The 144179-nt window shown below is 42.2% G+C and overlaps 2 protein-coding genes and 2 long non-coding RNA genes across 9 annotated transcripts; 3 read left to right on the forward strand and 1 right to left on the reverse strand.

Annotated features, from left to right (window-relative positions):
• Positions 1-2698: 2698 nt before the first annotated feature.
• On the forward strand, positions 2699-7702 carry SOSTDC1 (sclerostin domain containing 1). The gene is given in 3 exon segments (XM_048511870.1): positions 2699-2992; positions 2994-3079; positions 6131-7702. Coding segments are annotated over 3 exon segments (630 nt in total). The 5' UTR covers positions 2699-2864; the 3' UTR covers positions 6547-7702.
• An 11016-nt stretch (positions 7703-18718) lies between these two features.
• LOC125441066 lies at positions 18719-21646 on the reverse strand. The gene is made up of 2 exons (XR_007245783.1): positions 21310-21646; positions 18719-19442 (listed from the first exon to the last, which is right to left on the reverse strand). It is a non-coding gene; the product is annotated as an uncharacterized LOC125441066 (long non-coding RNA).
• Positions 21647-21999: 353 nt separating this feature from the next.
• Positions 22000-94939, forward strand: CRPPA (CDP-L-ribitol pyrophosphorylase A). Of its 6 annotated transcripts, none has more exons than XR_007245799.1 (11): positions 22000-22290; positions 32591-32858; positions 45529-45678; positions 49905-50009; positions 50799-50844; positions 63291-63385; positions 63863-63955; positions 65400-65492; positions 65979-66101; positions 72320-72532; positions 93195-93282. XR_007245799.1 is itself a non-coding variant. In XM_048511657.1 (10 exons), the coding sequence occupies exons 1-10, from the start codon at positions 22097-22099 to the stop codon at positions 93297-93299; spliced, it is 1272 nt and encodes a 423-aa protein (XP_048367614.1). In that variant the 5' UTR covers positions 22000-22096; the 3' UTR covers positions 93300-94939. The 6 variants fall into 6 exon arrangements, 3 of the variants coding, with proteins under 3 accessions (XP_048367614.1, XP_048367615.1, XP_048367616.1); XR_007245798.1 differs by lacking the exon at positions 72320-72532 and adding an exon at positions 83970-84118 and having other exon boundaries at positions 93195-93256; XR_007245800.1 differs by lacking the exon at positions 72320-72532 and adding an exon at positions 73550-73629 and having other exon boundaries at positions 93195-93247.
• Positions 94940-95000: 61 nt separating this feature from the next.
• LOC125441225 lies at positions 95001-111690 on the forward strand. Its single transcript, XR_007245801.1, has 3 exons — positions 95001-95303; positions 101036-101041; positions 111679-111690. It is a non-coding gene; the product is annotated as an uncharacterized LOC125441225 (long non-coding RNA).
• The last annotated feature ends 32489 nt before the right edge of the window (positions 111691-144179 follow it).

Consider the following 144179-nt stretch of genomic DNA (forward strand, 5'->3'; position numbering starts at 1 on the left):
CACAATCTGTAAGAGTTGTTCCCAGTATTTATTGAGTCATCTCTCTCTAAAAATAGCCAGACAGATGGTATAGGCATACCCTGTCACTCTGGGACATGATGTAAACAGTTAGGGTGGGAGGACATCGGTAGCTACTTCAGTGGAACATCCCCAAGTCTGATGTAACAGTGACATTTGACTAACATTAGGCATCTGTCCTCATTCCACTCAGTTAAGTTTGAAGCCTTCTCCAGCTTTAGAAGGCTCCCACCAACTTAAGCAACTCTTCCTTCCTCCAATTTTAGCAGCCCTTCCTTTGGTGGAAGAGCCACTTAAGATTCAGGAAGACTTCTGGCATTGAAATAAGACTTCCAACTTTGTGGAGTGATAGGACACATAGAAATGACTAAATGGAATCTCCATGTTCGGAGACAGAAAACCCTGTGAATACCAGTGCTGGGGGCAACACTGGAAGACCTTGGCCTCTATGCCCTGTTGTTGGCCCTCCAGAGCAAATGGTTGCTGGTCTGGATGGGCTCCTTTTATGTTTTTATGTTCATTATGTGTAATATAGAGATATTTCTGATATCTGAAATTCTCCTTTTCCCATAAGTTCTCCTTTTCTCCATAAAGCAGTTTATATTAAATACAATTTAGCAGAATATGCCATTCAAAAGAATGGCACACCCATCACACCCCATTTATTCTATGAATGTTCCCACCAGAGGTAGGTTTATGCCCAAGTTAAGTGAACTAGTTTATAAATGTCCTGTAAATAACAAATGTAAAAAAGGCTAAATTTCATTTTTACAGTGATACCCGCTGGCGTAGCGCCAATGGGGACATCGAGGCCAGTCCCGCCCGGCCGGGCCTCCCTGCTGGAGTCTGCGTGGGGAAGCTGACAACAGCCGGCTGCCGGCTGCGGTTGTGAGTTGGGCTGCTGGGCATGCCTTTGGCCTTGCTGGGCGGTGACGAGGCGTGCAACCCAAGCAGCGAGCCTCTTTGTGGAAGCATGCTGGCAGGGCTGCCTGTGAGGCGGGGAGTTAGAGGGAGAGGGCCACAGCTTGAACAGAAGGCACCACGCTGTGTGACCTGGTGGCTTGAAGAGGAGACATGGAAGGCTGCGTGGCAAAGGAGACCCTTTCCACATTATCCGCGGAGCCACCAGCAGTCCCACGGAGTGCCTGCCTGCCAGGAGCCCACAAGAGACCAAACAACAAGTCAGGTAGCAGCAGCAGGCGCACAGGTGAGCCGAGCTGGCAGCGTTTCCCGCTGTTTGGGAGGAGCAGGGGGGGGTGGCCTGGGCGACTCTCTTCCTCCCCTCTGCTGCTCCTGGGAATGTTTGAAAGAGCATGCTCCATGGCCATTTCGCCTTCTTCGTAAGGATTTTCCTCCTGTAAAAAAAGGAGAGCCTGCAGAAGTCTCCAGCTCTCTTAACAGGAGAAAATCCTTTGCAGAAGGCCCTTACCAGCCACTTTCTGGTACAAAACACCCCAGGAGGAAGCAGCGAGGGCAGCCCCAGCCAGGTCTTGAGGGGGTGGCGAATCTCGGCTGTTTGGGAGGAGCGAAGGGGGGGTGGCCTGGGCGACTCTCTTCCTCCCCTCCTTTGGCTGCAGGGGTGTTTAGAGGCAGCTCCGTTGGCCTGCAGCGCCTGTCTGCAAGTGATTTTTCCTCCTAGCCAAAAAGAGAGCCTGCAAGAAAGTCTCCGAAGCTTCTTCTTACAGGAGAAAAATCATTGCAGAAAGATCCCTACCAGCACCACTGAGTTACACGCCAAAACACACTGGGAACAGCAGAAGACAGCCCCAGCCAGGTCTTGATGGGGGGGGGGGGGCAGGGGGCGATCCGCTGCTTGGGAGGGCAGGTGGGTGACCTGGGCGACTCTCTTCCTCTCAGCTGCTCTGGGGGTGTTTGGCAAAACTCAGATTTCGTCCCGGGCTACATTTTCCCTAGCTACGCCCCCTGGTGATACCCGTTTGGAGCCTCCCCAGGTCTTCGGCCACTGATTTTAACGAGGCTCCTATTTAGGCAGGCGAGTTGTGAAATCCTCCTCAAAGAAATGTTCTTTGGTGCAAAGAACATGCATAGATTTGCGAAGCCCACAGAAATTAGGTTGTCGTCAGCTCCGCACAGAAGTTCAGTGGAGACTTCTAAAACCCTGCAGATCGCAAAGAGACAATTCCCCTGGCACAAACATTGCTTTGGGAAAGCGCTGGCTTGATCAAAGCTGCATTATTCAGCTCCAGGCAGTCATTAAATTATTCACAGCGCACAGAGAGTCGGTCGCGTGGGTTGTTTGTGTGTGTGCGTGCTACGCGAAAGTACTCTTGCTCATAATGGGATTTTATATGTTGTGTCTGCACACTTACCAAGTGCAAAGTCGCTCCTCAGGTAATGTGCCTGGAGGGGCGTGAGGTGTCACCCTCCACAGAACTGCAAGTTTACCCCCTTCCCTCCAGGCACATTACCTGAGGAGCGACTTTGCACTTCGTAAATGTGCAGACATCCGCTGACATATTGGGGTGGGGGGAGAGAAAGATGAGACCTGCAGGCTGTTCCAAGTGGCACCACATTGGCTACGTTCACGGCTCACATGAGAGAGAAAGAGTGAGAGAGATAACTTTTGATCCCCCCTCCCGGATCACCTGCCACCGAGGCGGGAGGGGTTTAATACCTCCCTTCACAATCGCGCTTTGATTGGTCGGAGACACCCGGCCCTTTCCCGGGGCGCCCACCCTCTCCTCCTGCCGCCGCTTTCAGCTGCCGGCTGCAGCGCTCCCCAACTTTCACACCTGACCGGGTGCCAAGGCGTCAGGGGCTATATAAAGGAAACCCGGAGGAGCTGTTTCCCAGTTACACAGGAGGCGCCCAAGCTCGAGCTAGCCATGATCCCAGCCACGCTTCACTTCGGGGGGTTCCTGATCGCCTGCTTGCTCCTGAAGAGCTGCCTGGCTTTCAAGAACGACGCTACGGAGATCCTTTACTCGCAAGTCGCCAAAGCCATCCCGGTCAGCAAATTACAGCTTTTAGATGAATCGGCCCGGCATGGGGGGGCGAAGGCACCCCGGCCACGCGACTGGATTCGGTAAGGAACAGTCAAGTTTGTATTACCTTTGGCCGTCCTCCCACGCCCAGCTTCCTACTGCCACATTCGCGATTCCCATCCTGCAGTTTTAGGGTTATCCAGAACTGGAATCCTGTTGGTCCCTAATGAGGTTCTCTTGCAAGTGGGTTCTAGAGGCTCGAGACTGGAGAGGATCCGTCTCACCTGTCCCGGAATCCCTTCCAAGCCACCTCCTTCCCATGTGGCTGGGTTATGACTAGCTCAAAATTAGACCCCAGTTTTATATTTTAATTTTTTTTGCATCAGGTAGTTTTATTCCAGAGCAATCATCATAGGCCCAACCGTAGTCAATAGCAGAGAGAAGAGAGAATCCTGATTTTCCTCTACACTGTTTCTTCTTCCAAATGCCAGCCCAATCTGATTTATTTCCTATATGACTAAGTTGTTTGGGAGCGAAAGCAGTCGGTGCTGGAGTCTGGGAAGAGCCAAACTCACTCCCTTCCTCTGCTTCCTCTCAGTGCAACGTGCTTTGCAGTGGGATCCTCTGTCTGTGTTACTTCCCAAAGCTAACATTTACCTTCAGTAGCAAGGCTTTGATTGGGTTCCAGCACTTTGTTTTTATTTCCTGATGTTACCCTTTACCTGCTTCACTGCTTTAGTCAGTATAAACAAAACAGGTTCACAACCTACCTGGAAACTCTGCTCCAACTTGCCTTTGAAATGATGTTTCTCCCCCCTCTATCCCGTTGCCTTTTCAATCAGGAAAAGACAGAAATGCAGGACAGCTTTTATCTGGCTTGTGTCAGACTTCAGCTCTAAAAAGCACTGTGATTCAATAGGGACATCTTTATCTCCTAAAGGAAACAGAGATGTCTTTCAACAGGGCTGCTTACATTTTGATGGAGCATGGTTTAAATACACAGGAAATATCTCGTCACTTGAGGATTTACTGGAATAATCCAATAGGCATTCATGATCAGTGAACTGTTACAATGAAAAAAGCTAACTATGTATGCAAGAAGACATCCCAAAAAACCTCTTTCTAGGTGCATTCCTGAGCCAGGTGCAGGAAGCAAACCTGTGTCAAACTGATTTAGGCAAGCAATGCTGTTCAGAAATCATTTTACCAGGTTTTTTTTGCAAAAGAGACTTAACTGGTCCCTTAGTCAAGCAGCCAGATCAGCCAAATGTTTCTAAAGCAAAACTACTTCAGAAACTAATGTACTCACCCAACAGTTCTTCTCCCCCAGAGGTGACTTGTTACAGTCACCGCACAATGGAGATACAACTGGTTGTGGGAAGGGTTCAAGGGAAAATGGAATCACAAACAACCTCAACTTTGACACATTTGAATCTATAGTTGGTTCACAACTGATTGGAAAGTTTTCCTAGGGTACAGGAGAACTTGCTTGTGAATTGTGCCCTTGACAAACTCTTGCTGGTTCCTGAGGGAAGGGGTTGGGTAGAAGAATCCAGTGTCCATGGGGCTGGAAGGCCCTGAAGGTTTCAGTCATCAGTAAAAAAAACATTTTGGCAAATGTTCAGATGGTCTGTGGGCTCCTGTACAAGAGGAGCCATCCCCATGAATATGACATAACAGGAAAATGTACCCTTGTAGTTTCAAAAAATCATGTTGATCTACTTTGGTGAATCAGTTTAGCTTGTGTACTCCAACACAGGTCAACTGGGTGACCTTGGGCTAGTCACAGTTCTTCAGAGCTCTCTCAGCCCCACCTACCTCACAGGGTGTTTATTGTGAGGGGGGAATGGAAAGGAGTTTGTAAGCACCTTTGAGTCTCCTGCAGGAGAGAAAGGGGGGATATAAATCCAAACTGTTGTTCTTCTACTTTATTTAAAATAAGGAAACTTAAGCCAAAATATCATCAGGACTCCCATAGCGATCATCATTTATTTGCAATAAAGATAGTTCTTATTTTAACATTTGCTCTCAAACAGCGCACATATTTCTCTGGATAACATTTATTTTTAACTGAGAAAATACAAGTGCGAAGAGACTGCACATTGAACTTCATGGTGCATGTTCATTTCCAAAAGTAATTATTAAAATAAGGAATGGTGCTTTCTTCAGTGTGGATATCTACAGATACAAGCAGGCACAAACTTGCCCGTATTTGCAGCTAGTTCAGCACCTTCGTGATACAATGTCAGTTGTCTTTTTTTTAAAAAATGAAATACTGCTGCCTTAAGTTTTACAGTGTTGCTTGTTTTAAAGGGTATGCACAAGCCATGTCGCAATACTGTAATCTTGTTGCCTGAAGAAAAAAACAGTGCCGAACTTATCACCCAAAACAACATATCAAGGACACAGAGGTCTAAGCATTGCCACTACACTGAGCAATAGATTCCCTGCATTTCTTCATCTGTTTGGATATAGAAAATCATTTCCCCAAACTCCCAAACATAAATTTTCACACATAACCATACTCAGCATCTTGGAGGAGATCCATCTTGGATCAAGATCCAGGACAAAGTTTTCATGAAAGGGAGGCAGATGAAAGGGAACCTATAAAATGAAATTACCTCTGATAGCATCAGTAGCTGAGGCAGCGCTAATAGGCAGGTAAGCTTTAGTCAACAAGCTAAAGCAGACCCATTGACTTTTACATGGTTGCTCTGAAATAGTAAATGATAGATTCAAGATGTAGCCCAAGCTTCACTGAATAAAGTGGAACTGATGTCCAAGTAGTCCTTCTTAGATTTACTTACAAGTTCATCTAGAACCTGGTTGATTAGGGCTGGAGTGTCAATTAGAACTTCTACCCAACCTCCACTGGGTTGGGTCCATACCATAGATATTTATTTTAAAAAGCTTATTCTAGGAAATAATTCAAGTAAAACCTCCCCTGACTGCAACAAACCAAGGTTGCACCCTGAGAGTCTACATCTGGATTTGGATGCTGGAGATCCTGGCTCGTGTATGACATCATCAATATGGTGGAAGAGAGCGAGGATGTGTGCATGTGAGCCATTTCTCCATTGAACCAGGCTTTTGTCATCTACTCTAGTGCAGGGATTAAACAAACATAGAATTTGAACTTTGATCCCATTGTTCTGTGTCTTTTACAGGTCGTGTTCAAGTTGGTTGCAGGGAACTGAGATCAACTAAATACATTTCAGATGGCCAATGTACCAGTATAAACCCCCTGAAAGAATTGGTATGTGCTGGGGAGTGCCTTCCTTTGCCTGTGTTGCCCAACTGGATAGGAGGAGGTTACGGAACTAAGTATTGGAGCAGAAGGAGCTCACAGGAGTGGAGGTGTGTCAACGACAAAACTCGTACCCAAAGGATTCAGCTTCAATGTCAAGATGGAAGCACAAGAACATACAAAGTAACTGTGGTGACAGCATGTAAGTGCAAGAGATACACCAGGCAACACAATGAATCCAGCCACAACTTTGAAGGATCATCTCAGACAAAGCCCATACAACACCATAAAGAGAGGAAAAGAAACACCAAAGCCATGAAGCAGGCCACAAGTTAGAACTCAACCATCAGAGTTATAAAATTCGAACTCCTCAATAATCCACTTCTTTTACAGCTATTGCTGCCTGAAAACACAACAAAAGCTCGCAGACTTGTCATTGTTGCTTCTGAACTGGGAGTACTTTGACCATACTCAGAAGGGCAATCTGTGCATAAGGATCACTCCAGTTATCATCCATAATTTCAAGATAAATATCCATCTTTGCTCATTGAACTCTTATTTTTCCTGATTTTTTGGAAACTGATGTTGCTATAGACACTCAAACAAATTTTATATTGTAAAGAGTTGCTGTTCTGAGTTTTCATAAAGTATATTTGCAGATCAACACTTCTCCCAGAGTCCCTACATATCACAACTGAAATGAATACCTTGCATTACACTGCAGTCAACCAAAAACACTGGGGAAGCTGATCCACAGTACTTATAGTAAACAAGCAAAACAAAAAAAAGCATGACAGCAGCTGAAAAAGTAAATCTGAACAAATGCTATTTATTTGTCAATGTAGTTATTTAACAAGCTTTTTATGTGTTTCCTATTTTAAAGATGCCTGTTTTATGTTTCACCACATTTCCCCCTCCATACATCAAAGTATTTCCCCATAATTTGTGATCAAAGTAGAATATACATTGTGTACATAATGTAAAATAGGTATTTTAACAGTGCAATTTGGGTGGGAGGGGGAAGTGCTGAGGAGGCAGCAGACCCCAGCACCTGCATAAATGCCACATGTGCTGGCACAGGGGCACTTATGTTGGTGTTGGCAAGCTAAATGGGAGTGCCATGCATGGGCACCAGTACAGCCTCAGTGACAGTACTCCTTCAGAGGGCCTTACTTGGGCAAAATCAGTGGGGCAGCCCATTGAGGTGCTAGGCCACTTTCATAGGAGAAGGAACAGCATTTTCTTCCACTTATTGTCTGTGGGGAACCAAACATTGTTGGAGGGTAATGCGCCGTCCCCATGCGGTGCAACTCCCCTAGTGCATAACAGATCCATCTTATTGTACAGTTATGATTTTCAACACAATATGTTTTGAAAATTGTTCTGTAAATACCTTGTAAAAATGCATTTGTATTTTTAAAGTGTGCAGTTCAAAGGTAGACCATACTTCATACCAACATCATCCTTTTTTAATAAAAAAAATTCAACAACATTTGTTGTCTTTGTTTTATCTGGTATGTAGAATAATGCATCAGTGGCACTGGCCTGTTCATGCTTCAAATGCTAATGTGCTGCTACCAATGTACCTAATTCAGTAGGTGGTTCTGGCTTCCAGAAGTCTTGGGAGATTGTTAACAGCTGGTGTTTATTAATAGTTTGGACCAGCCTCAAACATAAGTTACTATATTTTCCAAATGTACAGTGTAGAATCTGGGGTTCTTGAAAAGAGAATAATTACTGCTTTCTGGTTGTGGTATAGATGACAATCAAGTCAAATACAGCTTTGAGTGTGACCATTCCTAAAGACTCAGTTTAGCACCTTATTTACATACTCTGTGCATTTTAATACATTCCTGAGTAGCTTTTTAGTTTGCCATACAAGTAACAATAGGATGAGAACTATAACCAACCTTATAAACTCTGCACGACTGTCTGCCAAAACCAAATAATACCACTTGGAAATGTACAAAAATAATTTTAAACCTTGGAGAGCTACAGAAACCAAGTTTATAAGATGCTTGATGCATCACGAAATTAAGAAGGCATTTCTCCGCAATGGCAGTCTTCAAAAGAAAAGTAGTTGCTGTCAGTTCTGAAGACTTCTCATAAATGTCCTCCACTCATATTAATGACATATCACAGTTTCCTAACAATACATTCGGCTATGTACACTGCTCTGTAAGCTGGGGGCAAAAGCTACCCTCATTTCTATAACAAAATCCTCTATGTGTATACTTCTGAACCAATCCTTAAAAATAGATCTCAAGAATCTTATTTAATCCCATGATTGCAGAAGAAGACACTCTGCAAACATCACAGGGATCATAAGATAGCCAATTTGCTTACTGCCATCTTCTTTGCTGGAACATTTGTAGTATCCTCTAGTCTAGTCTCACCTTGATGAACCAAAGGCCACACAAAACTCTTAGGGGCAGTTCAGCATGTAATACAGTTCCACAAGTTCATTCATTAAATTGGTATATATAGAGAGATGGAGATGGACTCTATACCACCCCATGATGCAACAAGCCAAGGAAGCTATTTGTTATTAATGGCAGGCCAAATTTGCATATATGGTGATGAATGATTAAAAATTAGAATTAGAGCATGGTGGCTACATTGTAAAGATCTACAAAATTAACTGCACTTTGACTACACCTTATGCATTCCCATGTCAGAACAATACAGCAACTTTTTCCTTCTGTTCTTGATTGGTGTTCCAACTGAGTAAAAAACTGGCAATTTTGGTTTAGGGTTTCCACCCACACCCAAGTTCCAACTATAGGAGGACAGAAAACCAGTTTTCTATCCCCATTTCTTTGTTATTTTTTAAATTTAAAAAATGTGTTTACATGCATGCAGACTGAGACATACATACCGGGTAGGGAAAACCCAAGAAATGTGTCTGTGGATCTAATGTGCTGTCATGGAACTGTAGTGGTGGATAGAAGGATACAGGTTGGATATATAGGGATCGGGGCAACTCATTTCAGAGACCTATACTAGTTACCAAACAGAACTAAGCAAACCGTTTTGCCCCCCCATCTGGATTGGGCTGTCAAATTCACACAAATAGGGTGGAGGAGCTGACCAGTCACTTCTAAAGCATACAGTAAATATACTACATATATCTTCCCATCTTTCCTGCTGTTTGACCTGCTAGGCTTTCCTCATTGGCTCCAGAAGTTGATCCCCAACCTGTCTGATTCCATTCCTAGATTGCACAGGCTTCTTTTCCCAAGCTCTGCCCCATCCCCAAATATTCTTTTGACACCCACACCCAGAGAGAGAGAGAGAGTCTGTCATTTATTTAGAGCACTGGTATGCTTCCTCTTGAGACGTGCTCAGAGCTGCTCACAACTAAAGCAATAACACAAAACCAAGTAAATTAGACAATAAAACCATTCAATAAAAACACATCATGACACTAGGTAGAACAAGTCAGGACAATATTTTATAAACATTTTACTTTCTAAAAGTCTTCAAAGCTTCTTCCAAGAATTAGCAACCTCAGTTGCCTGGATCCCAGCCTAGATTCAGAGTGTCCATTCTTCAAAGGGCAAGGCAGGAAGCAGTTAAAAACTGAACCTTGATACTCAGTTTGCCCTGTAGAAAGGAATCTCACAGCTGATGCTTCCTTTTCAATTGCTGAATAAGTATTTTCTACAGACCTCAAATAGATCTATCTGCTGTAATAGACAAGCAGGCTACAAGAGTCCATGATTTATCTTCCATTTGGTCTCTAAAATGCAGAGTATTAATTACACTCATAAACAAAAAATTCTCTTCTTCCTTAATTGATCAAGCTCAGTACTGGCACTGGTTAGGAAGTAAAGCTGAAAAAGCAATCTCATCATCATTTCCAAACTATCTGTTCATGAAAAATGCCCAGAGCTAAGGAGTAATCAGGCTTACATTTAATGAAAGGAAATACATTCGCCTCAGGCATGGTAGCTATTTTGATAGTGCCATGGAAATACAGATAAACAGCATACTATGATTGCAGAGAGTGAGCTAGAATGACATGGAAGTAGTCTCCGGTTGGGAGACAAGGTCAATGGCATGTTTGCAATGAAGACTAGAAGCTGATTTTTGTGTTTAGTTTTTCTCCCATTTTTAAAACAGCAGTTACAGAACCTGATGTTCTTTCCTTCTTGGCCATTTGAAATCCAGAAATGTCAAATCCAAGTTCAGTAGCACAGTAAGACCTAGTTTTGAATAGCAGCCTTGGAAATACCTTAGAGACTTCTGATCATAAATAACCCGCAACCTCCTAAGCCTGACCTTTACATCCTTCCTGAAAAAGGGCAACATTAATCATGCGTTCAACACATTCCACTCTGGGTTTCTTGTTGCTACAGTGCTCACTTGGAGGTTTTGCAGAAACTTAGAAGGAACCTTGACTGCTGGGAAGCATTCTCATCTCATGATGCATTTCCTTTCCCGCAGGCAAAGCAAGGGGGCTTTAATTTTAATTTCGTTGACATACTTGTAAATGTAGCTTCAGGTTAAAACTGAAATTTGTCTGCAGATTTATGAGAAATGTAGACATTCTGTCACTAGGCATGTTCGCTTTTCTTCACTGTCACCCCTGCAAACAGACCTGCCTGTGCATCATTTAGAGACATCCAGCTTTTCCAAATAAGTTCACATTTTGCACATACTGCTTCCTCAGCATACTGGGTTGGATCCTCCCAGCTTTCTCACTGGAGCAAGACAGACGAGGAAGCCCTTTTGACAACTGAAAAGTCTATCTTGGATGATTGTGGGAACCACATGAATAAAAAGCTATGCTGATAAGAGCTGCAGTGAAGGGAATTTGATGAGATCATCTCTGTCTTGTGCCAGTGGAAAGTTGGTAGGATCCACTCCATTATTCCCTCCTCATTAGATGTACCTTGGAAAATTTCCAATGTTTTACCTGTCAGTCCCTGCATTCAGAAAGATTTTATTTGTTCCTGTCTCTAACAATTGGGGAGTATAACAATCAGAATACTGTGCAGAAATCTTTTCTCCATCTTATTCAATCCGGCATAAAGTAGTATCTTGACCATGTAGCCAAACAGCCTGTTTGGTTACTCAAATCCATTCTGCCTCTCATCTTCCACTTCCTGAAATAAGAAACAGAAATGTCTAGAATTTGGCATGCATCATCTTGAGATGTGAAATGCAGATTGGGCCACACTATGTTGAATTTTTTTGTTGAACATTTTACACTGTAACCAGGTTGTACAATTGGACTGCAGGGTCCCCCTGGGGCGTCTCTAATTTCCCTGACAAATTACCCCTGTATCAATACAAATCTGTAACCTGTCAGAATGCCTAAGTAATTGGTATCAACAGATTGAAAACCCCCCTCAGCTGCCCATGTTCCTCCGACTCTACAACACAACCATTCACTTTCATGAACACAAAGTTCTGGCAAGACTACAAGTACTGTTACATTGCAACTTTATGGAATTTAGTACTTTGAAGAACTAAGTAGACTAATATATACATTTTGGAAAAAAGGAAATGTCCAAACATATTCAGATCCTTACTTATGCCATAGAAGCTTGCTGGGTGACCTTAGACCAGTCACACACTATCCAAGGAAGGCCTCCAAGGAACACCAGGGTGGTAAAACAGAAGCAGACAATGGTAAACCACCTCCATCTCTTGCCTTGAAAACTCTACAGGTCACCATAAGGATGGAGACTAGTAAAAGCATCACACACACAAATCTAACCACTTTGTCCTGCAAGAACATTTTCCAGTGATAAATGCTTCAGAAAACCTCTTCTCCAGGAAAGAACCTTCTCTTCAGGAAGCATTTTTCTAAGAGGGCAAGAATGGTCAGCTGGTCACAAACCAGAGGGGCATGGGCTGAGGCCACAAAATGAAGACAGAATAGCCACAGCAAGAATAATACAAGCATTGGTTCTCTAGCACCTATTGAAAGAGACAATTTCAACAGTGTTTCACCATACAAACTATACCCTGGGTATGTTTATAAGAGGGTGTATGGAAACATTTCAAGTGAATCAGGAGCACATGGATACATTTTACAGTCATTTAGATTATTGGTTTGAAAATCCACTGCAAGAGTAGTCACCATGATTTTTTAAAAAGAAGAAAATGAATGTTGAAAAAAAAGAATGTTATTTGGTGGTATAAGTGAATTATCAATAAGAGTTTAGCCAAAACCAATATTTTAGGAACTCTGGTTCTCAGTCTTCACTTGCAAATGATCTCGTCAGGTAGCTGCTGGTCTTTTGTCTCCTTGCGTAAAATTTCTGTGCCTCATTCTATTCAATACTTGTTGGCAGCTTCCTACGAAGTCAGAGGAAACAGTCTTTGTTTGTACTTGCACAAATTATAATGTGGGAGGATTCAACTCATGCTTTTCTAATGAGATGTTATCTTATGTTTATAATAAATCAGCAGTCCATAATATTAACCACCAAATTTTGTGAGCAGCATTTATTGGAAATTACAAATGCGGTTATTTAGCGTCTAGGTTTTCTTTTTCTTTTTTTAATCTTATGTTTGAACTCATAAATTCAGGCAGGGATTCCCACATTGCCAGGTATTCTGCTAGGCAAAAAGTTAACATTTAATAAGTTTTCCATCATCTTGATGAACTGCACAGTTGACTTCAAGTGGGAGATCTTTGGATACCAACAGAGGATCTAATTGGACACACACATTTCTGCAACTCCCAGTGTTTTTAAAACAAGAATATAGGGCCCTCAATTTGGATTAGAACTCAGTCAACCTTCTAGGATTATCAGTGGATCATTCCCAATTTAGAGATTGGATGTATAGATTTGACGCCTTAATGGATAGATCACTAATCCTGAAATTGGTGACTGCTCCATGGCTTGAATTATTCAAAAATCATCACCTTAGAGCTCCCTACCTCGTCAATAGTCCAAATAAAAATCTTAGAGTGGCCTTCACAAGCTGTGTTGGCTGGACACTGTTGTCAAACACTAAAAGATCGACACTTTTGTATCTGTAGACCTATAACACTGGATGACTTACCCCATTATATATTTCATTGTCTGCTGTATGTGGAAGCCATGGCCAAATATCTTGCTGGGATGGTTTCTAGTTTAAATATCCACTCTAATGCTGAGAAACTAATATTTTTGCTATCAGACTCTGATGAGTACATTTCTCATAGAATGCATACCCTGGCAGTGAAGAAAATAAGGTCCAATGTGGTTGCTAAGAGAGTAGTTTTTTAGAGCTGATTCTTGGTTATTAGATTTATTGGAATATCATTGTATATTTTACCTAATATTGCTGCTTGTTTCAGCTAATGCTGTATATTTTAATTATATATACTCATAATGTTTTTATACAATTGTTGATGTGTTGTAATGGCCCGCAACTACATACAAATAAATGCAGTCAATTTGGATTGGAACCACGGCACAAAGATGTATAATTCTTCTCCCTTGTGCCATTTTCTCAGACTGAAATGGCTCAGGGAGGTGCTGTTGGCTTTGGTGGGAAACATATTTCCCAATAGACCCTTACACAGATTATCAAGAATGATAGGCCAACATATCCATCCCAAGCCTGGAAAGGAAGGAATATAAATTTAATACAATAAATAAATAAAATTAGCCCTATGCAGATGGCCCTGAATCTGAATGCTGACTGACTATGCAGGGAGGAAGAGTAGGCACAAGTGTGCTGGCTCTGAACTCTACATGATCTCCAAGTTGTCTGCATGGACCTGCAGCAGATGTGTGGAAGAAGTGTCCATGAATTGCAATGTTTGGAAAACCGTATCTCCGTTCTTGGGAGAGAGAGCACACACAAGTATACTGCTTTGGTGCATTTAGTCCACAAAGGTGGTTTGGTGATTACACAGAGGTTGGAGGTGAAGCTACTGGTCATGCCAACTCCTTCTTCTCGCATGGACGTCAATAGCTCATCTGTGCAGGGCTATAATTTCATGTTGGCATAATGTTAGACTTGTGGCAATGACGACCATAGCACGGCTGCGACTATAATTCACTATGCTTGGTTAATTATACACTTTTTTCATTTAGTCATTTGGAACTAGGCTTTTGTTACTGTAATGCAAAACCAATCATTTTCATAAATGTCAAGATTACTCTGCTGCATCCATTTTTCAATAACAATAGCATTTCTTTTGCATTAGCTATTTTTTAAATTTTGGGGCCGTTTCTGCTCCCCCCCATTTTAAGACTATACTACTCTGAGATAACAGCAGCATACAAGATTAATTTGATGGGTTGTTACTTTCCTAATTCTGATTATTAAAAGCTTGCACTGCATTTGGCTTTCGATGTACTTAGACAACTATGACAAAGCAGTGCTATTGCAGTTTATCCTCCAATTCAAGAAGCCCTCCTTGCTTTTTAAATATACAGCTCCTGGGAGTGTTAAAGGACACAGGAGCAAGAAGCCTGCCTTATTTATTATTTAAAACATTATTTGCCATCCTTCTATCCAAATAGGGCCTCAAAGGTGGCAAACATCAAAACATTCTAATACTAAAATATGAAGACACAAAAACAGCAGTGTGTATAAAATATTTTTAAAACATAAGCACACAAACACCACATAACACAACAAAGGAGGAAGGCCAATAACAGCTGGGGGAAGGGGGGAAGCCTTCACCCACTGGCAGAAGACAATAATGGACAGAGAAAGACAGGAAGATTCAAAGTTTCAGGACCACATCTGAGAATGGACACTGTGAATCTAGGCTGGGATCCATGGTGGGCATACCCAATAAGGACTTCTGAAGGTGGTTATATTAACCACAAACCATACAGAGGTTTCAAGGTCAATACCAGCACTTTGAATTGGGTCTGGAAGAAAATTGGGAGCCACTCTAGATGGGACAAGAGTGAATGATATGTCAAATAACTGAACAAATTGGCACTCTGGGACCATCTCATCCTGTCATTGTTAAAGCAGATTCTAAGTCAGAACAGATACAAAAGTTTTATCTCCAAAGTGTCAAATAAAACAATCACAGTGGGCTGCAGAACAGTCTATCTCTTCCAATAGGCATTCGACTACCTAGAAGAGTTTTATAAGTCTACACAAGGAGTATTAAAAAAAACCTAGCCACTCATTTGTGCAAGTAAGCTATTGAAATGTGGACTAGACAATGCTACTATTAGATGGATTTCTAATTGGTTGACTGACCAAACTCAAAGGGTGCTCATCAATGGCTCATCTTCATCCTGGAGAGAAGTGACCAGTGGGTGCCACAGGGTTTGGTATTGGGCCCAGTGCTAATCAATATTTTTATCAATGACTTGGATGATGGAATAGAGGGCATGCTAATCAAATTTGCAGATGACACCAAATCAGGAGGAGTAGCTAATATTTCAGAGGACAGAGTCAGAATTCAAAATGACCTGGACAGATTAGAGAGCTGGGCCAAAACAAACAAAATGAATTTCAACAGAGATGAATGCAAGATACTACACTTCGGCAGAAATAATGAAATATGCAGATATAGGATGGGTGACACCTGGCTTGACAGCACTACATGCGAAAGGGATCTGGGAGTCTTACTAGACCACAAACTGAACGTGAGTCATCAGTGTGATGCAGTGGTCAAGAAAGCTAATGCAATTCAGGGCTGTATCAATAGGAGTATAGTGTCTAGATTGAGGGATGTAATTGTACCTCTCTATTCTGCATTGGTTAGACCTCATTGTGTACAATTCTGGGCACCGCAATTCAAGAAGGATATTGACAAGCTGGAATGAGTCCAGAGGAGGGCAACCAAAATGGTAAAAGATCTGGAATCTATGCCCTGTGAGGAGAGACTTAGAGAACTGTGTATGTTTTGTTTGGTGAAGAAGTTAAGAGGTGACTTGATAGCCATGTTTAGATATCTGAAGGGATGTCATGTTGGTGAGGGAGCAAGCTTGTTTTCTGTGCTCCAGAGACTAACACCAGGAGTAATGGGTTCAAGGTGAAGGAAAAGATTCCACCTAAACATTAGGAAAAACTTCCTGACAGTAAGGGCTGTTTGACAGTGGAATTCCCTATCTCGGAGTGTGGTGGAGTCTCCTTCTTTGGAGGTTTTTAAAGAGAGGCTGGGTGGCCATCTGTCAGGAGTGCTTTGATTATGTGTTCCTGCATTGCAGGCGGTTGGACTTATGGCCCTTGGGGTCTCTTCCAACTCCATGGCCCTTTCTGGATGGGCACTGAACGGGGGTGCCGACGCACCCCGGGACCGTTTGCACAGACAGTCCCAGTAGGGGTGCAGGGGAAGGCACAGCCTTCGCACAGGCTGCGCCTTCCCCAACCGGCTTACCTGCTCCTGCTGGCTCCCGTCACGTTGTGGAGCCCAAGGGACATGCCCCCCTGGCCAGAGCAACGGCGCTGGAAACGGAGGCCAGGGTGTGTGTCCCCTGGCCTCCACAATGCGACGGGAGCCAGCAGGAGCAGGTAAGCCAGTTGGGGAAAGCGAGAGGGAAAGGCCAGCAGCTGGAACCTCGTGGAGCGAGGTTCAAAAGGGGCATTTCTGTGCCACTTGGACGGCGTGAGTACGGCGCTGCTGTGTTGCAGCTGTGTGCCTGCTATGCAAACGCCTCCCCAGGGACAGCATTTTTGCTACAGTGAATAATACTGAAAATGTTGTCCCCATTACTGAAATCAGCTCTGCTCTTATACACTACTTATAGAAAGGTATGACTAAAATACACATTGTTTCCACATGAAGCAGGTAATCTTATTGAAGTGACCAAGCAGGTAATCTTATTGAAGACCTGAATGCTTCCCAGGCATGCATGTGGGAGCTACTTCTAATGAGAACTGGTCTTGAGAGTGTTGCCTGGAAAGCAGGGAGAAACACACTGTTCAACCCAATACATTTATAATTTTAGGAAAATTCAGTTTTCTTCTTGATGATGCACGCAGCTATTGTTAATCTGATTTAAAACAAAAGGTTTATGGGCTAGTAACTCTGTGCACCAAAATCTCTCTTCTACTGGTACATGGCAGATCAAGTACATGTCTTGAAGGCATTAAGACCCACATGTATACTTTTTTGAAGGGATTACGGCTTTTTAAAGGCATGAGTAAGAGATGCTGTAAATTTAACAAGAAGTTCATACGAAAGAAACAACATAAATGAAATGATCATTGTTGGCAATGGCAGCATTACGTTAACCACAGGGTGTTTCTCATTCAAGGATCTACATGTTTTTATGCATCGCTTGTATGACAGAAATAACTGTTTAAGGTGGGTCAGCAATTCCACCATTGGCATGTGCACCACCTGCTTCCTGTGAAAAGTTGACTCACCATGTGATTTTATTCAAGAAGAGTAGAAGAAGAAGAGTTTGGATTTATATCCCCCCTTTCTCTCCTGTAGGAGACTCAAAGGGGCTTACAATCTCCTTTCCCTTCCCCCTCACAACAAACACCCTGTGAGATGGGCGGGGCTGAGAGAGCTCCAAAAAGCTGTGACTAGCCCATGGTCACCCAGCTGGCATGTGTGGGAGTGCACAGGCTAATCTGAATTCCCCAGATAAGCCTCCACAACTCAAGCGGCAGAGTTGGGAATCAAACCCGGTTCCTCCAGATCAGAGTGCACCTGCTCTTAGCCACTACGCTACTGCTGCTGCTACAAAGGTGGTGATGCCTGATGCGACCTCTAGAGTAGTGTAGAAATTGACAGTGGTGCGTTGTTAAAGAAGGAAAATATTTGCACAGTTGTACTTCTAGAGCTCCCAAATGATTTTGAACGTGTTGTGCGACTTTTTGATTCATCTCAGCAGCTTGGCCCATAAGATGAGGAAACATTTCAAAATTACCTTTAGAAATGTGGTTCTTCCAAATACCAAGTTTTGTTTTAAAAGCAAGTATCTTGTCAGTGCAGGTTAAAATATTTTCTTTATTTCTCTGCATGCTAGAGTTCAGCTTGTTTAAGTGCTGTTAAATATCAGCTAAGTATGCTAACTAATGGAGCCATATGTCATCTTCAAAGCAGGAAGCAAAGTATTCTTTGTCATGTGCTTTGAAAAATTGATGCAATTCTTCCCTCAGTTCAAACTCTCTGTTCAAGACTTTACCTCCTGAGAGCCACCTAATTTCAGTGTGCTGCAGGAGGATCACATGATCCTTCTCCATGACTTCACATAGTTTGGCAAATAAACGTGATGACAGTGGGCGTTGCTTAATGAAATTTATCATAGCCACAGTGTCGCTAAGAACCTTCTTTAAATGTTCTCCAATGGTCTTCGAAACAAGGGCCTCGCGGTGAAGGAAGCAGTGAGTAGTAATCAGATTAGGATTTTTTCCTTTTACCAGCGAAAAAAAACCCTTTATTTTACCAGTCATGGAAGGGGCGCTATCTGTGCAGATTCCAATGCAATGTTCCCATGATAATCCTCTTTCTTCAAGATAATAAACAAGGTGCTGAAAACGACTTGACCTTTGGTAGTTTCTGGCAGCTCTTTGCAGCATAAAAAATTCTCAGTTATTTCTCCTTCATTTATAAATCAAACAAAAGTGATAATATGGTATTTATTTATGTCAGTCAATTCATCTACCTGAAGAGAGAAATTTGTGCTTTTCAACATTTTAGATACATTATTTTCAACATCCTCTGACATGTCATGTATATGTCTACTAATGGTATTGTCAGATAGGGGTACCTTCTGTACTTCAAACAATGCTTCTTTGCCTAACATAGTGTTTACAATAATTGTACATGCAGGCATTATAATGCTTTCAGCAATAACATGGTTTTCCTTCTTTTGGGCAACTAGCTCTGCTACTAAATAACTTGCCTCTTGTGCCTTCTCACTGACAGTTACCTTCTTTTCAAAAACTTTGCCTTCTTGTGCTTGTGACTTAAGAAGATGTTTGAAATAATCAGTTGTTTTGTGCAGTAACTGGCTATACCGTTTTAATTTTGATGGGGTCATCGCTGTGTTAACGAGCTTTTTTCCACAGATAGCACACAATGGTACAGGGCAATCAGGATCACCACACCATGTGAAACAAAATGCCAAATATTTGTCATCATAAAGTCACACTTTTTTACTGTCAGAGACCCCGGCTCCAGAAGTACTTGGCTCATTTTGTGCCTGCAGATTCTCCTTCAGTGTTACTGGCACAACTTCTTTTTACAAACTTCCACATTTTAAAATTCTTCAGCACACACAAGAGACACAGGCACATGATACAACTTGGCCCGGCAAGCCCTCCTCACCCCGCGTCTTCTGAGCAACCTGTTGGGATTTTGGAAATGTCCGTCACAACTCAGTTATGAAAGGGTCAGGAAAGTTTAGTTTAAACCAATTTACGTATGGCTGGTAAAGACATGAAAGCATTTTTGCCCAGTTTTGCCCACTCAAGATCCGCAAAATGCATGAAGGATCGCCTCAGCTGGTAAGCAGATGTATGTGCATATGCTCAGCAGAGGCATACAGGCCAGAGGGGAAAGCCCTACACTGGGGGCAGGAGATGCTCAGCTTGACTTACATAAGGGCAGGGTGTCTATGACAAATACTAAATTTGGATTAGGAGCTTCTCAGCTTGTCAGCCATGGTGTTATACCTGCCTCCTTAAAAACAGTCTACCTCGCCCATTTCCAAATCTCTCACTCCAAAATGCTTAGGGCAGTACCTCCCCCTTTTTTTTCGCCTTAACAACTCTGGGCAGGTTAAAATGTGTACAACTGGCTCAAGTTCATCCAACATGTTTCATTGCAGAATGGGGACTTGACCCATTGCCTCCTAGATCCTATTAGCAAGACAATTGGCATCACACTTCCTTTGATCTGTATCTTATTGCCCACCTTGGGGAAGAGCAAGCAAGAGTTCTCGGAGGACCCTCCATTTTCATTAGTTAATATTTCTGCCTCAGAGAGTTGGAGAGAAAGTGGGGGGAGGGGGGAGAGAAGAGAAAGCAGCAGGGGAAAAAATAAAAATAACACAGGGGTCCAGGGGCAAAGTAATACCGAGCATTTAACCAACCACATGCATTTCTCCAGAAGATGCACCAAATAAGTTCTCTTGGTGTGTTGGTTTTAAAGGGGTCCCCAGACTTCTGTTATGCGTGGCAACTGCAGAGCAACTAGGCCACCCAATTGGAACCAGTTCCGTCCATGCTGTAAACTCAAGGGCATTGCACCTTGTGGGTGGGTGGGAAGGAGGGATAGAAGAGGCAGAGGCAGAAAATGCAAAACCAAGAGACCCACAAATGCCACAGTCCCACAAACTGCTCACCCTCTTTGAGGAGCCTTTACCTACCAGCGGGAACTGGCGAGTCACAGCATGGCTGCCAGCCTCTGAGAGCAGGCGCGTGGCGCTATGTCCCCAGCATTGCTCTCTGCCTCACCTGGCAGGAGCTGCAATGGCCAGGAAGTGCTGAGGGCGGCCAGCGGGTGGGCCTCCCTTCCACGCGGCCGGAGCAAAGTCAAGAGCGACTATCCTGGCTGTTACTGTCGCAGGTGCTGCTCTCGAGTTTGCTCCGGCAGAGTGGACGGGAGACCCACCCGCTGGCCGCTCTCAGCGCCTCCTAGCCAGCTATGGAACAGGGCGGCCGGGCGGGCCTCCCTTCCACTCGGCCAGAGCAAACTCAAGAGTGGCAATCCTGGCTGTGGCTGTTGCCGCCGTTGCTCTCAAGTTTGCTCTGGCCGAATGGAAGGGAGGCTTGCCCGCTGGCCGCCTTCAGCACCTCCCTTCCACTTGGCTGGAGCAAACTCAAGAGCAGCGATCCTGGCTGTTGCCGCCGTTGAGTTTGCTCCGGCCGAATGAAAGGGAGGCTTGCGCGCTGGCCGCCCTCAGCGCCTCCCTTCCACTCGGCCGGAGCAAACTCGAGAGCGGCGATTGGAAGGGAGACTTTCCTGCTGGCCGCCCTCAGCGCCTCCCTTCCACTCAGTTGGAGCAAACTCGAGAGCAGCGATCCTGGCTGTTGCCGCCGTTGAGTTTACTCCGGCCAAATGAAAGGGAGGCTTGCGCGCTGGCTGCCCTCAGCACCTCCTGGTCAGCTGTGGAGGGCAGTGGGGGCGCGAGCCTTCCTTTCACTTGGCTGGAGCAAGCTCGAGAGCAGCGACCACCGGGGGTCTTTTTAACTTCTTAATGTTATACACACCAAGACGCCAGCATCGTGTTCGCCGAGAGGTTGGCAATATGGCGGCGGCTGATAGGATTTTCCTCCCTCTCAGAGTTGTTGGCGCCTGCGTTTACTCAGGAGGCATGCGCGTTGGGCACCACAGCATGTCCTTTCATGTGAGGTGAAGCAGCTTCCCTTAAGTTGGTTTTGGTAAGGGGTGGGGTTGAGATGCTTTCTTGTTTCATTAGCAAAATTACTTGTAGCTCGTCATGGGTGGGGTGGGGTGGGGTGGGGTGGGGTGGGGGGCGGTAGCGTTTCCTGCAGTGCCTTGGAGAATGCTCACCGAACCGAAAATCACTGCGCTAAAGAACCACAAAGTCCCAGTTTACCTTCCAAGGGTAACCAGTCCCTGATCTAAATGCCACAACAGCCTGTCTGTGGAAAGACACACGCAAACGCAACGCAACTCTTCAGACGCAGGGCGACTCTGCAGGAACACGCATGCGCAAAACGGCCCTCAGCCCTGACCGACTAGGGCTACTCAAACGGCCGATTCATTTTTTAAAAAAAAAACTATCGGGTGGAAGGCAGCTGCTACAACGGCAGTTTGCTGTGCTGAAGGATGATTGGTCCGGGGGTAAGGGCACGGGCCAATGGAGATCGGAAGCCAGAGCCGGCACGAGATTTCCCCCCGCCTCCCGGCTTTGAGCAGTGGTTTTCAGACGTAATTGGAGTCATAAGTAAAGCGGGCGGCGGCATTTCCGCTTGAACTGTATGGAGGGGAGGGGGGTACAACGCGACGGGAGTTGTAGTTTAGGCTGCTGCAATGGAGACTGTCCTCAAGAAGTCTAGCAGTGGCGGGTGCGGCTCTGAGGTTGCAGATGAGCGGCCCCCGGCCTTAGTGTCTGCGGTGTTGCCGGCTGGAGGGACGGGGGAACGCATGGGCGGCAGCACCCCGAAGCAGTTTTGCGAGATTCTGGGGAGGCCGCTCATTAGCTATACGGTGCGGGCGCTGGAAAGGTAATACTCCGCCTCCCAAGCTCTGTGTGGACAGGCCCGCTCTGGAGTACGCATGCGCACGCAGTTTCGGCTACCTTTATCCCTGCCAATCTTATTCGAGTCAAAGCGATTTTTGACGCGCCTTTAGGGAAAAAGGGGCTGTTCAGAAAACTTCAAAAGGACACCGCTCTGCTTGAAAGTTTGCTTAATATATAGGTAGAAGTTAAGAAAAGAGAAATGTTATTCAGGAGGAATTAAGCAGCAATCTAGTGGTGGCCCCTTAAAGACTAAGGGTAGCTTTTATTGCACTGTAAAGTGGATTCCGCACTGCATTTATAATGAGTTGCAGTCATTATAAATGAATTCGTTTTCCCAATAAGTTCATTTATAACGATTGCAACTCATTATAAATATCCACTTTGGGTTCCTACTGGGAAGAAAAGGGGGAGGTTTAAATGAAGTAAACAAATAAAATAATAAAACTTATATTCCAGCTACCCATTATACATTATTGAATCCATTAATATGGCATTTTTACATTCCAAAATGCTTGCTCAGCCCTGCCTGAGACAGAGCCTCCCTGTTGGATTGCCTGCCTGCCAACCAGCCAAGCAGAAGTTGACCTGGTGAGCTGCCGCCTGCTGCCCATGGGAAGGAGCGAGAGTCCTTCCCCACCCACCCCATTGGAAACACCTGCAGGGGTTGGTGCCTGGCAGTTAGAACAAGAGTTCCATCAGCATCCCAAGACTTGGGCAGCAGCCAAAGGGCGCCAGCAAAAGGCCACCCCCCCCCCCTTTGGGGACTGTTTGGGGAGGGTTATGCTGTAGGTGGAGCAGACTCTAAATTTGTTCATTGCATTGTAGTTTCTGTAGTTGTGGGATCTGTGATTCAGGAGTTAGCTGGTTCCAATGGGAAGGAGTGAGAGTCCTTCCCAACCCACCCTATTGGAAACACCTGCAGGGGGTGGGGTTTGGCAGTTACAAGAGGAGTTCCTATGTTGATTGATGCTATGTTTATTGATTTTTTTGCTTGATGTTATGATTACTGATGTTAGGTATTATACTGTTGTTGTTCACCACCCTGAGCCCTTTGGGGAAGGGTGGTATACAAATCGAATAATACAGTAAAAGACAGTGTGGAATCATTCTACATTCCCTTGGCCCAGAGTGGTAAACTGCAATGCAGCAGTTAAAGCATGACTTGAACTCCCTCCTGACAGAAATCGATTTCAGTTAGCTGGCTCAAGGTTGACTCAGCCTTTTATCCTTCTGAGGTTAGTAAAATGAATACTCACATTGCTGGGGGTAAAATGTAGATCACTGAGGATGGCAATGGCAAACCACTCCGTAAACAGTCTGCCTAGGAATGTTGTGATGTGATGTCATCCCATGGGTCAGTAATGACCAGTGCTTGAACCTCTGCCTTTAAGCTAAAGGATCCATACTATAATTAGAGCTTCTGGTAGGAAGTTTGAAAACAAATAGTGGGGTCAAGGGACCTTGCAGGAAATATGGAACGAAATTTAACTGTGGGAAATTTGTATCTAAGAAAGGTGCATTTAGTAGAACTGCTGAGCAGCAGTAATGGTAGTCCTGGGTTTTGGTAACATATTTAGCACATCAGCCAGAATATCATATACATGAATGGCAATAAGACCTTACTGTGCATTCAGTGAAACTTGCTGCCTGGCAATACAACTGTAGCTTTTTGTTGCAGTTCTAAATATCCTAGTTAGGAAACCTCATTGAGCTCTGGAGAAAGAATTTCTGAGTGAAAATGCTTTAGATTGCACTATTAAGAAGAAGAAGAGTTTGGATTTATATCCCCCCTTTCTCTCCTGTATGAGATTCTAAGGGGCTTACAATCTCCTTGCCCTTCCCCCCCTCACAGCAAACACCCTGTGAGGTAGGTGGGGCTGAGAGAGCTCTGAGAAGCTGTGACTAGCCCAAGGTCATCCAGCTGGCATGTGTGGGAGTGTACAGGCTAATCTGAATTCCCCAGATAAGCCTTCACAGCTCAGGCAGCAGAGCAGAGAATCAAACCTGGTTCCTCCAGATTAGATACACGAGCTCTTAACCTCCTACGCCACTGCTGCTCCTGCTTAGTTCCTATTTTGTTGTTAAGTGAATTGCTGACCAAGACTCAGGGTGAGTCAGGTAGTTCATGACCTGTGACTCACGGGGGACCGGGGGGGGGGGTGGGGGAGCGTGTGCGCCCAGAAGGCTCCAGCTGGCACAGGCATTCCATGCGCTCTATCTGCGGTTCTGCTGGGTTCGCAGGCTCACTCCTACATCTCCCCATTTCTAACGTTTTAGAACGGAAACCGAATTAGCTGGGACAATTTAGGGGAACGCTTGCCTCCCCAGGAACTCGCTCAAGCTGGTTGAGCTGTTTGTGCAACATGAGAACCTGGTTTTTACGCAAGGGGGAGTCAAAGGGTTTCCTGCACACATTACAGGCAAAAGTAGAGATACATTGAACAAGGCAAGATCCGACGACAAGGCATACAATCAAACCAATGAAGAATTGTACAATAGCACGTAACCATCCCCCTGGCAGCCAGCTCCAAAGGGCTGACCACCAATGAGGCAACACATCGTATTTCAGATTAGACACGATCTCTTGCAACTCATGCACTTTCATATGAATCAAATGGGAATTATCGGAAAGATTAAAACAGCACATATTATTTACATTCTCACAACCTTGGTGATGCAATAACAACAAGTAATCTATAGCGGCACGATTATCTAAAGTCGCTTGACGGAGTTCCTGCTGCTCGGAGGCCAGAGCAACCAGAGCAACTGAGGTGGAATTAATGGACTTCGCAATGGCGCAGGCCAAACGGCTGATAGTCTTAGTGTTGTAGGAAGCAAGTCCGGGGACTCCCACAAGGGAGGTCGCGAGGGAAACATACTCTGCCTCGGAGAGGGCAACCGCGTCGCTCCGGCAGGCCGGATCGAGAGGGAGGGTGGAGCGACGGCGGCGCTTGGGCTCCCGGGGTGGAGCCTGCGGTAGAATGATGGTGAGGCGGCTAAGACAGCAAAGAGTCCTGGCAGAAAGATGAGCGGGGATGTAGTTGAAGGTTCTTTCCCTGCAAGTCCAGAACCAACCTTTAGGGAGCAGGATGTTCCCATACACGGGGGGGAATGTCCTCCATGTGTGTGCAGTTCCAATTGGCCGAGCCGGTGAATGGGCTCGGGCCGGCTTGTGCTCCCGCCACGTTGGCGATGCGGGCACAAGTATTGGACTTGTGGTTGGCGACAGTCTTGGTGATGAGGGAGAGAGTGCTGGCGGGGAGGGTCTGGACGACGGGTCCCCAGTCAGTGCTTATAGAATACCTGATAGACGAGGCATTCATGAAGGGGCTCAGGCCAGACTCCTCTAGGAAGTCTCCAGGGGCTTTGCAGACGGGAAGCAGGCAGGAGCTCAGCAAACTTCCCACCCCCAGATACTGGCCCAATCAGAAGGACGAGACGTTGGCAGCGGCAGCGAACTGCTCCCAGATGTTGGCTTGATTAAGATCCAAGAGGGGGTGACCGACTGTCACAGGCAGGAGGCAGCAGAGCAAGCAGATGATTGTGACTGCGGAATTTGCAGTAATAACCGCAAAGATGGCAACGCAGAGATCCTCGGGTGTCTCGGGGCGGCCACGCTGTTGCAGCAGCTCCCGAGCTTGGCTGGTCATTGCCTTGACGTCCCCCCAGGTCATCCAGGTCCTCGGACCGTTCTGGCGCTGGTGGCGGTTCCGCCGAGGCAGCAGGGCAGGGTCCTCCAGGGAGATCCGCTCCATCTCTGGGATGGGGTTGGTTTCCTTTTGGTGCCACTCCATGGGCTGGCTGGACATGGCGAGCTGGAATCCACAGGGGACCTGTAGGGAGAAGGATTGAAGCATACCCCCTTCCCCAGGTTATGAGAGGGGCCGGGCCCCGCCAGGCTCGGTCTGGGAGCTGGCAGTAGTAGACCTGGGCATGGGGGAGAGGCTCTGATTGCCTGAAGTGCCTCTCCACAGGGGTGAGCTGTTGCCCGGAGGGTAGGGCGAGCAAGTTTAGGTGATTGATAGTGAATAGCACTTTTGATACGGTCTGCTGGATGAGACCTAAATTGGGGGGGCCACCTACTCCCTTTCTTTAGTTTGTTTGGCTAAAACTTCTTTGAAGGTGTGGTTGGCCCGTTCAACGATCGCTTGGTGATTTTAAATGCCTGGAGCGCAGGGTTTGTGACAGGAGTGGCGAACGGGCAAGCGGCTCCTATGGAGCGTTGGCTTCAGGAACGTCATAAGGACGCGACGAGGCGATGGTCCGAGCCTCCCGGAAGGGCAGGCGGACCCTTGGGGGATTGTGGGTATGTCATGCCCCCACAGAGCCTTTGTTTATTTCCCCTTTAGTTTCCCCGCAATTAGTATGGGTTTAGCTATGTTTTGTACAGTATTCAGTGGGAGGGAACCGAATTTAGTTCTGTCCCTTTAAGAAGCCCTAGGGCTGGTGTTCTACGGCAGTTATTACCCAGCAACCTGTCTGATTTGGCAGTTGGGGGCCAACGGAAGCTGGGTGACTGCAGCAGTTAGGTGCCAACGGAAGCTGGGTGACAGCAACAAGTTAGACAGTCAAAGATGTTATAGTCTCACAGTATTTACAATAAATTCCAGACTCCAGAAAGTTTCTGCAACAAAGTAACCTTTATTTAGTTAGACCCGGGAGGAGTCAGGGTCTGTCAACATTGTTACAATTAAAGCTTTAAGTATTGAACTGTTAACTGAGTCAGTGAGTCTTACATTCTGCTTTGGCCGGGTGCAGGGCACCTAGATAACCACCTGGGGAGCAGAACAGGGTATGCATACTTAATTTCTGCAGGACAATGAGTTTTGAAGGCATATGCACAGTAGGAAACACATTTGCAAAGGAAGCAATTACATGGATGGGGGTCAGTTTTCAAAACAAAAGGCAGGAAGAAGTCCCATAATGAGGTTAAGGGATACTCACCGTGACCACGGAGGCTGATCGAAAGGGGGTGCTCGGATGTTGGGATTGCAGTTGAGCATCTTGGGGAAATGCCGCCCGCCGAAACAGCTCCTTAAGGGGCGGTTTCGGCTAAGCGCCTGGCCTAGCATGTGGTACTGATAAAGTTGCCAGGCGCTGGTAAAGTTGCCATGCACTGGGCAGCCATAACCCAAACAGGTTTGTGAGTAGGGGCATGATGGCGGCAGCCCCTTTTTAACCTGGGCCTGTCTTGGAAGTGCTGCGGTACCAAGACGGGCCCAGATTTTAATCCAGGGAGGGCCAGCCAGCCAATTGGCCCTCCCGCCTTTGCTGGTTGAAGAATAGAGGCGAGAGAGGAGAGAGGGAAGGCTTCAGAGCAGAAGCTCGGATGGAGAAAGGAAATGGAGTCGAGGTGGGGAGGTGGAGATCTCAATGTGGCCAGCTGCCAGCTGTTCTCCTACGAGTTGGTGCATGGCAGCCAACTTCTCTCTGGGCAGCGGCCATTGCTCCACCCAAACGGGGGTCTCGGTGATCCATGTGAGAGGGAGAGCGGTGGGAGTGGGCTTATCCATCCCAGACTAAGGTCGTCTTGACCTGGCTCATAAGATCCCTTCCCCACAAGTTAACGTGGATGTCCAAGACAATGGGGCGGACTGTGAGCTGCCGCTCAAGTCCCGGGCTGCCGTCCGTGAGCGGGCGGATGCTCCGTCTCGCGGTCTGTTTTCCCCCCACCCCCCAGATGCGCGGGCAAGCCTTGGTCGGCCACTGATCAGGCCACTCGGCTGCTCTGATGACGGTTACGTCGGCACCGGTGTCCACTAGCCCCTTGAATGGACACCCTTCTATGGTGAGCTCCAAGTATGGACGGGAGCTACCGATGGGCGTCTCCACCGCCACTACGGTGGTGCCGGCTGCGCCTTGATGGTTACCTGGGCTCGTGGCCTTTATTGAATCGGCGGCAGGCAGTGCGTGGGGCAAGAGGATCAGCTGTGCGCAGCTGATTCCGCTGGGCAGTTCCTGCGGGATGTTTGTCCACACCTGGATGTGAATGGCTCCCTGGTGTGTGGAGTCAATGACCCCTGGAATAACAAACAACCCCTGCTCAGCGGCAGAGGCCTTAGGCAAGACCAATCCGACGGCTTCCAAGGGAATGGGATCGCTGTACTGGGTCGGAGCAACGAGGATCTCATGGGGGAACTTGAGGGAAAGAGGTTGGGTGCAGGTGAGAGAGATACCATTAGAAGGAGGTGGTCTGGGTTGTTGCGGTGCAGGCCTCGGTTCTTGGGGCTGCTTCAGTACTCCCTTCTTTGCTCCTGGGCCGGGGAGAGGCCCAGGTGCGAGTTTCCCGACCTGCATTCGCTCCTCCAGTGAAAGCCTTTCTGGCACAAGGGGCACTTGGTCTTGGGCTTTCCCGGGGGTCCTCGCCTTCTGGAGGCGGACCCTCCTCCGTCAGGGTTGTAGGCCCTCCCGCCGGGCGACCTACAATCCTTCCGGAAATGTCCCTGCTTGCCGCAGTTGAAGCACTCGCCCGGGGGCTGTCCCCTGGTGGAGGAGAGTGCTGCAGCTAAGAGACTGGCCTGATGTGTGGAAGATCCGATATCCTGGCAAGCTTTAAGCATGTCGGCCAGTTCGGGGTTCTTCCCTAGGCCCGTGATCGCTCTGCGGCACTCGGCGGAGGCATTCTCCTTAGCGAGGCGCATGAGGAGCTTGGTTTGGGCCACTTCGTTGTCGACTTGTCTCTTTAGGGCTTCCTGGAGCCTGTTCAGGAACTCAGCATAAGGCTCCTGGGGCTTCTGCCGAATATTGGAGAAGCTTTGGGATGGTCGTCCGGTATTAGGTACCTTCAAAAACGCTTTGTAAGCGCAATCAGAGGCGACCGTAAGGGTGGCCTCTGGTAGGACGATCTGCGCGTTGGGATTGGTGAAGTTTCCGCAGCTGTTCTCCAGTATAGGCACCACCGGAGGCTGCTCCTTTGTTTATGCATTGCTGGCGGAACTCACTCTCCCAGACTACATATTGCGCAGGGTTCAAGAGCATGTGGAAAGTTGTCTTCCAGTCCTCCGGAACCATTAGGTGATTCCGCATGACCGCTTCCAGCATGCCTCTCACATAGGGGCTCGTAATCCCCATGTCCCGTATTGCTTTACGGAGCTCAGTGAGAACGTAACGACTCGCTGAATGTTGCCATCGCCATCAACATGATCAGTGAAGTGGACGGGGCACAGAACGAGGAGGTCGGCATCGTCTTCCGTCAGTGTTTCCTTTCTCAGCAGATCATGGTTAATGCGTTCTGCTAGAGTTTTGAAACCCGCGCCATTACGTGGCGCTGACGGAGGTGCGGTGGCTTCAGAAGTGGAAGGGGGAAGTGGAGCAGAAGGCGGCGCGAGAGGAGGAGGCGGCTGGGCCGCGAGAGTGCGAGCGGGAGAGTTTGAATGAGGCAAGGTAGCAAGCGAAACAAGAGGAGGACAGGCGTCCGGTTTAGTAGAGAGAGAATATTCCGGGGGTGAAATTGTAGGTGAAGGGTCGAAAGGAGGGACATCTATGGCAGAGAGACCACAGACCTGCAGACTGATGGCGACGTAACATTGCCTCCACGTCAGTAGCAGTGGCATCGGCGCACGAGGCTCCTCGTGCAGAGTGCGCCCGATGCTTTCCCAGTCCTTAAGATTCAATGTCCCCCTCTCAGGGTACCACGGACATTGCCTATCAATCCGAGGATGAGCAGATCCAGCGGACGATCGGTGCACCGAAGGGGCCTATTCCAGGCGACGGTAAGCGGGCGGAGGTTGGAGATTCCCGGGTTTCGGCACCAGCATGAAGTCGGCCTGCAGGGGTCGCAAGGAAGAGGCGAGACGCGGTGATATAATCCGGTGGAGAGAGCCAGCGCAGGAAGCGCGGTCCTTGGATCTGGCAACTCTGATCCGTAGGCCTGGCTACTCCGCTGTGTGCTAGTCCCTGGCACCTTTTATTAGGGTTTCTCTGGGGGCGTGCAAAGGAGGTAAATAGGCGGGAGAGCGGGAGATCATCATGTGATGCATGATCTGATGGGGCTGCTACGTGCAGGAGGAAGCGTCCGCGTCTGGGTCTAATCCATGCCTGGGGGCAAGAGCCCTTTTGTCCCTTTGTCTGGGACACCTGGTGACCGTGAGTCAGGTAGTTCATGACCTGTGACTCACGGGGGACCGGGGGGTGGGGGAACGTGTGCGCCCAGAAGGCCGCAGCTGGCACAGGCATTCCATGCGCTCTATCCGCGGTTCTGCTGGATTCGCGGGCTCACCCCTACACCCTACCACTCCAAGTAGTTAAAGATACTAATCAGCTCAAGTTTTTCCTTAGTCTGTTTTTAATGCCTCTCTTTCCACATTCATGATTACTAAATGCACATTTACATGCACAGTCTTCAGCATATTGACAGAGCTTTTTTGAACACATTCCTTGTGCCAAGAAGCTGTAGGCATCCACTAGTCCAAAACAAAATCCCAAAAAATGAACAAAAGCAATGTATTAGGAATAAACCAAAGGACAAAAAGCTACAAGCTTTTGAGTTCTTGAGAACTCTTCATCAGGCTGATTGTTACCATTGTGTGTGGGGAGAAGCTGATGTTTGGCTGCCTTGTTAAGACCGTGCCTTGTTAGCCTCCTCTGTGAAATGCTCTGTATGCTCTTTTTAAAAAGATGGTCCTACCCTTTAGGTTCCTAAATATATACTGAAGAAGAAGAAGAGTTTGGAGTTACATCCCCCCTTTCTCTCCTGTAGGAGACTCAAAGGGACTTACAATCTCCTTGCCCTTCTCCCCTCACAACAAACACCCTGTGAGGTGGGTGGGGCTGAGAGAGCTCCGAGAAGCTGTGACTAGCCGAAGGTCACCCAGCTAACGGGTGTGGGAGTACACAGGCTAATCTGAATTCCCCAGATAAGCCTCCACAGTTCCGGTGGCAGAGCAGGGAATCAAACCCGGTTTCTCCAGATTAGAATGCACCTGCTCTTAAACACTACACCACTGCTGCTCCTGGATTGTAAATGTTGCATACATCTGCAGCATGTACAGGAATTATCACAAATTATGTTGTGCAAATTCTTTTACAGTACTTTTGAAGCAAAGTCTTGTTTTACAAAACTTTGTCTTACAAAACCTTGTCTTTACAAAGAAAATATGTCATAGGAATTTTTTTCAGTTGGAAAAATGAGAAAAAGTCCCCTCTTGATTTTTTTTCTACGTACTGTCACATTATTATCCCCATAATTAAATTCATTTTCTGTTAAGGTTTGGTCTACTCCTTTATGAATTCTAGGCAAAAGCAGAAATTGGTTATTTTCATTATTGAGTATAAAAAGCACTTTTCTTTGGTTTGAGAAAATGTATTTGGTGTATTGTTTTGATAAAGACAGTTATTGAGCTTTCTTCATCAGTACCTTTGAACGTTGTATATTACTATTGTTTTTTCCATAGACATGAGTAAAGTTGAGAAATATACTGGAAATGTTGGGAATCTTTATATTTGTAATCTTTTCTCCTTGAGTTTACTTTTCCTTCATAAAAACATGAATTCTCTAATTGATTTGAGTTGACCATCATCTGAAAAACCACTGGAAATCGAACTGAAGCAAGTAATCCTTTCTGTAAAGTCTTCTGTAATGATTTTTTTCCTTGCATTTTTGGACAGTTCCTGTACTAGCATTCAGATGTAATGTGCAAGTCTTGAGTAGTCATTGAAATGATATGAGTTAGAACTTTCTTGCTAGAGACATTACAGGAAACGACATACTTAACAGCTGGATTCTGGTCTGGGCTTGGGAAACTGGCAGTATGGTTACCAACTCTAGAGATTTCTGTGTCTTAAATAATAGAATGAAACAGGAACATCTTTTCTCCTGAAAATCTGGAGAGTGAAGAAGCTGTATCTTTATCATTGTCTTGCAACAACTATAGGTAACAGTACTTTCTCTACCTCTGAAAATGGAGTTTGTAATATCATCATGAATTTCTTTAAGACTTTACTAAATCCTAAAGAATATTTGTAGGAAGTAATTCTTTCCTGTGCTACAATTAAGAATTTCATACCTTAGGATATTTTGAATTAGTCGGTTGTCATAAATCAATTTTCAATTCAGAATTGTATAGCTGAGAAAGTGAAGAGTTTTTGATTGTCAGTAATGTTTGAAACACAAATCCATTCTTTCACTGACTGTGAGTGGTCATACGGTTGTCTTCATCCAATTCTACAGCAAATAAAATGAGGAAGGTAATATAAACCATATTTATTTAAAATCATAGGATACTTCGTTAGCAGAATCTCAAGGATGTTTAGTAATGTGTCAAAAATTATTCACTGTCTTACAGAATCAGTTGGATAGCTCATATTGTCGTGGTGGTATCTCTAGACAATGTTGAAATAATGAGGTCTATCGTAAAACAGTATGGCCACAAACGAACTGTAATAGTTGAAGGCGGAACAAGTCGTCATAGATCAATCTTCAATGGACTGGAAATATTTGTAAAGAATTCTCCAATCCAGAAACCAGAAGTTGTAATAATTCATGATGCTGTGAGACCATTTGTTGAGAAGGATATTCTTTTTAAAGTGGTTATGGCTGCCAAGGAACATGGGGTAAGTATGAAGCCTGTTAAGTTTATTTATAGACTATCTTTCTCATGGAGACTCAAGGTGGTAACAACATCTTTAAAAGGCAATGCATTATAATACATACCATAAACAAAGCAATAAAACATCCTAAAGCCATGGTGGTGAACCTTTGGCACTCCAGATGTTATGGACTACAATTCCCATCAGCCCCTGCCAGCATGGCCAATTGGCCATGCTGGCAGGGGCTGATGGGAATTGTAGTCCACAAAATCTGGAGTGCCAAAGGTTCGCCACCACTGTCCTAAAGCCTTTCACATACATTACAACCTTATTCTGTATGCCTTTCCAAACAATTCTGCTTCCTGCATTCTATGGTGTGACAGAAGTATGAGAGCTTATTCATTTGCAAGTGGCTCTTTTAGAAGGCTTTGCTCAACTGGATGAACCTGTCACATCTGATATAAATCCTAATGCTTTGATGAGTAGGTGGTATGACTTACTTCAGTTGAGAATTAATTTGTGACTGGAAAAGATAAGTGGTGTTAGGACTTATGTACCATAGAGATTGCCATTGGCTTGTGCCCTATTGGCCATGTTTTGGTATGTTCTCTCAGTAGTACCATCTGGGTATTGTTTTCAGTGTGTTACCTTCAGTCAACAAGGGTGTAAAATGCTATTTCTAAAGGGCTACTTCCCCTCCCTTCAAGTTACAGAGTGCCATCCCATTGCCAACTCACCCAAACCCAAGGCTGTGCAGCTTCCAGAAACACTGCAAAGCTTATCTGGGGCTCAATCAAGTCTTCCCAGGTTCACCTGATTTAAGTGCTGACTTATTCTAGCAGTTTTAATTTTGTTACCTGTACCGATGGGCCAGATTACAAATCAGAATAAATTTATATGTGTTACTGACTCAAGCTTGTAGGCTGGCCAATAGCAGATGCCCTAGTTCCATGTAAAGATACCTACTGATAGATGATCTTCTGCTCGTAATCTGTCCTCACTGATCATGTTTCTCAAAAAAAAATCCACAATGAATTGGAAAGTTGGGGAGACCACACAGCACCATTTTCAAAGTCATATTCAGCTTGTTACTATTACACAGCCTGATAATAATTTTAATCGTAAAACCGAAACAATTTGCCCCATCATTACGGAATAAGGTACAGAAACGAAATTTATGTTCTTGATTGCTTCAGTCCTAAATATACTAGGTAGAATCACAGTTCTAAGTTCTGTATGTCCAAAAGGACTCTAACTGGGTGTGTTGATGAGATGCTTCCCCTCTGCTGTCCTGGCTCACCCAACCTCTGCCACCTTGGATCCATCCTCCATTCTGGTTCCAGGAGAAAAAATGTTTTGGAAAAATGGGGGCCCATAAAATTGAAACATATGACCCAGTTTCTACCAAAGTTTGAGGTTCTTTTAAGAAGAAGTTTGGTGCCTTTCCATTTTAAAATAGCCCCTGCAGAGCCCCAGAAAGATCCCCCATAGACTATGAAGAAAGGATTTAAGGTTCAACCTCTCCCCCCAATCCATTGGAACCTATGGGGAATCTGTTTTTTTTTTTGCACACCCCTATTAGGGATTCCTGTTCCCCTTCCCTTTGCATGGAGAAGCAAAGTGCGGAGCACATACAGTTTTAAAATGTGAAATCTTCTTAGTCAGTTGGCCACTATATGGGAAGGAAGTGTCTAAACTCTATTCTAACCTGGATAGAGCACAATTCTTGATACCAAGACCAAGCGACCCTTCTTTATTCGAACCCAATCATCTTTTCAGCCTTAGGAGCACTCAGAAGTAATGTAAACTGTTTGGTAGTTGACGACCCAGACATTTGTTTTGATGTCTATAATTCTAGCAGTTGTCTATGAGTGTTTTATATTAAATCCCGGAGTTCAAGCCTGATGTATTATGTTAGCTATTCTGTGTCCAAGAGCAGCTTTGAATGCAATGAAAAGAAGCCTCAAGGCTGCTGATCCTACTCTGTGTATTCTCGTCTTGTGTGGTGGGGTGTGCTGTTTAAACAAAAAGAAGCCTGAAAGAGACGCTGCAAAGAGGCAGGATGTTAGGATTCTAAATGAATAAGATAGGGTTAAGTCTTTAATTCATGAAGTAATTATTTCCTTTTACACAATATATTAAGAGACTTCCTGGTTTAAAATAACTGGCTGAAACATCACATTAAATCACTCAAGCAACAAAGATGATGCTGTATTGAAGTGCAGGTTCTGCATACCAGATAGATAGCATAATTGTATGAAGTTTTAATGTTCTTAAAATGGCAATTGATCAAGTAGGATATTGCACTCCCTAATTCCTCTTGTCAGTAGAATAAATTACTTTATTACATTTACTAATCAGTTTGTTATTTGCCTGCAGGATTCAAAATGTGCAAGTTACCCGACCTACTAAATTATGCCTTAATAAATTAATTGTATGAAACAGTCCTCCTGATTATGTTGGAATATAGCTTTGTAACCAATTAAATTCCATTTATGTTTTGAAGCAAGTTATAATTAAAATTGTACATTTCTGAAAGCGGATTTTGTTGCCAATACAAGTTGTGGAAGGTGGTGGAAACAGAAGGCGGCAATATTCCAAAGCCACCAGCAACTTTTTATTGCCAACAATTTAAACAGCACCACAAAGAAAACTGCTTGCAGCAAGTTTAAAAAAAAAATCTTGTCAATCCTGCTTAAAAGGTAGGATTGAGAGACAGAGACTCTAACATGGTTTGAGTTGCATGTCTGATACTCTCCCTGCTGCTGTATTATAAATACCTTTTTTACATTTTCAGGACCTATGTTTTAATGGACGCTGAGAATTCATGGTTCTTCTTAAAACACTTTGGATTCATATTTAATTAGTGAAAGAAACACGTTTTTCAAGCCTTTTGACAACACATTTAGTTTCTGAAGTTAGACAGTGAATAAAACACATAATAGCAGAATCATACAATACCTTGAAGGCTAATGAATTTGCTGTGTCAAAAACCGTTTTGAGTTAGAGGCCACTTAATCAGATGTGTTTATCTTATTGCTTGTCCATGATTTTATAATATCAACTTCCATCTAATATGGTCACAGGACATTGCTATTTTTTTTTTCAGCCTCGGTGTATTTTGCATTTAATCAGGATAGTTGATGTTTGGTGTTTGAAAAAATCAAAACAATTTGCTTGACATTTTCCCTGAACTGACTTGGTGGCTCTGTTCTCTAAAGTGGTTAGCAAGTAGGGGAAAAAAACATGCTGTGGAAAGACTGAGTATCTGATAAACAGTCATTTCTAATAATCTGATCTTAAGACAAGATGGACCTTAAAATGTATATAATCACAACCATTTAACTGGTGTATGCTAACAACCATACAGCATTTACATTACACAGTGCTATTGTCAATCTCCTATACAAGTATTCAAATGAAAATTGTTCGGGTGCGATTTATGAGAAGGCTTATATTTTTAATTTAAAAGCTTATATATATATGTGCTGTATCAAGCTTTTGTAGAAAAGCAGTGAGCAGTCTCTTGCTGGGGTTGAGGCGTGTTGTGCATCATGGCTGTTGCTATGGCTCTGTAGCTTCTAGTTGTTTTCTGCCGTGTGCTTTCTAAGAGAAGATAAACCATCTTGTTGGCTGTAAAAGAGGGTTAGACATTCATGGCTGGTAGGCCCTACAGTGGCTACTAGCCATGGTATGTAAAGGGAACTTTTTTTACTCAAAGGCACAAAACCACTGAAATCCTTTGCTAGGAAGCATCTTCAGGGGAGGGCCTTGACTTCTAGGCCCTGTTTGTTGACCCTCCAGGGCAACTGGTTGGCCGCTGGGTGAAGCAAGATGCTTTTGTGTTCTTGTTCTATCTACCATCTGTTTATAAAAACAATTCCTGCCTAGCTCAAGGGCTACATAATGGGTGGTCTCTGCATTCAGCATATTGTGGTAGTGGAATCCTGAGTGATGAAATGTTTCTCTTATTCCAAACTGAAGGCTGGAGGAATGGCTTTTTAAATTTCCCTGTGATTAAAAAAATAGTCCCTGAAAGTGGAAAATTAGTGTCTTCGTACTGTTCTAGCTAGACCAGTTTTTGCTTTGCAGTGCTATTTTTAAATTTGCTGTGTCTTTTTAACACTTTAGATGCAAGTCCAGTAGCATCTTAGAGAGCAGTGATCAGGCTATGAGTTTTCAAAAGTCCAAGCTTCCTTCCTTTGTCAGATATTATAAGACTTTAAAATGGGATCTCCTACTTACAAGTTTCATTAGTACTTCATCAGTGTGCAAGATAATCAGCATTTTCTGGAGCTTCTATCTATGTGTGTTCTTTATGCAGCAAATCATATTTTATCCCACCCTACCTCCAGGGAGTCCTGAACAACATATATACTTGCTTGTACACCATTTTATTGTTACAACAGCGCTGTAAGGTAAACTTGCTAAGAGAGAGTGACTAGCCCAAGGTCATCCAGTGAGTTTCAAAACAGGGTCTGTTCTAATCCAGCACTCTAACTACTATACTATGCTGGCTTTCTTTTCAAACAGTAGCACATGACTTCTGCTTTTCCTGTGCTTATTTCCAGGCCACCAAGTAATATACACAAGGGTTCCTTGCAAGATTTTTTATGGGATGAATGTCTGTTCTTAAATATATTCTGTAGGTAGCTGTGGAAGGTATTTTGTGCTGCAGGAAGTTTTGTATCTATGAAAAAATACTTCCTGATATTCTCCCTGCCCCTGTCCTACATGCTAGTGGCAGCAGGGACCAATTGAAAACATTACTAATGAAATGAATTGTTGCCATTTCATTGACACGTGTCATTCCATATTTTAAATGATCAACAGTCTAGGGATTTCTAATTCAGTTCTTTCATGAAATGAAATGATCTACTCTTCTTGCATATATTTGTAGCAGCTTGTTTTACAATAGTAAACTAAGTAAATGTTCTTGTGTAATGTTAAAAACTTGGGGAAGGAAGGAAGCATGGTATAGCCCCATGGTGGCGAACCTATGGCACTCCAGATGTTCATGGACTACAATTCCCATAATCCTCTGCCAGCATGGCCAATTGGCTGATGGAAATTGAAGTCCATGAACATCTGGAGTGCCATAGGTTCACCACCACTGGATAGCCTGATCTCATCAGGTGCTGGGAACTAAGGAGGGTTGGCACTTGGATAGGAGACCACCCGTGAATGCTTTCTAGAGGAAGCCAATGGCAAACAACCTCACGTGCCTTGAAAGCCCCTTGCTGGGGTTGCTGTGACTTGATGGTACTTACATCCGTACACAATACTAGGAACTTAGGAAAGGATTCTCATTTGGCTAATATGACTTTGTACTGTGGAGATTTCAAGACCTTTGCATGTGATTCCTCAAGATTTTAAAGATATATTGCTCTCCAAAACCTACTGTTTTCATCTAATCTTTTCAGTGGATTTTTATGAGGTAACTTTGCAGTTAGAGGAATGCTAAATTAGGGATATTTCCTTAAACATGATCTTTAGCATTCTTAGTCCTTCATGTGTCCAGACTACTCTTTTGATATTATAATGGATGCGTGCTAGATCGGGTTGCAGATTATGTTCAGATGGTAACTTTAATAGTTTTGTTTTTATTCTTATGTGATTCATTATTCATCAAGGCAAAGTGTGATTTGCAATCTGTTTAAATGCTGTAGTTATAAACTGGGTGGACATGAGTACTTCAGCTAGAGTGTTCTCCTTTTCCAGCTGCCTTCTCACGCAGCAAGTGAGTATATGGTTACCATGTTTCCCCGAAAATAAGACAGTGTCTTATATTAATTTTTGCTCCCAAAGATGCACTATGTCTTATTTTCAGGGGATGTCTTATTTTTCCGCTCCACAGCTGCATACTCTGGTGTTCTGTTCGATGGACATTCTTCCAAACAAAAACTTTGCTATGTCTTCCTTTCGGGGGATGCTTTATATTTAGCACTTCAGCAAAACCTCTATTACGTCTTATTCTCAGGGGATGTCTTATTTTCAGGGAAACAGGGTATTTTGATATAACTCAGGAAGTGATTACTCCCTGCCCTTCTCTTGCTGACATTAGGATAAAGAATGAAGTGATCAGTTTTTAAAAAATCATCAGTTCTCTTGATATGGTGCTCAGATTGGAGTCAGAGCCTGTTCATACCAATCCACTCCAACATAGATTTCTGCATCAGTTATCTGTCGTAAGTTCCTCAAGTGCGTTTGTCATTTGTTTGATATTGTTTTAAGTACACTGAATTCTCAGCGTCATTTACATTTTCTAGGCCTCAAGCCCGCCATCCTTTTCAAAATTAACCGTGGTTGTCTTGTTGGTTACTGTGTATAAAGGTCATCACTAGAAATTCTTCCATACTACCTCATTTGTTTCATTGTTCACTTTATCCTATAACTACTATATATAGTCCTAGAAAAATATTTTAGATTTAATGATTTATATTTTTGCAAATAAGTGGTGTTGCAGTGGGTAGTGCATTAGCACTAAATTTGATCATTTTATTTATCGCTAGGCTGGAAGCTCAAAAAAACCCTCCCTTATTTTTCTAGTATCTGTGTATGATGTACATAAGAGCCTTCATGGCACAGTGGGTTGAAAGTGGGGGGGGGGCTATAATCTGGAGAACCGGGTTCGATTCTCTACTCCTCCACAGGAAGCCTGTCACAGTTCTCTCAGAACTCTCAGCCCACATGGAAGCAAGCAGTGGCAAACCATCTCTAAATGTCTCTAATCTTGAAACCCTACGGAGTCACTGGAAGTCACCTCATTTGACAGTGCGCACACACGCGCGCACACACACACACATCCAAACATGTTCTATAACTGTCTTCCTGCTGGGTGAACAATCTTAAAGATATTTTAGAACTTATTCCGCTCTTTCTGATTCAAAATTATAAGCTATGCCTGACTCATAACTCTTTCCCAGAATAGTTTAAAAGGGGTCAGCAGTTTATTCACAAGGTTAGAAACGAGCAATGCCACCCTAAACAGAGCTAAGCCTGTTTTAGCGAGAAACTACTTGGTCCAGGCCTTTTTAATCTAATATCATGGTATTCTTTTGACAACTACAATAAGCCTAAGAAGGCAAACTGGCAAAATTTAGGCTGTAGTCTTGATACCAGCCACTTCAGAACTGAAATGAACAGCAGACATAATAAAAATTTAATGAGACAAGCATACAGGTATTACTATAAAACAAATGAAACAATTATTTCTAGCTCACTGGCTTTATCATTTACCCTGCATGTTGTTTGCCAAACAAGGTTTGCCGTTACTTCACCAATGCTCTGTCAAGAAATCCAAGATGGCGTTAATGCACAGTTGCTGATCAGCCCATATGCTGGCATTGGTCCAGCTAATCCTTGTGTGCCTAAGGTAAGCATAAGAAAAAGTTGAATACAAACACAAATCTTCCTTATCCCATCTCCTTTTAAACATAAGACCCACCTGAGCAAACAAAGACTCTAAGTAGCTGCGGTGGTCCTCAGACAAATTACAAATCCATGTCATGTAATACCATTTTTATTAGGAACAACCCAAATGTCATGAAACCGTATTCAAGATTCTGAGTTCACTGACAGACCTGCCCTCCGCACTGACAAGCTAATCAGGATCTTTTAAAATTATTATTTTATAAAGGAGAAAAGAAAGCGTTGCTACAAAAAAAATTGGTTCGAGAAGCTTGCTTACAACTGTCAACATCTAAAACTTACAACAAAAATATTCTGCTTAAAATTTTCAAACCTGAAGAGATCTAAATGTAACCTTTTTTCTCATCCATATGATATTGTTGTCACTAATTGTCCTGTGCATCTTTAGTGATGTTGCACATAAATGGTGGGTTATCATTCCTCTAAGCTAGTGGTCTCCAGTCCATGGGTAAGGACCCCTGGCTGTGCTGAGGCCCACCTGCCAGGTAGCAAGCACCTATTAAAAAAACCTTTTTCTGCTGCTGATTTCTAGAAATCTTTCTACTAGTGCACGTATATTGCCAGTACCACCTCCTGCCTCTCCGTGCACACATGTTGAAAGGAGAGAGAGTGAGAGTGGTGACTTGGCTCAGTAGTGGACTTGATTCCTTTTTCGCAAACACAGGGCTCCTTTTTACTTATTTTACTTCATGTCAGGTAGTTGCAACTCATTTGGTCATATAATGTTGCCTGTGGGAAATGGTGAGTTACAGGTATGGAAAGGCTTGACCCTTTTTTTTTTTTTTTTTTTAGATTTTTATACCGCCCTATCCCCGAGGGGCTCCGGGCGGTGTACAACAATAAGCATAATAAAATGGCAAAATCTTTAAAAGCTGCGATAAAACAGTAAAAGCTAAATCTTATAAATAGAATACAATAAAATACAATAAAAATACAATAATAAATATAATACAATAAAAATACAATAATAAATATAAATGGCATCCAGCTGCTCCGTATTTGAAATTCTCTCCCCACGAGGGAGGAATGGCAGGTCCCAGATGTAGAGGGCCATGAGGCAGAGGGCCATGAAAGGGGGAGGCACCATCAGCGGCCGGTTTCTAGGACTTGCATTAATTGAGAACATAATTGAGTAGAAGAGAGACTACCATTTTCAGGTCTCTGGCATTCATGTCATTCAAGAAAAGTTTTAAACATGGCATCAAGCGTTCCTGATTGACCCTTTATGGACAAGAGGAGGTAAGTAGGAATGGATTGGGCTTCTGAACTTCGATTTTCCTTGTCCACCGTGCCCCTCTGCCCCTGTCTAATCTCCAGATTTTGATTTAAGAATATCATCCTTTGGGACAAAGATCCATCTCTTTTAAGGGAAAAAATTAATTTGCTTGAAGACATTGGGGGAGGGAACCTGTAAGAACTTGCAGGGAAAGAGCCTTCCATTCCCATTCGCCTTTTGCTTCCTCCCCTCCCGTATTCTTCTCCCCCAGACAGTAGTCTGTCTTTCTCCCTCCCAGTCCCTTCTTTCTCAGTCTTGCTCTCTCTGCTCTACTCTTCCTCATCCTCCTTGCCCATCAGACTGCTGCATTGTTGCCTTGCAAATTGAGGGAGGGATGGGTAGGTGGCAGCAGCAGCTTCCCAAGGGTAAATCAAGGGGAGGGGAAATCTTATTTCCCCTGTCCATGCCCCGCTTTGCCTGTCTGCTAATGACCCCCCTCCTCTGAAGTCTCACACAGCAGAGAAGGCAGAGGCCACTGGGCAATGGAGGTGTGCTGCTTGCACACACAACATTGTTGGTGGCAATTTTAACTTCTCTTCATTTTGTAACTGTTCAGGTATTTCTGATGACCTGGGGTGGTTCCCCAAATTTGTTTGAAAAATCTTCCATCTATACATCCCCAATTCACTGATTTATATACCTACAGATAGGGTCACTCGCAGTTAACTATTAGAATGTGTGATGATTAAGCAAAATTTGAAATTGGACTGGCATGTTCTATGCTAACTGATAAAATATTTGTTTTGTCATATGTAGCATTTACACAAGCATTCTATCTCTTGACTATATTACAAGTGAAGCAGCTTCCAGAGAGACTGCTTGAATAGTGTCACCACAATAAGAGAGAGGTTCTTTCTCAGTCATAGCCTGAAAATCTTTGCCTTGTATGCCACTTAAATTAGCAAAACCTTGTTAAGCACATCGTCTATTAACGTAAAGCTTCAGTTTCTGTTCTTTTTTCCCCAATATTTCTTCTGGCACTCACAAAGTGTTTTTAAGAAGTGTGTGGGCTTGGTAAGGGTTTTGCCCATCTAGGCTTCTGATTAACTATAGAAGATTTAATTGGCTGTGCAGATTTTTTAAAACGTTGCTTTGGCAGCAGCTACGACCACAGCACAAGAATCTGTGCACTATGTTACTGAAGATAAGCCCGACAATCATTTTGTGACCGGCTCAGCCTCCTGTTGCAGCCATTTTGTTGCTTCATTCGCCATACCAGGTCAGAATTTCAAGTGTGTCCACAGACTCAGAAGGATTGGAAACCCCTGATTTAACACAATATGTAGCTCAAAGACTTGCACTGAACATCAAACTTCATGTCTTTACAATAAGTAGATATTTAATTTTACAGCACATTCCAGGATTCTGCTTGTGCAATGGCAGGAGTGAGAGAAGTATATCATCTTTTCTATAGTACGGTATGTATTTTCTATAGTATAGTATGAGCCTCCTGAGTACTGTGTTTTTCTGTGGCAGCAAATCAGCCCTGCCCAGCCAGCACATAGTAGTTCTTTTGTGTTTTGCTTTTGTGGTGCATTTTTCTACGTTACATGATTACATAATAGCAAGGATTCCAGTTGCTTCCCTGTTTCTGTACATCTACAGTTACTCATATAGCTCAGATTCATAGTAGTCCATGCAAGCACCAGGCCAAGTATCTTTGGCAATGGGAGATGTTTCTGTGTGCAATTTATGTGTGCAATGGAAATGCATGCACTGCACATTACCAGGAACTAGATCTTCTACACTGGAAATGGGTTCTTGATCTCACAACACCATGATGTAGTAACTTTAAAAAACCCCAAACAAACTATAAATGTCAGTCTTAGATGTTCAGTTTCTGCAAACTCACCTGCAGTTTTGCTGGCCAGTAAATGAAAGAAACATTTCTAAAATCAGTTTAATGCTAGAATAGCTTATCAATACAGTAACAGTTCAGTGTTCAAATATACAAAAGTTTAATGCAACTTTGTAGAAATAGTTGAAATATTTTAATCTTATAATTGCCAATGGTTGCTTTATCTTTGAAGGTGGTATACTATAACTTAGAATAAGTACTCCTTCAAGACAGTTTTGCGAACAGAAGTGGTAATTATAGTATAAGGCTGAAGCATGTTGATTACTAGAGATATAATTGGCTGGAGTGCAGATGTCTGAAGAGAAGTGCATGTTCCTACCTGCTCTAATCATAAATACACTGGCATGTATTCTACTTCAGTTTATAAAATACATGGGCTATGAATGTTCATTAATAGAAGCTGTTTGTGGTGTAAAATATTTCCTTTACTGCAACAATTGAAAAGTGTTTGATAAAACATTAACCACACTACTATATGGAGTAAACCTATCCCAAAATTGGATGGAGAGTTGTACTCTGAAGTTGTGTGTGGTTACAGCAGATAAAAATAGGCTGAAGTCAGTAAACCATGTTTTGTTCCTGTGAACGTGATAATGTTTGGAGAACTTTTTATTAATGTATTTATTTCAATTTATATCCTGCCCTCCCACTACAAAGTGGGTCTTAGAGCGACTAGCAGCAATTAATAAAATACCTTTCGCTTTACAATAAAAATACAATAAACACAATAAGAACAATTTTGAAACACTGTAACTAAATGCAATAAATACAATAAAATACAGTTTAAAATTCCAGCCAGGTTATAAATAGAGATGAAGTGGTTCAGCCAGTGGCGTACCGCCAAGGGGATGTGAGTGGGGTGCACGATGCACTCGGCGCATGCCAGTGCAGGGGTGTGGCGGGAGTGTTCTGGGGTGAGCAGGGGTGTGGCAGGGGTACAAGGCGCACACATGCACCAGGCACAGTTCCCCCTTGCTCCGGCCCTGGGTGCAGCTTCACGTGTTATAGTGTCTACACAATGCAGACGCATAACTTGTACTAACTAAAAACGCATCCGTTCTATCATCCATGAATTTTTGTTACTAAGGCAACAGATTAACAATGTGCCTTATAAATATGCATACATTTCATTATATCTAATTTTTTTCTTCCTTTTTTTGCACTGCTGTCAAAACATGAACTTCTCCGTAACAATGTGTTCAATCAAGGTCAAAGGGGAAATCTTGTTATGTTCACAAACTATTAAGAAAGCATATGTGCAAGAACTTAGTCCTTCGGGTATTATAGTTATATCTGTGTCTCATGTGGACCATCAAGCATTGCATCCTTGACAGCCTCTTGGCTACTAAAGTTTGGATTTGTTTAGATGTGGCTAACATAAATCCCTTCTGTTCAGCAACGACTTTGGTTTTTGTGGGACAAAGAGATTTCCATCAGTGGGCCTTCCTTGTTCCTGTTGCTGCCCAGAATGATCCCAAATGTTGCTCTTGGGAACAAGGAACCCTCCCCTGGGAGTAGCATGAAGGGGTAATCAAAATGTCTGAAGGGAAAACTTGTAAAAATCCCCCTTCCCAATTCATAGAAATGCTCTGCAGGGTCCAGCCCTGACTAACGTGATTGTTTTCACTCTTGCCTTAATATCATACTTCATGAATGACCCGGGTGTTTGGTGAAGATCAGTACTTTTGCATCTGCTGCAACATTGATGCCACTCATTTGACACTTCAGAATAAGCAAGCAATTGTGTGAACTGACTGTTTAGTCTTTGTTTATGAATTAAAATGTTGCTTCTCACATGGAATGTATAACAGGTTGCGCCAATGTTTCTTTGTTGTGGCCTTCTATTGAGGAAAAAGTTGAGGGTTCACTACTGCTATGGTGGATCATAAGTATCTGATAAGGTGTAATGCCAGATATAAATATCTTACGCAGTGTTTTCACTCAAGATCTTTCAGATTAGGGTATTCAGTATACCACCGGACAGATTCAGTGACCATTTGGATCTGGCCAACAAAATATTTGAATGTCAGAAACTTTAATTTGTTTGGACTTGTTCTCTAAGCAGAGATTAACTAAAGTAAACATGTAAAACTGTGTTTAAATGCTCTTTTGTTGTTGTTGTTCTTTAGGCAGCAGGAGCAATACGTCCTCTTGTCTCCACTGTTATTGCTTCCTCTGCAGACGGATGTTTAGACCATTCACTAGATCGTGCCAAGTACAGAGCAAGTGAAATGCCTCAAGCTTTCTTATTTGATATAATCCATCAAGCGTATCATCAGGTAAGAATGTTCACATTTCAAAAAGGAACGTGTTTTTTCACCTTCTTTGTACAGTGAGAGGCTACTGGTTTGCATGCATTCTTGGGAGATAAGAAACAGTAAGTATTGTAACAAATCCATTTTTTTTGTCACCAAATGGCAAAACTTCATGTACCGTATATACTCATGTATAAGTCGAATTTTTCAGCACATTTTTAATGCTGAAAAAGCTCCCCTCGACTTATATGCGGGTCATTAAAATTTTGTGTGTTTTTTACTTTGCTGGCCAGCAGGGGGCGCAGTGTTTATGCTAGAGGCACCAAATTTTCAGAGTACCCTTAGAAGACTCTCCTGATGATACCAGCCAAGTTTGGTAAAGTTTGGTTCAGGGGGTCCAAAGTTATGGCCCCCCCAAAGGAGGTACCCCCATTTCCCATTGTTTTCAATGGGAGCTATTAGTAGATGGGGCTACCCTTTTGAGGGTCCATAACTTTGGACCCTCTGAACCAAACTTCACCAAACCTGGCTGGTCTCATCAGGAGAGTCCCTTTATGATACCAGCCAGGTTTGGTGAAGTTTGGGTCAGGGGATCCAAAGTTATTGACCTCCAAAGGGGATGCCCCATCCCCCATTGTTTACAATGGAAGCTAATAGTAGATTTTCCATTTCTGATAATATCCCTCTTAAAATCTAAGTTGGGTTACATTTGGACATACAGATGATGATGAGGAATCCAGTTTTGAAGAATTTTAACTCTTGTGTTTTAGCTTGGTTGCTGGTTGAGCTAAGGTTTTTGTACTTTTAAAGTTATTGTTGAGACCATATTGTTCTTGTTGACCCCCTTTTCCACTTACAGAGCCAGTTTACTGTTTTTCTTTGAAATAAATATTTCTTTGAAATAAACATTTAACCTACTGAGGCCTCAATTGATGCTGCATTTCCCACCCTAGACTTATACGCGAGTCAATAAGTTTTCCCAGTTTTTTGTGGTAAAATTAGGTGCCCCGACTTATATGTGGGTCGACTTATACATGAGTATATACAGTAACTATTTCTGTTACATTTGTAGTTTCATATCAGATTTACAGACAAGTAATGGTGCTTCTGAGCCATTGTGGCATAGAAGTTAAGAGCAGCAGGCTGTAATCTGGAGAAATGGGTTCAATTCTCACCCCTCCACATGAAGCCAGTTTTTGGGCCAGCCACAATTCTCTCAGAAGGCAAGAGACATTGAGGTGGTTTGCCTCGTCTCTTGCTTTGAATACGACTGAAGGGGAAACTTCGCCTTTTTTAAATGCTAAAATCAGAGTAAAATCAAACCATACCCCTCTAAACATACCATCACCCTCAGACTCATCAGCTCCTTTATCCTGAAAACTTTGGTAAATGTATAGGCTTTGCATTTTTTTTCTTGCAAAACAGAAGAGAGTAAATAATCATCCTCACCTGGAAGTGTATAGCTTCAGCGCAATGGCTGCTAAAACCCTACTTCTAACCTCGGCTGCTCTCAGATCCTGGAGGGGGATGGGACAGTTTGTGTCATAACATAAACAGTGCAATTCTAACAATAATTCCCTAGGAGTAACTGTCACTGAATAGAATTGAGTAGGATTCTGAATAGACCAGTTAAATATGGCTTTCCAAGCATTATGGAATATTAACAGTGGTTAAAGATAGCAAGGGTTTACAACCATCTTAAATTAATATTTAAGCTTATTCAGGAAAGTATGCCTGGAAGTAAATGTAACAAAATGGAAGCTTATGATCTAAGTTATCTAAATCAGTAAGAAACTCTTAAATACTACTTTTTTTTAGTATGGTAGGATTTGAGCAGAAAGAGAAGATGAAAAATTGCTCCTGGTATTGATTGTAGCATAGGAAGTTATGGTTGGTTGGTCTGTATCAAATGAGAGTCTGGCTTTTGACAGCTTTTGAATGACAAAATTCAGGAGGATATCCAAAGAATTCAGAAGATCTCTTATGTGACAATATTTTGCTGTTCAAGAAAGTAGGAAGGGCTACATATTAGATGTTAATCAGCATTAATCTCTGTTTGGAAAGGTGAACTCATTAGTTCTTCCATTCTGATCATCCCAAAGGGTAGTGTCAGTTTTGCATATTAGTTTAAAAAGAATGTTTGATTTCTTCTGTATAGATAACTGATATTTTATCTGGCTGCGAAAGCAAAGCGGTTTTAATTCTGAAGAAAAATGTTCTCTTACAGTTCTGCAACACACTTATAGATTTAAGTAATATTACTCCCACCGCAATCACAAAAATAAAAATATATGAAAGTTTAGCTTCCTTGATTGTTATAATGTAGTGAACGTTAGCTTTGACCATACATTGCCCTGGTATGAACAAGAAAGAAGCAGGCTGAAATTGTGTTGACTCTTTAAAAAATAACAAAGGGAATTTCATCTGCTTCCAATTTTCATTTCTTTAAGGCAGTTCCCATTCATAACTTGTATTATTCAAAGTATAAGCAGGATGCCTGAATATACCATCTGCCCACCCCATTGTGCTACAGGAAGGCAGAGTCTAAACAAGTCTTGTGCAGTTTTGATTAATAATTTAGTGAGACTTAAGCTTGGTAATGTTTTAATGTGTTCAAAATTTAGAACAAGATTGGTGGTCCAAGTGAACTCAAATACTTTAGATAGCACTGCACTTGATTATCTCTTTGACAGTGGCAGATTCAGGATCCAGTATGAACTTTGTCTTATAATTATGGGAAACTTTTTAAATAAAGAAATGTTTCACACTGGGAAAGAGGCAAAAAGGGGCCATTTGCAAATGGGATAATAACATACTTTTGTAGGATACTTCTCATAGGAAGTTTGGCCTCACCATTGATATCTAAGAAAAATGAACAATCAAAATGGATGTTTTGTTAATATTTTTAAGTACCCTGTATAACAGGGCTGAAAAAAATCTTTCTTAAAATGGTATATGGTTTGATTCCCCGCTCTGCCGCCTGAGCTGTGGAGGCTTATCTGGGGAATTCAGATTAGCCTGTGCACTCCCACACACGCCAGCTGGGTGACCTTGGGCTAGTCACAGCTTTTCGGAGCTCTCTCAGCCCCACCTACCTCACAGGGTGTTTGTTGTGAGGGGGATGGGCAAGGAGATTGTAAGCCCCTTTGTGTCTCCTGCAGGAGAGAAAGGGGGGATATAAATCCAAACTCCTCCTCCTCCTCCTCCTCCTCCTCCTCCCCCCCTCCTCCTCCTCCTCCTCCTCCTCCTCTTCTTCTTCTTCTTCTTCTTCTTCTTCTTCTTCTTCTTCTTCTTCTTCTTCTTCTTCTTCTTCTTCTTCTTCTTCTTCTTCTTCATCATCATCATCATCATCATTCTGGCTATATCTACTGTCTTTCAAAATCTGTTGATACAGTGAGTGAACATGGGTAATTGTTTAATATTTTCTACATTGCTTAAACTATCACTTATCATTGTTCAAGTTCTTGCGGAAGGTATGCTCTAGCTAAGCTTGTAAAATGCTGCTCAGTGCAACTACTGCAGCTTTATTCACATTTTAACCAGACTGTTCATATAAATCTGTATCCCCATATATCCCTCATCTTCCTTCGTGGCCTGGTAAACGGATGCTGGGCACGCCTTCTGGCCCACCTGGGAAGGGATTCTTGTCTAAACATGCAGCAAGCACCCTTTCTAGTACATTAGGACTGTCTTGTAGAAGAAGAAGAAGAGTTTGGATTTATATCCCCCATTTCTCTCCTGCAGGAGACTCAAAGGGGCTTACAATCTCCTTGCCCTTCCCCCCTCACAACAAACACCCTGTGGGGAAGGTGGGGCTGAGAGAGCTCCGAGAAGCTGTGACTAGCCCAAGGTCACGCAGCTGGCGTGTGTGGAAGTGTACAGGCTAATCTGAATTCCCCAGATAAGCCTCCACAGCTCAGGCGGCAGAGCGGGGAATCAAACCCGGTTCCTCCAGATTAGAGTACACCTGCTCTTAACCTCCTACACCACTGCTGCTCCTAGTACAGAGCACAACTGCCCCCCCTTTTCACCAGAAGACCTCAAATTGGTCATCTTGGGCTGCACTACCCTCTCCAGGAAGTAATCTAGTGCTTTACGGTTTTCTTTTGGTAGTTCTTTTTTTTGACCTGCTGGGATTGGCTATTGTTCCTACTGTATGTAGCTCGTGTAATGCATAGCTTTTAAATTAAAACATATTTTATGTACATGTGTTTTCGGAACTACAATTTATTTGTAAACTTTTATTACAGTGTAATGACCATGACCTGGATTATGGAACAGAATGTTTGCATCTGGCTCTAAAGTACAGCAAGACAAATGCTAAACTCATTGAAGGCCCTCCAGACCTATGGAAGGTAGGATCAATAGTTTTTTTGTGTTTTGTAAGGAAAATTTTTGCCCATGAAATGATATTAGTCAATGAGATGATGGGTGCACTTCTCAATTTGTGACGATTGGCTCTTACAGATTTTCCATTGGTAGAAGAGGAAAGATTGACAATTTCATCTGATGTCCCTCCTCACTGAAGCCATTGACCCATCTGGTTTTTTTAAAAAAACAAACTGTTCCCTAATTCTTGGCAGTTCCTTGGTGGGGGCAAAAGTGACAAGGAGCTGTTGTGAGATCATGGCCTTCTATTAGTGGAATAATTGTAGAATGCAACATTATAAAATGCTGGCCAAATGTTCCTAACCATGTGGCGTGAGCTAGTAGCAATAATCTTTATGGTGCCTCAGTATTGTCTTACACAGCTAGTGTTTAGTGGCTTTTCTATATGAAATATATACTGTTCAGTGGCTTCTTTTATATGAAAATATAACTGACAGATTTTATATTTTATTAATGTAGGAATATTTTCTTTTAAAGTTAATGAAATTAGTATTAAGAGAAAATAAATCTAGTGCTTTTTGCAGATTTAATGATTTAGAATTAATTGTATCTGATTTAAAAGTCTGATGAAAAAAGTCTTACTTTTTTAGTATATTTTTTCTTGTGATTTCTGTTACTACTAGCTAAAATTAGGAAATTGACATGGTATCCGTTAGTGATATTTCAGTGTGAATAACTTCCCTTGGGCATTACATTTATTTATTTATTACATTTTTCTCATTCTGTTAAACTAATTAATTTTATTTGCCCTTTAGGTGACCTACAAGCAAGATCTGTATGCAGCTGAATCTTTAATTAAGGGTATGTTTCTGTCCTTGTTCTGTGTCGGTTCATATAGCCAAACTAAAATCTTAAATTCTAATAGATAAATTGTAAAGCCATACGGAACTCTTGACTAATTTCTTTACAAATGCAAACTTCCACAAGAAATCCCTTCAGTTTTAAACGAGGGTGTGAAAAATGTTGAATATCCTCTTGTTTATTTACTTTATTTATATCCTGCCAATGAGATCCAAAAGCTGCTTACATTGTTTTCTTCTCCTCCGTTTTATCTTCACAACAACCCTGTCAAGTAGGCTAGGCTGAGAGTTTATGGCTAGCTGGCAATCTTCCAATCCAGCAATCTTCCATGTCAGAGTGGTGATTCAAACCTAGCCCTATACTTTAACCACTACCTCACACTGGCTGTCTTTAAACCTTCTGGTATCATCTCTGAATTGGGTCAGTAAATATTCGTTTCTCTACTTAATCCAATCCAAGGGGCAACAGAGCTACAGGAAGTAAACAACCAAGATGGCTGGCAAGGCTGTTCTCCCTTGAATGATTACATGCAGTGTGAAAGTTGTCGTTGTAGTGGTTAAGAGCAGGTGCACTTTAATCTGGGGAACCAGGTTTGATTCCCCGCTCAGCTACTTGAACTGTAGAGGCTTATCCAGTGAACTAGATTAGCTTGTGCAGTCCAACACAGCTGGGTGACTTTGAGCGAGTCACAGTTCTTTGGAGCTTTCTCAGCCCCACTTACCTCACAAGGTGTTTGTTGTGAAAGGGTAAGGGAAAGGAGATTTCAAGCCCCTTTGAATCTCCTTACATAAGAACATAAGAACAAGCCACCTGGATCAGACCAAAGTCCATCTAGTCCAGCTCTCTGCTACTCGCAGTGGCCCACCATGTAGGATGTGAACGCAATGGCCTGCTGCGGCTGTTGCTCCCGATCACCTGGTCTGTTAAGGCATTTGCAATCTCACATCAAGGAGGATCAAGATTGGTAGCCATAAATAGACTTTTCCTCCATAAATCTGTCCAAGCCCCTTTTAAAGCTATCCAGGTTAGTGGCCATCACCACCTCCTGTGGCAGCATATTCCTAACACCAATCACACGTTGCGTGAAGAAGTATTTCCTTTTATTAGTTCTAATTCTTCCCCCTAGCATTTTCAATGTATGCCCCCTGGTTCTAGTATTGTGAGAAAGAGAGAAAAATTTCTCTCTGTCAACATTTTCTACCCCATGCATAATTTTGTAGACTTCAATCATATCCCCCCTCAGCCGCCTCCTCTCCAAACTAAAGAGTCCCAAACGCTGCAGCCTCTCCTCATAGGGAAGGTGCTCCAGTCCCTCAATCATCCTTGGTGCCCTTCTCTGCACTTTTTCTATCTCCTCAATATCCTTTTTGAGATGCGGCGACCAGAACTGGACACAGTACTCCAAGTGCGGTTGCACCACTGCTTTATATAAGGGCATGACAATCTTTGCAGTTTTATTATCAATTCCTTTTCTAATGATCCCCAGCATAGAGTTTGCCTTTTTTACAGCTGTCATGCATTGAGTTGACATTCCCATGGAACTATCAACTAAGACGCCTAAATCCCTTTCCTGGTCTGTGACTGATAGCACTGACCCCTGTAGTGTGTATGTGAAGTTTGGATTTTTTGCCCCTATGTGCATCACTTTACATTTATCTACATTGAACTGCATTTGCCATTTCTGAGCCCACTCACCTAATTTATCAAGGTCCGCTTGGAGCTCTTCGCAATCCTTTGTGGTTCTCCCCACCCTACATAATTTGGTATCATCTGCAAACTTGGCCACCACGCTACCCACCCCTACTTCCAGGTCATTTATGAATAGGTTAAAGAGCACTGGTCCCAAAACGGATCCTTGGGGGACACCACTCCCGACATCTCTCCATTGTGAGAACTTCCCATTTACACCCACTCTTTGTTTCCTATTTCTCAACCAGTTTTTAATCCATAGGAGGACTTCCCCTCTTATTCCTTCATTGCTGAGTTTTCTCAACAGTCTCTGGTGAGGAACTTTGTCAAAAGCCTTTTGGAAATCCAAGTAGACAATGTCCGCCGGTTCACCCCTGTCCACATGCCTGTTTACAGGAGAGAAAGGAGGATATAAATCCAAACTCCTCCTCCTCCTCCTCCTCCTCCTCTTCTTCTTAATGGTACATATCAAGGCTGTTGCAAGGAAGTTTTACTGTGTAGCAGTGCTTTTCTCAGGGGGCTTTATTGCATAGATGAGTAAATACTCATTCTTTGTGAGTCATCTTTTTTTGAGGTTAAGACATGCATCTAGCCACCAGTTTCCTTTATCTACCTTTTTCAAGCTTCATTCACACATCTTAATAGTTCCTTAATTTTACTTAATTTTATTACAATCCTAGATCCACCATCAATAACAGAGTCAATGACGCATTAAAAAGTGTGTACATACAGTAAAAATGCATAGCCTCATTCAACTACATATTGATCTTTGTTCTTCTGAACAGTTCCACATTGAGACTGTGTAGGCCAGCCACAGAGAAAAACTTTCTAGTTTCAAGGAACTGAAGGAGCGCCCTCTCCCACCTGCCATGTGTAAAAGCATTCTTTGTAATTTTTGTGGGTTTTTTGTTTTCAAAATGACTTAAAAAGCTTTATTTTAAAAGTGTGCCTTTTGTGAGATGAAAATGACTCCTTGTGACTATCACTCTTTATTTTTTCTGTGCCTTGATGAGTCTTATAATGTTGGGGTATGCCAGCACTGGCAACAGTTCACCCCAAAGCTAAAAGCAACAGGGGTTCCAGGCTAAAAATTGTCTTTTGGGAAAGAGCCACCACCAGCTCAGAAATCCAGGCAGTTAACAAAAGCTTTCATACATGATCTTCCGTCCTGGTTGGAATTGGTCTCCTCTCATTGATCCGTACCAGTGTTGGATCCATTGGGAAGTCCGCCCTAGTGCTCAGTTCCAGCTTTGTTGCACCACTGCAGCTTGGAACCAACAGCAGCTTGCTTGAAATCCAAGTTGAAGTGTAAGCGTTTGGATGAGTCATTGGTTCTGCATTGTCCGAAAAAACTGACACCCATACCCTCAGTTCCAGAACCAATGACACTAGAACTGATCATGCTTAATGAAGATCCTCCTTGTACACCATTTCCACACCTGTAGGATCCAGAGGAGTCCTTCTTAGAGGGTGAACTCTCTCATGAACTACCTCCACCTCTTAAGTTTCTGAAGAGGTCACTGTCCATTTCATCTGAACTTGCACCATACAACATTCCGTGGCCAGCTCCTTCCCCACCAGTTCCTTGGCAAGGTTATTCTTATGCACCATTTCCAGCTTATGGTTCTGGTTGTTGGGTATATCTATTTATAGCTCATGCCACAGCTGCCCTTGATTCCATCAGTCCAGGAGCTGGCGTTGCATCATGCCTCTGATTCAGATAATGAAGGAGAAGAGGTTTCTCTGTCAGATACTGGTTCCAAATTGATTTTGGATCCCTCCCCAGGTGAAGCACTAGCAGACACTTTGGCAATCTCCCCAAATAAAGATTTGCACTTTTATGTGGAGCAGATGCTCCACGTGGCAAAATCGCTAGAAATGAATGTGTGCTTTTCTAACATCAAGCCTAAGAGCAAAATGTTAAGTGTTTTGTACTCTGATAATCCTACCTTGGTGGCTTTTAAAGTGTTTGGGAACTTTCTAGACATTGCCACATCGATGTGAAAAAAGCTTGTTCTTTCTCATCTATCTCACATAAGATAGACAACTTTTACATTAGAATGACTGTGCATTTTCACCCATCTGCCACCATTGTCCCTTGTGGTTGATGAGGTCCAGGCCCAGATGCAACAGGACACATTGAAACCTTCAGTCGAGGTTACTCTTTAGCTGCCGTCTATATGAGAATTGCCAGTTATCAAGAGATCTTGGAGATCTATCAGCTCTTTCTTAAGGAGTGCATGTCAGCCTGTCTAGAACTAATCCCTGAAGACAAGCACAGTTTGGCTAAAGTTCTGCAAGCGGAGACAGTAAAGTTATCAATACAGCAAATGAATGCTAGACTGCTTTCAAAAGTTTGTTCTGCAAGTGCCATTTCCTCATCCATCACCATCTGTCATCATTCTTGGTTATGATCTACAGTGTTGCTTCCTGAAATGTTGTCACAGGTTGTCAGAAGATGCTTCTAATTTTCTTATCTTTCAAAGGATCTTTGTGACTCTCAGAAAAGATTGGTGATGTACTGGCTGAAAAAAGAGCATATATATATATATATTCTCTCTCTCTCTCTCTGTCTCTCTCTCTCTCTCTCTCTCTCTCTCCCTCTCTCTCTCCAATTCAGAGGCCACAGCAGACAGGGATGGCCCCACCACTGTGCCACCTCCAGAGGGCTTCCAGGTGGCAAGGGAAAGCAGCAAAAAAATGAATCTCCGGCCACTTGAAAAGCCCCCATTTGTGAAAACAGATGTAGCCATTTTTTGAGTGGCATAAGTTGGAGGCCTGCGCTGGGGGCTTTCCCAGACCCCAAATCCCAGGAACACCAAAACCCCGGGGAATGTTCCCAGCCCAATCCCAGCTGCCCCTGTGTACTCTTTTAGTCCCCTGCAGGTGGCAGGCTCTTCCGAGTTGGGCGCTGCAGAACTCCACAGCATCACCCACCTCCATGCTTGCTCTCCTGTTGGCATAGGTGCCACTTATGCTAGCAGGGTGGGCAAACGCACCAGCACGGGCTCACACCAGTTCCAGGAGGTGTTCCCCCCACCCCGAATTGGACTGCCTATTGCTAAAAACTAATCACTTAAAAGTTTATCATTTGTGAGTGCTGGAGTGAAGTCACAAATAGTCTTTATACTTTTATGTATGAAGTAGAATCCAAATTGGCTGCAGTTATTGAATTTAAGTATATCAATTCAGTTGAATGATTCAGTTTTAAAATCTGATTGCTGATGCATTTTCTCATCTTTAGTATAGTTGTTTAAAGCAATTGTAGCCTCTTTGGTCTGCAGAATTTGCGTAAAAGCGTGTGTTACAACTTAGAAATAGAGAATTGGCCATAATAAGCTAAAACCGCTTTGCATATTTTCTTTACACCTAGGTATGAGCACATCATCTCAACAAAGCAATATTGTGTTTGCTGTGCAGACTTGTTGTGCCCACCCAAGGTTGCTGTACAAGCTCAAACTAACAAGCTATTAAAGCAGCTACAGATGCCAAGACTAAAAAACCTGAATGATTTGCGTAAACAAGCCAGTCCAAAACCATATGATGTACCTGTGTTTACAATGAGCATTTCTTGGCAAAGAATGTCTAGATGCCTTAGTAGAAACTGAAAATATCCAAATATGTCCATTGCTTTTTACTTTCCATCCCTGTCTTATTTGTATTTTGTTCAAGAAATTAGTCACAACTTAAAAAAACCAACTTGGTTTTTCAATTACTAGTTCCTTTAAAAAATTATATACATTATAAGCAGGGACCCATAAGGACTTGTTTTGGGTGGGGGTGGGGGGGTGTATCTCTTTTACCATCCTGCAGTGTTCCTTCTTGTTCTTCCCTGAAAGCTGCCATTGCCTCTTCCCTTTTTTGCTTCTGTCACTGTTTCTCACCAACCAGGAAAACCTTTCCTAGCAGCTCTATCTGGGAAAACTATGAATTAGTTGCACAGCTGTCAGATCAGGCCAGTGGTGTGCGGGGGGGGGGGGAATGGTGCCATCCCCCACAGTGCCCCCACCTTCCCCAATTATCTTAGTTCAGCTAGCTGCTCTTTGCAGCTGGTTGAACTCCAAGCTGCTCCAAGTTGTCCCCCATGCCCCCCCTCACTTACCTTAGTTCAGCTGGCTGCTCTTTGCAGCCGATTGAACTCCGGGCTGCAAAGAACAGCTGGCAGAACTCCATGCTAAGCTAAACCCTATTTAACTTCCAAAATCTGATAGATTGGGCTAGCCTGGACCATCCCGATCAGGGTGCCCATAATTAAGCTAATTTAGGAAAGGTTTTGGACTTAGTTCTGTGCAGCTGTAACATGAAGGCAAAGTTGAGGAATACTGAAGAAATGCTACCCAGTAACCCAAAACTGGTTTTTTCTTTTTGATTTCCAAATTACCCCAAACCAAGCAAATCTACTTACTTTTTGCAGATGTCCTAAAAGATGATGGAGAAAATTTTGAAGTTTTGATTTTATTAAAGAACAATTGAATTCACTTGATTTATTGTGATTCATTGATTTAATGGTCCTTTGTCTTTGAGAGCCAGCATGGTGTAGTGGTTAAGAGCAGGTGTACTCTAATCTGGAGAACCGGGTTTGATTCTCTGTTTCTGCCACTTGAGCTGTGGAGGCTTATCTGGGGAACCAGATTAACTTATGCACTCCAACACATGCCAGCTGGGTGACCTTGGGCTAGTCACAGTTCTTCTGAGCTCTCTCAGCCACACCTACGTCACAGGATGTTTGTTGGGGGGGGGGGGGGGGGGAAAGGACATTGTAAGCCCCTTTGAGTCTCCTTGCAGGAGAGAAAAGGGGGATAGAAATCCAAACTTTTCCTCTTCTTTTTCTAATTAAACTTTTTACAAAAATATTTTACAAATGTTACTATGCGAATGCTACTTGTTTAACATCCCAATCCAGAAGGGATCCAGGCAGTGTGTGGATGCAGTGAAAAGAAGAAAGTTCCCGTCTACTGGAGAATCCCACATAGAGAGAAACAGATTTATGCCACACTTTCTGGTGGTGTAAGCCTGGCTCCTGTGCCGGGGATGTTCCTCGGCCAAAATCCTGGTGGAAGCCAACAAAGGTTAGCTCTGTCCCTGGGAATACCTCCAGTCCACACCCAGCTGCACCAGAGGTCAGGTTTAGACTGGCACAGTCCTAGGGCTGGAGCCCAGTTCCAGATCAAACACTGCCTGCCTTCCTTTTTACCCTCCACACCAACATAAGTCCCACTTGTGCTGTCAGGGTGGGCAAATGTGCAAGTGTGGTCCCGAGCCAGCTCCAAGATTTGATTCACCCCCCTCCCCATTGGGATGTAAGTCTTTGTATCATTGCTTTTTAAGAATAGCTACTCTTTTTCCATTGTCTTTTCTTGCCTGTTTTGATATTATTCCTGCTTTTTAAAAAATATCCGTGGTATCCAATTTTACCTTACAACATAGATCTATAAATTAGTATAAACCACAATAATCAGCAACTGCTTTAGAGTTGATTAAAAACACCTTGATCCATCTAAAACGGATTTGCGTCTATTTCTTTAATACATTTATTTTAAACTCTTGAAAAAATACCTATGAATGTAATAGTGTACTTATTGTATTCTGCGTAAACCCTTCTTATCTAGTGCTGGAACATGATTACTGCAATTGCAGTTTCAAAAGTGACCTAAATAATTTAAGAATAATGTGTATATCATCTGATTTTAATTATATCAGCAGAATTTGGTAATCTTTATTATGGATGTCATCCCACCTATGCAAATACAGTTAATGAGTCCCAAATGCCCTAGGAAAGCTCAAACAACGTTTTCTGCTGTTGGCAACGTAAGCCGATGATAATAAGGACACATTCCATTCTGTTAAACTGAACACTGATGTAGGTAACAAAAACACAACGATCATTCAGATGCAAAGCATCATGGTTGCAGTATGTAAACTGTTCACATTTCTTTTTTCAAACAATTATTTCTTTAAAAAATATACATTCTTTCTTTCAGTTTTTTGTAAGGCTATCTTTTGCAACCAGTGGTGCAACCAGAACACTGGCTTTTTTTAAAAAGCACTTTTAATGCTCTTTAAGCAAAACAGGTAAGAACTTGCTAGATGTGCAGACAATGTGGCACATGTCTGTCTTTTTCATATTATTAGTCTGCAAATAGGGAAACCTCATCCTGCAGTTAGAATGACTCATTGAGAAAGGTAGTTAGAAACCAGGTAGTACAAAAACATCCCTTAAAAATTCTCTTTAAGGACTTTTGCCCCCAGGGCAAGTATATCTTTGAACCTCTAGTTGAAACCTGTAAACATTCTGCCTGCCTTTCAGGTATTATACCTTGAAATATACATCTAAAAATAGGTGGAAAAAAGAGAAACTTCTTGTTTTAGAACTCTTGCTCTGTATACTTATTTGACTGCAGAAATTCTTAGGGGGCAACGAGTCCAAGTTCAAATTTGGAAGTGGTAACAAATGTTTCACCTCACTTTTTGAAATTGGCTGCTAATTGGTGTGTTGTGTGGGACTGCCCTAAGCAACCAACCTCGTAGGGTGCCCTGCTTTGACTTGCCACCTCTAAAGCAGCTGCTTATTGTTGTGCAGCACTGTGATTCCTAATCTACACAAACCCGCGGCTCCTGAGTGTTATCCTTAGTTGCACTGCATTGGCAGTAGAGCATCTCCAGCAGTAGGGACAACCACTGTTCTCTTTGCCGTTTCAAAGAACTGAATGGGAGTGCAGATGTTCAGAGCATAACTAAGTGCCTAGCAGTCAGCCCTGAGGACAAGTTAAACTGTTCTGTGCCCATTGACTTCAGTGACCTTGGGAAAGTGGAAAGTGCTGTCAAGTCACAACCAGCTCTTGGTGGCCCTGAAGGGTTTTCAAGGCAAGAGACATTCAGAGGCTATTGCCATTGTCTGCATAGTGACCTGGGCTTTCTTGGTGGTCTCCCATCCAAATACTAACCAGGGACAACCCTGCTTATCTTCCAAGATCTGTCAAGACCAACTAGCCTGGGCCATCCAGGCAGTGGCTGCAGAAGGGTGCAGTTCTGCTCAGGATTGCACTGAATAGTGTTAAATAAAATCAAGGCTCATTTATCAGTACTTCTTCATATGGTCAGCAATTGTAGCCCATTGTAAGAAAGATGAAGGGAGACATATCTGTGCAACCAAAGCTGTTCAGAGCATATTTAGTACCTTGAGACCACAAGGGGAAGCGCAGCATAAAATTGAACATAAATCAATAAATAAATGTATGGAATGGACTGTTCTCATTTCAGGTTGAAATGGGGCATATGATCTTCTGAGTAATGAAGAAGATGAGTTTGTATTTATATCCCACTTTCCTGTGAGGAGTCTCAAAGCAGCCTACAAACTCATTCCTTTCCCCTCCCTACAACAGACATCTTGTGGGGTAGGTGGGGATGAGAGAGTTCAGAGAGAACTATGACTAGCCTAAAGTCACCCAGCAGGCTTCGTGCAGAGGAATGGGGAAACAAATTCAGTTCACCAGATAAGAGTCTGCTGCTCATGTGGAGGAGTGGGGAATCAAACTCGCTTCTCCAGATTAGAGTCACCTTGCTCTTAACTACTACAAGGGCTTTAAAAATTGTAGCAAAAACTCTGTGTGTGTGTGCACTTGTCTAAGATTACACTATCATTACTACAGCTATTCTGATGTTAGAAATCTGTATGTTTGAACTGGGATGGGAATGGGGTAGATGGTTGCAAGAATAAGAGCAAAACAAAGCAGCTTTCAGGTATTAATTTCATTTTTATTATAGTTTGCGATTTTTGAAATATGTTTTATATATATAATAACAAAAAGTTGAATAATTGTCATTGTCTAGCAACATTTGTTTGTCCGTATGTCTTACTGAACATTATTTTTTTCTCCAGATCAGTCATGCCTGACTCACTGATAGTTAATCTCAAAATGTAAGGCTACCCATACAATAGATAGCTGAAATGTTGTACTCCAGATGCTTGCTTTACAAGTCCGGCAATGATAAATGTTTGCATCTCTCAGTTAAAATTGATGTGAATAGTTAGCCTACAACACCACAACTACTGCAAAATGCAGCATTTAAAATTCCTTCACTGGGAATATAGAACACAATGCTTATCTCCATAACCAAGATGAGTGCTTGAGCACAAGTCAGGCTGACACAACACAAGGTAGAAAATTATCTCATGGTAAATAACATTCTAGGAAGTTTCTGTTAAAGGAATGGGACAGGGTTTTTTTTTTTTTTTTTAATATTTTTATTGATATTTCGGAATTGTTACAGATTTATATTGTATACTTTATATACATCCTCCATATCATTTTTCCCTCTTTCTCCCCCCTCCCTCCTTCTTCTTCTCTTCTTTAGATGCACAGCAGCAGGTCCATTCTTTTCAATCTTCTTATCCATTTTTCTTCTGTAATTCCAATTTCGTTTAGCCAGTCTTTGAATTCCATCCAAATCTCCTTCATATCCTTTTGTTTTTCTTGCCATATTTGATTTCTTGACATTGTGTCGAAAATTTCTAATTGTATTTGCTCCCATACATATTCCAACCATTTCTGCATTGTCCAGATTTTTTTGTCCTTCCACCCCAATGCTATTACTGCATGGACCGCTCTAATCATGAATTTGAAAAGTTTTCTTTTTCTTTGTTCTATTATAGTATAATCCACTATACCTATAAATAGTAAATCTATATTTATCTTTATTTTTACCTTTACATATTTTTCTATGTATTTTATCACATTTTCCCACATATTTTTTTACTTCTATACATTCTAGCCACATATGGGTATATATTGCATTTTTTCTCCACAATGCCAACATTTCGGACTGAGCCCACTTATCATATATGCCAACTGTTTCGGTGTTCTATACCATTTTAATATTAATTTCTTCTCTAGTTCTGCATATTTATCTATTTTTATTTTATTCATATTGTCTATAATCCTTTTAATAAGGTCTATGTCTTTCACTCCATCTTGTTGCCATTTTTCCATTATGATTCTTATCATGAATTCTTGATCTTCTATCATGTTTTTGTATATAACTCCTAATATTTGTCCTTTCTTTTCCTCATATATTTTTTATACAACTTTTCATTATACACTCTTCCTCCCTCCTGGAGGCTTTTATCTTTTCCCAGATTCCTCTTAATAGTAACCAGTTTTCTTTACCTCCTTTCTCTATAAAATTTGGAAACGGTATTAATTCTCCTCTTTCATTGTACAGTTGTGCTACCTTGTATATTCCTTGTCTGTGTAGAGATCTTATTGTTTGTGCTCCTTCCTGTCCAACCATGCTCATGAAAGTGGTGTCAGCACCCAGTAGCCCTGGCATCCATTTTCCCTTCCATTTCTCCCAGATTTCCATTAACACCTTTCTAGGGCCTTTTAATTTTTGTCTTTCTATTTTTGAACAACTTGAATATATTCCAAAGCTACCCGTGTTCAAGTTTATTTCATTTTCTAACTTCATCCATCTGTCTCTTTTATCTATTTGAATTCCCATCAAACTTTTTATTTGAAATGCCTCGTAATATTCCTGTAATTTTGGGAGCCCCCAGCCCATTAGTTTTTTAGACATATAGACTATTTTATTCATCACTCTTGGTTTCTTTTGATTAAATGCCCATAGTTTAATTTTCTTATCCCATTCTTCAAATTGTTTTTTCTTAATCTCCAACGGCAAAGTACGAAATAGATAGAAGAGTTTTGGCATTATACACATTTTTAATGCTACTATTCTCTTAGAAATAGATAGATTCTTCCCTTGCCACTCCTTTAATTGCTTCATTATTTTTTTCCATATTACTTCGTAATTATATTTAAACATCTTTTCCTTCTTATTTGTTAATGTTATACCTAAATATTTAATCTTCTTCTTCACCATTTCTTTTCTGGACAGGGTTTTTTTTTCCTATGCCAGGTCACTCCTGTCATCTTTGGAGGCCCTGTTTTGGTTACCTCTGCCATCTGTAGATGGATGGTGACTAAAGAAAATGCTTTCTCAGTCATAGCACCAGAATTTTGAACCTCCCTCCCCAGGGAAATTTGCCTGTCTTCCTCTACTGGTATTTTCCACTAGGGCACAGGTGTCAAACTCACGGTCCTCCAGATGTTATTTTATTTATTTATTTATTTATTTCGATTTATTATACCGCCCCATCCCCGTAGGGCTCTGCCAGCATCATGCTGGGGATGATGGGAACTGTAGTCCATAACATCTGGAGGACTGCGAGTTTGACACCTATGCACTAGGCGCAGGGGTGGGCAACTATGGCCCTCCAGATGTTCGTGGACTACAATTCCCATCAGCCCCTGCCAGCATGGCCAACTGGCTATTCTGGCAGGGGCTGATGGGAATTGTAGTCCATGAACATCTGGAGGGCCATAGTTGCCCACCCCTGGTAGGGGATGAAGACTGTTTTTGTTTCTTTTGGCATATCCCCAGTAACTGTTATTGGACTTTCTCCCTGGTTCTGGTATTTTATGTGTTTCATTGAATATTTTGTAACTTTAAATGTGTTTAATTTTTCTAATGTTTCTTATGTCCTTGGAAACCTGATCTGGCAGGAAGGCAGAATAAATATTTTTGATAAATAAATCCCATTCCATATATAAAATATGACTTTGTTTAGAACGTGGAAGCTAAAGAAGGTCTCAAGTGGTGAATAAGTAAGAGCTGTAATGTAACTCTACATGTAGGGATAACATGGAAGTAATAATAATAAGTGTGTTCTTCTGGTTTTAAATTCTCTTTATTAGAGTCCCTATCACAACATGTTTGTGTTGTCACTTATCTGGAAGAAAACTCTGTGCAGGCAAGGTTTCTCCATGAAACACTGAAGAATCATGTGAAAGTAAGTATGAGTTTCTGATTCTCATGTCAAAATAAGAGTAATTCCAGTTTGAAAGATTGTCAAAGTTTTTGTGCCACTGAACATAGCCTCTGTCAAGACCTTCAGATCAAATTATTGCAGCTCTGGTTGAATTGGCATCCTAGATTGTTGGTCTTCCTTTCTTATCATCTCGACTATTCGCTGCTAGTCAGAAACAATTGTGTTCTAAGTAGCAGAATAGCACTTCTCCCAAGTTTAATCAGGGTCACTTGGCTCAGATTTCATGAAAATGTTCTAGAGGGGAAGATTTGGTTTGAACTGTATAGAAATAATTGCAGCACAGTCTTTTTCCTATTCCTCTTGAAATGTTACTGTATCTTGTTACACAAATAAATTACACCACAAATGGGTCAGCAGTCACTACTTTCCATTATGGGTTCTTTGAGATATGGAGCATAATAATGGTTTCAATAACACAGTCTATATTTCCTTTTTCAGCAGGTTAAAAGTTTATCATCAACTCTATGTAAAGATGATAACCATCTGCAACATATCTTATTAGGGCAGTGTTACAACTTTATTTGCATAAGTGTAAGTACTGTGAAAAAAATAATTAATAGCAACTTCCATGTTTACTGCATCACTTCATTGTCCTTGGGAAAACTAGCCTCTTTGCAATTTTCATGGTTCACTGTCAGACTGACAGAAGTCAAACCCTGAATTATAAAGAGTAGATTCTGAGGTAAACTAGGCCATGCGTTTCATCTAGTCATCAGCTCACTCAGTTTGATACTTGGAGTGTTGGCTGAGTGAAAAGTACTGTTTGAATGTTTTATAACACAGGTACACTTCATACAAAGTTGTCATTTTCCTGGCATTCAGCTAACAACATTTTAAAATGGAATTTCTAAACCTGGACAATTACTGCTTACTTAGTTTTATTTCTTGCAGCATTCCCACTGTCTTTTCAACTTCCTGCTCTATTTATTATTTATTTTATTAAATTTATATCCCGCCCTATCCTTGTAGGGCTCTAAATATCATATGTTTTGCAGAAATACATTCTGCAAATATAAATGATCCTGTCATCAAGCTCAAAGAATCTGACTGATAATAGTAGTGTGATTGGAAAGACATTTTTCTCTTGTCATATTGGCTAGTTAGTGACTCTGTAGTTTTTCCTCATTCATTATGATATGCAACTTGGCTTAGTTGTGTTCTCTAGAGCTATTTTTATTGTATTTTTTAATCCAAACCTTCTTCCAAAGAGTTCATGGACCACCGTTGTTTATTCACAATTGTCTTGTGTGGTAAACTGTGCTACACTACCTGGATGCTGTACAGTGTATTTATTGAGATATGTAGGTGATTAATAGGAAGCTTAAAGCTCTCAAAGATACTGATGTATCCAGCTACGCTGTTTCACTGGCATGGTAGGCTACAGCAGGAAGGATCAAGTCGTACTTCATGAAGCCTTTGGGTGCTTGAAAGTACACTCTTCTTTATTTTGTATTGTCGAAGGCTTTCATGGCCAGATTCAACTGGTTCTGGTGGGTTTTCCAGGCTGTGTGGCTGTGGTCTGGTGGATCTTGTTCCTAATGTTTCGCCTCTGTAAGATGCTCGCCATAGGTGCAGGCAAAACATTAGGAATAAGATCCACCAGACCACAGCCACACAGCCCAGAAAACCCACCAGAACCAGTCTTCTTTATTTGTTTTGCTAACACATATCTGTTGAACAGCTGATCTCGCTCTCTTTTTCTCTTTCTGTGTGATTCTGTAGCTCTTTGCTTCCTAAAACGAATTCACATCTATTAGTAAGTGTCCGGAGATGCTTCTACAAAAATGGATGAACTTGTCTTGCAGAAGATAATTTGTCTTTGGTGTGACTTTTGCCCATTAGAATTCTTGTGATTCTGTAGCTCTGTTTATATAGGAGGAAGAGGGGAAAAATACAGCAGATGATTTACATTGCCCAGTCTAATGTACATGTCAAGTATTTTCTTTTTGTTAACATGAATTTTGGTTTTCTTTAGGGTACGCTGTCTGGCTTTAAAGAATCCCAACAGTTAGTAGAAGCACTTGAAAACACAAATGCTTCTGTCTTATACCCCATTGTCCTAATTTTGGTAAGGCAGTTTGTTAACGTTGTTTTTGTTGATTTAAAATGTTTATCTGTTTAAAACATTTATATACTCATATCTTGACTGAGTACCTCAGGCCTTGAAGTGGGTAACAACAATATAAGAACAGTTTTACTGTGTGCCACTTATAATTAGACTATAATTAGACTTTGTGAATATCTGTTTACTTTTAATACGATAGGTTATTTTGCTGCTTGTTACTGCTTCCTCCAGCTAAAAATACCATTTAAGCTAAAAATACCATTTAAGTGAAAATCTGAACCTCATGAAACCTAAGTATGAACCTTAAGTATGAAAAAAGCTGCAATAGATGTTTGAGAGCTACTGGATTATTTACATATTAAAAGTATTACAAATGATTAAACAGAAGCCTTTCTTACGTGCAGTTGGGAATAGCAGTCAGTAATCTTTTTCTTGAAGGTCTATTTTCTTCTGAGAAGCATTGTATGAAATTATCCTGTCTCTTTGTAGATATATTTGGATAACTTAGAAGACCTACTTTGCAGTAGTGAAATGTCCAAGCTAGCTGAACTTGCCAAGGAAGTGAAAAAGAAAAATATTTTCCTGTATGGTCTCGTTATGCAATACCAACAGGTATGTACTAAAATGAATATATCTGTGAATATTCTCCTTCATAATCTCAATGAATGGTACCTTTTTGAGCGAATAAAAATTCAAGCAATAAAGTTCTGTTTTTTGTTGTTCGATTATGTGTACTTTTCAACATTATCCATAATTTTGAGCATAAATATGTATTTTCTCATGAAATATAGAAAGCTATATATAGAAAGCTATATATAGAAAGCAAACTTAATTTTCTTATTTGTTCAGGAAATGTATATTCCACTTCTAAAACAATGTCATCAGAACAAATCATACGAACAGCAGGAAGTATTACTCCATAGTCTAAAATGATATTTGTAAAACGATTTTCATTCTAGGGTTACAGCAAAGAAACAGTATTTAAAAAATAAACTCCTCAGTTAAAGTCTGTGAGAAGAAATGATACCTAAAGCAAAGTAGGACGGCATTCTGTAGGCAAGATTTATAAACTTGATTTTGTACAGGCTGTTTGAAAAGACTCTCTTCTCCTGGGGGCGGAGTCCATCTCCGCTGGGTGTTTCTCAACCTTCTGTTAGGGAGGCAGGCCTAAACTTTCAATTTCCTGTCCCTGGCTCCTCCTCCTCTTTGTTTCCAGATACTTTCCTGCCTAGCTAGGGAGTGCACCTATAGTGTTTGGCTCCACTATTTTACTCTACTACCTCCTCTTTTCTCTTAATTCTTCTTATTCTTCTACTACCCGCACTCTGAATTCTTCCTTACTGCGGCAGGTAGGGTTCTTCCCCTCATACAACCCCCCCCCCCCACCCTTCCCGCCAAAACTAAAAAACAAAATGGCGGACGGATCATTTTCACCTCCCAGGCCCCAATTTGCCAAATCCACGGCAGAGGCCACCAGATCCTCCACTTCAAGGTCCCTTGACCTAACGGGAGGAAAGAAGCCAACCGCGAAGGGAAAGCCTGAAAAACGCAAACCGGACGAAGAAGCCTCCGGAGCTGTCAAGCTAGCCCCTCCCGCTTTCAAACGCGGAGGCAAAGAAACGACGACAGAGCAGATGGACGCCGCCGGCCCCTCACGAAGCTTCAAAGCTCCCAGAGCGAGGCATCGGCTGCTCCCCCTCCCTCCCTCGAGCCTTCGAACAGGACTCAAGACAACTTCAGGCAAGAATTTATTGATGAGGGAGGGAGCGGGATGGAAATCGAAACGAGGGAGGATTCTGGAGATGAACCCTTTAACCTCCAAAATATGACTGCCGCACAATTTTCCCAAATTCTCAAGGCGGCAGTAGCAGAACAGATGCAATCTGTAAATACTACCACAACACGGGCCCTCTTCTCAAGAGTAGCACCAGCTCCCCATAAAAAACGATACCTCCCCAGATCAGGCAGGGAATCCTCTAGCCTTCCCAGGGGAGGAAACATTCAGCGGAGATGAGACTCTGGAAGAACCAGAGCACTTTTCGGATCAGGATGAACCCTCAACTGAAACATCAGATCATTTCACCAGATTTTTCAAATTGGAAGACCTCCCCATGCTAATAAATAAAACTATCTCAGCCCTGGAATTACAGGATGAGGAGGGAGCCCAAGACCCATCCGCCCCTTCCACCTCCACAAAACCCGTTAAAGGGAAGCCTAAAGGAAACAAAAAAAAATTTCGCTCACACTGACTCAGCCTCCAAATATTTTCCCATCCCGGAATACTTAGAAAGAAAAATTAGAAAAGAATGGCAACAACCAGGGGCAGCGAGAGGCTTACCCTCCAACATCAAGAAACTATACCTGGTACCAGAGTACATTAACTCCATGCTGAAAGTGCCCCTAGTAGACGCCCCAGTAGCAGCACTCCAATCAGGAGGACTGGTCTCCAAAGATGGAGACGGCTCCATTAGAGACGCCATGGATAAACGTTCAGATGCTTCACTAAGAAGGGCCCACGAATGGACAGCCACAGCAATGAAGGCGTTAGCACCCTCAGCTGTAGTCGCACGCGCCCTCTTAGTCTGGTCAAACAGAGTCATGGCAATGTTACCACCCGAAAGCACAGCGCTCAGGGAAGGCATCCAAAGAATTCTTTGCGGAGTCTCCTTCCTAGCCGACTCCAACCTGGATGCACTTTTACTCTCGGCCAGATCCATGGCAGCATCCGTAGTAGCCAGGCGTAACAGCTGGCTTAGGGCATGGCAGGCAGTACACCATTCATGGGTACTGGTGGCAAACTCCTCCTTCCAAGGGGAGATGCTATTTGGCCAAGAGTTGGACCAAGTGCTCACCGAAACAAGAGACAAAAAGAAAATCATGCCCAAATTCGTGAGAGCCGATCGACCTCAATTCCAAAGAAATACATTCAGATCACACCGCACATTACCAAGAGCCCCAAGAGATCTCCCACGACAGAACTGGAGACCCCACAACTCCTTTCGTGGCCGTGGCTCCTTTCGAGCCCACCACTACCAACCCACACAAACCAGAGCAGACAAATTCGGGAAGTTTGACAAATCAGGCAAACAATGACGCCGACACCATACCGGTGGGAGGGAGACTCTCCCACTTCTCCAAACAATGGAGAGGGGAACACACAGACAATTGGGCACAGGAAATCATTTCATCAGGCTACCTCATAGAGTTTGCTCACATCCCAAAACCACGTTTCTTCCAAACATCAAACTCCAGGAACCCCTCCACACTGTCCCGCAACCAACTGGCAGTCCAGCACCTACTAGACATAAGAGCAATAGAAAGGGTCCCTCACACGAGAAGTCATTAGGGCATATACTCACATTTTTTCACAGTCCCCAAAAAGACCGGGGACTGGAGAGCCATCCTGGACCTAAAATACGTGAACAGGCACATCAAACTCCGTCACTTCCGGATGGAATCCCTCCGCACCATCACGGAGGCACTTCGCCCAGGGGAATTCCTCACATCCCTGGATCTAACGGAGGCTTACCTTCACATAATGATCCACCCATCACATCGACAATACCTAAGGTTCGTTTCAAACGACCAGCACTATCAGTTTCGTGCTTTACCATTCGGACTCTCCACCGCGCCCAGAATATTCTCAAAGGTACTACTAGGCCCCATAACACTACTACGCAGACAGGGAATTCACGCACACCCCTATCTAGACGATATTCTGGTCCGATCCCCCTCCAGAGAAAGGGCACTAAAGGACATCCAGATAGTACTCCTCACCCTAAGACAACACGGGTTCTTGGTAAACATAGCCAAAAGCTGTTTGACACCATCACAAGAAATGGAACACCTAGGTGCCATCATCTCCACAACAAAAAATCGACTCTTCCTTCCCCATCCAAGATCGTGATCGATTCAAAAGAAAACAAAAGCAATTATACTAGCCAGACAATCATCTCTACTTTGCCTCACCAGCCTCTTAGGCCAATTCATAGCAGCCATGGACATGGTGCAATGGGCAAGATTCCATGCACGTCAGCTACAAATCTTTCTTCGCCCATTCCAACTAGACATCATGAGAAAGCGGGACCACTCACTGACCCTGAAACCATCACTGAAGTCCAACCTCCGTTGGTGGGACCATCCGAAACAACCTATCCCAAGGAAGACCTTCCTATTCCCCAAGCTTCCACAGATATTCTCGGACGCCAGCCTCAGGGCTGGGGAGCAACCCTGAACAACAACTTTGTACAAGGGACCTGGAACAGCGCAGAATCTGCACTTCCAATCAACATCCTAGAAACTCGAGCAATCCTCCTTGCTCTAATACAATTCCATCCACAGATAAAGAATCAACACGCCCTCATACTTAACGGACAACGGGCGGCTAAGGTATACTTAAACAATCAGGGAGGATCCAGGTCCTCAAACCTATATCGAGAATCAGCCAAGATACTCACATGGGCAGAGAAAACCTAAAATCCATACAAGCAGACCACATACAAGGAAAAACTAAATGTCTCAGCGGACTGGCTGAGCAGATCCACAATCCAGGAGGCGGAATGGTCAATCAACAGAAAGACCTTCCTTCGCTCTCCCAATACTTCGGAACGCCAGAAGTTCCACCTGTTCGCTACCAAGGACAATGCACAGCTCCCAGCCTTCATGACGCAGATACTTTCACCCAAGAGCATCAGCAGTAGACGTAATGACAGCACCATGGCCTCAAGCACCCTCTTATACGCCTTCCCGCCACTCCCGCTACTTCCCAGACTTCTCAGGAGAATCTACCTAGAGAAGGCGAGGAGTAATACTTATTGCACCACACTGGCCCAGGAGGCCCTGGTTCTCTAATTCATAACCGAGATGTCGAACAGTCCTCCACTGAGACTTCCACCGATACCAGACCTACTCCACCAGGGCCCAATAGTGCACCCAGATCCCGGCTGGTTTCAGCTAACCGCCTGGACATTGAACGAAACAACCTAAGGAACAAGGGCTACTCTGACAAGATAACTAGCACACTATTGGCATCACGCCGCCTCTACCAACAGGATATATAACTGCACCTGGAAGGCCTTCCACTGATGGTCTCGACGTAAGAAAGTCAATGCACAACACCCGCCGATCAACAACATCCTGGAGTTTCTCCAAGATGGAGTGGATTCAGGACTTAAAAGCTCCACATTACGCAGACAGGTGGCATCTCACTACCGTATGGCCACTATTCGAGGGGACTCCGGCATCCCGTCACCCTGACTTACTCAGATTCCTAAAGGGGGTTCAACAACTCCAACCCCCAACAACCCACAGGTTTCCATCCTGGCGCCTACACTCCGTTCTCAACGCGCTTACCAAAACACCATTCGAACCAGTCCAATCTATCCCCATCAAATGGCTGCGCATGAAAAACTCTGTTCCTCATCGAACTGCCATCGGCCAGGCGGGACGCCGGATTAAGGTCCCTATCGGTCACCACAACCGTCTGCCTTTTCCACTCTGACAAAGTCATACTTCGCACAGCCCCACACTTCTTGCCGAAGGCAGCATCTAGATTTCACCTAAAACAGGAAATCGCGGATTCCAAATTTCTGGCGCCAACCCCAAACACTCCACGGGAACACCTGTGGCACACCTGGACGTAAGGCGACTCCTTAAAGGCATTCATCATTAGAACAGAGAACATCCGCGAAAACTGAAAGTCTCTTCATCAACGGACAGCTCCAAACATAGGTCACCAGATGTCTTCGGCCGCTTATCAGTTCGACCCTCAAAAACTGTATCGCGAGAGGCCCACAAGGCCCTGAACTCGCCAGTGCCCACAGGCATCACGGCACATTCCATTAGATGTACAGCAACCAATGCCGCCCTACTGCACCAGGTCTCAGTAGAGGACATCTGCAGAGCGGCGATCTGGTCTTCACCATCTACATTTACCAGACACTACAGACTTCACTCTTGGTCCGCAGCACAAAGGCTGTTCGGACAAAGAATCTTGGAACACATCATAGGAGAATGACGGTCCCACCCACTTAGGGACACTGCTCTGGAAGGTCCCAGCGGAGATGGACTCCGCCCCCAGGAGAACGGTCCATTGGACACTTACCGTGAAGGGCCCTTCTCCTGGTGGGCTAGGAGTCCATCTCGACCCTTCCCGACCGTCTATTCAACAGGATGCGTTCCAAAACATTTATAACTTTCTGAATACTAGATACCGCAAACTCAGAATTCTAGCACGACCACATTGGTCCACAAGTTTACACCCACAGTTAAGTTACAGTTACTGTTACACATTTTCTATCACATAAGTTCACTCCAGTTACCGGAGAACTGTTTATACTGTTATTCCTGTTCCTAATTTCTTTTCTTTCACTATTCTTAAATACTGCTTTGACAGTCGTACTGGAAACAAAGAGGAGGAGGAGCCAGGGACAGGAAATTGAAAGTTTAGGCCTGCCTCCCTAACAGAAGGTTGAGAAACACCCAGCGGAGATGGACTCCTAGCCCACCAGGAGAAGGGCCCTTCACGGTAAGTGTCCAATGGACCGTTCTTGTCTGTACACAATAGTGAATCCTTAAATCTTTATTGCATTCAGTGTTCTAAATTAAAGGCATTGTTGCCAGGCTTAGATTTATTAGTAACTGCAGAATTGAATTTAGTTCTGTTCCTAGCTCCCTCTCTGCCTTTGGGAACTGCCCTTTTAAAATGCCATTCTTGACATTGGCGGATTCCGCATGGGCCAAAAACAGCGGTGTGAAAATGGTGTAAACCTTTTTACACCGTTTTAAACCATTTTACACCGTTTTCACACCTCTGTTTTTGGCCCATGCAGATGTCGCCGTTGTCGCTGATGTCAAATTTGCCATTGTCCCTGATGTACTTCCAGTTAGACCACCTTGGGAATGAATAGAGATGTTCACAGCCAGGACAGTTGTGCACTGGAGACCCTGTCGGAGAGAAATTACTTCTTCAGAGACGTCATCTGTACATAACCATCCTGAGGTCATCAAATGAAGCAGCAGATCCCAGAAATGCAAGCAGACATGTATATATAGTCTCTGTAAAACCTCAATTCATACAAAGTTCTCTCAAATAAAGCTGGGAACCTGTCATTGGCCCTTTCCCCACTTACCCTTTTCCGAGGGTTGCTACACGCAATCCCCAGCACGCAGCATCCCTGGCGCGCGCCCTTTGGTCATCAAAAGGCGCGCTTTGAAAGAGCGCCAGGAATGCCTCGCACTGAGGGGCGCGACAGCAGCAGCGTCGGGGCGGCTGCGCTGTTGCCGCCCCTCTCAGTGGGGAGTGCCGAGGGACCCCGCGCTACTCTCCTCGAGTAGCGCGGGGCTTAAGGTAAGTGGGGAAAGGGCCATTGTGCTTGCATCCAGTGAATGTATAGTGGCTGCCACCCTCATATGTGAACCACATCTAAAGGCTCTCACAGGCGCATTGTGCTCCCTGATTGGCTGTGGGCTCCATATATGTTTCCCTATAAATTTATGAGCTTCCAGTGCCCTTTCACTTTTAACAGGCTTGCTGTATCTACTTCCATGTAAAGTGTGCTACTGGGGCTCTGATATAACTGCAGCTAACTTAGTTTTTAAGATTTAGCAGCTGTGCAACACCTTTTCTTTTAGAAAACAGGAATTAAAACTTGAAGTTCAAACTAAAAGCTGGACACTCGTTTTACTGTTACGTAGAAATTAAAGCTTGATGCTGAAAAGGCCAACTTTTCCGTAATCCACTTTGAAAGTATCCAACTGAGGGTGGTGTTGGTTGTTAAAAAGCATGCTTGTAGGAAAGGATTGAAATTAGTGCTTAATTTTGAGTATCTCAGCAGCTGCTTAAAGCAGTTAAGATTCTCTGATATTAGTGTTATTAGTGAAGTGTAGCGATATTAGTGTAAATGGTTACATTTGTATCCTTTCCCAAAAGTGCCTGGAGAGAGGATTCTTTGTGTCTGAAAAACAAATGAACTTTTTTTTGGGATGATTTATAGAAATGTGTTTGTTTAGACCTTCCTTAAAGAGTGGAATGCAAATACCACCCCATTTTATTTTCACAGTGACTTTGTAAAATAGGTTCGTCCATAACTGCAAGTGCATAACTGAAACAGTCACCCAAAGTGTTGAATAGTTGAATGTGGTATGTGTTTCATTTTCATATGAATTTTGTAATGTGACTGAGGATTTCTTTTAGGTCCTTTCCAAGCATTGTTCATTGGCACTGGGAACCTAGAGCCTAAAGGCAAATTAACATAATGCAGAATCCTGTGGCCCTCATGAGTTCTGTGCCTCCCACCCACACCCATGCTATTTGTGAGCTGTGATGGCCACAGGGCACTGTTGTTTGTTCAATCTGGAAACTTACATTTAATGATGACTATGCTTAAGTTTCCAAATGGAATAGTTAGAAGCTCCCCTGGCCCTGTTGTGTTCATGAAAAATGTACTGAAGGGAGGCAGAAGTTCCTTTTCTACCCAGGCCATGGTCATCATTATTGGAATACAGCCCCCAGGTGTGTGTGAGGCACAGTTCTTCATGTGATGCAGCAATCCGAGAACTGTCTATTGTGTGAACTGGCCCTCAGGAATTGCCAGGCTCATAAATTAAAGCAGAGTTCAGATCTCTGGGTTCAAGGGAAGAGAGTTTGAAATTAGCATAGGCTGCAGTTCGCCATGAATTCAAATGCTTAGGTGGTGCATTAGGCCAAGGGTCTCCCAGGTTTCTTTGTCTAACATTTGTCTGTAATTCAGACAAAGGCCTGTGCACCATTTGAGAGCCAGTATTTAATCTGAAGGAATTTAGAAAGCCCACCAAGATGGAAAGAGAACATATTCACTGTTAAATGTCCTACAACAAGTTCTGGTGTCTTAATCTGACAACGAGCTTTCAAGAGGTCAGATAAAGGACTGCTTCCATCCCCTCATGGACACTAATGAGGAATTTATGTTTCTTAAATATTTTGAGTCACTATAGTAAATGGAACATGCCTTATTTAAGCCTTTTAGCTTCAAAGCGTAGTCCTATTGATTTCCATGGAACATTATCTCCAGGTAAAGCAGTTTATGATTTTTTGAGGGAGAGGCCCCCAATTGCACACAGCCATGCATGTGCATAAAACACTTGCTTACCTCATTCTAGTGTTTTAAAATATATTACAGGCAAATTATTATGCAGTTTATTTTATTGGCAACTGCACTAATATTTTATGTTGCCAGAAGGGAGATGACAACAAATAAAGTGACCCTGTGAATTAATAACCTCCAAAGCATTTTATCGTTAACAGCCTTACTGTAGCCTCTTGTCCAGAGTATAGGTTGCTCATCAAAATAATCAGATGTTGTGACAAAACCTTTTCTTTTAAGACCAACCATAGCTTTTCAAAAGCCGTACAGTCAAAAATTTTGCTTTAATGTATGACCATTTACACAGTTATGGTTTCATTCACATGGAGTATACATTCCCTTCAGGTTTGATTCTTGGTTACTACATGTTTCCCCCTCTTTGGAACTCACTGCGCTTTCAGATCAGAGAATCCCTGCAGTTTCTGAAAGCTGTTAAAAGTGTGACTTTTTCTCTCCCTTGGCAGGGAAGATGGAGGAGATTACTGTGTGTTAAGTTTTCTTCAGGTTTTCATGCTCATCCTTGCCTTCCTCCACCCACAAAACAACAGTTTCTCAGAGCCACAATTTCAGAATGATCAGAAAAGCTTTCTTTTTTTAAAAAAAAAATTAACACTGAAGGTCTTTCACTGAAGCAATAGATCAGTGAAATTGAAATGAAATTAATATGGTCTAGCAAAGTAACCCTAGGCCAAAGATGGCAGGAAAAAAATAGACAGCAGAAGGTTGCGCAGAAACATCAAGGAAGCAGTGGGTCGGCAAAATGGCAGATCAGATCAACTAGGGACACTTTGCAGGAGGAGAATCCCTGTGTAAACAAAAAACCATTGCAAAGCAAACAGCCTCATATAGCAAACTCTAGTAGCCAATATAAATGTGCAGTATGATCTGTAGTACCTCTTCCTTTTCTGAATCCAGCTTGAACATCTGGGACTTATGTTACTAGACTTTAGTGAAAGATACATCCATATAGTTTATGGAAGAAATATCCAGTGACCTGCCATTGCATTTATGAGAAATATTTTCCTACCATATAGTAGGAAAATAAGAGCAACTTCCTAATTTATAGAGTTTCTGTTGCCAACTGTCTAAACCAATTATATTTGATTCCGCAGTATATCTGGAAATTAAATTTTGTTTTTGGACATTTATTTAAATAATATTTACTATACATCATTCCTTCAGATATGGTGTTGCGATCTGAAGAGAAACCAGAGTATGTGTTGTGCTAATTATGAATGGTGATTCCTTATACTAGACAGCAACATGTAAAATAAATATACTCTTTTGGATTTGTAGCTGGCGGTTATGGTGCTGCTTGAATTTTCCATCAAAATATTTTTTGTTTAAGGAAATTTCTTCGCATTCTGAGTTGACCCCTTTGGTCCTGTCAGTGATATGAATATTTATATTTTGGCAATGCTTCTGCCCTTGCCTTTCTGTTTCAGTTACCTTGCACATGCATGCACCCTATGCAAAGATTAAATCTCCAAAATTCAAAAGGCACATATTTGAGGTTTAACAGTAAACTATTCTTGCAGTTGTTTTGGAATGGCTCTTTGGAGAGGAGAGAGGAGAAAACAATTACACGTAGTCGCAGTCTAACCACTGATTTCTAAATCTTTGTGTTGTGCAACAAATTGAGTTTCTTACCACTTATTTTTCAGCTTGTGTGTCCCTAAACTACTCTGTGTATTGCCAAGAGGCAAAAAAATTCTTTTCCACTGAAGGATTCAGAGGGAAGAAACACACACGCAGTGAAGGAAAAGAGACAGTTTTATTGAGATCTCTTTAGGAATGTACAGAAAAGAAATCAACAAGACATGAAAACAGAGAATATAACAGTGGTGTGGCAGTACTTTTAGAATGACAGCATATTTACTCCCAGAACTAGCCACTGTGCCCAGCAATGCTTGCAGTCCAGCCTTTAAAAAAAGTTATATGAACAAGTTTCTACTTAGCACACTCATAGTTGGTTGATGGAGGATGATACATCCCCTACATAATTTACAATACAATAAGGGTTGAGTAGGACAGGACTTATTTCCGCTGCTTATTTTCGATGTCACAGATCCACACCAAGTAGCCAACAGCAACAGTATGAATTTCTGCCCCAGTGTAGGACAAATGGTTTACACAAACAAAATGATATTTCAGGAAGAAAGTTGAAATGGCTCATTTCCTGCATTTCCAGTGACACAATACTTGAAGTTGTTTGATAGATATGAAATCCTAATAAAGGGCCTTTATTCCAGACATAAAAAGCCAGCTACAAATCTCTGTACTGGATTCCAGAGCAGGACTTTTATAGTGATAACCAGCTCATGAAACAAAAGAGCAGGGTGGAACCACTTCACAACAAATACAACTGAAAGCCTCTGAAAGCCATTAACCATTTGCTGTTTTAAACATGGTGGTATTCAAAGAAAACAGCACAAAGTGTGCAGCTAATAGAAACCAGCATGTCTGCTGCAACAAATGAAAAACACATTATTTGTAAGGTAAACCAGAACACAAGTTAGTAGAGTGAAGTTAATGCATTGGAACTACCAACAGACGTTCCAGTATTAGGGGTGTCTAGCATTAAGAACATAAGAAAAGAAAAAGGATTAGACTAGGAGCCCATTTAGAAAGAATGGGATACTATGCACTAAATGTTGATGGGAAAATAGTACTCATAGCAACAGATAGGGCTCACCTGCTTCTCAATAGCCCACCAGTATCCAGGATTACCCTGGGTTCTTCCATGATCCTGTAGGGAAACCTCCCTTTCAACTGTGAGCAAAGCAGTCTTGTCCATAGTTCGGTGTTAGGTCAAACTGCTAAGATTTTCCCTCAGAGTAAACGTATACTCTCAAGCTATTTAGAGGTGTAGGAATTATAACTCTAGCATCATTAGGCACACTGACCTAACTGGAATGATAAATTCCTAAGGACAACTGACAGAATTTAAAGCTTTCTGTAAATTAAGTTACTTGTAATCTCTTACCAGGGACTGAGAAACATGTCGAAATCTTGTAACAGGGTCTAAACTGAAATAGCAACATCACTCGGTAAATAATTCCCTGATTTGGACTTTAGGAATGGGACAAGATTTGTATACCTATATACTATCACTCATATGCTATGCTGCTAAAATAAGGGTTAGGGTTAGAATTTGAGTTTTTATGAAAGTCAGACTGGTTAAACATCAAGTTTGAGCCAACAAACTGAATGCAAATGCTGAATTTGAGTGTTAGTGCTAAAGATGTAAAGGGGGTTAAAAGTTAGTTTTGTTTACACTTACACTGTGAGAATTCTGAACTGCAAGCATCCATTTTGTGGACATTATATGTGACATATATGTCCATCTTGTCTCCCTTTCCTCCTGTGAGCTGTAGGCAGACCAAAGAGGGAGCTGTCTATGGCCCTTTCCGCCCGGGGCCAAAAACAGTGGCCCAGGGACGGAAAAACACTGGTCCCTGTCCTGTGCGGCCCTAAGCGGTGTGAAGGCGCCGCTTTCCACCTCCCTTCCGAAGGGAGGTTTTTGGAAAGCGGCGCCTTCTCATTGGCACGGTGTGAACCGCACCGCGCCGAAGGCACCGCTTTCCCATCCCCCCCACTCACCTTGTCCTCCAGCTCGATGCTGGAGGACGAGGTGAGTGGGAGGGGGATGCAGAAGAGGCGGCTCCATGTGGAGAAGCCTCTTCTGCGCTGGCCTCTGCGGGGGCCGCTCGCACACTCCCGTGCGAACGGCCCCCTCCCCTCCACCGCCATAATCCTGCCGGTGGAGGAGCACCTTTTCCGCTGTGCGGAAAGGGCTAAAGTTCCCCTTGAGCTCCAAACCCAAAGCTGTAGGGAAATTGTTTCCCACAACCCCTTTGATTGGGACCCAGTTTGGGACCACCACAAGTTCTGTTCCTTCTCTCCCCTTAGTCTTCCTCTGGGTATTCCCCAGAGAACTGGGTGTAAGAGATGTAAGCAGGGGGCTGTGTTTTCCTTCTCCTTTTTTCCTGGTTTTTCCTTTACCTGTAGCTCACTTCTATCCAGTCACATATCTAGTTAAGTAAAGAACATGGATTTTTACTAGATATGCATAAGACCTTACTAAACACAAGTAACAGGGCAATACTCAGAAGACAAATGTTAGAATCACATCACTAAGCAAAATAATAGGACTGTACTGAAAAATGTATCCAAAGAGGCAAAAGGCCTTTTGGACAAAGACTTAGCTTCTTGGTGTCTTGAAAGTCGTGGCCAAGGCTTTTTGTCATACCTGTGACACCCCCTTGCAGAAGAGAGCTGCACCAAGCTCCCCATTTTTAGCTCTATGTCTGCAATTGAGGAGTATCTGCTTGAGACTAATTGGGGGGGGGGGGCACAATCTTTCCCAATAAAACCAATTTTATCCAAAGTCTCAGAACAAAAACTTTTAGAATGTGTCTGCCAGCTGTTGAACACAATCCATTCTGGCATTGTGACATCAGTGCCAAAAGGCTGAGCTGACTCTGAAGCTGACCTTTGATTTTCAACCATTTGTCAAACTAAAACTGTTATTTTCTCTGGTCTGGAGCAGCTTAAATAACTTTCCCCTGCCTGGAGTAATTGCTGCCCTTCTGGCTAAACAGGCCAGTCGTTTATTCGGGGCATCTTTCATTCCTTTCACATCAATACTTACAAATTCGACTTTTGTAGGTCGGGTGTCTTCTGAATCATGTTGTTTCTCCCTGCTCCACAAAACCAAGTTTAAAATACCTCAAAACTTAAAACACAGTTTACTGGCAGTATAACCTTTTCCATAGTGGTGAAAAAGTAAAGCTTCTTGAAAGCACTCCAAAGTCTTTAACAAATATAACATTTCTATCCTGGTGGTCTCCAAATGTTTTGAATAACCCATTTAAATTACTTGTGCTGCCACTTACACGATTATACTGTCTTTCTTGGCTCCTTTCTGTTCATGCCCTGATTCTCTACAGACTTCAGTGAACCGTCAGCAATATATTTTGATATAATAAAGCTTCAGTCAATCAGTTAAACCTATTATATTGTTTAACCCAGAACAGCATTTTGAACCCACTTATGGGTTAATGGCATATGGTAAAATATAGTTAATAGCTGTGGATGGAACGGCTGCAAAGTACATTGCTTTGTTTTGATGTTTGCTATATAAATATTTTACCTAATTATAAACGTGCCAAAACATTTTTTTAATTGCTTAGTGTGTGAACAAATAATTAGAATGTAGTTAACTTTTAAAAGTACACCTTTTACTCAGATTGCAGTGGTTGAATCAGTCGTAATGATGCCAGTATGTTAAAGGAAAACAAGCTGAATGTTTCCATTACTGCCTTCTGCAGTAACTAGACGACTGTATTCGGTCTGTGTGTTCAGTGTACATATTCATACAGTGCAGAAGATATGATAATCATCATTTCACAATGATTGTTATATAAGCAGCAATCATTGGATAATTGTTAATCGTATCATTCTGATCTCAGTCTGGAAAAAGAATTGTCCAGTGGAGAGTGTATGATCTTTGGCATTTGTGTCTCATGGATGATCATTAACATCTTTTTGAAGAAATCATTCTTTTAACTTAATGCAAACTGGATTTTGGCATTCTTGACATGATGAGGTAAATCCACAACAGTGGCCAACATAATATTTTAGTTGTGTGCATGTATTATAATTTTCACACTTGTATAATTTGCATGTTTCTCCCTAGTGAATGCTAAACATTCACAACCCTTATATTGCTGTTACTACCTTGTTTCCCCAAAAATAAGACCTACCCCGAAAATAAGCCCTAGCAGGATTTTTCAGGATTTTTGGAGGATGCTTGAAATATAAGCCCTACTCCAAAAATCAGCCCTAGTTATAGATTCCCTGGCGCAGCTGATCTGGTCACGTGGGGTGCACAAAATCATGGAAAAAAATAGGACATCCCCTGAAAATAAACCCTAACACAACTTTTGGAGCAGAAATTAATATAAGACCCTGTCTTATTTTCAGGGAAACACAATAGCTCATTCCAATAGTGTATGTATGTATGACTAGACTGACTGTGGACTCAGTAGCTCTGTAAGACACTGGAGTCCATGGACACGTTCCTGATTGCCATTAGAACTTCCAGTCTCCTGCAATAAACTACTTTAACTATGAGAAGGAACATGCATGCATATCTCCATATTACTTTGCTCTTTGCTAGAGAACTGGCCACTCATAAGAAGTACCACAAATGTCCAAAGCTGTGGCTATTATTTTACTACTAACAAAGATTCTTGGGGGGCAGGGGTCTTGAATAGGCAGTGCGATTTTAGCATAGGTGTGTAGAGTTGCAACCACACTTGGTTGTTCTGTTTTATAGTCATTGTTATAAAGCCAATAAGTCAATAACCCCGCTGATAATGACATGAAGGGAGTAAGGGTTAACCAGCTAGATTGCAGACAGGGTTTATATTAGCTTTGTGGTAAAATACCTTACCAAAGACTAGATTGCTCAACTATTGACTGTCAATGAGTCTTTGTTTTTAATCCCTGAAGCATAAATATCATATTTCTTCATCAGTCAGCAATGATATTAATATAATTACAGCAACAGGCAATAGATCTTCATTCTAGCCTGATTATAATTATAAACGTATTGCCAAAGTTCCTTCATTTTATATTGACGGAAGACGTTCACTTACCTGTTAGTGCATGCATGTTGACAAGGCAGATGTTTAAAAACATATTTCTGTGGACATGTAGATGTTCACACTGTTTTACAAGTGGCCACCCTTGCTTTCCTGTTATTGTGAATACAATACACATAGCTGCTAAACCAAATATATTTAACAGAGGCTGATAGATAACTTCCCTAAAAGTGTGCCTTGGCTTGCTTGTTCATGTTGTCTTAGGCAATTTTTCTATAGTGTCTTTTGTTTGCTTATGGCACATTTTCATCTCGATTGTCTAGCCACATCTGCTCAAGAGCTCACAAGTATATTGTCTAATGAAAGATAATTTAACTGGGTTGCTTTTTATTCCATCAGCTACTTTGGTTTTATAGCATCGCAATTTTTGTACTTTTTTAGATTTTACATTATATGTTGGAGAATCACTACATTTTTTAAAAAAGCACAGCTGTGGAGGCCTCCATCAGCCTATCAATGTAGCAGTACTGCAAACAGTGAATAAAAATGTTCTCTAGTGTCTCAGGGTGGGGCAGCCTGGGCTGTTGGGAAGGTGTGCCACCTGTGGATGCATGTTGCAATATTATTCTTTGACAACTGATTAGGAGGGGTTGCTCTTGGTGATTCCAGTTTGACTTTGTTGATAGGAAACAGCAGTTCATGGCATTTGCTCCTAATAGAGCAAAAAATTGCTGCAGTTATTAACAGCCTGGTCTTCTATCTTCCAATCTCTTTTCCACATTGGGGAGGGGGACTTGGTTGGTCCTCTGAAGCTGAGTGGAAAATCACTCTCGTGGAGATGAACTCCTGGCACCTGAGATTTCTTTCTGTTCCTCCTTTTCAGGAGAATGGTAAAGAGGCAGCAACAAAGTGTCTCTTAGGGATTGTACTGGGTCTGAATCCCAAATCTGCTGCTGAATGTTTCTGGGTGACCTTGGGCCAGTTTCTCTCATCCTTACATGCTTCACACCGTGGCTGTTACAATAAAATGGAAGAGGGGAGAAAGGAGATGTATGATGCTTGGGTTCCGTATTGGGAAGAAAAGTGGGGTATAAATTCTCCCCATAGCAAAGGATCCCCGAATGCCACTTCTTCAAGAACAGCTCAGGTGAAGCTCAGGTACAGTGTTTGCAAGGTTCCATAGTTCTTCCGCCACCCCTGCCCAGTGCCTGAGCTCAAGCTTAAGAACAGATCCACCGCGGCAGGTGAGAACTAGCTAAAAGTTGCCATGAAACAGTCTACCAGCAGAGGGAATTATTTTCCCTACCACACAAAAGAAACACAACCATTATGGTGATATGCCTAGTATTAGCAGAGCTGATTAGCATGTCTTCTGAGGAGATTACAGGAACCATCAAAAGCACATGCTCCTCAACTTCCCTGGAAATATGCCTCTCTGCTAGTACTGCAGTTAATATGAGGTGAGGACAGCTTTTTCCCCTGAACTCTGGAGCGAAAGTGACCATGTATACTTCCTTGCCTGGATCTCTCTCTCTCTCTCTCTCTCTCTCTCTCTCTCTCACGCACACGCACACGCACACACACACGCACACACATTCACACACATGCACACACACACACCCCCCCACCCCCACACCCCAATGCTCCCAACTCACCCAAGGATGGTGCAAAGTGCTGGGAAAGTGGTGGCCAACTGCCTTGCATATCCCCTGGATGGCTGCCCTGGCCATTTGCAACTGGTGCAGGCAGGTGATGTCAGGCAAAGGGTGCTGATCCTCTCCCTTTACCAGCAGGTCCACTGTCTCTTTAACCACTAGATGGAAATCCATAGGGTTGTGGATGCAGGAGGCATGATGCCAGTCATGCCTGTATGAGTGAGGGAAAGGGAGCGTGAAACTGGCCCAGGGGGCCTGCCTCCAAACTTCCTGCCCAGCCCCATTGGCCCAACCTCATGCGTTGCTTCTGGGACCTACCTGCCCCATCTAGGCATTTGGTGGCCATGGTCGTGATGGCCTTGCAGGCAGGATTGTAGCAGTGGAGGTGGAAGGTTTCCAGTGGTCAGCTGGCTAGTCTCCTCATTGTTTTGTGACTGTGAGCTATGGCTGTGGCATCACAGCTGGGCATCAAAGGCTACCATCAGCTGAAATTAACAGACCTAAAAGGTCCTCCTGTTTGTCCTGATAGCGGACAATGGTAGATCAACACAATGTTGCTGTGACTTCTGGCAGATGACTGCTGTACAGGTGTTGGTGCTCAGCCATGCTCGACCAACAGCAGCAACCTTCATGAAGCACTGGACTGACTCCTTCTGCCTGGCCAGGAAGAGGGTGCGGGGTCTGATGGTCATATGGAATCCTATGAGGGATGGTCTGCCTGGACTCAAGGCCATTACGTGGAGCATGATCCCTCCCCCCACGATGGAGCTGTAATTTTGATGATGAAATCTTAACTGAAAACACTGAAATCTTAACTGAAAACACAAATGTGCATTCTTTCACAAAGCAATTAAAAGCCTTTCTTTATTTAACTCTTCACCACAATTAAAACCACTAATTGAGCGAAAGAGGCAAAAACAGCAAATGGGATCAAAAGTGGCAATGAGGAACAATAGACTGACCTCATATATTGGTTGCTACTGTAAAAAAAAATTGGCAGTACTCAGTTATCCTTGTTCTTTACTATTTTCTTAGCTATTTATTTAGACATAATAACCAATGGTGCTGGAAAAACAAAACTTTGCTTTTCAGTCCACAGAATTGTGGAGCTTTGATCTTGGAACATCATGCCTCTTGAGCCAATGGAAGGTCTTTTCCCAGCAAAATGTGACATATTTGATCTTTTAGTATGCAGTCTTCATTCGCCACTGCCCCAGCAAATGTTGCACTTAAAGTGACAGGTATATACTGGGGTATTATTATATGCGAGGTATACGCTGAAGTATTATTAAACTCATGTTGTTTAATAGTCTGTAATTTAACAGAGTTTAGTTAAGCTACCTGCTAATTTGAGCACACAGTACTGATCTTGATGAGCCAGTGGCCTGATTCAGTATAAGGCAACCCTGTGCTTGAGCTTTATATTTTACTGCTAGTTTCCTTTCGTCTGCTAACATGCTCCTTCAGTGTTCAGTAAGGCATGATTTATTGTTCTTTTAACAAATATTTAATGTGATCATGTGAACCTCAAACCCCATGTTCAAATGTTGAAAACATAGTGGACCTTCCATGATGTTCATAATTCATAGTTTTTCAGGATATCGGGGGGAAATATCTCAAATTAGCTGGGTACAATTAGCAGAACGAAAGGCTGTTATCATTTAGTGATGTTTACTAAAGTGAACACCAATGATCCTCCTTTGTGAATTAGAAGAAGAAGAAGAAGAAGAAGAGTTTGGATTTATATCCCCCCTTTCTCTCCTGCAGGAGACTCAAAGGGGCTTACAATCTCCTTGCCCTTCCCCCCTCACAACAAACACCGTGTGAGGTGGGTGGGGCTGAGAGAGCTCAGAAGAGCTGTGACTAGCCCAAGGTCACCCAGCTGGCGTGTGTGGGAGTGTACAGGCTAATCTGAATTCCCCAGATAAGCCTCCACAGCTCAGGGGGCAGAGCTGGGAATCAAACCCGGTTCCTCCAGATTAGATACATGAGCTCTTAACCTCCTACGCCACTGCTGCTCCTTAACCTGAACAATTCAGTTTAATTAATCTGTTAAGTAATTAATTAACAATTAATCTGAACAATTCAGTTTAAAGCAGCTAGCAATAAGAAAGTTTGCTGTCATGCCGATCAGCACTTATGTGTATAGTATGGATGAGCAGCACCACTGAGAAAATGTGTTCTGGTTGAAAATGCATGGTTTTGCTTATTTTTTAAGAAACATTTGTCCAGCATATTGTATGATAAAGTGTTTATAAAGGTAGCTTTATACAGAGGCGTATCTCCAAGGGGAAAGGGGTGCGCGCGATGCACTGGGTGCACACCCCTGCGGGGATGTGGCGAGGGCGTGCGGAGGTGGGCGTGGGGCGAAGGATGCATCAGGGCACCGGGCGCTTTGCCCCTTTCTACTCCTCTGGCTTTATAAGAGGGTTAAACCTTGTCCACCTGCGGGAAGACAAAGCATCCCAAATACTTAGGGTGCTGATTATTGGAATATCATGGGCAAGACTGAAACCTTGGTTTTACTAAATCTCAAAATAATTGGGAGAGAAAAAGCACTCTTCAAAAAGTTTAACTTGTTTATTCAATTATAATTCCCATTACATTCTTAGGTAAAAAGGAAAAATTTGAAGCCAGGCAATTACGTGTTTCATATTTGATTTATGCATTGTTAGTAGGCAACCAAGAAATCAGAAGGAGATTGAGACAAGGTAGGGTAGCTATGAAGGAGCTAGAAAATGTTTTTAAGTGTAAAGATGTGTCTCCGACAACCACGATCAAGTTAATTTATGCCATAGCATTCCCTGTGATTGTATGGCTATGAAAGCTGAATAATGAAGAAAACTGACTGGAAGAAAGCAAATTATTTTGAAATATAATGTTGGAAAGACAGTGTTACAGCTACCATTGACTCCCCCGCCCCCCACCAAAAAAAGTTGGTTCTAGATCAAAGCAAGCCTGAACTTCTCCACTGGGCATTTAAAAAAACGATTACTACCAGACAGAGGCGTTCCTCCCATTGGGCAAAGTGGGCAGTTACCCAGGGTGCCCCCTTGTGGGGTGCGTAAAAACCTCAGGTTCGTTTGTGGGATTTTTTGTATTTTCAGTGTTTTTCTGTTTTTGGCCTGCAGAGGGCGCAGTTTTTAGGCTAGCAGCACCAAAATTTCAGGGATGTTTCAGGAGACTCTTTTGGTGCTATCACCCAGGTTTGGTTCAGGGAGTCCAAAGTTATGGACTGCCAAAGGGGGTGCCCCATCCCCCATTGTTTCCAATGGGAGCTAATAGGAAATGGGGGCTACACCTTTGAGGGTCGATAACTTTGGACCCCCTAAACCAAACTTCACCAAACCTGGGAGGTATCATCAGGAGAGTCTCTTATTGATACCACCCAGGTTTTGTGAAGTTTTGTCCAGGGGGTCCAAAACTATGGACTCCCAAAGGGGGTACCCCATCACCCATTGTTTCCAATGGGAGCTAACAGAAGATGGGGCTACACCTTTGAGGATTCATAACTTTGGATCCCCTAAACCAAACCTCACCAAACCTGGTTGGTGTCATTAGGAGAGTCTCCTAAAGATACCTTGAAGGTTTGGTGCTGCTAGCTTAACAATTGCACCCCTGACAGCAGGCACCCCCCAAATTTCCCCAGATTTTCCTTTTAACCCCCCCTTCTTTGGCATGGATTTAAAGGGAGAATCTGAGGTCCCCAGTTTAAACATTGAAAGTGATGCTGTTTCAGGGTGGGGGAGAATTCACCCCAAAATAGCATCACTTTCAATGTTGTTTAAACTGGCAACCCCAGATTTTCCCTTCAAGGTGGATTTAAAAGAAGAATCTGGGCTCCCTAGTTTAAACACCATTGAAAATGATGCTGTTTGGAGGTGGATTCCAGCATCACTTGTTTAAACTAGATTAGCCCAGATTCTCCTTTTAAATCTACCTTAAAGGAAGAATCTTCACGCAACGTGTGATTGGTGTTTGGAATATGCTGCCACAGGAGGTGGTGATGGCCACTAACCTGGATAGCTTTAAAAGGGGCTTGGACAGATTTATGGAGGAGAAGTCGATTTATGGTTACCAATCTTGATCCTCTTTGATCTGAGATTGCAAATGCCTTAACAGTCCAGATGCTCGGGAGCAACAGCCGCAGAAGGCCATTGCTTTCACATCCTGCATGTGAGCTCCCAATGGCACCTGGTGGGCCACTGCGAGTAGCAGAGAGCTGGACTAGATGGACTCTGGTCTGATCCAGCTGGCTTGTTCTTATGTTCTTATGTTCTTAATCTGGGGTTCCCAGTTTAAATAACATTCGAAGTGATGCTGTTTCCCCCAACTGGGGGGACTGGATACAACACCATAAAATGTTTTCATAGCAGTAATAAAACATTTTGAAAGCATTTTGAAAATGTTTTCAAAAAAATTATTTCTGCTGTGTGGCATGGCCTATTGCTGTGTTCAGATTTGTGAGTTGGGGCATGTTCTTTAATGTGATGGTGACTTTGAAATGACGTGGTGTAAAAATCATTGTTTGGTCGCAGTGGGGGAGGGTGACTGCCCATGGGGGGGTGCCAAACTCCAGTTTGCCTAGGTACACCACTGGGCGTAGCTACAAGGGGGCTGTAAGGTGCACATTGCAGTGGGCACGTGCTCGTGGGGGGCATCAAACTCAGGGTTTTGTCCAGGGTTCCAGTTTGCCTAGTTACGTCACTGCTACCAGATGTTGCAGTTAAGTCAGCTTTTCATTGGTTTACTCCTGAGATTGAATTCTGATCCACTGAAGTTCTGATGAACTGTCTGACCAAACTTCTTGGTTTGTTTAAAACAACTTCCCCAGTGTTCAGAAAATGTGGACACTAGAGGGTTTCTTTTTGACTTCTGTAGGAGTGCACTTTTAAATTTAGGGATTTGATAAATGCATTCCCTGGCTTTCCTGAGATTCCTGAAGAAGCACATGTACCAATAATAACATTGTCCCAGGAGTATTTAAGAAGATATTTATTGTCCCCAGACTTTGCTGATACAGAATAGATATGAAGGAAGAACCATTACTTTACTCTAGATTCTTTCTCTGAAGTTTACAAACTTTGAATCTAATCTCTAGAAGTTGAAAGGGATCAAACCTAAAAGGGACATGAGCTGCAAAAATCTTTTTTTCTCTTTTTTACTTTGCCATTCCTTAGCATTTCCTCTCAGCCATGTCTGATGGATTAAGTAGGACTGAGAGGAATGTTAGAAATGAATTCAGCTGTTATTACAAATTATTGTTTATTTCTCAAATTATTCATAGTTTATAGGAGTTAGGATTAATGGAGGATTTCAAAGACTAATAGTAAATTTACGTAAATATAGGTTATCGTATCTTCATGCTTTTGTCTAGACAGGAAAGTCCTTCATATCACACAAGATTATTGTTTATTAACTCAGTGTATCTAAGAAACCAGATAAATGTTCTTTAAACTATAGAAGACTGAATTTTTGTCCTTATTTTGTTCCATATCAAGTTTTAATGGATTGCAATCTCTAATATTTCAGGAACATAGTTTAGTCTATTTCTCAGAATATGTATGTCACAAGCTAACTGGCATAGTAGTCTTCCATCAACTCAGAATATGGATATAAGAGTTCCATATGCTTTGCTGTTGTTGACATGATTAAGTTCACAAGTACTTGTTCCTTTTATTTTCATTAACATAATTACATCTAATAGTCTGTGCACTGTTCTTTGTGTAGCATCATGTTGAGGAGGAATAAAATGAACCCCTTCAAACTTTCTATTCCATTGCATATAAAATGGAACACCTGTATCTCTTTTCTTTCATGTCAGACGTCCTGCAAGTTCCTGGTGCAAACTGCATATGTTTCTGATAGTCCTTGCACGGGTCCTATAAATATGAAGCAGGGCCCCAGGGTACTGAATATAATGACCATGCAGGAGTTTATAGGGGTAAGCGGTGCCTCAGATTCCCATACCATACACAGTTTTAAAGATTTTTTTAAAGCAACTTGAATTGGGCTGAGAAATTATTAGATCAGTAGTGAAGATATTTAAGTATTGATACAGTGTAGTCCATGAGGCCAAATGAGGCCCTGCTCCTGCAGCAGTGTCCTAAATAGGTTGGAGAGAAGGCCTTGTGAGGACTCTGCCCCTGGATTCTTACCGGAAGCACTGGATTGGCTGGCCATGTTGGGAAGGTCCCCCAGCCCTGGAAAGAGGTCACCCAACCTGGAAGAGGGCTATGCGGCAGGGACCAGCTACCGCTACCCCCCTCGAACTACACTGGGCAGTGTTTCACGCAAAGGCAGGGACATTTGCATTTATCAGTAAAGTTATTAAGCATCAGTAATGCCATGAGAAAATAGATAGGAGACTGCTTTGTGTGATGACTTCCAACACAGCGTTTCAACACTACACTTAGATACAGAAACTGCACAGTTGATTCAACCTCAATTTTCTTTCTTTCTTTCTTTCTTTCTTTCTTTCTTTCTTTCTTTCTTTCTTTCTTCCTTCCTTCCTTCCTTCCTTCCTTCCTTCCTTCCTTCCTTCCTTCCTTCCTTCCTTCCTTCCTTCCTTCCTTCCTTCCTTCCTTCCTTCCTTCCTTCCTTCCTTCCTTCCTTCCTTTCTTTCTTTCTTTCTTCCTTTCTTTCTTTCTTTCTTTCTTTCTTTCTTTCTTTCTTTCTTTCTTTCTTTCTTCCCTCCTTTCTTCCCTTCCTCAATGACTGGCAAGTTCCCAGATTGTTTCCCCCTGAAAATTACATCCACATGATGTGGTAAAGGTTTTGTACTTTGGTATATATGTATAGTAAACCACCCATGAAACTAAAAGTTACTACTACCCACTAAGATAGATTTTTACAGAGAGATCTTTACTAAAATGGTTAGATAAACTAACAGTTTAAAAGGCTGTGTTTTTTGGGAGGAGGGGAATAACCACAAAATTTAGCAATACATAGGAAAACCCAATTGTCAGGATCACTGTCTTCTTTGTTACCGGTTTTGCTGATGAGTAAAACAATTTGCTTTCCATGATCTATAGAATGCCAGAATTGCAGAAGCAGCAGTGGGTGGGCGATAATGTGAGCTAATTGGTATAGGATGGAAACAGGTTTTCAGCTGCTTATTTTGTTTGCCTATCCTGTTGTTGTGTGCTATCATTTACGAGTTGTATAAATCTTTCAAGTATTCAAACCTGTGTGTTTGAATAGCTGATTCCTAAAAACATTGCCATGAGAATTTCAAAAAGTTTAGCATTAAATAAAAAGTACTCTTGTGGGCGTAGAAAAAAAAGTTTAAGTAGATGCAATTGCCTGCATCATCTTCATCTTGTCAGTTTACACTGTCAGTTTCATTCAACAGACATTACAGAAATTGTGGTTTTTCTATCAAAACTCCATATTATTAGGATCAATATTAGGATCAATTTTCACTTACAGATTTATCTATAAACAAGAAAGTCAGTTCTAACTCTTCTTATTTTTATTTTATACACACACATTTATTTAAGGGTCCAGATTTTTTTACAAGCCTTTTAGAAATGAGAGCTGGATATATTATGTGGATGAGTGTGTGGGCTCACTTCCCTCTGTGTCTTTGGCCTATGCAGACTACTCAGCGATCATGTGGAGGCGGGGAGTGAGACCAGCATGTTCGTGCCTGCTCTGCTTCCTCACATAATGAGTGAGCATGTAAACTGGTCATCTGCACAAGGCCTGTGAAGTATTTATTGATGTATTTGTTCACAAAATGCACATCCCACCTTTCTGCCCTTACAAGGGCCACCATGACGATTAGCAATGTAAAGCCACATTTTAAACTACTGATACTTGGTCTGGAAAACTTCTGTGGTTGACTTCCAATAAGATAAATCTAAAATATTTGCTTTGTTTCTGTATCAAGTGCAATGTCATGTGGTTCACCATTGTTTCATTTATAAACAGTCATTTGTTCTCAATTAAGTCCCTAACAATCTGGTTTGCATGCCTTTGTACTCAGTTTCTTCAGTTGGAATTAATTTGACTGGTAGTTTTTTTTAAAATAAATGGGGAAACTAGCACTTGTATTATAAAATATAGTTCTTGCTCCATCTGCTTGCAATGTTCCGGTGGGGCAAAAAACCAAGGAAGAAGGAAAGGAACCTCGTGTGTACTAATTTGTATAAGAAGAGGGATTATTGGTCTGCGTAGCCCACTGTTGTCTACCGTGAGTGACAGCAGCTTTATGGGGCCTCCCACCAAGTTTTTTCCAGTCTGCCAACAGACATAGTTGAGCTGCAGATGCCAAGTATTAGGGGTGTACAATTTTTTTAGACTGTGCTCTTTCATTTTTTAAAAAAAGAAATCATTTTTGTTTTCCATTCATTTTAACAAAAAACACACTTCCAGCTGTAGCATTTTCTATTTGATCTGCATGAAGCTCTTGGGGATTATAGCTTCATCCAATGTATCCTCCTGGCCAAAGTTTAGACAGTGGGGGAGTGGTCTGGTATTCTATGCAATTTACATTTTTGTATGACAGAGCCGACATGGAGAGCCGTATAGAGTATCCGAAGAATGCTGTTAGTGTTGCATGGTAGAGGGAGATTTGCACCTGATGTTCTGAAGGAGGCAGATCCCATAACAGTGAGCTCAAAGCTTTGTATTTGGCATGCCAAGGAAGGCAGGTGCCATGACAGAATAGGCTGCAGGGATTGCTCTTTTGACCACTTGCACAGGGCAGAACAAAAGCTCAACAGAGTTGGACAGTGGGGAAAGGTAGGTGTTTGGTGGCTGTGAAGTCAGGTTTTGTAGCAGTCTTGGCCACAGTTTCTCCCTCAAGATTAAGTGCATGATTTTGAGGGAAGGAAGCAGGAAAACAGAGCCCTGCAGCAGCAGGCAAGGGCATTCAAGTGCAGCATCAAAAGTGGCAGGGATGGGGAGATTCAATGTTGGCATCCTTAGGAGCAGAAGTGTACCTACTTCTGAAGGTATTGGCCAGGCTTCCTCAGCCCCTGGCAGACATGGTCTGCAAGAGCAGTGGATATTCACAAAGATGACTTTAGGCAAGGTTTGTGGGGAATGTCTCCGTACACCATCAGAAGTGAGGGGATTCTTGGCCCTGAGGAGACCTCTCAGTTTCTTCCCTCAACTATTTTTCAGAGCCAAAGGCTTCTCATTTAGCTTCTCAGCGATCGTCTGAGATCTCCCAGTAGAGGGTCCAGGGGTGGGGAATGCCACATCAGCTGTGTGAAACCACTTTTGTTTGAAGGAGAATCCTTTGCTTTCAGTTTGCTTTTTGCTTTGAGGAAAGGAAGGTGGGCACTTCACAGGTGGTAGCATACTGTCTCACCTGAACATTCATCATACTTCCGTACTTTTGCAATCTCAAACAGCTAGAGGTAATCAGAATTATCAGGTGTACATGAGATGATTGTGCTGCACAGACACATCATTCAGGAACAGTCAAGAGGGTCAAATGTCTTGAAAAGGGTTGGGAGTTACTCAAAATCTTAGTTAGAATTTATGCCACAGGTCAGGAAGTGTAATACAAAGAATAAGAGGACACCAGCATTGCTAATAAGCAGGGTGATGGAAGTGAAAAAGGCTTTCTTTAGGAATTAGAAGGTGTACCCAAACAAGGCAGACAATACAAAATTGTACACAGGAAATGCAAACAAACAATTAGGAACGAAAAAGAGATTTTGAGGAAATCTAAAAGCATGAAGATCAACAATAAAGAGTTTTTTTAAAAAAATACATTGGGAGCTGGAAGTTGGCTCATGGAGCAATTTGACCAATGGATGACAATGGAATTAAAGTACAATAAGGCAAATGTTGAGAAGCTAAGTGAATTCTTCCCATCTGTCTTCACTACTGAATATTTAAAGCAGATACCTGTTCCTGAAAGGATTTTCTTCAGGAGTGGTTGATGTGGAACTTGAGCAATAACAGTTACAAGGAAGAAGTTCAAGACAAATTGCAAACTAACACATCACTAACACATCACAAATTGCAAACTAGCACATACTGACCTTCTAACCAAGATATTCAGTATATCCTCAAGGTATATTGGAAGACTGGAGAGTGGCCAATGTTATTCCCATTTTTTTAAAAAAAAGGATTCAGAAGGCTCCAGGAAATTATAAGCCAGTTAGCATAACATCTGTTCCAGGTAAATTGACAGAAAGCGTTATTAAAGATGGTCAACTATATTGTCTCAGAGCTATGGACCCACCTTGCTAATAGTGATTTCTTGTCCCCAGAAAAGTTGTAAATACTAAATGTTTTGAATTTACCGTTTTAGAAATAGAAGAGTCTAATTTACTTGTTCCTTTCCCCCCTCAGACTGATGTGAAACTTCAAGAGACTGCTGATTCTGCTGCTGCACTTATCATGGCATTAATTAGAGACAGAAATCCTGCATTCGTTGGCCAGCTTCTAGTAGCATGACAGAGAAATGCTCAATGCTTTGCCAAAGTTTCAAGCAATAAAAACACAGAATGTTTAAAGTTGCAATTACAGCATTGTACCAATGTATTTTGAATGTCATTGGATATTTAGGAGGGAGCTTTTATGTAAATCAGAAGTTATTGTAAGGTGTATTAGGCTTGGATGAATACTGCCTTGACTGCCTTTGTACAGAGATTGTGGCTAAAAACATGGCATTATGTTCTAAGGGGCTATCACCAGAGTGATTTATTTCAAAATGGTATGGGCGTGGTCCAGCGAAGCACTTTAAGTCATGTTTCTTCCAGCATGAGAGATTTTAAGTGTGTATCAAACACTCCAATTTCTATATACCTTTTTTCTATATGACTCAATTCAGGAAACATTTTTAGAGCTGATACTGATTCAAGCAATGTTGCTCTTAAGACCTCTTAGAAATGACCTTTTAAAATGGAACATCACTCCAAATATATTAATCAGTATCTGTCCATTTTGCTGCCCCTAAACCTTGAAGTATGAAAAATTCACTAGTAAACATCTCAGAATGATCATATACAAGTTTTGTAGGTTACATTTATGAAATGTCATATTGAAAGTTGACTATAGGTGCTAATCAAGCAACAGACTTCAAACTTACATAGTCATTGTTTACCTGATTCATTATCTCATTGGGTTTCTTTTCTTTAAAAATTATATTTTATATCTTTTTATGCATGAAGCTGATCCTCCACTGGAGTTAATAAGAACAGCTTTATAGGTTCAAGGTGTACATTTAAGCCTCTGAACCAGCAAGGAATTGCTGACTTCAAGAGACAAGAGTAGGGATGTTTCTAGAGAAAATGGTGCACGGGGCAAGTTCTAAAGTTGCCCCCTCCCCACGCAAACAGTTCAAGTAAAAGCAATGCCTGTCGGAATGGGCCCCTACGTAGGTACTATTTAACCTCACACACACACATGTTTGGTGTTGCTGACAGGCCCAACTGGGGCAAAGAGTCCCACTGGTGGTGCCCCCTTCCCAAGCTCTCCTCCTCCTCTACTCCAACCAGGGTGGCTAGCAGTCAGGCTCCCCCTCCCCCCTCTGTAGCTCTGGGTAGCCAAACATGTTCCTTGCTTGCCTTTCTGCATCCTCTTCCTTCCCAGCTCTCTCTGTTTCCCACGCAGCCAAGAGGAGAATGGGTGGGCGGATTCCTTCCTTCCTTGCTGGTTTGCTCTGGCCAGGCTTCTCTTCCACCCCATGTTTCACCCTCTCTGGTGCCCTTTCACGTGCCACTCTTAGGATGCTCTCGGACACATTGCCCACCTTTGCTCCTGCTGCAATGGAAGAACAGGCTTCTGGGAGCCCAAGAGGAGGGCTGGGCAGTTTGCAGCCAGGCTGAGTGGGAGAGTGTCTTGCTGCCACCACTGCCCCACTAAGTCCTGCTTGCTCCGGGAGGGGGCAAATCCACCTTCCACATGACACTTGAAAGTGGCACCTGAGTCATCTGCCCCCTCTGAATATACCATGGACAAGATTACAGTCTTGTCCAGTAGGAGCAGCAGTGGCGTAGGAGGTTAAGAGCTCGTGTATCTAATCTGGAGGAACCAGGTTTGATTCCCAGCTCTGCTGCCTGAGCTGTGGAGGTTTATCTGGGGAATTCAGATTAGCCTGTGCACTCCCACACATGCCAGCTGGGTGACCTTGGGTTAGTCACAGCTTCTCGGAGCTCTCTCAGCCCCACCTACCTCACAGGGTGTTTGTTGTGAGGGGGGAAGGGCAAGTAGATTGTCAGCCCCTTTGAGTCTCCTGCAGGAGAGAAAGGGGATATAAATCCAAACTCTTCTTGCTATCACCTTTAGACTGAATTCATACTTTGTGGAAGAGCTATAAGTATACCCAGTATTCTTACTTTGAAGTTTATGGTTCATTACTTCTTACCTGCTGTTGATGAATGGCAATCCCTTGTTGTATGCTATTAACAATTCATTGTGAATAAGTAAACCTCAGTTGTGTTCTCCAGCTGTCTTAATGTTGGGACAGGAAATCAGCACACACACCTTGGCAATGTTACTTTTATATTACAATCATAAAACAGTTTTTGGTTGCATTGAAAGCAAACATATTATATCCAGTACCCTTCTTCTATTTCTGTTGTGCTTTCTGTTGAAACGGAAATTTTACAAATTGAGTCTGAATAACTGTACATGAATAAATTTGTCTTTAAAGCGATGGTGTCTGTATACATATACTCTCTTTTAACTTTTTTCTTTTTTGGCTGTCAAGTCACAGCTGACTTATGGTGATTCCGTAGGGGTTTGAAGGCAAGAGATGTTCAGAAGTGGTTTGTCATTGCCTACCTCCACATTTTGACCCTGGTATTCCTTGGAGGTCTCCCATCTAAATAGTAGAATCATAGAATTGGAACAGACCACAAGGGCCATCAAGTCCAACCCCCTGCAATGCAGGAATATACAATCAAAGCACCTTTGACAGATGGTCTTCCACCCTCTGTTTAAAAACCGCAAAAGAAGGAGACTCTACCACACTCCAAGGCAGTGTATTCCACTGTTGAACAGCCCTTACGGGCAGGAAGTTCTTCGTAATGTTTAGGTACAATCTCTTTTCCTGTACTTTGAATCCATTACTCCTTGTCCTAGTCTCTGGAGCAGCAGAAAGTAAGCTTGCTACATCTTCAATATGACATCCCTTCAAATATTAAACATTCAATATTTTTACCAATGACTTAGATGATAGAATTGAGGGCATGCTAATCAAATTTGTGGATGTCACCAAACTAGGAGGAGTTAATGCTACTCAATGGTATTTCCTCTTGATGGTTTCAAGAATCACTAATGTCTTTTCTGCTTATACGTTTCTGCTTGTAATTTATACCCATTATTGCAAGTTTGGTTCATGCCTCATTTCAGTTAGACTTCAGTTTCAAAAGATGGTATTAACTCCACACAGAACACAGTCACTTTCGGTGGTGAAAACCAGTCATTTTATTGTTGTTCTCCAGCCAAATTATTCCCAAATACCAAACCCCACACTTGGGTTGAAGCTGGAGATGCTTTCACTCCACTGTTTTGATACAATGCACTGATTCATGCCAAAATGGCTACTCCACCTATCATTACCAGCTAATACAGGGGGATAGTTGGCTGTGGTAGCCTAATGCATAGGAGACAAGACTTCTGGGAGAAGAGCATGGTTTAGTCATCTTAATGACAGGCCTGTCCTTTTCTTCTCTCAAGGGGGACTCAACTGACTGAGGAGGGCATCATTAAAATAAGACTGTGAGGGAGAAATAAAACAAGCAAGGGAGGGGTGTGCTGAAAGCATGCCTCTTACCTCAGCCTTGCCCCTAACTGAGAAGGGGGGGGGGGGCTGGGGAGAGAGAAATAAGATTGTTGATTATTTGGGATGTCCCGTATACCACAGGTGACTGCAGAGGCATGAGAAAAGACAGTGACCCACAATCTTCTGTCAAGCCCAGAGACTTTCAGCAAGGGGTGACAGTGATGCTTGGTGGGAAGGCAACTTCCATCTGAAGCCTTCCCTCATACTGCTGTAAGAAGCAGGAGAGAGGGTGTTGAACAGGGGAGAATGATAGGAGCTCATCCCTACTTGTCTGTTCTGTTTTCTTTTTACATTTTCTTTACATTTTCCCTCTACCTCTGAGCATTGCAAAGCCCCCACTGGCCAAGCCCAGCTCCACAAGCAGACTTTCTGAGCTGCATCCCTTCACAAACCAATACAAGTGCTTGCCTCACACTTGTACCCATTTCCTGCCTGGTAGCATATAAGAAACCATCTCATGTTACCCATCTCATGTTAGCCTTCGCTAGATGCTCTCAGAAAAAGAGTTAAGCATTTTGCACTCCTCTTTACCTCAACTGCTCTTTTGTCCCTCCTCAAAGTCAATGCCGCTTTTGTTGTGCTTTGTCATTACACAGTCACCCTGTTCTCAGTGGCCTGTCAGCTCCTCCCTGTCCCTCTTTGTCAGCTCGCCTGTCTTCTTTGCAGCCCACCCTGCCTGACTTAAATGATCTCCTTCTGTGTCCTAATCGAGGGCCGTGGTCTGGCACAAGAATCCTTTCCTTGCCTGTCTGGAGCAGGAACTGAGGCTGTTGGGCCTTGGCACCTCTCTGCTCTTCTTGGTGGGGCTGAGAGCAGATGTCGCTTCCATTGCCAGTGGAGTCCAGATGATCAACAGCTGGTGGAGGGAACAGACCTCTAGAATGGGCAGCTGTTGTGACAGTACTGTGCACCAGCAGTCAGTGAAGTACATCCTTCTCCTAGGGAATTCATTTTGCTCTCCTCCCATAATTCTTCTCAAAACCATTTTTGCATGTCAGTAACAGATGAAGGAGCCAACATTTCAATCCAGTCCAGACCTCCAACGAGCTTCTTTAAAAATCACCAGGAAACCAATATTTAAAAAGCCTTAAGAGTTGAAATTGTAATCTCTTTTTGTAACTATTTGGTAAGGGAAAGAAAAGAGAGGAAGGAAATCAACTGTCTATAAAGGATTTGAGGAGTGGCTGCTTAGCACCCATTCAAGGAAGTCAAACTAAGTTGAAAAAAACAAATGTTTCCTTAATGCCTTGAGTGCTCAGTACAAAAGGCACCTTCTCCTGCACTGTCAGAAATCACAACAATCTGTCATTAATCCTGTGCGTATGTTGTGTATGCCTCCATGAAGGATGCCACCCAGAGACTGAAGCAACATGAATTGTCCCTCCTCAAACCAGCAAGGTTTAAAATACAATGCAAGAATTACTGTATTTCCTGCTCTTAGTGAATCAAACCAAACTGGTGGAAAAATATTGTCTGGCAAAGGAATTTGTCAGAGGAGTTTCTTTCTGTTCCCAGCTAATCCCCAACACGGAGTGATAAGACTCCCTCTCTGAATTGGCCCCAGCCAAGTCTTACCCTAAAGGGCATGAGTTTACTTTGGTGAACAACATTGTTTGGTTACACCTCCATCCCAGGCATTAACTGACACTCTACCAAAGGGTAGAAATGATAAATAGAGCTGGATCCTCCCATAGAAAGCAGCCTTGAACTTGTTCCCAGTAGTGAACGTGCAAGTATGCCCCGAGTAAGACTTCACTATGCAAATAAATTCCATGCTGTGTATGACAACATAATTAGGAACAGCCCTGGTACAAGGACCAATGGTCCCCATACTCCAGAACTCCCATAGTTGCTAACCATATTTATTTGCAAAGCCCACAAGGGCAACAAGCCTTTCCCTTCTTTTATCTGCCAGCAATTGGTATTCTGATGTACAGTGCTCTGGGCATGGTGGTTGCATTTCATTGTCATAATGATTAACCCTGGATGGACTTCTGTGTGGTTTTGTCTAATCCCAAGCCTATCTGGTCACCCCCATCTTTTGTGCAAGGGAATTCCATACAGAGACGAAGCTACAAGGGGGCCAGCAGGTGTGCATCGGGGGGAGGGATTCAAAAATTCAGGTTTGTGTTTTTTGTATTTTTTAGTGTTTTTTCAGTTTTTGGCCTGCAGGGGGTGCAGTTTTTAGGCTAGCAGCACCAGCATTTCAGGGTATCTTTAGGAGACTCTCCTAATGATACCATCCAGGTTTGGTGAGGTTTGGTTTGGGGAGTCTAAAGTTATGGACTCCCAAAGGGAGAGCCCCATCCCCCATTGTTTCCAATAGAAGTTAATAGGAGATGGGGGCTACACCTTTGAGGGTCCATAACTTTGCACCCTTTGAACCAAACTGCAAGCAATTAACATCATCGAGGAAAAGTCTCCTAAAAGATACCCTGGAGCCCCAGTGCTGCCTTCAACCTAAAAAGTGTTCCCAATGAATAAGCTACTAAAAAACTCTAAAAACTACAAACAAACATGGGGGGCGGGAGGGGGCCCCCTGAGGGTGTGTGTGCAAAACTCAGATTTTGAACCGGGCTCCATTTTCCCTAGCTGTGCCTCTGATTCCACAAGTGTCTTATGAATTAATTGTACAGTAATTAGTTTTGTCACTGGGAGACTGTGAGTTTTAACCTTTATTGACCATATAAAAGAACTGAAAAAGCAAGGAATGGCAGGCAAATTCAAAAGCAATGTAATACACTTTGTTCAGGAACAATTGGCCCTGCTACAAGATAGGAGCCACTACAGAAAATGTGCATGAATGGCAGGTGCTGATCTTAAATCTACAGAACAGCTAACCCATGAAACAGGCTAGGAACATGGAAGGTTGAGCTATGATAATTAAAAATAAAATTTTGTGTGTGCATAATTAAGTTCAATCACTCTATTAAAAAGTTAAAAAGTTAAGCCTTAGAAGGTAAATCACATACATATATGGCAGCACATAGGTCAGCTCAATAGGTTGCACTCAGAGGTGGGATCCAACCAGTTCTCACCACTTCTCTAGAAGTGATTACTAATTTTTTCTGAGTGCCGAGAAGGGCTTACTAAAGCAACCTCCCTGCCCAATAGGGACTGGAGGTGGCGTGTGTGTGGCGGCGCCACTGTTTGAATCCCACCACCATCAGAACCTGTTATTAAAATTTTTGGATCCCACCACTGGTTGCACTATAAAAACCACCAAGACCATATGCATTTCAGCCCACCAAGTCTTCTTCAGTGTAGAATAGAAATAGGGAGAAATAGAAGTAAGTGCTGCCTGTGTAGCCAGAGTTGTGATTGGACACGCACAAGGAATTTGTCTCCGGTGCATATGCTCTCAGTGTACATAAAAGAAAAATACATTTGTCAAGAATCATAAGGTACAGCACTTAATGATTGTCATATAGGTCTAGTAAGCAATCAGGAAACAATCAGTAGTAATGAAAACATAAAATGTAAAATCATAAAATAAAATAAAATAAAATAAAATACAGTGTATACACACATCTACAATCAACGAATAACATAATTTTTGCAATAGCCAATTAAGGTTGCATGTGAATCAATTTGCTATTGGGGCTCCAAATATGGACAAAATCGGACCTGAACTCATCCTGTAGTTGCTGGTCTTTGTCATTTACACATGGTTCCTTCAGAAAACTTAGCTCATATTAATCAAGTCGCCATGTAGGAGAAGAGGGGGTTCTTCAGGCATGAATGACCAAGGCCACAAAGAGCTTTGGAGGGAATAACCAGCATCTAAAATGAATATGGAAACTGATCAGAGATCAATGAAGTGACTGCAAAGACTCCAGTTGATGCATGTTCTACCTAACATCTGATAGTAGCTGGCCTGCAGCATTTTGTATCAACTGGAGTTCGTTTCTAAGTTGATTTTGAAGGCAGACCCATGTAGAGTGCTTTACAACAGTCCAGGCATCTTGGGAAGGAACTCTGTACAGTTCCCCCCCCCCCCCACTCCTCCCCCAGACATCCTCAGGACACCTTATTACCGCTTGAGTGGTCATATTTTGAGGACACAAAATTACTGACATTTCCCCCCCAAGTCATCTCCTCTTGCTGTGCAGCACTTGGGAGCTGAGGACACATCTTATTTTTCCTGCCTGACCATTAAAGCTCTCTTGTCAGTTTCCTTCACCACTAGCACACAACATTTTATGTGCTGCAGTGATTCTCTGTGCCTGCAGCCATTTGATGAAGGTTTCCTGGAACTTTTGCTCTGCAGGCTCCACTGCTGGGTGCTTGTTAGCCCGAAAAGTACATGGTCGTACTCAGCTTGTCTTGCCGATTCTACCAATATGTAATTTCCCGTTCTTTATTTTCTATTAGCAATCTTTGAAGACATGAACACCCAGAGGTTTTAGTGTTTCAGGGGCTGTTGTGTTAGTGCACTTTCAAATAATTGAGGTCCCAGAACCAACTGTCCATTTCCCAGATCCTCTATTCATTGTTATAGCCACCACTGCCAAGTGAATTTTGGGGAATGCAACGATGTCCTCAAGGTAAGGCAGCATGGTACAGCTCAGTCCAGTCAGATCTCAGAAGCTAAGCAGGGTTGATAGAGGGAAAACCACCAAGAAAGACTGCAGAGGAAGGCAATGGCAAACTACCTCAACTTCTCACTTGCCTTGAAAGACATTTGCTGGGGTCACCATACATCGTCTGAGCCTTGACATCACTTTATACACACAACAATGTCTTAAGACTGTTACAGGGCGTAACCTTTGGAACAAACAAACTCAAAAAGGTTGAGTTCGTCTTCGCAACTCACTTTTGCTGTGGGTTGCCTTTGGGTTAAATGGGTGGCCTCATCTCCTATTAAAATTACATCTAATTATGTCTAATTGAACTGGATGCATAAACAAAATTTTAGTATCCCATCCATCTCCTTCCCCATCCCCCAGTGGCTTCCATGCGCTCAGGGCCTACTTTGTTCCTTTTTGTTATGATCTAATCTAATAGAATGATGATAAACATAATTAAATTCAGAAGTACCCATCATTTGATTAGCACCATTTTGCAAAACTGATGGGACTTGTTAGTCACAGTCTTGCTTTTTTCTTTTGCTTAAGAAAAGGTTTAGGAACATCTATAACAAAAGAAACATTATTCCAAGGACTAAAAGTTTAGAAAGCTCCTAGATCTGCCACACAGTCCTAGAAGTTAAACAGTTCTGCGGTGCTCTCATGCCCCCTGCAGGGGGTTGAAAAACTTACAGAAAGATGTTATTGCTCATAATGAACTAGAGCAGACTGCTCTTTTCACAGAAGCCTACACGTTTCCGAGTGCAGTCTGAATACGGTCACTTTAAACTCTGCGTATTCTGCCCAAAAGTTGTATCTGTGATTATGTCTGACCCAGCATAAGTATAAGTAGAAATTCAATTATAATTGCATACTCTTCGTTTTCATTTACAAATAAGGCCAAATAATTTCCACCACAGAATAAAGGCTCATTGCTGCAGTAGCTCAGAAGCCTGGCTGCTTCTTCCATTTGGTCAGACACCATGGTTTAGCAGAAACATTTGAAGTGGGCAGGCCTAGGAAAATGAGTTCGAATGAACTTCAGTAAAACTGCTGACTTGCCCCCCTTGCCTATTTCTCCCATCACTGGAGAGACTTTCTTCACTGCAGCATTTAGCAGCTTCTGGAATTTCTGCATGCGTTAACAGCACTTGAAAAACAGGGATCTTGAGCATGAAGAAACTCCAGCAGCAGTGGGAATGAGTGCCACAGTGGAGGAAAGCTTGTGCAGTTGCTGGAAAGAAGAGTGAGGAAAATGATGTCATAGGATCCAAGCAGGGATGCTTAGGTCTCACTTCAAAAAGTTTGAGAACCCCTGCCTTATATAAAAATAACTTTTTCCTTATGGGGAAAGGTGGTATCTAATGCAGGCAGGGCCGGCTTGTTCTTCTCCCTGGGAAGGAGAGTCTGGGGCCTGATTTAAACATGATGCTGGTGGGCAAACAGAACTCACATGGCCTGCACCCAGCTGGGTTGCAGCTGCTGTACAGTTACGTCTCCAGAAATCCACAGCTTAGGTAGGCACTGTGTTGGTACACTTAACAGGACTATGTGAATAGAGAACCAGATTAAATGGGATCCTTGGCTCATACACCACATTACAGGCAAGTTTTTCCGTCCCCATTTCCGTCCCCCGTTTCCGTCCTCGTTTCCATCAAGCCTAGAAGTTCATTCTGGAAAAGGGAGGGAAATACAGAAGCAGGAAATATTTGCCTCTTTCACCTCCTGCTTCTTCTTCTTCTTCTTCTTCTTCTTCTTCTTCTTCTTCTTCTTCTTCTTCTTCTTCTTCTTCTTCTTCTTCTTCTTCTTCTTCTTCTTCTTCTTCTTCTTCTTCTTCTTCATCATCATCATTTTAAAACCTCTTCAAAGTTTAGACAAAACAATATCACTTACGTTGCTATTCTAAGTTGCATGTGTACTAAAATTCCACAGCTTTAAATTTCTGATTTTACTTTCTGTCTTTAAAGATAAGGGGACTGTTTCAGAGCAGACACTTGTATTCAGGAGACTCACTGCTAAGCATCCTTTGCATTGTTTTAGCAATGGTATGTGCTAGATATGCTAACCTTCAAAATATACACGAGTTGCAACTGGGAAAACATGGACTTCTGGCTGAACGTATTTTAAAGAGAAAAGCCATGCTTTGCACACATGGGAGACTTCCATAATGAAAGCTCTGACCATGTTTTGGATTTGGGGGATCCATTCCCAGGTGTACAATGGCTCCACTGGTTTCAGAGAAATGTCTTTCAAAGTGCACCAACACTTTGCTGCAATTTGCTGGGGGCACAGAAGCTGCAGTACGCACCCAGCTCTCCTGTTTGCATATTCATTAGTTATTTATTCAGAATGGTTTGATAGAAATTCAGATTATGAGTTTTATTGCTTGCTTGCTTATTTCGATAATGCTTGATCAATAATTGGAACTATTTCAGATGATGATAATTTCTGGTTTATTAAACAGTATGTGTGTTTTTTCCTTATGTTAATTCAGTCCCTTGCCTTTGTGTTGTAGCCTTTTGGGATATATATTTGACTATTGTTTGCTTATATCCCTTGATTGTATTTTGGTTTCTGGCTTTTCCTTAGATTTTGGAAGTAACAAGGCAGGTCAAACTTTAAACAGTTTGGGAAGCTCAGCTCTCAATCTTTAATCAAATGGATCCAGTTCTGGTGTGAAACCCCATGTATACCCTTATTGCAGTTTGTGTGTATTCAGGATTGTAACCAGAAGTGCTATGGTAAGGGGGTATGAGTGTACTGAAGAGGACTGGGGTTGCCAGGTCACTATCAACTCAAACCCTGAGGCAGGGCGGTCAGTGTTGTGGGACCTGGTGCCGTCTCGTTGAATAGGAGGATTACATAATAGCAATACTTACACATAGCTCTAACGTAGAGGTGTATGGCCTATAGGGACATTGGGTCATCAATGTCCCTGGGCACATGCCTTTTGCTCATATAGATGCATATATGCTCCAGTCCTGCTCCCATCACCTCTGCCCAACCCTGTGAAAGACCATCTTACCTGCCCAAATGTCTGATGTTCATAACTAGCAGTAGCTGCAGAATTATTCTAAATAAAATCATTAGCTACGTTCTAGTGAATCAAAAAATGTCTTAACAGCCATCAGTTTGAAGTACCCCATCTCAAGAATGTGTATTTAGTAGTCAGTGTAAATTTTCATTTCCTGAGACCATGTTGTTTTTCCTTTAGTCCAGCAGAGGGACTATAGCATTATAAATGATGGGTGATTGTAAGATCCCCCCCCCCCCCCGGTAAAAACTGTATTCATATTTATTTGTTTTTATTAGTTTCTTCATTGATACTCCATCAGTGGCTTTCATGACCTGGGTAGATATAATCAGCTTAAATTTTCCTGTGGAGGTGTAAGCAGTTGCAGGGAGGGAGGAATATTGTAATTAGGGATGAAAGAACAGAGAGAATGAGAAAGCCTGGAAGGTAAGACAGCTTTCTTAGTGTTCATCAGGTCTCCACTCAAAATGATCCTATGAAAAGCAGACTTGCATTAGGATAGTGAACTTTGCATGTGCTTGATAGTTGAGGGTTTCTCTTTTGGCTGAAGAAAAACAAAATAAACTGGACCCCACCCCCCACCCCTTGCCATCTTTCAGGTTTCAAAATGCAGTTTGGGAGAAAAAGATGAATATCGCTGCTTTGCCCTCAGTGAAATTTTTCTTTAATCTACACCTATAAATACTTGCTATGACAACATATGAAACCTAATTAGAAAGTGTGATCATATTACATAAAAAATAAACAGGAGTTCACAGTGATGAATGCCAAGCGCACATATGCACATATATTCTTTTGAAAAGACCGCTCGGTTGAGATCATTACCTGGACAGTGTCAGTCTCTCACAGGGTGCTCTCTTCTTATCCACATTGTAATTAGCATTGTGCATCATGTGGGTGATCCAGAACAGACATTCAACAGTCTGTCCAATTTCCTTGAAACATCTGCCATCAAAAAGAGAAGGGCACAAATAATGTGTAGCAGGTGTTTGCATCATTGTGTATCTAGGTGAAATACTCACTTCATATGTGATACTACTTGGTGTGGTAGGAAGGGCTAATGTGCTACAGCAGTGGGAACAACCTCATTAAAATTCAAGCACTTTCTCAGTTCCCCCTCCTGCTGCTGGTCCAAGTGCCCCCCCCCCCGAAAGCTTGTCTGGGGGGACCCTCAGGAGCAGCTCTGGAGGGATTGGTGCTGCAGAGGACATAGAGGAGACAACAATATTGCCCATTATGGATGGGAATCTTTCCATCTGTGGAAATACTGTGGCATGTTCAAGCCTATAAGTTTTCATGCCATTTTTTCATATTACATCAATACACACTCATGTATAAAGATCCGTCTGTCTGTCTGTCTTGAGCATGTTTGAGGGCTGAACAATATGTGTTTTCTTCCTGGTTAATTAATCAACCTGCAGATTCAAGGAACTGTTTCTCAATATATGTTTGTACCAGGGTAGAAATCATTTACCAGGGTGTGTCTTTCTGCTTTGTGTGAGTGTATAAATGAAATACAGCAGAGTGGACCATGAAATAATGAACAGTTTATACTTCCACAAGAAATGAAGTTCATTTGTCCAAGAAACAAACATGAGCCTACCCAAAAGAATTAAATACCAAACACCAGAACATTTTTTTTAAAAAAATATTGTCCTTCACACTTAAAACTTAATGGGAAGATTACCAGGTGAACTGTGTTGAGGAGCAAGTTCCACAAGGGCCCCTGATGTAGATCTAGATTCTCAGACAGAGAGAAGGTTGTCTTTAAGATTTCAAGTCCAGCTTCCTTTGAGAAGTACCAGCACTTTGGATTGTTCTCAATAACAAACCAGCAACAGTGAAATGCTGCTGAAACTGGTGATATATGTTCCTTTGCAGATGTACCAATTAGCCTTGCAGCAATACTACATCACTTGGAGCTTCAGCACAGTCTTGTAGAGTGCATCACAATAATTAAGTCTGGGTGTACTTTGCAAGATAGCAAGTAACTATGTGTGTGCCAACAGACATATGCAAAAATGTAACCTAGCAATCTGTCCTACACGTGGGAGGAGTTTGTGCACTGTTAGCATGTTATAGGAACACCACTTTAGTATTGCTTTATATGCCTATAGGAATGTTAATACCATTTCAGCCTGTATTTCAGCTTAGCACATTTCTCCTAAGTAAATGGTTTTTGCAACCATTCCCTGTTGGAGATTTAAAGAATGCAGACATGGGGGTGGAAAGAATCATGGAGATTTCAGCCAGCAGGCAATTGGGGTGCCAGTTCTGGAGGTTAGTTAAAATCATCCTCTAATTCAGACATGACAGGAAGTCAGGAAGTCTGATGTTTCAGAGGGATTGGATCCACCTGTAATGAATGGAGTGGGTCAGGCTTTTGCAGAATAGGTTAATAACGTGGTAGTTTGTTTGAAAAGCAGGTTGGGGTGGTGGCCAAGGGTGCCTCTCATAAGCTGCCTTTTTGCTTTCTGGATTCTTAGAAGCAGCTGCTCTAGTCACACTGAACAATGCTGTTGTGCGTACGGTTAGACTACTGTCATACATTGTATGTTGGCTTCTCCTTGAATACTACCCTGGAAACTTTTGCTGGTTCAGAATGAAGCAACCTACGTATTGTTAGGGGCAGCCAATGGAAACATCTCTAGCCCATCTTGAACTGCTATATTGGCTGCTAGTTGGCTTCAATTCAAGGTACTTTTTATGACCTTTAAAGCTCTTTATGACCTAGGGCTCACATATATGAAGGACAGTTTTCTCCCATTATTTGCCAAGCACCAACTATGGTCTTCAGGATGCTAGGAGCTATTTGCCCATTTAAAGCACCCTGCCTGCCATCAACCAGATCCTGTGCCTTTTCCATTGTAGCCCCCATTTTGAGGAATGGTCTCCCTGAGAAGGTGAGGCAAGCACCATCATTAGAATTTTTTTTGAGGGGAGGACACAATTTCATTTTATTTGTCAAGGCTTTTAATGAAGTATAAACTGCTGGTAGGTTTTCGGTGCTATCTTTTGGTTGCTTTTAAATTGTAATATTTTTGATTTGTTACTTGTGAAGTACCTGCCCTGGATAGCCTAGGCTAACTCAATGTCGTCAGATCCCAATAGCTAAACAGGGTCAGCCCTGGTTTGTACTTGGATGAGAGACCACCAAGAAAGTCCAGGGTTGCTACCTAGCCAATGGCAAACCACCTCTGAACATCTTTTGCCTTGAAAACCCTACAGGCTGCAACTTGATGGCACCTTGAGCTAGAAAAAAGGGGTTTTTTTTAGTCTCAGTGTATTTGATAATTGTAGTATTTGATCATTGTTCTTTATTGCTTAATATGTATTTTAAAACCGACTGCTTAATTACAACATAAAGTAGGATCTAAAAGTTTCACACTGGCATTGTCAGATAGTCATGATAAACCTATTAACACTTCCCATACAATAAAGTTTGTAATCTCAAGGGTTTTTTTTTAAGAATATAACAGTCAATTTCATTTTGTAAAAAAATTCCTGCTTATTCCACAAATGTTTACAAAATTTCGTTATGGCGGAAGTTTTTTGTGGGGTTAATTTTAACATTTATGCATTTTTTTCACTCACTACAGTATTTAACAGTAATACCTTAGGTTGGTCCTTTAGAGGAGGAATTGTAACTCGTGGAATTTTAAACACCTGTCAGTATCCTCAGCTTCACTCAGCTTTAAAACACTCTTTCATCTTCCTCTAGTCATGAGGTTGGAGGATTGGGACGGGGCCTCACAAGTGGAATAGCTTAGGGCCTCTTTTCATCTAAATCCAGTCTTGACCATCTCACTGGCCATGGAGATTTCTTTGCTATTCTATGCTTTGTTCTTGCTAATCCATCTCTTTGGTTACTTATTCCTTAATCAGATATGGAGACCAGTCCCTGTTGTTTGGGCCTGGTTGTTACCCATGGTTCCCAGCTGAGAACTTCGGTGTGGGGAACTCATGTCATGTGGGGGTCTTACTCTTTGTTTGGTTTTCTAGTCTGTGTTTACTTTTACATGATCCAGTATTCCCAGGAAGATCAAATAGTGTTCGGTTCTGCTTAACGCTGTAGTTTGAGCCAGAAACCATAATCTGTGCCACCAGAGCTTGTCTGAGCGTGACATGCTGGCTCCCACTCATGTACTCACTTACCCTAAAATAGAGGTTGAAGCTGCAGCAGTTCTGATTGTACAAAACCAGGCCCTGCAAAAGCAGGTTTCTCAGCTTACTAATGCATTGGCTTTGCTTCAACAGCAGCTCCAATCACCTCCTCCCCCAGCTGAGCCCCCTAAATGTCCCATTAGTCTGCCAGAAAAGTTTGCCAGCAACAGTGAAGAAGATAGAAACCAGATAGAAGGTGGATTGTGGTCTGAGGAGAATTCCCTGGTCTAACCTGCAAAGATTAGTTCAGGAATGAGATTATAAATTTGGGTTTCTAAAGGAAGATATTCTGGGAGTACTGTAGTAAGAGTACCCACCTTTAAGAACCCTGTGGTTTTGAGAAGCACTAAGTAGAAACAACTAACTGATTCATGAAATTATGGTACTAATAAACAGAAAATCCTCTCTCATATGAGAATTGAGAAACAAAAACTCAATGATTTTTCCCTAAAGCCTGTGAAAATAACTGAAAATTGTTGACAGTGGACAACATTTATAAGTTTATCATTTTTTCAAAAAAATCTAATATCCTTGTTAACTAAAATATTTTTTATTTGTTGGACGTGTAATTCTCAAGTGCCATTATAAAGGGTGTGTGTGTGTGCGTGTGTGTATTTTCACTCTACATCTTTCCAGTAGTTCCTGGGGCTGAGCTAAAAGCCAGAGAAATATATTCCTAAGGGTGGGACATTACTATAACAGCCTAAGACTATTACATATTACCAAAAGGGGCTCAGCCTCTGGTGGAAAATCTGCCTCATGGTGTTAAAAGGGTGTAAGGTCGCCTCAATAGGCATGCAGCATTTACCCTGATTTTAGGAGTCCAACATATGCTCTAGTTTGCAAATGGAGAAGCAGCTCCAAGTGTGTAAAGAGATGTGTGCTCTGTGTGATGTACTCAAAAGCAGCATACTCGGATCTGGAAACCCAAGTTGGATTACCTGCTGCTCCACATGAGTGACAGACTCTAATCCTGTGGTGGTGAACCTTTGGCATTCCAGATGTTATGGACTACAATTCCCATCAGCCCCTGCCAACATGGCCAATTGGCCATGCTGGCAAGAGGCTGTCATTATGAGCCCTCTTTCGATTAAAGGTTATCCTCGTCTAATCTGATGAATTAGAGTTGTTTCCCCTCTCCTCCACATGAAACCTGCTGGGCCACTTTGAGTCTCCTTAAAGGTACTTCTTCATATAAAAAGATGTGCAGTTGAAACATGTGTAGCTCATTTTGTCAATAGAGTATACTGAACTCAGTGGGCTTAGCAGTGTGTAACTCTGCTTAGGATAGCACTGATAGCATCATGGTTGATGCAAGAAAGTGCCATTATCTTTAAAAATGGAAGCTTACAATTTGCATAACACCAAGGCATGTGCCAAGGTTTCTCCTGTCCTCCAAATATACTGATAATATATATGCTGAAAACCAAAGAGAAACCTGTTCATTCAACCTCAGCTAAAGGCAAGAGTCTCCCCATATATGTTCAAGGCATGCAATTTCCCACTTTAAGGTCTCACCAAATGTTGCCCAAATCTAAATAACTCTAGTTTTTATTGTGAGTTCTTACTAAATGCTACTATGTCAGCTCAGTCAGCAGTTTCCACTCTATCAATTTAATATTAAAGCATCAACTCAAGTCATGCCTTAGGTGAGCAGTAGACCTTTGCAAAGTGTAATAATTATTTAGCACTAATTAAGGTAGTTGTTGACAGATAAGAAGATAAAGTTCAAAGAAACAAGAGCTAACTTGAAAAACCTAACAATTGGACTAGGATGGAAATTGCACTATAAATCTGAACAGGAAGAACATTGGGGTGGGTTCGTTGAACTTCACTGTTTGGGCGAGTCATTTTGGCATTTTGTTAGAAGAAGCTTTAAATTTGCTTTATTAAAGCTGTGCCTCCCTGATATTTTGAAAAGAAAACAACTGTTTGAAGCACTGGCCACACTCTCTCATGGAAAAAATAATAATAGGAGGTGCTGCTAGAGGCTGAATCTCCTCTCTTCACTGACATGTGGGAAGCTGAGGAAAAAAGTATCAGTCCACAAACTATTTATTTGCTTCATTTGTACCCCACCTTTTCCTGTAATAAGGACCAAAGCAGCTTAACATTTTTTTTTCAGTACACTTTCCAGAAGATATGCTACTGAACTCCTGTAAAGGATAAGGCTATTAATAGTGCCAAGTGAAAATTTGCCTGAGAAATATAAAGTGAAAAGGTAATACCTTTCCCTTGTTCTAGGGATGGATATTAAAATGGTGCATTTTGGGAAAAGGGGTAAAAATTGAATTTGGAATTAGGAGGGGCACCAATAATGTGATCCTGATTTTTTTTCTGAACATCTTTTGCCTTGAAAACCCTATGGGGTCTCCATGAGTCATCTGTGACTTGATCACACACAACAATAACTACAACAACAACCCCTGTTTGGGTTTATTTTTGGTTATCCACACCAATTTATCGATTTATTGATTCATTGTTGCCTATAGGTAAATAGGGCATCTTTCCAGAGTAGGAGAATTTAAAGAAAATGGCACCAAATTTCCAGGGTACCATGACCCCCTCTTCCCTGAAGACCCCCACATTTGAAATAATAGAATAACAGGATCCTTGAGTATGGTGACTCCAGTTATCTGATTTCCGTTGTTTCCTGTGGGAAGAACAGGTGACTAAAGTGCGTGTTTGTAGAGAAAATTGCATCAACATTACAAGGTACCAATGCTTCCCTGTTTCCTACTGACCCACCAAGTACATTTCAAGAGAGTTGGACAAAGGCTTCTGATTGTATGTACTTCTGAATAAGGTATCCTCAGCCATCCTGGTTTTCATGGTTTCCTGTGGTGAAAAATGCCATCCTTTCTACAAGATAATATCAAACAGTAACAGAGATCCCCTCCCAAATAAAACTAAGTTCGCTCACCACAGAATGGAACTATCCCCCAAAGATCAGATCAGAATACCGTCCCTGACTCATTCACAGGCCTTTTGAAAAACCTGAGAGACTGACGCCTCCTTGGCTCAACCAGTGCCTGAGTTCTGCTGGTTTCACTGGAGGTTCTGAGGAAGATGAGCCTCTTCAGAATTGCTTTGTCATTCCTGGTTTTTCATGGTGCTGCTGGTTAATCTTTTAACACATTGTTTTAAATGTTAGAGTTGGGTATTTGGAGTTGCGATGGTGGAAAATTGTAACATTCTGGTTCTTTATTTAGTGTTTTATTTCTATGGTTACCAGGTCATTTCAGCAAAAACAATGGACACACTGTTTGGGCTGAGGAGTGCCAAGCCCAAGTGCTGAGCAATAGCCATTGTTGCTGCCTTGTGCTTGGGCCCAGCACCGTCTCCTCCAAGCCTAAACAGCATACGTTGCACTAATTGGGCTTGGAATACACATGAACACGCAAGAGTCTGCCTTGGAATTAATAAAGTTCTTGGTCTCCAAGGGCAGTCTTGTATTGTTCCGGGTCTCAGACCAAGGCCTTTTACATCACCCAATCCTTTTAATTGGAAGTGCTGGAGATTGCACCTACAAAGCAAAAGCTCTTCAACTGAAGCAAAGACATACCTCATATTTTCGGGGACATATTTTTTTCGTCCACCTTAGGGGCTCTAGTCAAAACCATGAACTTACAAAATTTATTTTAAACCTTCCCCCCCCCCCCCCGGTACAGTGACCTTTGAAAGTATAGTGTCAAAAATACTAAAGGTTTGCACAAATGAGCATATTCAGTGTTCAAATATTGGGCCTTTCCCCACTTACCTTAAGCCCCGTGCTACTTGAGAGTAGCGCAGGGTCCCCCGGCACTCCCCACGAGAAGGGTGGCGACAGCGCAGCCGTCCTGACGCTGCCGCTGTTGCACCCCCTCAGTGCGTGGCATTCCTGGCACTCTCGCAAAGGGTGCCTTTTGATGATGCGCGGGGTCGACTCCGGAGCGCATGCCAGGGATGCCGCGCGCTGACAGCATCGCGTGGCATAGGGGGGATAGGGGAGAATAGGGAAAGGCCCATTGATGATGTTTAAGACCACACACAGCTTTGACATATTTTTTTTAAAAAAACTCACTTATTTTCTCAAATGAGAGCATAAAACATCACCTGCATCCCATCAACATCAATGTATTCAGTCTATAATCAATCAAAGCTCATATAATATAGGTCTAAAGAAAGCATTCACAATCTTCCAAAAACTAAAGGATTCCCACAGCTCAACTTTTAGACCACTTGAAGCAGGTTAGATACCTCCAGTTCTAAACTGTACTACAAAAGGAGATGTCTTCACTTCTGAGAACCACAACACCACCCAGCCCACTTCATAAAAATACTGGGCATTTAAATATTTAGGGTTTTTTTTCCAGTTTTTCCCAGACAGAGCATGAAAATACTGTACTGTCCAGGTCAGTGCCAGTCACTTGGCAAGCATTTATGGCTGGCACCCAAGAGATGGGGGGAGGCAAAGACACAGGGGCACCATTGTTGCAAGCAACATGATATCACTTCCGGGGGAAGTGAAGTGTCTCATCATTCTAGGAATTGTCATAATTTCACTTCTGGGGTTTCTGTAGGAGTGATATCATGTTGCACACAACAACAAAAATTTGTTAAAAAAATTATCTCACTACCCTCAAGAGCAGTGGCAGGAAGTACAGTGGCAGGACTATTGCAACTCGTTCTACGCGGGCCTTCCCTTGCGTTTAATTCGGAGATAAAAAATGGTCCAGAATGCGGCGGCTCGTATGCTCACAGGGGGTGCCATGAGAGAACACATCATGCCTGTGCTCCGCCGCCTGCACTGGTTGCCAATAGAATACCGAATCATTTTCAAGGTGTTGGTGTTAACCTTTGGGACCCACGTACCTGCGGGACCGTCTTACCCCCCATATGTCCCGAATCGGTCTCTGCGTCAGGTAGAGGCCAATCCCACTGGTGATTCCTGGCCCCTCAATGATACGGGTTGGAGCTTCCACTACAGAGCTCTTATGAAGTTTCTGGTCTCAGCCTGGTGGAACGCTCTCCCACCAGCTGTTCAGGCTCTGCGGGATCTGGTTGAGTTCCGCAGGGCCTGTAAGACAGAGCTGTTCCACCGGGCCTTTGGGGAGCCTAGCCGTTGATAGGGGCCCCCTCCCTCTCCTCTTCTCCTCCCTCTCCTTTATTATAACATCAAGTGGATCCACCGCCTCATCCCCCCTCTGGGGCTTTGGGTGAACTGAAGCTGGCGGCATCTTGTTTTAATGTTAGTTTAATGCTAAGTTTAATAATGTTGTATTTTTAATAAGATAGGGTTTATTATTAGAGCCATATTAACTTATATTTATTGGATTTTAATTTATTATTGTGCTCTGTTATATGTTGTTCACCGCCCTGAGCCCTTCGAGAAGGGCGGTCTAGAAACCCACACACAATAATAATAATAATAATAATAATAATAATAATAATAATAATAATAATAATAATAATAATAATAATAATAATAATAATAATAATAAAGTACAAGTTGCCGGCAAAAAACCCCCCCTCCTGTCATAGTGATGGTTGATAGGCAGGGACCTGGCAATTCTATTTTCCTGATTAGTTTCTGTATGTGCAAGATGTGTGTGTCGTTGCTGGAGTTTTTTTTAGTGCATTTACCTTCCTGCCTCTCACACACATTTTTTGTTTTGTTCAGGGTGAGGTTTTTTGGGGGGAAGGGTTGGCTGTCCGCTTGGTTTGAACATTTTGTAATAGTTTGGTGCTTTTGGAAATTGCGGTGTTCTGTGGTGATACATGTGTTTTGGGAAGGGGGAATTTTGTCTGTTTCTGTTGGCTTGTTTGCTGGTGAAGTTTTGGGGTGCTCTTGCACAGGAAACTGGAGACTGCTTTGGTAGATTAGATTGAAGATTTTAAGCACCAAATTTTTCTTAAACAATGGAGAACAGGATAGCTGCTGACACCTTGTTTAGGAGTCCATAAATTTGGACCCCTTCATTCCATTAAAACTCAGAGGGTCTTTGGAGGAGAGGAAAAAGTTGGTACCCTGCAATTTTTGTGTTATTTTCTATGCAACCTCTCAGAATGATTCTGTATGTGCTCTAAAAACACCCTTTCCAATCCCTTGGAAGGACCCCGTATCCCTCCCCCCCGTTTTGTAGTTCTAAAACGTTCTGTAATTTTGTCTTTTCTTCTATAAATAACACAGGATGATTTTTCCTTCCATAAATACATAAGATAATCCATAAATGCATTTTCAGAAATATTTTAAGCTCTGGGATTTGGGTATGCACATTGCGACTGAAAATAGCAGCAAAGCCAGTGATCCACTTTCATTCAGATTAATAGGAGTTTTGCTATTCAGCTTCAGTGGGCTATGGACTGATATACCTGATGTATACAGGGAAATTTGCAGGCTTTTTCAATCAAAACAGTCCTTGTAGCTGTGACTTAATTCCTGCAGTTTATATTAATAGCAGTCTTCTAGTTTATCAAAGCAGGCAGCTTTCTATTGTTTGGAGGACATAATGTCATCAGGTTATGCTCCCATTTTCCTCATGGTAACTTAGCATCAACAAAACAAAAATGCCCTGTGTCTCCCCCCCCTCCCGGATAATTATTGATAAAGGGGCAATATCTGTTAATTTCTCTAGTTAGTTTGTACATCTGTTATCAACCAGTGAAACAGGTTTTTAATAAAATAGAAATATCTTGTTTATGTTCTGTTGTGTCATTTTTCATTTTTTAAAACCCTGTTTATTTACTACTACAAAGGAATTCTTGATTTTCCTTCAAATAAAACATGATAAACAATATTCTCTAGAAGGCTGCGAACAAAGGTCTGAAGAACAACCGATAGCCAAGGAGGGACAGAGAGAGTGAGCTAGGGTAGGGTGGCAAAAAGATATATTAGAGAGAATCGGGGTAGGGAGAGAGAAAGACAGCTGGAATAAGTGAGCAGAAAGAGAGAGTTGGGATAGGGGGCAGAAAGAGAATTGGGGCAGCAGGGCAGAAAGACAGAGAAAGAGAGAGCTGGGGCAGCAGGGGTAGCAGGACAGAAAGTTAAAAACAGCTGGGGGAGGGGGCCAGAAAGAGTTGGGGAAGCGGGGCAAAAAGAGAGAAGATTAAGAGAAGGCTGGATGGAGAGTGAGAGGTATAGAAAAAGGGAGAAAACAGTTAAAAAGTTGGGGGTGCCTATCAAGAACTTTCCCCAGTTTCGCAGGTAACAAGCTGCCCTCCCACCTTTGCAAAGCTAGGATCCAGCTTTGCAAATGGGTATGTGTGCCTATGGAAATGGGGAGAGTGCTTCCCCTCCTTATAGGCACTCTATCCCCCCCCCCTTTGTAAAGCCAGGATCCAGCTTTGTAAACAGCAGTTTTCTAGAGCCCATTGTATTTTCTCACCTAATGGGCCTTATTGTTAGTTAGCCATAAAGTGCAAAAAGTGAGTACACAGCTGAAGGCCCTGAGTTCTCCAGGTTGAAAAATATCCACAGAATGAAGGCATCTAGTATGTTTATTTGTTCATTTTTCTCAATTAAAATCTGTTTGGTTTCTGTTGCTGCTCAATATCAGAAAGAAATGTTTGCATGGTGAATGCTGGCTCTAGTTCACTAGCCCATTCGTCCCAGCTGGATTGAAAGTTAGTTCAGATGTAAAGTTCATATGACTTCATTATATGTGCTTCATTTCCTGACTATGCCATCACACAACAACAGACAGTCACCCAGTTACATCCAGGCAGGTGTGCCTCTCAACCCCCATGTTACAGGAGCCTAATTCTCCTGTGAAGCAAGCAGAGGCAAATCTACAGAAATTGGTGCTTGGAGCAAGCTCTCAAATTGCCTCTCCCCAGTCTACATTTGCAAGTGGGTTTTTTAAAAAAAGGGGAAAGAAAAAGGAAGGAGGAAAGGGAGGCTATCTTTTTTTGTGAACCAGTTTGCTTGTTCCAGCTATGGCTTCCCTTGCCAGGAACACACAGCAGCACTGGGCATCAGCTGCTTGGGGAATTTTGCAGGCTACACTCTGGAGGAAGGCTGCTGGGCCAAGGAGACCTTCTGCTCCTCTTCTCCCGCCCCTGGCCACCTGCCTGGTCCATTAAACCACAGACTATCCTGGGTGCCATGGCAGGCAGCCGGAAGGAATATCTGGCACCCCTTCCCTTCCTGGAACTGAGCTTACCTTGAAGGCCACCGGGATGGTCTTGTTGCAGTGCCAATGTGACAGCAGGATGGAGCAAAAGAAGTTGGGGCTTGCTGGGGTGGTGGGCCAAAATGTTAACAATGGAGCATGCCTATAGCCGGCTTCAACTGCCTGGGACGGGCATGGCAAAGATGTGCTGAAAGCACCACTGCTCTCTCCCATCTTCCTGCAGGCAAAGGCTAGGAAGGAGGCAATGAAGCACCTGCTGGTGCTGGAGTTTAAGGAAATATGCATCACCACCACAGCTGTTAGGGGGGGTATGACGGGCACATGAGGCAGGTGGCGGGGTTCCATCCAGGCATGCCAGTGGCTGCAGGTGCTAGGACAGCAGGGAATTCCAGCCTGGCAAGGGTTGCCCAGGGGTGCCATTCCCCCACTACCAGCTCCTCTTGCGCCTCTCTGCCACTGGAGCTGGGCATGTCTCACTCACTGCCGCTGCCCTTGGTGGGTTCCTTTGGCCTTGACTTTGGCCTTGGCAGAGGCACTGAGCAGCTGGGACTTCTAGCCTGTAGCGCGGAAGAGGGAGGGGACCAAAATGTGCTCCCCATGTGACCCAGGTAAATGGTACCTCGGCCATCTGCCCGTCTCTCCCCCCCGCCCCGATACACCACTGGAAGCAGGTACATCTTTCAAATCAGCAACTGCACACTTTGCTTTTTGCTTGCAACACCTCTCTGCATCACTGTTTGTGCTGGTGGGCTAATTGCCTGAAGTTTCTCAGCTTGGGTGTTGTCAGGTGAATGGGCTGTTTCTTCAGGCACTTTGGCCCCTGAGCTCTGGCTAGCCTGCTATTCAGGACCACCTTGCAGAGAGGCTTCTCTGAGCTCACCCCATGTTGGGGCTCTGTCTGTCCTGAGTTCATCCTCTGCTGGGACTCTGGCTGAACTGAATTCTCCTGGCCCATCTCTTCCCCCGAGGACTCTTCAATCCCAAGGCATTGGTCCACAACATCTAATTAGTTCTTACTACTACTAAGCAAATGCATGGAAGAATTTTGTCTAAGGTTCAAGTACCACTGAGATGCTGCAATCCCACCTTTGTTTTCCCAGAAGAATTACCATCTCCAAGGGAAGATCAGTCTGGACATCACTGGCAAGAGAAGCAGCTACAGAGAACTGGTGTTTTGATTATAGCATTAGGCTATAATCTGGGCTCAAATCCCCACAATGCTGTGAAGTCAACGGGATGTAGTGGTTAAGAATGTTGGACTTGTATCTGGAAGACCCAGATTTGAATCTCAAGTTGAGCCATGGAAGTTTGCTGGGAGACCTTAAGCCTGTCACAATCTCTCAGCCTTACCTACCATACCTACCATACTAGGTTGTTGCGAGATTAAATGGAGGACAGGCTTTGGGTCACCACTGGGGAGGAAGGTGGAATATAAATAAATAATTAAAATATATACAGTTTGTTGGATTCCTTGGGTTTTTTTCTCTTTCTCTCATTTTAGCTTAATTCAATGGGTTGCTGTGAGAATAAAATGGAGAGATCCATGTATACAGTTCTGAGAAAGTGGGGGATGATGTTGGTGGAATGTCATAGCTTGCTTTTCTTCTTCCTGCCCAAAAGAACATTCTAGTAAACTGCAAGTTGCCCAAGGGAAAGGACCCTCCACCACCTGCTCGTCCAAGAGCTGTCAAGTAGCAGTTTTGAAAATTGTATTTAATTTGTTGTTGCCTTGAGGATTATTTGATCAAATGGTGGGCTCTAAATCTTTCATCTAAACTAAGTTTCTGCTACAATTTCAGTTTTGTTTCATCATTAATCAATGGGAGTTTAATCTTGCCTCTTGAAAGCAAGAAGAGAGCCCTCATCCCACCCCCCACGATTTTAAATTATCCAGCCTTCCTCCCATTTAGCCAGCACAAGGATGCTTGCAGCCATCAAACAGCATCTGCCAAACCTAGGTGTTATGACCAGACCTTAAGGGCTCCTAGCCAGATGGTATTTTTGGAAAGGACACAGTTCATTTCAGAGCAATTTGACTGAGCAGATTTTTTTTTCTTTATTGCACCGCAGCATTTGGCAGCAATCCACCAGAGGCAGATTCCCCTTTCTCAAAGGGAATGATCTGCCCAACTCTGTCCATTTAGCAGGACATTCAGCCCTGAAAAAAAGTTGCCAACCACACATGTTGAGCAGATGTGAAAGTGTGCAGAGCAAAATAATAATAATAAAAAACAGCATCCCAGAAGCCTACAGGGGAGAAATGTAGTATAACTGCTGAGAAACCGTGACACAAAAATCTGTGTTTTCGCCCCTTCTTTAACAATGACTATTGTTAATGAATATTTTTCTTACTGATTATTTTAAAAAGGGTCAAACACCTGCATTTTCAGTGTAGGGAAATAAAGCATATTATGCTAATTTGGCTGCACATATTCATTGTGAAGAATTCCATTCTGCAAGGCAATGGCTTCATTTAAATCAGACTATCTTGGGGCTAGGCTTCTCCAAAAGTCAGTGCTGGAAACCCTCCACTGGAAAAACACACACCCATTTTAAAAAGAGGATATCAGACACACACACATCCTTTTATCCCTGCCCCAGAAACTTGCACATTAAGGGGAAAAATCCAGCTGTTTTTCTCATGGCAAATCAAAGTTACTTGGGGAACATTTGGCTTCCTGTTTTTACATGGACTGCCACGTGGTTACTTTTCTGGGTAGGTCAACAGAGTGAGTTTAATTGTTGGAAATTTCGTTTCCATTCATGTTGTATGTTGTAAAGAAAAAGAGAAACGTGGTTAAACAATGCATTTTATCCCCTTAATAAATAATGTGATAATATTGATACAAGTACCGGTAAATAAATGTGGGGAAAAGGGGGGTTGGGGAAATGCAGCAGTGTTCCCAGCTGCCATTAGAGTTAATTCTGTTAGATTTCGTTTAGAGTCATGGATATGCCCAGTAGTGTGTGTGAATGCAGTTTATAGAAAGTTCTCCAGAGACATAAATGTAAAAGGTAAAACTTACATTTATTCAATCATCTTCAGTTCACAACTTTGTTCCAAGAAAAGGTAGATAGAAAGAACCCTAGACTAAAGAGATTACTTTCCCTATGACAAGTGGGCACAACTAACGCGCCATCATGTGTGTGGAAGTGAGTGGATGCTGCAGTGGCAAAGGCCCCACTGAGCAGGCTGCCATTGACCATGCGCTCGGTTCAAAGGCTAGAGCAGAAGTGAAGCTAGCATGGGGAAGAAAGGAAGTTAGTGGGCGGTCTCCTGGCCCAGACAAGGAGGGCAAACAAGAGAGGCAACATCACAGAGTGAGATACACAGCACCCCCCAGTGTCCAGGCATGCAGAAGTCGCTTATTCCAACAAATTCAAATTTGAGGACTGTGTAAAGGAGACATTCTTCATACTCACCACACTGTCATAGGTGTGGCTTGTTCACGTGGTCCTTGCTGCCACTGCAAATCCTGGTTCCCTAATCCAAAATGGGCTTAAATGCATGAAGGGTACATCCCCATGCACTTGTACTATGTCCACAGAGGGCACTGCATAATTTCTGCTGGAGTGCTGGTTGCCAAATATATGACATGTCTTGAATGTGGGCTGTTAGACACAAGAAGAACATTTGTAAACTGCTATTATGAATGTATCTTAGAGTATATGTGTAGCCCATTCTCCTTGCAATTGAGTTTGGAACATTCCTTAATACTTTTTAAAAAATATTTATTAATAAAGTTTAAATCCCACCCTTCCTGGCCAAAGCAGGGCTCAGGGCTTTTCAGTGATGGGAAAAGGTAACTGTCGCCATGTGTGTGACCTGGACCTCCATAAGCAGGGAGGTCTCCAGAGTCGCACCCAGCCTTTTAAGCAATGGGACTGGTTGTAATGGCACATTGCCAAATTGTGGCAGTTGGAAACTCCCCACTGACCCTCCCCAACCTGGTCACAGGACCTCTTCAATGTCTTCGATGGATTCAACCTTAAAGTACTCTTTTCCAGCCATTGAGCCATGGCCTCCACACACTGTGCCAGAACATCTGGGGCCGCAGCCAACTGGTCATCCATCAACAGAACAAGTTGAGTGTCATCAGCATATTGATGAAAAACCCCAAAGTTCCATACAAGCTGTGCCAGGGCTGCATGTAGATGTGGAAATCAGGAGATCATGTGGCAGGCTACGGGGCAGGGAGATTTGGTGGCTGGGTCGGAAAAATAAACTGGTTCTGCTCCTGTGATGTTTGTATGGAAGCAGGTTCAACTTGGGATTTTTGAAAAGAATCACCAAATGAGGGAAATATTGCAGGACAAACACGCTTTAGGACAGGGAACTGTATGAACTTCTTGACCAAACTTCTTGACCAACCCTTGCTCAACCTGGATATTTGGACTGTGCAGAAACGACCCTAGTCCAGCATTCTGTCTCATGTAGCAGCCAGCCAGTTCTTTTGAAGGCCCAACAACAGGGCATAGAGGCTAAGGCTTTCCTCTAATGTTGCCTCTTGACATTGGTATTCAGAGGTCTACTGTCTCTGAATGTGGAGGTGCCCTTCAGTCTCCATGGCTAGTAGCCACTAATCCTCCATGGATCTGCCTAATCCCTTTTTAAAGATGTCTATGCCTGCAGCCATCACCACATTCTCTGGCAGCAAATTCCACATTTTAATAGCTTGTTGTCTAAATAAGTATTTCCTTTGTCTGTCCTGATTCTATTGCCCATTAGATTCATTGGATGACCCTGAGTTCTAGTATTTTGGGAGAGTAAGAAAAAAAATTCTCTTTGTCAACTTTCTTTACCCTGTACATAATTTTATAAACCTCTATAAACATTCCCTCTTAGTTATCTCATTTCTAAACTAAAAAGACCCACTCTTCAGTCTTTCCTCATAGAAAAGATATTCCAACCCCCTGATCATATTGATAGCCCTCTTCCGTATTTTGTTCAGCTATGAAATCTTTTTTTTTGAGATACAGTGACCAGAACTGCACACATGAATCCATCCAACTAATTAAAATTGTGTGACCTCCATCCCAATATTCTTACAAGTGTTTAAGTAATCAATTGCAACAACAACAGCAACAACAGCAACAACAACAACAACAACAACAACAACAACAACAACAACAACCTTTACTAGACATATAAAATAAGCTCTAGAATGTTACCAGACATTTGTAATGTACAAAGCAAGAATATATCAAAACACAGACAGAGAAACTGTATCTAGCATTAGATATTACTTAGAAAGTTCGGTCACTTGTAAAAGAAATTTTGCTACTTTTTCTAAGAGCATGACATTGTATTAATTAGCAAAAGCCCCACAACAGAATTGTCGGAGTCTCCTTCAGATTTGTCTAGGGCCAGCCAAGGAGAGAAATGCTCATATGTATCTTGGACAGTTGAGTATAATGTGAGCAAGAGTTTCCGCTTGGTTTTTACAGTGTGGGTAATCCATTGCATCTAAATGCAAGTTACTTGTAGATAACCAGGCTAGAAATTGCAGAATATCATAAAACATGTTGATAAAATAGGGATTTTATATTTGGATTGATTTTGTACAAATGGTCTGGTAAAATGAGCGAAATTCTACAATTACTTGATTCTTTCATATGGCAGAGCAAGTCATATGGAAATTTACAGTTGCTTCATCCTTAGAAACACAGCTGCATTAGGGTGTAGCCAAAAGTAAAAATCCCTGGGGTAGCCTCCCTAAGCTTTTTTTTAAAAGCCCGAGCCTCTCCAAATTTATCAAAGAAAACTTTTTTTTAAATGGGCAGACAGCAGGAAATTTTCAATATCCTTTCAGTTAAAGGAGCAGGCAGGAGTGCAGGGGGAGGAGAAAAGGGAAGGATATGAATCCATGCACCTTTGTTGTATATTAGTTATCACAGTGTTTGAATACCCAATCTGTGAATGAAAATTGTAGAAAATCTGTGGCATCACTGAGACATAATGACAAACCAAGTTTTTCTGCCTGGTGGCATCTTCAGACTCACATGATTAAACCCTGGTTTTAATCCAGATCTTGGGGGGGAAAGCACAATGTTGTGGTTCAGATTTAGCAACTATCTATGAACTTCCAACAGTAAGAAAGTATTTCATTAAATCACTCAGGATGTGTGTATTGAGGGAGGGGGGAAGCAGACAAATCATCATGCCAATATCGAGGACTAGTTTAATGTATACAGGTAAGATGGGGCAAATGTTAAGAGAGTATCCAGGGGATCATGCTATTGCATCCCAGCAGGCTGTGCCATGCCAGGTAAATGATACTACTGGAGAAAGTTTACATGCTACAACAAAAGATGAACACTCTTCAACCATCATCCAAGTTGATTCTGCTTCTAAAACTGTACTGAATGGGTATTCTTGTCTACGGGTACCTGCAGGTCTGATTACATTTCACTAACAGTGTGTGTATGTGTATATGTGGTGTACTGGAGATCAAGGGCACAGGGATTGAATTTCTATTGCAATTTCTGATTTTTTTAAAAAATATGTAATATGATTACTAATACCATACATTATACTAGATAAAAGGATGTTAAAAAAATGTGGCCCAAGTCTCAGGGGCTGGCACTGACCCAATATGGGTGGCATTAATGGACTTGTCAATACAATACCTCATGAATGGGAGTGTCCATGTGCCCCTGTGCCAGCCAGAGAAAGAGGAAAGTAAGTACCATTGTGACCTATGCACATTCCAGTCAGGAACGAAGTGTGCCCCGTATTTCTTGCTCTCTGTGATCTAATTATATTTTTTTCCAGTTCAGGATATAATTTTCTATGTATATACATCCATATGCTTATACAATTCCATATGGGACTGTTGGTTTCAGTCAGTGCATCAAAGGATAAAGACTTACTTCCTGCAATATATGTCACAGCTGTGTGGTATTACATAACTTCAAATATGAAGCCACCGTATTGCTGCTGCTAGTATTCTCATCCAAAACTGTATGTTTGGATGTAGTTATGTCTTTATTAGGGAACCCTGGCCAGTATTGTTATAGGAATTGCTCTTCTTTTATTCATATCCTTGTTCTGAAAAGCAAATTCCAGCAAAAGAATATTCAGCAGTAGCAGCAGAGGCCAAAAATGGCAAAATCACAGCGCGGAAGGAAGCCTACGTGAAAAGACTGGTGGTATCTTCCTGGTTACGGCAAACAAACAGAACTGTTGAAAGCACTTGCCAACAAAAGCCTGCCAAATAAAATATCACTTCATGAAGTCAGGAAAAAACTAATTTTAGAGGTTATTATAGGTTATTTGTGGCCATATCTTGTCTGCTGAAAGGATGATGTCACATTGAAAAATCTTCACTATTTTTGTTTCACTACTGAAAGTCTTCATCTATGATACTATCTCAACAGCTGCCCCAAACCTGCAGGATTTTCTTATGAAATATTTCGCTGACATATTTAGAATATTCTTATATTCTGTTTTACTTTGCCTCAGCTGAGACAGAAGGCAGGTACAAAAATAGATATCATATTAAAAATATAATCTATTAAATGAATCAATTATTAAAATATTTATATCCCTCCTTTCCCTGTGGCTTAAGGTGCCAAGTCAGTTCAAGTAGATAATTAAAACAGGTAAGCCACATCTCATTCAAGCTGCACCATAAGCTCTTTTAAATAATTCTGTCTCATAGACTTGCTGGAAAAGCCCCAAGGTGAGGTGTCTGGCTTTCTTCTTCCAAGAGGCTGTTCCATAACAGTGGGGCAGCAATAGAAAAAACCCAGTCTGGACCATCATAGGAGTACAAAAATATTTGCCAAAGCTTCCTTTCCTGGATGAAATGAATGGAAAAACACAATCCAAAATATATAGCTAAATATGGTACTTTCTACTTGAAATGTGCAAAGGGAACAAATTTCGCCATGTTAAACTATAATTTGGACCTTTGCTGGTTAGAAGAAGAAATGATACTTGGCTTGTAAGGTTCATGAGTAAAGAATGTTGAGAAAACTCAATGCAAGGTTAGTATCTCCACATTTAATGCCCACTGTGCCCAATGACAGCAATTTCTATAATAATGAGAAAAATACTGTAGATAATAATTGAATAACGTTTAATGTGAACTATCTATGTGGTTTGTGCTCAAGGGGGAGGGGGTGATTCAGAGGCACAGCAGAGGTTTTACATGTGAGAAGTTCCAGATTCAGTGCTTACTATGTGCAGTTAAAAGGATTTGAGGCAACAGCAGTGGTGGGATTCAGCAGGTTCACACCACTTTGGCAGAACCGGTTGTTAAAATGGTGCTTGTAAACAACCAGTTGTTAAATTATTTGAATCTTACCACCAGAACCGGTTGTTAAATTATTTGAATCCCATCACTGGGCAACAGATGTGTGAGGAAAGACGCTTCTCCCCCTGAAATCCTGGAAAGCATGTATCCAGGCAGAGAATACAATACTGCATTTGATGGACTATTAATATAAGACAGCTTCATAAAATCAGGTGCATTTTGAACACATTTTATCCCTCCCATATCTATGTAGCTGTTGGAGTCCATGGAGCATTCATCTCCTTTTTTATTATTAGGCTATTCTAGAGGCCTTCTCTAGAGCACATGCTTATCCTTAAGTTCCTAAAGTTCTGATCATCAAACCAGAGCTAAAAGAAGATGGCTCTCTCCATAATGAGATGCTTCTACATGCTTTGCAGAGGATACATTATTAGTCAAAGCTGGAAGCCAAATGCTGGGCCATATTTGCCATCAGTCTAACCCAGTCCTTAATTCTTCACATTTCACATACCTTATTTGCTAACAGTTTGGCTCATTCCACATGGGCCAAAAACAGCGATGTGAAAACAGTGTGAAAATGGTGTAAATGGGTTTAAAACAGTTTTAAAAGGTTTATACCATTTTCACACCATTTTCACACCACTGTTTTTGGCCCATGCGGAATGAGCCTCAGTTTCCATTATGGATATTGACAGAGTGAGAACCATGGGTTCTTTTACCCACAGCTTTTATCCTAACTAATTTACCTTTCCTATATTTTACTAATTTAACCCTTTAATATATTTAGAGGAATATTATCACATTCCTCTTACCTTTTTTTGTGACTGGTCCCATTTTCAGAGGCTGAAACAGCTGCTGTTTGGTTTGTTCTACATCCATTCTTTGGAGACTGTTGCTGATCTCTCTCTGCCAAGTTCCCAAAGAGATAAGGTGAGAGCTATTCTGGGATCAGCAATGAATAACATTTATTTATTTAGATATGGATACCCCACTTTTCTTCCTAATGACTTGCAGCATTGTTCTCACCTCCCCCCATGTTACCCTCATCACAACACTGTAAGGTAGTTTATACTGAGAGGCAGTGACTGCCTGAAGTCATCCAGCAAGTTTCCATGGCAGAGCAGGAATTCAAGTCTGGGTGTCTAGATTTCTGGTTTGACAATCAAACCACCACAGTGCACTGGTTCAGTGTGGTGATTGAATTCATATATTAGTGCCTCCTTTACCTAAATGGCCAACTGCCTTTTCAGAATCACTGTGAGGTTTTTATTTAATCAGAGGATATATGAAGTAGCTAACAGAAATAATTCTTAAAAATATTGGCCCTTGAAATCAGCCACACGTTAGGAAAAGATGGTCAAAAGATCTTCTCCTGAAATTAAGTCAGATTTCATACTGCCTCTGACTTGGATATCTTCTTTGTTAAGACTTCATCTTTTCACCTGGATGCCAGAAAACATGTAAATCAGATGGAACGTATGTGGTAGAATTGTTTTATCCATATTTTTGTGGTCTATGTTTACTTCCTAGTTGGCCACCTGTGATCCTATTTGGTTGCTTGTGTCAACAGCCAAACACGTATATCCAGTGAATGAATCTGTCTTCCTTGCAGCTGCATGAACTTGGTGACTCTTCATCCTCTTAGCTAATGGACTCTCAGTCAGTTACCAAAAAAAGGTTTTTTGTTTGCCTTCATATGTGTAATCTTACACTTGATACTACTGAATTTCATTATATTAATATTATTCTAGTTTGTGAGATCATCTGATTCATTCTGCATAATTTCCTGCTCCTCTGTATTAACAATATTACTTAGCTTGGTGTTATCTGCAGATTTCATAAACATACTCCTACTTCTCTCCCCCAGCTGACGAATAAAAATGTTTAATAAAAAAGACCCCAAGACTGCTCTCTGATGGGTTCTACTGCAACTTCATTTCAATAAATTAGTTATTCTTTTAACAAAAATTTAAGTCCTCTCTTTGACTCCCTAGTTTCCCACCCAGTGGGGTATACAATTCTATGAAGATAAAGAATCCTGAAAAAGAGAAAAGTGTTAAATATCCTATCAGTTTACTTTTTGTTTTAGCTGATCTTTCTTTTTTGGTTTGAGAAAAATACTGTGGTATGTTTAGCTGAAACAAGCATATTGTGTGAAGAGGGGCAATACATGTATTTGCCATGCCTATTGAGTCCTGAAAAATCCAGTGGTCAGTTCATGCATACCAAAAATGTACATGTGTGGTAAATTCACATTGACCCTGTTAACACAACATGGCAACAATGCATACCTGGAAGATCTGTGTACATTTGGCAGGCTCCCTGTGTATGCAGTTGTAACATCTAAAAAGTCCTTATGACAAGCACAAACCTGGATAATTGCCAGGCCTGCACATTGCTTCCCTCTTCTTGTCATGCATCACACATAGGCTCATTCCACACATGCAGAACAATGCACTTTCAAACTGTTTTCAGTGCTCTTTGAAGCTGTGCGGAATGGCAAAATCCACTTGCAAACAGTTGTGAAAGTGGTTTGAAAATTTTGCGTGTGTGGAAGGGGCCATAGATTGAAGTGTTCAGTCTAACTCAATCTAACAATCATAGCAAAATGCTATTTTCTTCTCAAAATATACTAACCAACTGTGATTCAATAACCAAGGTTAAACCAATTGTTGTTGTTGTTTTGAGAACCCCAGCTGTTGGGAAAGAGTTATGTCATCTGAATGTGAGTGCCTCTACTAATTAGAGTTGCTGTCATGGCTCTCCTTGCTAGAAGTGTAGCAATTCGTAAGGTTACAATCAATCCTTTAAGCAGCCATTATGAACAGATTTTTGCTTGACTTCTCAGAAGTGAGGGAAGGACTTTTGAGTTTGGGACTGATCAAGCAGAGCAAATGGTGAGGCAAACAGTGATGGACATTAAGCAGCAGGTAGGTCTAGAGAGGGCTCCTGCTTTTCTCTCCTCAGAAAACATGAAATTCATTTTGCTCTTGTAGTGTATGTCTTCTCCTTGGAGATTAATATCCACAGAAGGGCAGTCTTGCTAGGTAGATGTTTTGCCCTTTCATGTGATATGGGGAATGTAGAAATATTGGAACATTTTCTATTTCACTGCCCTTTTATAAAAAGATACATGTTAAGTTATTTTTCTCTTGATTAACAAGCTCCCAAGCTTTTCAGACTCACAGTGGGCCCCCCAAAAAAAGAATTGCTTATAGATGGGGTTTCAGCTTGCACTGCTAAGTTTTGCACCACTGCATATAAAATCTACTATAATTTGTTAACTTGTGCTGATGTTGGTAACTTTTATAGTTTATTATGGTTCTATACTATAAACCTTTTAAATATCAATTATCAATTTATGTCTGTTCCTGTATTTTTAATATCCACTGTTTTAACATAATTTTTATTTGCTGTCACTATAGGAAATATTTTCTGTAGTTTGTCTGATCATTTTCATTTACAGCCTGATCTTAGAAAGCTTCAGATACTTTACATGTAATGGTAGTAATCTTCTGTAAAGATATAATCAGTCGTTCTTTGAGGTATGAATAAACAGCATAACCAAAGCTCTGTAATTAAGCAAATAGCCTTGTGAAGAGAATGTATCCAGACATAAGTCTTTGTATAGCTTTGTTCTCTCTCTGAATTCTATGAAGCACATTCCATTAATCAGTCAATCTGTTGTATCTGTAGCACTGGCAGAAAGAGACTGCTTGTTCTGCCACTGTTTTTCAGTAGAACTATTTCCTTACAAAAGGACAAATTTGTCTTTTCTTTCTGGCTTTTCTCAGGAGGCAGGCACATCTTGGCTCTCAGAAGAACTATGAATTTGTAACTCAATAAACACAATTGCCTCTATGTTTCTAACTTTGTTTCTCCCCCACTTCCGAAGAGCAGGCCAGAAGGAAGACCAATAAAACCCATCAAATGTTTCTCAGACAATGGGTAACAGAATGTGTTTCTGAAAGTGTCTACCACTTGGGAAAAAGACTCCTTGCATGTTCTGTGAAAAGCTAAAGTGTCTCCTGGGACTGGTGAATCAACACACTGCCAACTGCAGATGTTTCCAGAGCAGCACACGTGCAGCTTTTGGCAAAAGTCAACTAGTTTTGTCTTTTTTGAGTAGCTACCTTGGAAAGGAGGTAGAGAACTTGAAGTTGGATTGACAGATGGTACCATTTGGATGGACAAAATAAATATCTGCTATGCTACCATTATTTGTCATCTTATGTGTCTGTGTCTGTTGAGGACAGACAACAGACTGAGGACTGATACAATAGTATCAGTCCTGAGCTCTTCGGGGGAGGGCGGTTTATAAATAATAATAATAATAATAATAATAATAATAATAATAATAATAATAATAATAATAATAATAATAATAATAATAAGTTTCCAAGCACATCTGTTCAGGTATCATCTTGTTCACCTCCACCAACAGAGATTAATCTCTCTTTTTAAAAATTAAAAAAATATTAGTACTTAAATAGTTTTACATCATCAAAACATACAAAGGAAAGTTCACCAAAGTACAAGGTACAATTTTCATAATGGCTGCCAGTTTCCTCTGCCCAAATATTAACGCTAACTCTGCAGTCCAAAGAGGATAGGGGTCCTGAAGCTTCATTGGAAGCAGTGGAAGGGTTGCACCAGCATCTGTGCCACCAGCACTATGTAAAGTGGCACAGATGCCAGCTCTGAGAGACTTACCTCGGTAGCCAGCCAATCCAGCACCCAAACCCAGAAGCTGGGCCCAGCAGTGGCTGGCCGCCACCTCAAATGTCCACACTATCATAAAGGGGAATGTTCTTGGAGGTGGAGCTGACTTAAGGTGGAGATGGCTTTTGCTATGCACTTTCAGGCTATGAATGCCCCCTCCCAGAGGCTCAGACTTATGCCACAGAAAAAGGTGGCACAAGTCATTTTTCGCTATGGGCTTTCCCAGAGGAGAATGGAATTTCTCATTCTGCCCAGTGCCTGCCCAATTGATTGCTTCTTTGGAGCAGTGCAGCGACGCTGTTCCCAGACACCACTGTACCATCCTCCCCTTTGGATTGGGCTGCCCAAATAATTTTTTACCACTTGGTTATTAACCACCAAGGTAAAATTGGATCTTTAGAGCTACTGCTGATAAAAGTGTAGCGTTTTCTTTATTGTTTCTTATTTTAACAATCCTTAACCTTCAAAACCATTAATCATCAATTTGTTTTTTCTATTTTATCCAAATACTCTATCAAGAGTTTCCAATTGTCCAGAAACTGAACTTATTTTTTTAAGTAATGAAATTAGCGTGGCCTTCTCTGCCAACTTTCATACTTTCACCCACCATTCTTCAATTGTAGATATAGTGGGGGTTTGCATTACTGCATATAAAGTATTCTTGCAGCTGCTGTCATATATAGATACAAAGTTCCATGTTTTCTTTCCAGAGATCTATCATAAGTCCCAACAGATAAGCCCCAGGTTTCATTTGTATATTTGTCTTTAAAATCTTTTGAATTATTGTATGTACTGACCTCCAAATTCATCACAAGTTCACCATAAATGACAAAACATCCCTTCTTGATGTTCATGTTTCCAACACTTATTCAACACATTTTTGTACATCTTTGCCAATTTCTCTGATATCATATACCGACAACACATCATTTTATAAAAAATTCTTTTTTCAAATTGAAGTTTAATGTAGATTTAAGTCCCTTTAGCCACATAGACTTCCACTGTACAAACTGGATATTACACCCAAAGTTGGAAGCCCATTTTATCATACATTCTTTCACCTGTACCAATAAAGATGAATCTCTCAAGAGCATTTTGGAAAGAATGAGTAAAAAGAAGACCCATGGCTCTTCCATCTGCCACTGATACTACAGTGGGGCTGCACAAGCTCAAAAGTAGGGTATGTGAAAGAAAAGTGGGATTCAAGACTGTAGGAAAGACACTGTTCATCTCCAGACTACAGAGATCCGTTCCCTTGGAGAAAATGCTGATTTGGAGAGTGGATTCTATGGCATTGTAACCCCACTGAGGTCCCTGCCCTCCCCAGGCTCCATCCTCAAATCTCCAGGAGTTTTCCAGCCTAGATCTGGCAACTCTACCCTCCACATTCCCTATTGATAGCTGGGGGGACCTGGTAATCCTGCATGGACATCAGAGTTATTGATTCATAGCACTGAATTGTTCGTATGGTTGAGAGGAATATTATTTTCTCCACATAATGGTTCTGTTTCTCTAATCTTGTGCTAGGCAAGTATTACGTTCCAGTGGAGTTGCTAGCACTGAGGTATAGATACAGAGGATAATGGGAGAGAGCCTTTTTATGCCATTCCTTGATTTCCTATGTAATTCAGAAAGTGTAGGTATGCCCTTTCCCAACACTAGTAGGTGTCTGAATTTTAAACATTTCCACATGTAAGTTAACCAATGGCTTTTATGTACAAGCCTTAATACGAAACCTATGAATGTGAGCATACAAGGTACCACTGATTTATTTTCTTATAATTTTAAACTGCATTTCTCTAGCTTTGCTTCAGCTTAAAATCAGTGGTTTAGGACCTATCAAGCAGGAGCAGAGCGACTCTCATGGAAATGAACTTTCCACTTTCCCCCATCAGCTGCAGCCTGCTGCTTCGCCTTCAGATCAATGGATCTCCAGGAAAATTGTGGGGGAAAGTGGAGAACTGCAGTGGAAGGGAAAATCACCAAAAACTTCCTCTCTTTTGCTGATGGAGGAGGTACCACTTCCCAGCAGAAAACATGGCTAGGATCTAGGCCAACAGCTATAGAATCTAATGAAGACTTAGTTTTTGGACATGACATGTAATCACTCAGTAATACATAGTAAGTGGCATGGTTGCTGTTCTTTAATTTACTCAATTGTCCTATGATTTTTAGTATTATTTTTCAACAGTGCCAAAACAGAGTTCTTTCCCTTTGCCAACATCAACTGTGTGTTGTCTGTAATCAATTTCAGTCTGAGGGCAGGAAGGAATTGAGCTGTGGTACTTTTCACTTGCAGGAAAACGATCAGGATTGAAAAATGCCATTCTTGTTTTCAATTAAAACAATTTCCATTTCCTCGTAAATTACCAGGAGATGGAAGGACTTGCCTTGGTGTGAGCTGATTGAGATTACTGAAGGAGACAGGACAGAGATACAGTTATGCTGAAGAGAGGTGTTACAGTGTGGTGTAGTGGTGTAGTGGCAGACTGTAATCTGGAGAACTAGATTAGATTCCCCATTCATTCACATGCAATTTGGTGGGTGACCTTGGGCTAGTCACAATTCTCTTAGAACTCTCTCAGCCCCACCTACTTTACAAAGTGTCTGTTGTGGGGAAGAGGAATGTGATTGTAGGCCGCTTTGAGATTTTTTTGGTAGAGAAAAGTGGGGTATAAAAAACAACTCTTCTTATTGTTCTTAATACTTTATGCAGTGTACTTTTTGGTTGCTTTACAGCAGTTTTTTGGCACAAAGTACATATTTGTTTTAATCAGTAGCCAGTTATTGTTTCTTCTAACTGACTCTGTAGGAGCTTAGCCCCCCAAAAGACAATCTGGAAACAGATAAGTGTTTTTAAATTGTTTGCCCAGCCTAATCTTGTCATAGAAATTTCCAGATAGTTTGCTGTAAACAAACAGTTCCTTGTTAAGAACAAGACTGTTAATTCTTGTCATGCTGTTCTCACAAAACAATAGAAATTATGTGAGATATATAAGGATCCAAATGTTATTTTCAATGTAGGTGGTATATATATGTGTCTGGCTCACAAGCATTTTCTTCAAATCTAAACCATCTGGAAGGCTGAACAATTGCAACAATAATGTTGCAGAAATTATAATGTTTCCTTAGCTGCTGAAACATATAAAATAAGCATTGTTATATTAAGTGTGACTTTTCATCATATTTGAGATATTTGCATTCCTGAAACCTTAACTGTGCAGATATTCCTATTTTAATGGGATGCTTGTTTGTTTGTTTGTTTGTAGTTGTTATTTTCACTCTGCCTTTCTCACTGAGACTCAAGACAATTACACAGAGCAAATCAATATGATCAACAGAATAGGACAGCCAATAAACAATGCTGCATGGTTTGAATTGCAGAGCTGAAACAAAGCATGAGCATGATATTTGAATGATGCAGAAATTACATAGAGGAGCATTCTTACAGCAGCAGCAATACACAGTAGTATAGTCACTGTATTGGCTGGCCTAAAGGCCATAATAAACAACAACAACAACAACAACAACAACAACAACAACAACTACTACTACTACTACTACTACTACTACTACTACTACTACTACTACTACTACTACTACTACGTCACTGTACCTTTCTGAACCATTTCATTACAGTACAACCCTGTGCTGGGAGGTTTATCTGAGCAGAATATAATTCAGTTATTTTTCGTCAGCATATGATCAAAGTTGTCTAAATGGCTGAGTTCAGCAGCACTGAGTTCCAAATTTCTGAGCACAAAGGGATTTGAGAGAAGTTCACAAATCAGGTAAAATATTACAAGTAGCAACCAGATAAGAGGACTTTTCTGAAGTGGCACATTACCTTTGGAATGCCCACACCATTGAGGCTTGCCTGGCCTACCTAACTGCCTCTAAGGCATAAGACCAATATTTCTTTTTAGCCAGGCTTTTATTTTATAGTGTGTATATGGTCTGATGTCTGTTTTATGGAAAGTTTGATGCTGGTTTTATCTCCCTATGATTGTTTAATGGCATATTTGTTTTACAGCCCAATCCAGAGTGGTGGGATTCTGTGCTCCCCCACAGCACTTTCCCACAGCATGGGAATCCCAGGAAGGAAGGAAGGAAGGAAGGAAGGAAGGAAGGAAGGAAGGAAGGAAGGAAGGAAGGAAGGAAGGAAGGAAGGAAGGAAGGAAGGAAGGAAGGAAGGAAGAAGGAAGGAAGGAAGGAAGGAAGGAAGGAAACCAAACTGAAAATCCCCCATAGGCAGGAATAGAAATATGTCTAGGAAATCGTGGCATATCTCTGCTGATGCCTATGCCAGCACACAGGACCTGGCCAGACAGTAGAGGCTAAGGTCATCCCCACCCCCACCTTGCTCCTACCCCAACCAGTGCAGCATTTTGCACTGGTGGCCCTGCGCCATGGCAGCTGCTTCTAGGTCAATCACCATGGAGCCACACGGCCCTCACTCACTGGGGTAAGTGACCCCCCCGCCAGCACATACACCTCTTCCTCTGGATTGGGCTGTTCATGTTGATAATTCATCATTTTAATTGTAAATTGCCATGATAGAGTTGTCATCTTCTAGGTGGGGCCTGCAAATTTCCTGGAATTACAATTCATCTCCAAGCAACAGTGCTCAGTTCCCATGGCAGAAACTGCAGCTTGGGAGGATGGACTTGGTGGCATCATGCCTTGTCAAGGTCCCTGCCCTCCTCAAACGTTGTCCTCCTCAAGATCAACCCCCCCACCCCAAATATCCAGGAATTTCTCAGCCCAAAGCTTGCAATCCTTTCATTACGAAAGCTTTGGGAAATGAATCCATAGTTTCTCATGGATATGAACAAAAATGTTTAGGTCTTTTTAACTAATAAAGGTATCATATCTTTCCAAGATACTGAAAGCTGACATTTGATATGCATGCTCCCATTACTAGAAAAGCGTGAAAACGGAGTGCTTCCTTCTCACCCCTTTCTATATATTATACCTAAAGGGAATTTTGTTGTTGTGAGCATCAAGAAGCTATTCTTCTTTATGTGCCTGTGATGTTCTAATTTAACACAGGTGGTCATTACATCCTTTTGTAAGAGCCCCCCAAAGTATAGAAAGATTGAAATAATATTGAGAAAATCAGCTCAACCCAATTTGATCTGCAACCAAATCTGAGATTGATCTCCTACACATTCAAAACCTTATTCACATCCACACATGTGCATAAACTGCATGAGAGAGAGAGACACTCAAAGAGCTTTTTAGTGGTCTTTATGGACACAATGACTACACAACAGGACACAGAGCAGGAGGCAGTGTCTCTCGACAATTGTCAAATAAAGAGAGAAATATGGGCCTGAGCAAAATAAATGAATGTAGCACAAAGGTTGTATGTATAAGGGGAATGTATTCATGAATTCAGACTGTGTAATTTTGAATGGTAAGAGTCTCTCTGGTCTGCTTAACATTATTCGAGATTCAACAGACAGCTTAATGGATGATCCACAGCAGTGCATGGCTTTCCCCACTTATTTTCTTTCCCCCTTCCTCTTGTTTTACTGACACTTATGTGTAGTCACAGTCCAGAGAGTAGATTTGATGGCCTAAGGCCAGCTTTTCTTTTTCCAAATACCATATGTTACCTTTTGCCAATACAACTTGTTTCCTTGCAATTGTCTGCCTTTGGGTAGAATATTCTCTCTCTCTCTCTCTCTCTCTCTCTCTCTCTCTCTCTCTCTCTCTCTCTCTCTCTTGATGACAGACAGACAGACAGACAGACAGACAGACAGACAGACGCGTATACTAGGCTCAAATACCTGAAGCAATTTACCCAAAGTCAAAAGAGGAGGGGTGGTTGTCTAGTTTGAAAAAGAAGGAAAGCAGATACACAATTATTTGGAAGCAGAGAAGTCCTTGGGTCCTTCTTGTCTGGAATGTGCTTTGATGACATCCTATCAAATTTTGTGTTGGTAGCTCTTTTCTGTATTCCGCAGCAGAATCAGTCTGTGGAAAGAAACCCAGAGCCTCTGAGTCTAAGGGAAGTAAAGATGGATAACCAAAAGGACCCTCGTTCTGAAAGAGGATGTTTCATTGTATCCATGTGAAAAAAATACTTGTCTTTGGCACTTTCTGTTTTCAAAGGGGAGAATGTTTTCTAACTTAAATTACAATGGCAGAATGTCAATGAAGTCTTAAGCAGATATATGCAGGATTCTATTGAGAATTACTTAATGAGGCTTCCTCCCAGGAAAGTGTTCTTAGTGTTTTTGGTATTGCACTGTATTTTAGGATTTCAGAGTGCTGAAAGACCAAAGGGAATTTTTGCATTAGATGATGAGAAAAATTATCATGAGATAATGACTTAATACTTGGCATGAGAAGAATTATGATACATTCCACATGGGCAGCCCGATCCAGGATGAGAGGGGTGAAGGACTTGCTGGAAGTGATGTGACCCTGCACCAACTCATTTGCCTGTCCCACCAGTGTAAGTGGCACTTATGCCAGCAGGGAGAGCAAACAGGGCTGAGGGAGGGGACTGGACAGTTCTGCGGTTCCTAACCCAGAAGAGGCTGCCTCTTTTCTTGTCACAGTAGAGGACACTGACATAATTGGGGTGGGCTAGGGGCATTCCTAGGAGTGGAGCTGACTGTAGTCCACCATGCTTTCAGCCCAAGAACACTCTCCTCCCCAGCTGCCGATTTACCCCATACAAAAGTGTGGTATAAGTCTTCTTCTTCAATGGGGCTATTTGGGTGGCAGGAGATTTTTCAGTTTTGCCTCTTTTCTGGGTAGCCAAAACACTTTTGGAGGTGGCATGGCACCACCTTCGCTGCCCCATCCCCAGCTGCTGGCGAACTCCCCCCTTCTGGATTAGGCTGTAAGGGTGGGCTTTGCACTGCCTTTTTTCAAGCTGCAACCTCCCTTGTGAAATTCCATTCAGTTCCAAATCACAAGTTTGACAGATGGTAGCAAACTTGAGTTTGCTTCTATATATACACTCAAAGTAAGGAGCTGCAATTGATCTTACCCCCCACCCCCACACCTTTAGGCAGGGAACCACTCACTGCCTGTTGTTCCTTCCTTTTACCCTTCAGGGACTGAGATACTTCAGAAAATGGTAGTGTTGATTGAAAGAACTTCTTCTCAGCCCTGTAACATATCCAGAAGGTGGAGAATGCCTGTTGACTTCCACACCAGGCCCACCCCTCACTAAGGCCCCTTCCACACATGCAGAATAATGCACTTTAAATCCACTTTCACAATGTTTTGCAAGTGGATTTTGCTATTCTGCACAGTAAATTCCAGCTGCAAAGTGCAGTGGACTTTGATTGAAAGTGCATTATTCTGTGTGTGCGGAAGGGACCTCAGGCATTCTAAAATAAATACTGGAGGCAGATTTAAACTTAAACAGATTAAAGATTTATTAACAGATAGCAGGGATGGCAAAGGGAGGACTAATAACTTGGAGATGGATTTTGATAAGGCAAATAAGACTGAAGGCAGATACACACATACACACACATATACACTATGCACAAAAGTTTGGTACAGAGGGTCAGAGATTTGTTTCTCCATGGAGTACTTAACCAGATTGCTCAGTTTCAGTTCAGTTTAGATGTTATAGGATGCCTTGGCTTTGTCTTTCTGCACAGCACAAATGAAATGTCCTTAGGACTTTTTAAAAGATCCCCTCTTGACTGTTTTTTGTCTGCATAGCAGTGTTTTGTTTTTCTTGCCTCCCACCTTGCCCCCATTAGAGCACTTGTTTTCATTTTTGCAACAGCTTGTGCCTGCCATTTTTTGCAGCTTGAGAGACTGTGCTGCCACCATTTGCTGCGTTTGTTTCCCACAGAGGTTTCCTCAGCTTGCAGATTGTCCGATTACTATTTCCTTGTGAACCGTCATGAATAAAGTTTGTTTTCCCTGGTGATCCCATGCATGCCCAGTTTATTCTAGGTGTATTTGTAGCTATATAGACACCATCTGAGAACTGCAGCCACTCAGAAGACTGGTCTACCTCCCATTAAGAAGCATTGGCTAGACCTGTCCTCACAGAAAATGATGGGTGCAAGCCGCTGCAAAAATGAAAGTAAATGCTCTAAGGGTGGGGGGTGGGGGGTAGAAAGCATGAAAAATAAAATGTCCCTTGCCTGTCTGTGTTCGTACAGCCAAGTATGAGTCATCTTGAAAATGACTTCTGGAAAAAGTTCACATTTAAGCTACTTTAAAATAAGACACTTTGAGCAAAAAATAAAACATCCTGAGGATGTCATGGGGAAAAAGCTGTGCGGACTTCCTCTTCATGGTGCCCTTTCCCCCATTCTCAGAATGTCTTATTTGGCTGTGCAGAAAGGTTCATAATTTTTTGGATGTTTGTATAGTTCTTTTAATTTTACACATGGTACCTGCTTTTGGCTTCTTCACTTACAGGGTCCAAACAATGACTTGGTATTTAAACACAGTACCATCACACAGCTCACACAGTTAGAAAAATTCTCAAAATAAAACATAAACTTTCTACTGAGATAATCCAAAGCAAATCTCAATACCCCAGACCCACTGGCATACATGAATCTTTCATTCACTAGATGATATTCCTATCCTGATTTATTATGGCGCTACAGCTTGGCCCTTCAGTAAACCCTTCCACCAGTGTACTTTGTGTATATATTTGCTTTCATCCAGCACTCAGGCTGATGTTAGTAGCAGTCCTACAATTTGACTGACTACTTCCTCAGAGATATTTAGTTTTTTACACATAGTTAAGGTAGACAGCACTTAACAGCAGGAACACTTGAGACCAAAAAACCCCTCCCCCCCACAGATTTTTCTGAGAGGAAGTTGACGTCCTTCCGCTCTTCATCATACAGTTACTTGGCCAAAGTGCAGGAAACCACAACCAATCAGGTGGCTTCTCTGTTCCTAGACCTTTCTGCTTCATTCTGGCCCCTTCCACGCATGCAGAATAATGCACTTTCAATCCACTTTGCAGCTGGATTTTACTATGCAGAATAGCAAAATCCACTTTCAAACAATTGTGAAAGTGAATTGAAAGTGCATTATTCTGCATGTGTGGAAGGGGCCTCTGACTGTAAACAGTAAGTTGTTTTAGACAAAACAGTTAAAAGTTAAAAGACATATTTCCTTGCAGTCTGTCACACCAGGTCTCTGATGACTGTATCTGAATTATACATATGCTGACCAACATGTGTCTGTCACATCCATATTTTACATTGCTAACAATTTGCATAAAATAGTTTCAGTACACTTTTAAAAAATGTAATGCATAAAACATTTTTTAATGTCTGGAAGACTGCATTGGGACATAATGGGAGAAAGACTGCAACATCTGCTCATTAGTTGTATGGGATCTCTGTGCATGCTTCTTTCTTCAGGGAATTTTTTTAAAAAAACCATTAATTCCTAACCCCCCCCCCCCCAAAAAAAAAACCCTTCAAAGGGGCAGTCAGTCTCCAGCATCAAACTATTAAATTGGAATTCATCAGGAAATCTGACACTGTCTCCCAAGGGGTGAGCAAAGACTTAACATTCTTTAACCATTACGGGTATTAACTAGCTTGGAAAACTAGGGAGATTGCCAATCACTACCCTTGTAAATGGCCTCTTCTTTTCTTGGTTAAATTTAAATGACTCACCCTGCATTACATGGCTCATTTTTATTCTCATATTTAAATGTCTTCCTATTGAGGACCCATCTTTGAAGTGCCACAAGAACCCTGCAGCATTTCTCCAGTGTTCAAATGCAATCATTTGCTCAGCTAACAGGACCTTTGCCATTCAGAACCTGGGTAGCTGGTAGTTTACTATGCAAGTACCATTGAATCAGTGTATTGATACAGATCAGTGTTACTTTGGGTTGTTGAAAAACTGATTCTTTTAGGAAAAAGTCATACTAGAAAAACCCAGCACTGATTATCAAGACACCTAGGCTCATTCCGCACATGCAGAATAATGCACCTTCAAACTGGTTTCAGTGCTCTTTGAAGCTGTGCAGAATAGCAAAATCCACTTGCAAACAGTTGTGAAAGTGGTTTGAAAATGCATTATTTTGCGTGTGCGGAAGGGCCTTGGAGAGCAATCCTAAGCATGTGTACTTAGAATTAAATCTGATTTTATTCAGCGTGCCTCATTCCCTGTAACGTGTTCTTAAGATTGCAGCCTTGAAGCCAAACTAGACAATACCATGCTCCCGGGTCTACTGTTTTAGAGTCTGTTTTTTACTTTCAAAATGTAATGGAACCTCAGTCCCACCAAGGACTGCAGCATAGGGCGTCCTGTCTCTCCCCACATTGTTTTCAACAGCTGCCCAGCCACAACAGCTTTTTTTTAAAAAAAAGTTTTTAAATGGTTCCAAAATGGTGCTGCAAGCCCATAGTGGACTTGGGGACTTGGTGTCCTTTAGTTTGGCTTTTAGTCTCCAGAGGGAAAAACAAGATGCCCATCCCCCTACAGTTGTAGGTCAAACACAAACAGCAAGTTAAGTTGCTGCAGAAGTATCCAGCAAGTGCTGTGGAAAGAAAGGGAGAAACACAGCCCTTTTCAAAGAAATTCCCTCAGGAATAGTTTGGCTATTTTCATGAGTTCAAAGGAAAAAGAACTCTTTCAGGTGACTGCTTTGAGGAGACTGGTCCTGCTAGAATGACTAAGACATCCATTAAGCTAATAATGTTTTAGTGATAATAAGCCTACAGAGTGCCAATGCTTTATTATGACACCAGAGAGAGCATTGGAATTTTGGAAATGAGCGCCTGCAGTTTCAGAATTTCCAGACCTGTTAAAGTCACTTAGGACCGGATTTATAACTTTGTTACATGATCTATGGAGCCATCCGTCAGCTGATTGAAACAAGACGTAGTCAGTGAAACAACAGTTCAAACGTTTGTCATTAACAGGAAGAAAATATACCTTATCCATACAGAACAAAGCAGGTTGCTCCTTTGTGTAATGTAGGAACACTGGCAAGGAGAAAAATTGGGCTTATTCTACTTTCATCTTCAATTTATTTTTACATTTTAAAATATGAGTGATTGGCCTTGTCATTTTCAGCCTGCCTTTTATAACAAGAATGCAGAGTAATTTGTGGGCTGGAGATAGTCTTTTATAATATATGCCTTGTACCATGTTAAATTTGTTCACCGCCCTGAACCCTATGGGGAAGGGTGGAATATAAATTTTTAAATAATAAAAAATAAAATAAAATGTAACATATATTAATCAGTTTAGGTATTAATCATAGATGAATTTAATAGGGATCCCACCAAACTGCTGGAACTTACTTCCAAGTAAACTTATCTGTCTGCAAAAATCAAAATCTTCAGGTTAAGTGTGTTGTGAGTTGTAAAGCAATTTCGTTTCAAGGCCCTGGTTTAATAAATTGGTTGGGGTAATTGATTGCAGCGTATGGCTCTATCCCACACAGCTCATTTATTGTAGAGCGGTACTATGAAAGTGAACAGGTCATGTGAATAATATTGCTGCATGTAGGTGTGAGCTGGAGCTCAAAAGGTCCTTTGCACTGCAGAAGGGACTGATTCAGTGGGAAAGTATGCAAAAGCTCTTTTCCACTGACATGTGCAACCCATAAAAACCAGTGTGGTAAGTAGCTAGATTGTCAGACTAGGGCTGTATCCACATAATGGCAATTTCGTTCTTCTTCAGTTGATATGCTGAGATTCATATGATAGTTTCCATGACGCCTTTCTTGCCCAAGTCCTCTACACTGCCATTTTTCTCCTGTCCCACCAGAAGCCTTTGGGGTTTCTTAAAAATGATAATTAACATGTCACCCTGACTTGAATAGCTTAGGTTAGCCTAATCTCATCAGATCTCAGCAGCATTAGCTATGGTCGGTGTTTAGACGCAAGACCCCATGAGGAGTCACCATAAGTTAGCTAAGACTGATGGCAAAAAATATGTCAAATACTGATGGTGATGTGTCAGATATAATGATATTACTGAACTGACTCAGCCATGAAGTCTGGTGTTCTTAGGCCAGTCACACACTTTATCATCCTTTCTCAGAGATTTGTTGTTAAGCATGTATACTGCCCTCAGTTCCTTGTAGGAAGGGACAGATAAAAATGTACTAGATAGTTACAGGAGTGTTTAATCTCAGGCTTTTCTAGCTAAGGAATCTTAGGAAGCAGGAATGATGGTCATGTGCCTGAATTCTGGATAGCTGCTGCCACTCCAGGTATGCTGTGCTGAGTCAGGTGAATCAAGAGACCTATTCTGCGTAAGGCAGACTCTTCAGTTCAAGGGCAAAGGATGTTTGTGTCCTCATGTCTGATACACTAAGAGCTCATGATTATTAAAACTTCTTTTAGATCTTTTGATTCAAATCAGAATTTTAAGCATCTGCATGCAAAGAAAGAATTGCACTCTTTGTTGTAAGGTTGCAGATGACGTAGCTCTAAAGATGGCTAGCTCCATATTTCAGCTGGACAGAAACCCAGCAGTGTATCCAGTAGGAAATCCAGAATCCCTCCTAATCACAGCATTGCTGAGGTCAACAAGTCCTTCTTCAGCACTGAAAAAGAGCTTTGTGTTCCACAACAGGCTTAGTTTTCTGAAGTGTCATCTTATTCGTTTTGCCTTTTGTTCCTCTCAGCCAGCTGGATTTGGATCAGTTGACATTAGTAAGCATGTATTAGTTGAGCATGTAAGTATCGTTGGGTGATGATTACTGATCACCAAGGGGTTAGTGGGGAGGCCTGCAGAGCACATGCTAAAAGGATCTCTGAGACTATTGATGGGACAAATTCTTTTATGAGAGATGGGAAGGTTGCTGCTAGAGTAGACAGTGCTGTTGGAGACAAAACAAGGATTGATTCAATATAATGCAATTTCATATGAGTATGTCTTGTTGGCATTTAGTTACAAATGAACACATTTTTAATGTGTGAATGACACATAATACCATCATTGGCTTACTTGTACATATTTATTCCATTTTTAATGTGTGAATGACACATAATAACATCATTGGCTTACTTGTGCACATTTATTCCATTTTTAATGTGTGAATGACACATAATACCATCATTGGCTTACTCGTACATATTTATTCCATATTAAAAATAGGATGTAAAATCGCAGTCCATGTTTTAAATTCCCCCAAGTTTTGGCTAACTGTTGAATTTAAGCGAATGTACCTGCAGTGGTTGTTTTAAAAAATTTGCTCCCGTTATAATAAACAAATTGAGATACTTACAACTGAAAGCCACCGCCCCCCCTGTATTTTTCTTGTGATTTACAAAATCATTCCCTTCTCTCAATTCTCCAATGAGTTCTGATTTGCTTAACATAGAAAGCCTTTGATTCCTAAAAATAATTATACATGTAAAAGCTAGTATTTTGTGGACCATGGCTTTACAAGACGACACTCTGGTGATATAACATGGAGAATTCATAAAGCACATTTGTGGATCTAAATGACTCTCATGCTACCTATTTTTCTCATGTAATAAGGCAACTCAGCCCCTTCTCTGTTAATGGGAGATAGTTTATAAACTACATATTAACAAAGTCATGCACTTCAAATGCATTTTACAGGCCTCTGTGCTCGTCATTCTCACCTCATGAATTGAAAAGTGTCTATGAAATTGGGGATTGTTGCTGGGGATGATCTCATCTTCCAGCTTTACAAATTCTCTCATTTCATTTTCCCTTGCAACTCATTCACAATGTTTACAGCCAGATTTTGCACATACGGACAAGTGAACCTACTCCCTTCTCTACCCTCTGTATTTTCAATAGTGTTCATCACTTGAGGGCGATATAAGACAATGGTTTTCACTCAGAAAGAGCTATTTTTTGTTGATTTTGGTTTTTTTATTATGATTTTACAGTTCTGTGGGTTAAAAATGTCAATGTTGAGAGGAATGGCAGTTTCGACATGGCAACTTCAGCTGCCAGTTAACTTTTAACAACTGATTTAGGAAAAGCGGATTTGGTATCTAGCCAGTCAAATGTAATAAACAATTCCATCAGGGCAATAAAGTGTATATATGTCTCATATATTGTGCAGCCAGTAGAGCCTTAATAGGAGGAAAAATTTTCCATGAAATATAATTGCTACCTCTGAGTTGGGAAATACCTGCAGATTTGGGGTGGAGCCTAGAGACAGTGGGGAGTGGAAGGGACCTTAGTGAGACCTAATGTCATAGGGTCAACCCTCCAGAGCAGCCATTTGCTCTAAGGAATCTCATCTCCATAGTCCAGAACTCAGTTGTAATTCTGAGAGATTTCCAAGCACCACCTGCAGGTTGGCAAGTGTACCATGAAAAAGATAGAATTGTTGAATTAGAAGGGCTAAGATGGTCACATTATGGCATTGGGGCCTGCATTTCTATCTTGGAGCAGGCCTAGTACAACGCCTCATTTTATATGTGGAAGCAGGGGTGGGATTCAAATAATTTAACAACTGGTTCCGGTGGTGGGATTCAAATAACTTAACAACTGGTTGTTTACAAGCACCATTTTAACAACCGGTTCTGCCAAAATGGTGTGAACCTGCTGAATCCCACCATTGGGTGGAAGCCATGGTACATGATGATGATTTCATGACCTCAGGTTTTAACAATATTGCTTGGTTGCTGTATCTAGCAAGAACAGTTAGGGAATCATGTTATGTTCTCTTAGAACAAAGGCCTGCTTCTCGACACCTGTGAAGGATTTT

Source organism: Sphaerodactylus townsendi, linkage group LG11 (genome assembly GCF_021028975.2).
Source record: "Sphaerodactylus townsendi isolate TG3544 linkage group LG11, MPM_Stown_v2.3, whole genome shotgun sequence".
NCBI classification, from domain to species: Eukaryota; Metazoa; Chordata; class Lepidosauria; order Squamata; family Sphaerodactylidae; genus Sphaerodactylus; species Sphaerodactylus townsendi.

What these genes read in the sequence shown, in the direction of transcription:
- CRPPA (XM_048511657.1), top strand. Translation starts at nt 22,097, where the DNA reads ATGGAGACTGTCCTCAAGAAGTCTAGCAGTGGCGGGTGCGGCTCTGAG. An exon ending in GCCCTCCAGACCTATGGAAG is followed by an intron (nt 50,010 to 50,798) that starts GTAGGATCAATA and finishes TTTGCCCTTTAG; the next exon opens with GTGACCTACAAGCAAGATCT. An exon ending in ACAACTTTATTTGCATAAGT is followed by an intron (nt 63,956 to 65,399) that starts GTAAGTACTGTG and finishes GGTTTTCTTTAG; the next exon opens with GGTACGCTGTCTGGCTTTAA.